The sequence below is a fragment of the Hyperoodon ampullatus genome, assembly GCF_949752795.1.
Source record: "Hyperoodon ampullatus genome assembly, chromosome: 13".
Taxonomy (NCBI): Eukaryota; Metazoa; Chordata; class Mammalia; order Artiodactyla; family Ziphiidae; genus Hyperoodon; species Hyperoodon ampullatus.
Window position 1 is genome coordinate 81101010 of NC_136926.1, and position 144179 is coordinate 81245188.

The window sequence follows — 144179 nt, forward strand, 5'->3', positions numbered from 1 at the left end:
ACAATGTGAGGTGATGGATATGTTAATTAACATGATTATAGTAATGATTTCACAGTGTAGAAATATAAAAAAATCACATGTTAAAGTGTAAGTATACACACTTTGATTTATTCATTGTAACTAAACAAAGCTGAGAAAATTATACTGAGAAAAGAGCTGTGGTATAAATTTGTATGCTATAGCTAGAGTTAAAGGAGGTGTCCCCAGAGGGAACATTTGGGACAAGAATTTAAAAACAAAAAAGAGAATTAGCAAGGTAGAAAAATAGGCATTTCAGGCAGAAAGAAGAGTTCATTCAAAGACCCAGCTAATGAGAGGGTGACGATGCTGAAAACAGTCATAATACTACAGAAATAGCAGAAGAAAGAGAGAATGACAACCCAAGTTAAAGAAGTGACAGTTGGTAAGGAGAAAAGGGGATAGAATCTAGAGCTCCTTCAGAGATAGGATTCATTAAGACTTTGTACTGGTTGGATAGTGGAAAAAAGCTGGAAGAAGAATTACTCTAAAATAACCAACCTCAAGAATTGGTTAAAGAGTGGGCTGTAAATTGGTGCAGCCACTATAGAAAACAGTATATATCCTCAAAAAATTAAAAATAGAACTACCATTTGATCCAGCAATTCCACTCCTGGGTATTTATCTGAAGAAAAGGAAAACACTAATTTGAGAAAATATATGCACCCCTATGTTCACTGAAGCACTATTTACAACAGCCAAGATTCAGAAGCAACCTAAGTGCCCATCAACAGATGAATGGATAAATAGGATTTGGCATCTATCTATCTATTTATCTATCATCTATCATCTATTATATATAAATGAAATATTACTCAGCCATGAAAAAAATGAAATCTTGCATTTATGACAACATGGATGGACCTAGAGGGCATTATGCTAAGTGAAATAGTAAGACAGAGAAAGACAAAATACTCTATGTTATCACTTACATGTGGAATCTAAAAAACAAATGAACAAACTTAACAAAACAAAAACAGTCATAGATACAGAGAACAAGCAGGTGGTTGCCAGAGGGGAGAGGGTGGGAGGAGGAGAGAAATAGGTGAGGGGGACTAAGAGGTACAAACTTTCAGTTGCAAGATCACTGAGTCACAGGTATGAAATGTACAGTGTGGAAATTTAGTCAATAATTATGTAACATCTTTGTATGGTGACAGGTGGTAACTAGACTTATCGTGGTGATCATTTTGGAATGTATAGGAATACTGAATCACTATGCTGTGTACCAGGAACTAACATAGTGTTATAGGTCACTTGTGCTTCAAAAACAAATAAACAAACAAACTCATAGAAAAAGAGATCAGATTTGTGGCTACCAGAGGCAGAGGGTGGGTGGAGGGGAAATTGGATGAAGGTGACCAAAATGTACAAACTTTCAGTTATAAGATTAATAAGTACTAGTGATGTAATGCACAGCATGATAAATATAAATAACACTGCTATATGCTATATATGAAAGTTGTTAAGAGACTAAATCCTAAGAGCTCTCATCACAAAGAAAAACAGTGGGGTTTTTTTGCATTTTTTAAAATTTCGCATTTATATGAGATGATGGATGTTCACTAAACTTACTGTGGTAATCATTTCATGATGTAGGTAAGCCAAATCATTATGCTGTACATCTTAAACTTATCCAGTGCTATATGTCAGTTATACCTCAATAAAACTGAAAGGAAAAAAAATCCTAGAAGATAACATTAAAAAAAAAGAAAAAGAGTAGTGCTATAGCAGTATAAGAATGTCCCACACCATATTGCAATAAACTTATTCTATAGGGTGACCTTGGGCAAATTATCCAACACCTATAAATCTATTTTATTGTTTGAAAAATGGGAACATTGATACCAAACTTTATGATCTTCTTAGGCTTAAAGATAAAGTGTGTATAGCATCTAACACCCTAGCCTGACATTTAGTGTTTATTTATAAATGATACATATTGCGTGTATTATTAGTAGTTAGGATATGGCTTTGGCTTCTGTAAGAGATACCCTGAAGGCAAGACCTGAAATTGAACATATCATCTCACATGCAGAATTTAGTCACATGGCCATACCAACCTGCAAAGGAGCCTTGGAAAAGCAGTCTCTATCCTGAGCAGTCATCTACCCAATCACAAATTGGATATAATAGAAAAAGTGGAGAATGGATATTTGGGGACAACTGGCAGTCTCTGCTTTAAGGTGATAGTTACCACTTCACCTGGAAAGGACAGGCAGACCAACAGACTGGCATAGAGACTGATAACTACTGAATGGCTTTTTTTTTTTAATTAAGTTTTCAAGAAGACCCAATTCATTCATTCATTTTTTAAACAAATCTTAATGAATCTTGAATGTTCTTTATGGGCTTTGGAGGTTGAAGAGGAGTGTAATGAAGTAGAATATAATGTCTTGTTCCTTAAGGAGTTTATAATCTAGGTGGAAGACACAAAAGAAACAACTAGAAAATACTTTTTAACAATAAGTGAACAAGTGTTGACACTATTTTAGAATTTTGAACCGGCCCCCCCACCACCAAAAGTAAGCAACAGCTATCTATAAATGTAGAAGTGATTACTTACAGTGGACATTGTTTTAAGGCACACGACACAATGTATCATTAGAGTTTGTCCTGTTTAAAGGACACATATCAGATGCCCCACACAGGGTGGATTTTAAATGAGTTGGTGACGACATTTGCCCCAGGCAGCTTGTCAAATCCCAGCCCAGCATACAAGTGCTTTAGTTGTATTAGAGCAGTCTCCTGAGACCTATTACCATTCCGGAGTAGAATGTGCTGTAGGATCCGCCTATTTGATTAACACAGGAGCAGAAATTTCTCTAACACAATTATTCTTTTCCATTCTTAAGGAAATATAAGAACAATGATTAAAAAAAAAAGACTGAATTTCCAAATATTTTTACCTCAAGCAAATGAAATCGAATGGTAATTGTACTGTATATTTCTCTTGTTAATTTTGCTTCTCAGACACTACATCAGAGATATGGGAAAGGAAGATAATTTATTCAAAAATGTGTTAATTAGTAAAGAGAGAAGAATAAGATCTATTTATTATTTATACTCCAGTGGCTCATATAACTTTGAATTAACCTCAAATATTTATGATCAGCTGAAATTAATGATGGCCTTTTAAAATGAAATTTATAATTACACAAAGAAAAATGTCTAAGTTTAACAAAAGTCCTACATGGTTAATAAAATTATATAAATTGAATATATATAAATATATATTTTTAATGAGTTGGGGATTGTGGTTTGATTCAGGATATACCCAAATCTAGATTAATTCGATTTTTAACAGTAGCGTTCTCCTAAAAGCATCAACCAGCAATTGAAACAGGTAGTTTTCTATATTTCAGAGCAAGATCTATTTCTGTTGCAGAAACATAAAAGCCTAATATTGCAGTTTAGAAAATCTTATTTCACTTATTAGGAAAAATAAATATCTGGTTCGGGAAGTTTGAATCGTCAAATACTTAAAAATACAACACAAACTAAGGATAATGCCCTAAACAGATCCTTTCATTGCATCTCTTTCTTTTACCTATGAAAAATCCTTGTGTACTGTGCTATTTCACAGATAGAAATGCCCTAGTTTTTAAATATGTATGTTACTTTTATGAAAAAATGCAAGAAAAAAGTATGAAGGTATTATGCACAAAAGGAATACTTAATATTCCAAATTAACATTCCAAAGGTTAAAAATAATAATCTTAATATTCTTCTCCTTTATATTGTTTTTCTATTAACATAAACTGAATGCTGTTTTTCATACATAAATCTTTACATCTTTTTTATGAAATACCCAGTTTTCATGCACCCCTTTATTTCAGACAAAAAACTTCTAAGTGCACAGTGATTTACATAAAGAAAATTCTTCAACCCTCATTGTTTCTACAGTTTTTCTGTAGTTACCCTCTGACATAGAACCATTTCATTTAATGTGTGGCATGTGGCAGTAGCTAATAACTCAGCAATGGTCTCAGAGAGGAGAGGAAGAGCTCCCAGCAGTGTTGTAAGCTGGTGCAATAACATCACGAGATGGGTACTTAGAATTGCTTTCTGATTCTGGTGATGACAAACCTACACATGAGGTTTCCCCATTATATAACCTTAGTCTACAAAACTCCTGTATATTCCAACATTGGCATAACTGTAAAATGTCAATAAAGGGGTTGTAATAATGATAATGAAAAACTTTTGCTTTAGATTAATAATGTATCCCTTATTTTTTTCTAAATAGATTTCCCTAATATTTGGGGGGATATATTGTAAAGGCAAAATTGACCATTCAAGCATTTTAATCATCTACAATGTTTCATATATCTAATAACTTTTGAAGCTTCATTTAACAATCCTTAGAAGCCTAGTTTTACAATCCCTAAATTATATTTTAGTGTCTTTATGCAACTGTGTCACTTTACACAGAAAAATTAAAACTAAAAGCATGCCTGCTTTAAAATGAGAATTACAGGTAAAAATAATACTAAAAATATGTCCAACACTGTAACGTTAATAGTGATAATACATTGTTAAGCTAAAAACAATATAATGAGAGATAGTAATGCGCACACATATATAATGGTATATTTATACAATAGAATGTTACACAGCATTAAAAAATTTTAAGAATATTAATGTCATGAAAAAATGTTGACAGTATATAGTGAAAAAATAAGCACTGCTCAAAGCAAATGTAATAATCATTTAATTAAAAATGGGAAAATGGTAGTTTCACAGTGGAGAAGCTGTGCAGAAATCACCTTAACCAAGTGCTCTACTATAATGAGACAAATCAAAATAATTGTCTCCTGATAGAATGTAACAGGAGGACTCAGTATCCCTTCTCTGACCTACCTGCAAATCATTCATAACCCAGATCTTGTCATGATGAAACATCAGGCAAACCCAAACTGAGGAACACTCAATAACCTGACTAGCCGGTAATCTTAAAGTATCAAGGTCATGAAAAATCAAGAAAAAGTTGAGGAAGTGTTACAAATTGAAGGCAACTAAAGGAAATTGACAAATACAACACAAGATTCTGGACTTGTATCATTTTGCTATACTGAACATTTTGGCAAAAAATGGCAAAACTTGAACGGCATCTGAGGACTAGATAGTAGTAATTATGTTAACTTCCTGATTTTGATGACTAAATCACAGTCATGCAGGAAAATGCCCTTGTTTATAGGAAACAACATTAGTTTGGAGGGATGATGGAGCATCATGTTGCCATCTACTCTGAAATGGCTCTGGGGGAAAGTAAGTTCTGTTTGCTGTTCTTGCAGTTTTTTTCTGTAAGCTTGAGATGGTTACAATAATACATAAATTTTAAAAAATTAATAATCATATGCAACCTGGTTACTTGGATAACTGAGAAATAAAACCTGGTTAGGTTTTCAGTCCTTCTGTTCAGAAGCTTGTTTTTCTATCAGGTACCCCTCATATATAACTATTATATGAATATTTATAGATTCATATTTTATTTATTTATTTTATATCTACATAAAATAAAGTTTAATAAATAGCTTACACTATTAGTGTAAGGAGCTACTACTTTGGGGGCCTGAAAAGAGCACATCCAGGAAGAAGCCCTACATAGGTTAAGGCAGGACAGAAGCTAGTTTCAGTTTCCAACACGAATGTACGAGCATCTGCCTGCATTAAAATCTTCATCCAACATCAAATTTGACTCCAGGAGGAAGAGTGGGGTCTTCCTTCCGTTTTCTTTGTTGTTTTTTTTTTTTTTTTGCCGTACGCGGGCCTCTCACTGCTGTGGACTCTCGCTCCGGATGTGCTGGCTCAGCGGCCATGGCTCACGGGCCCAGCCGCTCCGCGGCATATGGGCTCTTCCCGGAACGGGGCACGAACCCGTGTCCCCTGCATCGGCAGGTGGACTTCAACCACTGCGCCACCAAGGAAGCCCCCTTCCTTCAGTTTTAATTTCCATTGCCTTTCCTGACTGACCGAAAATACAGCATTCTTGTTCCTTTGAGGAAAATCCAATGCTGTATAATCTAGCCTACATTTCCCAGGAAGGGTAATCATTTATATTTTCTTCTCTAAAACTCATTACATTTCTTTAGTTTTCAACTATATGCATGCAGTACATTTAAAATCATAAAAATGTGATTTAGAATATATTAACCATCCATTAATCTGAACACACTATTCAATAAATGGTGGCTAGTAGCTTTATAACTTATCCTGCAACAGTAATTGCATTTTAAAATGTGTAACTGCTACCAGGTACTTTAATTACATATTTTGTCCAGATACCTTTGTTGAACCATTTCTGCTTTATTTACATCTTTTAAATACTAATTCAGAGTATCCTCTGAACAGAAAACTCAAAGCATTTGAGAAATTTCCATTGACTTCTAAAAATGTGCCTTACCTAGAATTTTACTCGTATGCTATGTGTGACCTACACGCATGTGGAGCCTTTGTCCACACATTTTTTTTCTTTTCTTTTTTTTTTTTTTTTTTTTTTTGGTACACAGGACTCTCACTGTTGCAGCCTCTCCCGTCACGGAGCACAGGCTCCGGACGCGCAGGCTCAGCGGCCATGGCTCACGGGCCCAGCCGCTCTGCAGCATATGGGGTCTTCCCGGAATGGGGCACGAACCCGTGTCCCCTGCATCGGCAGGTGGACTCTCAACCACTGCGCCACCAGGGAAGCCCCACACATTTTTTTTCTAATGGAGGCTATGATGTGATCCCATAGCTACAGGATGCAGATAGTGATGCTGAGATTCATCGATAGACCATAACCTATCATGGTCAGCTGTCCAGACAGAGCTAAGAGTGAGCTAAGAATGGAACTGAGAATGAGTATCCATAGAGAAGCTTTCCCAAGTCCAGTCCACACTCCAGGAAAACGAGGCGTGTGTGACATGTCCTGGCCTGGAGGAGATGGTCCATGTTCTGGACCACTCTGAAAAGGGCCATCATGTCAGAATCTACTCCTATCAATCCAGAAACCCCAGTCATCCCTGGACCCTTGATCTCACTAAGACAAACATCTGGGCCAGTGAGATATTTGGGGGGCAATTAGTTTACAGTTGTGTCTTACAGTGTTCCATCTTTAGTCAAAGTTCCATCATTAAAGTAATCTCTGTAGCAATGTAGCAACACCTTGTGCACCCATTTTTTAAAAACCATCTTAAACCTTTTTTAAGTGTACAGAGTTCAGTAGTATTAAGTGTATTTACATTATTGTGAAACAGAGCTCCAGAACTTTTTCATCTCACAAATCTGAAACTCTATACGCATTAAACGACATCTTCACTTTTTCCCTCCCCCCAGGCCCTGGTAACCACCATTCCACTTTCTGTTTCTGTGAGTTTAACTGCTTTGGATACCTCATATAAGTGGAATCTTAGAGTATTGGTCTTGTTTTGATTGGCCTATTTTAATTAGGATAATGTTCTCAGGGAGGTCCATCCATGTTGTACGGTATGACAGAATTTACTTTATTTTTTCAAGGCAAAGAATATTCCACTGTATGTATATACTGCATTTTCTTTATTAATTCAGCCATCAATAAACATTTAGGTTGTTTCCACATCTTGGCTACTGTGAACAGTGTTGCTATAAACATGGATGCATAAATATTTCTTTGAGACTTCTTTTAATTCTTTTGGCTATACAGTAAGTCCTCTACATAGGAACAAATTCTGTTCTGAGAGCACGTTCCTAAGTCCAACTTGTTCGTAAGTCCAACAAAGGTAGCCTAGGTACCCAACTAACACAATCGGCTATATAGTACTGATCTGTAATAGGTTTATAATACTTTACACACAAATAATTCATAAAAAACAAACACTTTTTAATCTTACAGTACAGTACCTTGAAAAGTACAGTAGTATAGTACAACAGCTGGCATACAGGGGCTGGCGTCGAGTGAACCAGGCAAGAAGAGTTACTGACTGAAGGAGGGAGAGGAGGTGGGAGATGGTAGAGCTGAAGGATCGTCAGCAGTAGGAGACGGAGGGCAAGCTGCCATGTCACTCACGCCTGATGTTGATGGCACAGGTTCTGGTCCCTTGCTGGGTTCAATTCTGTCTACCTTCTTGGAAAAACGATCCAGTGATGTCTGGGTAGTAGCTCTTTTTTTTTCTCATCATAATGACATGGTAGCACTGGATTACATTCTGAACGGCTGCTGCAACCTTCCTGTACTGTTCTACGTTCGGGTCCTGTGCCTCAAAAACTAACAGTGCCTCCTCAAATAAAGAAAATCCCCTTGCCATTTCCTGCATCGTGAATCTCTTTGGTTCTTCAGTTACTTCTTCCTCTTGTCTCTCTTTGTCCTTTCTGGGCCTCCAATTCCATCAGGTTTTCATTCATAAGTGCCACGGGTTGCACAGCAAGTTCCATCGTTATCCCTTGGCACTTCTTAGCAGTGCCAGCTACATCACTGCTGTTTTTACGCTTGCTTCCAGACATCCTGGGCTTGAAGTAAAGATACTGTACTACTGTACTCTATACAGTACTGTACAGTAAAGTACATAAAAGCACAACCACTTGTAGAGGATACACACGTGTGACAATATACACCAGATACATGAACTAACTTACATGATTGGACATGCAAATGCACGTTTGCATCTTTGAAAGTTCACAACTTGAAGGTTCATATGTAGGGGCTTATTGTATACCCAAAAGTGGGGTGGTTGGATCCTATGGTAGTCTTGACTTTTTGAGGAATGTCCATAACCATAGTGGTTGCACCATTTTACAATCCCAGTAGCAAGGCACCAAGGTTCCAATTTCTCCACATCCTCACCAACACTTGCTATTTTTCATTTGTATTATAGTCATCATCCTAAATAGTGTGAGGTGATAACTCATTGTGGTTTGGATTTGCACTTCTCTGATGATAACTGATATTGAACATCTTTTCATGTGCTTGTTGGTCATTTGTATATTATCTTTGGAGAAATACCCATACAGATTCTTTGTCCATTTTTTAATCAGATTATTTGTCTTTTCACTATTGAGTTGAGTTCTTTATGTGTTTTGGATACTAATGCCTTACCAGAGATATTATTTGTAAATATTTTCTCCCATTCCATAGGTTGCTTTTCACTCTATTGGTTATGTTCTTTGATGCACAAAAGTTTTTAAATTTGATATAATCACATTTGTCTATTTTTCCGGTTGTCCCCTGTGCTTTTGTGTCATATCCAATAAATTATTGCCAAGTCCATTGCTGTGAAGCGTTCCCCTATGTTTTTTTCTAGGAGTTTTACAGTTTTGTGTCTTAAATTTACATATTCAATCCATTTTGAGTTAACTTTTGTATATGATGTAAGATAAGGGTCCAAGTTCGTTCTTTGGCATGTGGCTATCCAGTTTTTCCAGCACCATTTGTTGAAGAGACTGTCTTTTCCCCCATTGAGTGGTCTTGGCACCCTTGTTGTAGATCATTTGACCATATCAACACAAAAGTTGATTACTGTGTTCTCTATTCTATTCTACTGGTGTATTTGTCTGTCTTTATGCCAGTACCATACTATTTTGCTTAGTTTTGTAATATATTCTGAAATCAGGAACTGTGAACCCTCCAGTTTTGTTCTTCTTTTCAAAATCTTTTCTGGCTATTTGAGGTCCTTTGAGATTCCATATGAATTTTAGGATAAATTTTTATTTCTGCAAAAAAATGCCATTGAAATTTTGATAGGTATTGCATTGAATCTGTTGATCACTTTGGGTAGTATGTAGTACATCTTAACAATATTAAGTTTTTCAATCCATGAACATTAGATATCTTCTCATCTTTTGTGTGTCTTTTTTAATTTATTTAAACAATGTTTTATAGTTTTCAGTGTACAAGTCTTTCACCTCCTTGGTTATGTTCATTCCTAAGTATTTTATTGTTTTTGATGCTATTGTAAATGGGATTGTTTTCTTAATTTCTCTTTTGATTTTTCATTGTCAGTGTATAGAAACAATTTATTTTTGAATGCTGATTTATATCCTAAAACTTTGCTGAATTTGTTAATTAATTTTAACAGATTTGTATGTGTGTGTGTAATCATTAGGGTTTTCTACATATAAGACCATGTCATCTGCAAACAGAGATCATTTACATTTTCCTTTCCAATTTGGATGCTTTTTATTACTTTCTATTACCTAATTGCTCTGGATAAAATTTCCCCTATTATGTTGAATAAAAGTGTCAAGATTGGGCATTCTTTCTTTGTACCAGATCTTTGAGGAAAAGCTTTCAATCTTTAACTGTAGAGTATGATGTTAGCTATGAGCTTTTCATATAGCCTTCATAATGTTGAGATGGTTTTCTTCTATTCCTTGTTTGTTGAGAGTTTTTTATCATGAAAATGTTTAATTTTGTTAAATGCTTTTTCTGCATCGATAGAGGATGATGAAGTTTTATCCTTCGTTCTGTTAATGTGAAGTATTACATTGATTGATGTTTGTATGTTGAATCGTTCTTGTATCACAGGAATGAATCCAACTTGGTTATGATGTATAATCTTTTTAATATGCTGTTGAAATTAGTTTGATAGTATTTTATTGAGGACTTTTACATCAGTATAATCAGAGCTATTGGTCTATAGGTTTTTTTTTTTTTTCTTCGCAGTGACTGTTTCTGACTTTCGTATCAGGGTAATGCTGGTCTCATAGAAAGAGCTTGGAAGTATTCCCTCTTCTCCAATATTTTTTTGAAGAGTTTCAGGAGGATTGGTATTAATTCTTCTTTAAATGTCATAGATTTCTCTAGGAAGGCCAAACTTACCCTGGACTTTTCTTTGTTGGGAAGATTTTGGATTACCAATTCAGTCTCTTTATTTGTTATTGGTACATTCCAGTTTTCTATTTCTTCATGACTCAATCTAGATAGATTGTGTGTTTTTAGGAATTTATCCATTTCCTCTAGATTGTCCAATTCATTGGCATACAATTGTTCATAAAATATATACTTTTCTAATGTTAGTTACTTGAGTCTTCTCCTTTTTTTACTAGGTATTCTAGCTAAGAGTTTTTCAACTTTGTTGATCTTTCCAACAAATCAACTCTTACTTTCATTGTTTTGTTTTTTCTATTCTCTATTTCTGCCATAATCTTTATTATTTCCTTCCTTCTGTTAGCTTTGGCTTCAGTCTGTTCTTCTTTTTTTTTTTTTTTTTTTTGGTTTCTTGTGTTGAAAGTTAGTTTGTTGATTTAAGATCTTTCTTCTTTTTTAATATACACATTTATAGCTATCAAATTCCCTCTTAGCACTGCTTTGTATACACAATCTTTTGTCCCCAAACTTAATCAATATTTGGTACTTTATAAAGTGTGTTTATTTGATGTTTTCCACACTGGGTCCTCATTCTTTTGTGTGATGGTAGTAATTGAGAGTCTTCTCTGTGCTAACCACTATGTTGTTGATGGTGGGCATCAAAGGCAAACAAAAGAGCAGTTATCACAGTACAATAAAGACTATAAGGAAAGTAGTGTATGGTGATAATAGAACATGTATTTTCTATTCTACCTCATTTCTAGAATATTCTGGTCACCACAAACTAAATTTATTTTATGACTGACCAATGGAACACTCCCTGAGGGTTGAACTACAATAGCTTAGATCTATCAGGGTCCAACCCTAGAGTTAGGTACAGTTTCCCAAACTGCATGACATTGGAGGATGATAGCAAGAGTTCAGGAAGGAGAACATCATGATGGCGACCACAGGCTCCTCACACAAACCTGAAGGGTTATGGTGGGAGGTGGAGATATTTGAAGTAGAGTAACATGCAGTGAAATTGAAAGAAGTTGAGTATGGCCAGAATGTAGAAAGTGAGATCATAAGTGTGAGGATCGGCAAAGAAAGGAATTTTAAAAAGTTGAGACTTACCCTGAAGCAAAGGGAAGCTACTAAAGATTTTAAAGCTGGATGATAATAGGAAAAAGGAAGATAATTGTAGCTGTAGTGTAAAAAATGTCTTGGAAAGATGTTCCACCTAGCTGAGCTCATGATAATATATGGAGGGGATGCGTATGTGAATAAAGGGATTGAACAGGTTAAAGAAGATTCTCAGGATCTGTGTAGTACAGCTAGGAAAATTTTAACCATGAGTTAGGAAATAGGAATATCAGCTGGATTAAAGAAAAAAAGTGAGCTAAAATTGGAAATACTGTGTGCCTTTGTCTGTCATACTTTAGGAGATAAATCAGAAGTCAAAGTATGGATTTGGAAATTAGTAGCATGCAGAAGGGAATGGGGTTACGTATGAGGAGTGAGAGAATCATAAAGGAAACCCTAAGAAATACCAACATTTAAGGGGTGGACAGAAAAGAAGCACCTACAAAGACTGGAAAAGAATAGCCAGGCATGTGGGACACCTAGATAATGTGGCAACAAAGAAGCTGAGGAAAAGGAATAAAAAATAAAATTCAGGAACTACTATAAGTGATTAACTAAGAGAGGTATTGAAATTATCTTTGGGATTCAGAGAAGAGAGAAAAAGAGATTGCTACCCATCTTGGGAAACTATTTTAACTGCAGTGCCACATGACTGCTGACTACCATATGTTGAAAGGGTGCGTTACTGAGTGAAGAAAGACTCCATTTCCATGAACTCGACTGTGAAGGCAGGTGTGAGTGAGGTCTAGAAGGGCAAAGACATACAGTTGGGGGAGGAACTTTATTTTCATTAAGATAGAAGACGCAAGCAAATAACAAGACAATATAACAGCACATTATGTAATCACTAAGTAGCTCAGAATATTCTAGCCACAAGGAACTAAACATGCTCTAAGAAACATACAATCCAACAGATCAAAATGAATTAGTGTTCAGGATTTTACACCCCCTTGTATTCCGCACAATCAACGTAACCTACTGCGTTTCACAAAGATAACACTTCTTCTCCATCCTGATTTCCTGCTCAGAACAGGTGCTAGCCAAGGAGCATTGCTATGCTTCTGCAGAAGCAGTGCCACAGCACTTCTGAAAGCAGAGCCCTAACCTCTGTGGATGTGAAAAAAGCCCTGAGGCCCAACACAGCCCCTGTTGGCAATGCCTTGCCCAACAAAATGTGAGCAGTTTGATCTCCTGGTCCTACCTTCCTAAGAAAAACTGCATCATAAATAACTACAAGGAATCCTTCCCCTTGGGCAGAAAGATACCCTCTGCAAGGGGTAAGGAAACCACTGCCTTTCCTGGTTTCTTTGAAGACATTTGCATCACTTCATGTCTCTGTATTTCTAGATGGTACTAGGCATCTGTATTAATAGAACAAATAGCCAGCATTCCTGGATAATATTGACACAATACCAGAGTACAGTAGGTCAAAGAATGAAGCTTGCTCTCAAGGCTCTGAATGACCATTAAATTCCTGTACTCCATTTTTAGCTCCACCCTCCATCTCTACAGGGTAATGTCCACCCACTTTGTTTCATGTTTAAGAAATTTGGCTGTAGATTACCATCTGATGTTGTTTTCTCTAGCCACATGCAGGAATCATTCCAGCCATCTGGTCTACCTTGCACATGCATTCATGGAAAGTCCTCTCCATTCTCCTTGTTCCATCCTCCCCAACCAACAGGTCCCACAACCTATTTCACACTCTCTTAACACTCCACCTGGTGTTATTCTCCTCCCTATCTTCTCTTAATTCCTTATAGTACAAGTATTTTATCAACTTCATAAAATGTTGGGGATCATATATAGCTTCCTATTTTATTCCAGGTATTTATTAAACAAATATTTGAGGAGTTACTAGGGGCCATATAGTGTTCATAAAACATTCTTCCTTCTTGGGACTACGGCTCTAGTGGGAAATAGACGAACAATGACATAATTGCTATTCAAATCTGTATCTTTTGATGTGACCCTCCCAACTAAATGGAAACAATATGGAAAACAGTATGCTGTACTAAATAGAGCATTAATCTTGGTGTTAGACACACCTAATTCAAGTCTCAACTCTCTGTGAAATAGTCTGAGCCAATTAACTTCTCTGGCTACTTTCTTCACTTGTGAAATGAAGTCATTACAATCTACTTCTTAGGTTTCTTGAGAGGATTAAATAATGTAACATATGAAAAGTTTACTTACACTAAGTGATTGCTCATTAAACGTGTACTGAAGGAATGAATGAATCTTTAGGACTGTTTGAAATGTTAAAGTGGCATATATATATGAAAATGAGACTTAATGAAAGCAGATAAGTTAACTGTTGCTTCCAAAAACTAAAGAAAACAAAAAAATATGAGTGGATAAAAAATGTTGCATTAAAAAATCTAGAAAGAGTAATGAATAGCTCTCATACTGTTTTTTATTGAGGGCTTACTATGTGCCTGGCACTGGGATAAGGAATTTAGTTATATCACCTCATCTACCTCTCAAAACCAATCTGTGAATAACCTTACTTTAACAGGCATCAAATTAAGGCTTAGAAAGACAAGTAACAGGGCTGAGAAATGTCAGATCTGTTTGTGTGTGCTTTACTGCCCAGCCTACTGACCATAATATAGCAAGAGGTTTTTCAACATACATGTAAGAATTTTAATAAATGTACCAGAATAAACTGCACCAAGTTTGCAACTCTGAATTATTATTTTTGCATTCTCTATGCTTGACTGAAAGCTCAGTAAGTGTTTAATAAAGACAAGAGTAAAGTTTTGTATCTAAATAAATGTTCAGTTCAAGGGAGTTTTAGAAAGTCCTTTGTGTATTTCAAGTATTCCAGTGCTATTTGTTTTTCAAACTCTCAGTGGACAGTTTCTTCACAATTTGTGTATTTTTTTTTTTTGCATTTGTGAAATTGGGGCATTCTCATCTTCTAAAAGTGGATATAATTTCTGAAGATGACCAAAACTTATTCAAGGCCAAAGCTAGAAATGAACCGTGTGAGAGTACATTGAGTACAACTATCGTGGCATTACTGTGAAGTCACACAACAGATTCTCCTTCTAACTGGAATTCCGATTTAAGAGTTACAGCAAATACTCATTTGCTGTGGTGCATATGGCCTCTCACTGCACTCAGTTGTTTCATAGATTTGACTGAAGAAAAAAAACATGACGTAGAAGGAGTACAACTTACCTCCGTCTCTATTTTCTGTCCCTTTAGAGGAAATGCCTGATCAGCACCATTTGGAAACACTAGCAGATATATCTCAAGATACCACCTTCATCTGACATTGTGAGTTATAACACTGATAAAATGACTTATTGCTTTAACATATTCTGCAGTTACTTAACTTTACAGAGCCTCAGAGGTACTGTTGTTGGTATTTTCACTTCATTTTTTTCTCCTAAGCACTGCAAAGACGTTTCACTCCCAAACTGTTTTTACCACATCATTCTAGTCTTAGAAATATGTAACTCTTTGTGGGCTTTTTGCACTTTTTTGTGCAAACTCTACTTAGTTTTATTCCCTATTTATGTTGTTTTCAACTTGATTTCAAGCTTTAAATATTATAACATCATGTTCAGAAAAGCCTGTTTCTCCACACGGAAGTCAACACACATCACAGTACCACCATACCAGAAACAGAGAAAAGATAGACTAATATGGTTACATAATTCAAAAATAAAAAACCTTCACATAGCAATAAACATCAGAGACAAAGTTAAAAGATAGATGACAAACTGGTAAAAATCCTTTGGCAACTTTATATGACATTGTGGGTTACAATACTTTGCACTCATACAGTGATTCTTGGTTTTAACACAACATAATTACATAATTGCTATTTAAATCCATATCTTTGACCCCCAACTAAACAGGACTCTGGAAGACAGTATGTGTTACTAAGTAGAACACGGGCTTTGGAGTTAGACACACCTAATTCAAGTCTCAACTCTGTGTGCAATAGGCTGAGCCAATTAACTTCTCTGTGACCCAGTCTCTTCTTTTCTGAAATGAAGCCATTATTATCTACTTCTTAGGTTTTAATATCATATACATGGTATCACTTATATGTGAAACCTAAAAAAAAACTTAACTCACAGAAACAGAGAGTAGAAAACTGGTTGTGAGGGGCCAGGGGGTGAAGGAAGAAGTTGGTAAATGGGTACAGACTTTTGGTTATAAGATGAGTAAGGTCTGAGGATCTGATGTATAACATGGTGACTATAGTTGATAACATGGTATTGTTTAATTGAAATTTGCTAAGCGAGTAGGGCTTAAATGTTCTCACCAAAAATAAAAACAAAAGAGATAAATCTGTGAGGTATGATGTATTAGTTAATTCACTGGGGGGACCTCTGTCACAGTGTTTCTGTATATCAAATCACCATGTTGTAGACTTTAAATATCTTACCATTTTATTTGTCAGTTATACCTCAATAAAGCTGGATAGATAGATAGATAGATAGATCAGCATCAGAAAGAATGATGATGGCAGGGATTAAAATATCAAAGATGTTAAAGTACGTGAATTATTATTATTATTATTATTATTATTATTATTACTAATAATAATAGTAAATAAACTAGTTGACCACTACTGGAGGTTGCCAGGATCCTGTATCATAACTCTGATGATTAATAAAGGCATCCCACTGCAATTTCCTTTAGCATTATTTGTGCTACAAGTGACAAAGTGTATTCATATTCTATTTCATTCCCTGAAGAAAAGAAAAACAAAAACCTGGGAATCCATGATGAAATCCCATTAGGATTTTATTTTGTGTTATTTGGAATATAAAGCAAAACATGTCTGTCATTAAAGACGTACAAACCAAAAACAGATCCAAGTTGATTCCTAAAAAAAGGGAGGGGGGATTTAAACAAGCAATTTGCAGATTTTATTCATTCTTAGTGCCTATATGCAATTGTGATTTAAGAAAGACATTTAGAGACCATACCAAACATGCTTATGAGCAAGAGTTTTAACCTACTAGTGCTCTGCTCCACCAAGAAAGAAAAATACTTCCATGGTGGCATCAAACATTTCAGGCCCTATTCAGAGATCACCCCACCAACCATCCATAACAATAGCTTACCAGGAAATTCATATGTTGAAATCCTAACCTAAGTTACCTTGGAATATGACAGTATTTGGAGATAGGGTCTTTGTAGAGATAATTAAGATGTGGTCACTAGTATTTGCTTTAATCCAATGTGACTGGTGTCCTTATAAGAACCGGAAAATTTGGATACAGACAGAGGGAAGATGACGTGAAAACACAGAGAAAACACAACCATCTATAAGCCAAGGAGGAGGCCTGGAACAGATTTTTCCTTCATGTCCCTCAGAAGGAATAAACCCTGCCGATATCTTGATCTTAGACTTCTAGCCTCCAGACTGTGAGAAAATAAATTTATGTTGTTTAAGCCACCCAGTCTGTGATACTTTCAAATGTCAGCCCTAGATGATTAATGGAAGGACTGAGTCACGTCTTAGTCCAAATGGCAATTTGTTAACAGCCATGATCAATGCCTGGAACCTTGTCATTAATGCCTGGAATACTGTGACAGCATCTACATAAAAAATAAAACTATATATCCATGTAGGGGCAATAAAGTATGGAAAATTATGTAATTATATAAAGTAAATATAGATGTGGAAACACAGAGAGAAACCATTTAGTGATAAAACCACATGTTATTAATATTTTCTGTTCATGCAGATGTATTTTTCCTGCAAACTTCGGGAGGCTTATGCTATCTTTATCTTAAAAAACAAAGAGGAACTGAAGAAACACACCAAGAAACGGCAACAGAAGGCCGACTCTTTCCATTGCATCACAGATGTGAAACAATCAAGATTCTTTTCCATTACAGGCTATTACAAGATACTGAATACAGTTCCCTGTGCTCTATACCAAGAGGCTGACAAGGTCTTGGTACTCCGGCCGGTGTCAGGCATGAGCTTCTGAGGTGGGCGAGCCGAGTTCAGGACATTAGTCCACCAGAGATCTCCGGCCCTACGTAATGTCAAACGGCAAAAGCTCTACCAGAGATCTCTATCTCAATGTTAAGACCCAGCTCCACTCAATGACCAGCAAGCTACGGTGCTGGACACCCTATGCCAAACAAGGAGCAAGACAGGAACACAACCCCACCCATTAGCAGAGAGGCTGACTAAAATCATAATAAGCTCACAGACACCCCAAAACACACTACCAGACGTGGTCCTGCCCACCAGAAAGACAAGATCCAGCCTCATCCACCAGAATACAGGCAGCAGTCCCCTCCACCAGGAAGCCTACACAACCCACTGAACCAACCTTAACCACTGCGGGCGGACACCAAAAACAATGGGAACTACGAACCTGCAGCCTGCAAAAAAGAGACCCCAAACACAGTAAGTTAACCAAAATGAGAAGACAGAGAAATACACAGCAGATAAAGGAGCAAGGTAAAAACACACCAGACCAAAAAAATGAAGAGGAAATACGCAGTCTACCTGAAAAAGAATTCAGAGTAATGATAGTAAAAATGATACAAAATCTTGGAAATAGAATGGAGAAAATACAAGAAACATTTAACAAGGACCTAGAAGAACTAAAGAGTAAACAAACAATGATGAACAACACAATAAATGAAATTAAAAATTCTCTAGAAGGAATCAATAGCAGAAGAATGGATAAGTGACCTGAAAGATAAAATAGTGGAAATAACTACTGCAGAACAGAATAAAGAAACAAAAATGAAGAGAATTGAGGACAGTCTCAGAGACCTCTGGGACAACATTAAACACACCAACATTCAAATTATAGGGGTCCCAGAAGAAGAAGAGAAAAGGAAAGGGACTGAGAAAATATTTGCAGAGATTATAGTTGAAAAATTCCCTAATGTGGGAAAAGAAATAGTGAATAAGGTCCAGGAAGCGCAGAGAGTCCCATACAGGATAAATCCAAGGAGAAACATGCCAAGACACATATTAATCAAACTATCAAAAAATATATACAAAGAAAAAATATTAAAAGCAGCAAGGGAAGAGCAACAAATAACATACAAGGGAATCCCCATAAGGTTAACAGCTGATCTTTCAGCAGAAACTCTGCAAGCCAGAAGGGAGTGGCAGGACGTATTTAAAGTAATGAAAGGGAAAAACCTACAACCAAGATTGCTCTACACAGCAAGAATCTCATTCAGTTTCAGCAGAGATATTAAAACCTTTACAGACAAGCAAAAGTTAAGAGAATTAGGCACCACCAAACGAGCTTTACAACAAATTCTAAAGTAACCTCTCTAGACAGGAAACACAAGAGAAGGTAAAGACTTACAATAACAAAGCCAAAAAAATTAAGAAAATTGTAATAGGAACATACATATTGAAAACTGCCTTACATGTAAATGGAATAAATGCTCCAACCAAAAGACATAGACTGGATGAATGGATACAAAAACAAGACCCATATATATGTTGTCTACAAGAGATCCACTTCAGACCTAGGGACACATAGAGACTGAAAACGAGGGAATGGAAAAAGATATTCCATGCAAATGGAAATCAAAAGAGAGCTGAAGTAGAAATTCTCATATCAGACAAAGTAGACTTTAAAATAAAGACTATTACAAGAGACGACAAAAGACACACATAATGATCAAGGCATCAATCCATGAAGAAGATTATCAATTGTAAATATTTATGCACCCAACATAAGAACACTTCAATACATAATGCAAATGCTAACAGCCATAAAAGGGGAAATCGACAGTAACACAATCATAGTAGGGGACTTTAACACACCATTTTCACCAATGGACAGTTCAACCAAAATGAAAATAACTAAGGAAACACAAGCTTTAAATGATACATTAAACAAGATGGACTTAATTGATATTTATAGGACATTCCATCCAAAAAGAACAGAATACACTTTCTTCTCAAGTGCTCATGGAACATTCTCCAGGATAGATCATATCTTGGATCACAAATCAAGCCTTGGTAAATTTAAGAAAATTGAAATCTTATCAAGTATCTTTTCCGACCACAACGCTATGAGACTATATATCAATTACAAGAAAAAATCTATTAAAAATACAAACACATGGAGGCTGAACAATACACTACTAAATAACCAAGAGATCACTGAAGAAATCAAAGAGGAAATAAAAAAATACCTAGAAACAAATGACAATGAAAACACGATGACCCAAAACCTATGGGATGCAGCAAAAGCAGTTCTAAGAGGGACGTTTATAGCAATACAATCCTAGCTCAAGAAACAAGAAACATGTCAAATAAACAACCTAACCTTATATGTAAAGCAATTAGAGAAAGAAGAACAAAAAAACCCTCAAAGTTAGCAGAAGGAAAGAAATCATAAAGATCAGATCAGAAATAAATGATAAAGAAATGAAGGAAACGATAGCAAAGATCAATAAAAATAAAAGTTTGTTCTTTGAGAAGATAAACAAAACTGATAAACCATTAGCCAGACTCATCAAGAAAAAAAGGGAAAAGACTCAAGTCAATAGAATTAGAAATGAAAAAGGAGAAGTTACAACTGACATTACAGAAATAGAAAGGATCATGAGAGATTGCTACAAGCAACTATATGCCAATATAATGGACAACCAGGAAGAAATGGACAAATTCTTAGAAAAGCACAACCTTCTGAGACTGAATTAGGAAGAAATAGAAAATGTATACAGACCAGTCACAAGCACTGAAATTGAAACTGTGATTAAAAATCTTCCAACAAACAAAAGTCCAGGACCAGATGGCTTCACAGGCGAATTCTATCAAACATTTAGAGAAGAGCTAACACCTATCCTTCTCAAACTCTTCCAAAATATAGCAGAGAGAGGAACACTCCCAGACTCATTCTATGCGGCCACCATCACCCTGATACCAAAACCAGACAAAGATGTCACAAAAAAAGGAAACTACAGGCCAATATCACTGGTGAACATAGATGCAAAAATCCTCAACAAAATAGTAGCAAACAGAATCCAAAAGCACATTAAAAGGATCATACGCCATGATCAAGTGGGGTTTATCCCAAAACTGCAAGGATTCTTCAATATACGCAAATCAGTCAATGCAATATACCATAATAACAAACTGAAGGGTAAAAACTATATGATAAGATCAATAGATGCAGAAAAAGCTTTTGACAAAATTCAGCACCCATTTATGATAAAAACCCTCCAAAAAGTAGGCATAGAGGGAGACTACCTCAACATAATAAAGGCCATATACGACAAACCCCCAGCAAACATCGTTCTCAGTGGTGAAAAACTGAAACCATTTCCACTAAGATCAGGAACAAGACACGGTTGCCCACTCTCACTGCTATTATTCAACATAGTTTTGGAAGTTTTAGCCACAGCAATCAGAGAAGAAAAAGAAATAAAAGGAATACAAATCATAAAAGAACTAAAGCTGCCACTCATTGCAGATGACATGATACTATACATAGAGAATCCAATAGATGCTACCAGAAAACTACTAGAGCTAATCAATGAATTTGGTAAAGTAGCAGGATATAAAATTAATGCACAGAAATCTCTTGCATTCCTATACACTAATGATGAAAATCTGAAAGAGAAATTAAGGAAACACTCCCATTTACCATTGCAACAAAAATAATAAAATATCTAGGAATAAACCTACCCAAGGGGACAGAAGACCTGTATACAGAAAACTATTAGACACTGATGAAAGAAATTAAAGAAGGTACAAACAGATGGAGAGATACACCATGTTCTTGGATTGGAAGAATCAACATTGTGAAAGTGACTATACTACCCAAAGCAATCTACAGATTCAGTGCAATCCCTATGAAGCTACCAATGGCATTTTTCACAGAACTAGAACAAAAAATTTTACAATTTGTATGGAAACACAAAAGACCCTGAATAGCCAAAGCAATCTTGAGAAAGCAAAACAGAGCTGGAGGAATCAAACTTCCTGACTTCAGACTAAACTATAAAGCTACAGCAATGAAGACAATATGGTAGTGGCACAGAAAGAGAAATATAGGTCAGTGGAACAGGATAGAAAGCCCAGAGATAAACCCACGCACATATGATCACCTTATTTTTGATAAAGGAGACAAGAATATGCAATGGAGAAAAAACAGACTCTTCAATAAGTGGTTCTGGGAAATCTGGACCACTACATGCAAAAGAATGAAATTAGAACACTCCCTAACACCATACACAAAAATAAACTCAAAATGGATTAGAGACCTAAATGTAAGGCCAGACACTATAAAACGCTTAGAGGAAAACTTAGGCACAACACTCTATAACATACGTCACAGCAAACACTTTTTGACCCACCTCCTAGAAAAATGGAAATAAAAACAAAAATAAACAAATGGGACCTAATGAAACTTAAAATCTTTTGCACAGCAAAGGAAGCCATAAACATGATGAAAAGGCAACCCTCAGAATGGGAGAAAATATTTGCAAATGAAGCAACTGACAAAGGATTAATCTCCAAAATATATAACCAGCTCATGCAGCTCAATATCAAAAAAACAAACAACCCAATCCAAAAATGGACAGAAGACCTAAATAGACATTTCTCCAAAGAAGACATACAGATTGCCAATAAACACTTGAAAAGATGCTCAACATCACTAATCATTAGAGAAATGCAAATCAAAACTCAATGAGGTATCACCTCACACCAGTCACAATGGCCATCATCAAAAAATCTACAAACAATAAATGCTGGAGAGGGTGTGGAGAAAAGGGAACCCTCTTGCACTGTTGGTGGGAATGTAAATTGATACAGCCACTATGGAGAACAGTATGGAGGTTCCTTAAAAAAACTAAAAATAGAACTACCATATGACCCAGCAGTACCACTACTGGGCATATACCCTGAGAAAACATAATTCAAAAAGAGTCATGTACCACAATGTTCATTGAAGCTCTATTTACAATAGCCAGGAGATGGAAGCAACCTAAGTGTCCATCGACAGATGAATGGATAAAGAAGATGTGGCACATATATACTATGGAATATTACTCAACCGTAAAAAGAAATGAAATTGAGTTATTTGTAGTGAGGTGAATGGAGACCTAGAGTCTGTCATACAGAGTGAAGTAAGTCAGAAAGAGAAAAACAAATACCCCATGCTAACACATATATATGGAATCTAAAAAAAATGAAAAATGGTTCTGAAGAACCTATGGGCAGGACAGGAATAAAGACGCAGATGTAGAGAATGGACTTGAGGACATGGGGTGGGGTAAGGGTAAGCTGGGACGAAGTGAGAGAGTGGGGTGGACATATATACACTACCAAATGTAAAATAGATAGCTAGTGGGAAGTAGCCGCATAGCACAGGGAGATCAGCTGGGTGCTCTGTGTCCACCTATAGGGCTGGGATATGCATGGTGGGAGGGAGACACAAGAGGGAGGAGGTATGGGGATATATGTATATGTATAGTTGATTCACTTTGTTATACAGCAGAAACTACCACACTACTGTAAAGCAATTATACTCCAATAAAGATGTTTAAAAAAAAATTTGTTAAACAAATAGTTACTGCATGCATCAAAAGAAGGACTATCCTGCCATTTCTAAACAGAAAGCTCAACACATTGTAACTAAAATTAAATGTACAAATATATATTTACTTTTGTAATTGCCCTTAAATGTGTTATTCATTTCAGACACTTTAAGATGAGATCGGAGTGAGTCATCTGAAATATATAACAGAACAGACTCGGCTTATGTGCCTTTCCCCAGTAGGAGAATATGTATTAGGAGAAGCAATTGCTTGGTGATGTGTAGGACACAAGCAGATCTATTTGTATTCTGCCTTTTGAAATAGTTCTTGTATATACATATTTTCATGCCATACAATTCAAGGGCTGGTGATTATCTCTTAAAGGAACTGCTAACCATTTCAGGAAATTGTTGAATGTAATATCTGAAAATGATTTCAGAGTGTGAAAACATTTTATACATTTTGCAAATCAAATGTATTCGTCTGGAAGGGACTAGCTTACGTTGCTGGCTCTATCTTGCATGTTCTTAATACTTAAGAGTTAGATGGTTTAATCTTTGGTTTCTTAGATAGCATGCACGTGCAATTACACTAATACACCTCAGTAAGTGTCCTCCCTTAACTTAATGTGAATTTTCAAGTTTGCCACATGACATGACATTTTCTGCTGATGGCAGAATAGTAAGAAAGCTAATAGGTATTTTCCCTTAAGGTATTTTCTGCTTCCAGTCACACCTAGAGTTAATTAACATAAAAAGTTCACCTGCAATTTATCCAAAAAGAAAAGGGAAACAGTAAAATTGCAAGCAAAAATCTCTTAGAAATTTGGGCTTGAAGCCATTTTTTCGGTAATACCGTAATTAGTTCATTTTACTGACAAAGGAAAAACCCAAACAAGGGAAAAATAGACAGGCATGCATAGCTATTAGTGTGGAGTCACTGATTCTATAGACAAGCACCCAAGTGACTTGGTGGACCTCATCACATCCCTATGAGATATGACCTTGGGTCTGGACCCTCTTTGCCTATAAATTATACTGTTTAATAATACACAGTTTCGGGAGAAACTCCACACCCTCCTTTCATTTTACTATGAACCTAAAACTGCCTTAAAATGTTGTCTTAAAATTGTGTTTTAAATGCACAGTTCTGCTATATAAAAGACATTGTTAGGAGAATGAAAAGACAAGCCATAGACTGGGAGAAAATATTTGCAGAACACATATATAATAAAGAACCAGTATCTAAACTATACAAAGAAATCTTAAAACTCAACAATAACAAAATGAACAACTCAATTTAAAAATGGACAACAGATTTGAACAGACACTCCACCAAAGAAGATATACAGATAGCAAATAAGCATATGAAAATATCCTCAATATTATATGTCATTAGCAAATTGCATATTAGAACAGCAATACAATACTACTACATGTCTATCAGAATGGGTAACATCCAAAACATTAACACCAAATTCTGGCAAGGGTGTGAAACAATAGAAACTCTTACTCATTGCTGCTAGGAAAGTTTGGAAGACAGTTTGATAGTTTCTTGCAGAACTGAATATACTCTTACCATATGATCGAGCAGTTGTGCTTGCATTACCCAAATTGGTTGAAAATTTATATCCACACAAAAACCTTTACTGAAATTTTACAGCAACTTTATATATAATTGCCAAGATTTGAAAGCAACCAAGATGTCCTTCAACAGGACATGAATGGGTAAGGAAGCTATGGTATATCCAAACAGTGGGATATTCAACAGTAAAAAGAAAAGAGCCACCAAGCCATGTAAAAACAAACAAACATGGAGGAATCTTAAATGCACATTGCTAAGTGAAAGAAGCCAATCTGAAAAGACAACATACTGTATGCTTTCCATTATTTTTTTTACATCTTTTTTTTTTCATTTGATAAACACAGATGAAAACTGAAGGTAGGCAAATAGAGCGGGAAAAAAGATAAAAGTGATAACTAATTGGATGAGTAGAGTGGTGTTTTTTTTAATTTTATTTTATTTATCTTTTTATACCACAGGTTCCTATTAGTTATCTATTTTATACATATTAGTCTATGTATGTCAATCCCAATCTCCCAATTTATCACACCACCACCACTCCCTGCCACTTCCCCCCTTGGTGTCCATACATTTGTTCTCCGCATCTGTGTCTCAATTTCATTTTACATCTTTATTGGATTATAATTGCTTTACACTGTTGTGTTAGTTTCTGCTGTACAACCAAGTGAATCAGCTATATGTATACAGATATCCCTTCCCTCTTGAGTCTCCCTCCCACCCTCCCTATCCCACCCCTCTAGGTGGACACAGAGCACCCAGCTGATCTCCCTGTGCTATGCAGCTGCTTCCCACTAGCTATCTATGTTACACATGGTAGTGTATATATGTTAATTCTACTCTCTCAATTCATCCCAACCTCCCCTTATGACATTCTAGAAAAGGCAAAACTATGAAGACAGAAAAAAAAAAAATCAGTGGTTGCGAGGGATTTGAAGAAATTAGGGAGGGTGGGGCGGAATGAATAGCTAGAGCACAGAAGACTGTTAAGGCTGTGTAACTACTCTCTGTGATGCTGTAACGAAATACATTTTAAGATTGGGATTGAAAACAAGTGTCATTTTCTTCGTGGGAAATTAAATAAAGTCACCTGGGTTTTGTGCCTAGATTCCTATCCATTTTTATTTAGGACGCCTCAGCAATAATGGCACTCGGGAATGAAGGGGATGTATCTTGTTTTCTAGCCATTTTCACATGTTCCAGCTTCTTCATTTCATACTGTTAGAAAACAATGGCAAAATCTTCTAATAAAATATTTACATAAGGATACAATGCTTTTAGTTGTGGTTAATCTTCATGAGCAGTGAGGGGAGAAGAAAATAATTTTACTTTAACTCCTGTATAATATTCACTTATTCATTTGGACACTTATGAAGTTTCAAGCACTTATGTGCCTCGATCTTAGGAAACATTGTTATGAACTTTTATCCTCTCCTTCTTTTCTATGACCTTTTTTTATTACAGATTTTCCTTTTCTAATTTTCAGCCTAATTAAACTCAGCAAGCACTACTTAAATACCCACTATAGGGCCTCCCTGGTGGCGCAGTGGTTGAGAGTCCGCCTGCCGATGCAGGGGACACGGGTTCATGCCCCGGTCCGGGAGGATACCATATGCCGCGGAGTGGCTGGGCCCGTGAGCCATGGCCGCTGAGCCTGCGCATCCGGAGCCTGTGCTCCGCAACGGGAGAGGCCACAACAGTGAGAGGCCCGCGTACCGAAAAAAAAAAAAAAAAAAAAAAATATACCCACTATATATAAGATCAAAAGCACATAGAAATGTATCTTTATCCTCAAGTGGAATACAATATTGCAGGAAGAAAAATACACACATATATCACCTAAAATATAATAAATAATGGTAAGTTCCCCCACTTACCATTTAGAGGTAAAACAAAGTGATATGAAAGCAAGCACGTATATGGATTGCATGATAAAGAGTGAGAAGGAATCACAGCAGGTGGCATAGAAATTGGACAACGTATTTTAAAAAATAGTTACAAAGGGTAGGAAATTTCAGGAAGTAAGAAGGAAACGATTAATGGGTTAAACTTTATTTTGCCACTCTATAATTCTTTAAAGGCATTAGTGAATTTACATCTTTGTTTAGAATTGTGTGGATCATATTTTTTTATTATTAATTTTGTCCTTGGTTCAATTTGGGGATTAGGGATATGCCAGCATCACATACCAGACTGAGAAAATTTCTACCTTTTTCTATCATCTGGAAGACTAAATAACACTGGAATTAACTTTACTTGAAAGTTTGATAGAACTTTCCCTTTAAGTTAACTAAACCAATTTCCGTAATTTTATTTATTTATTTATTTATTTATTAAATTTATTTATTTTATTTATTTATTGTTTTTGGCTGCATTGGGTCTTTGTTGCTGCGCATGGGCTTTTCTCTGATTGGCGGAGAGCGGGGGCTACTCTTCGTTGTGGTGCACGGGCTTCTCTTGTTGCGGAGCATGGGCTCTAGGCACGTGGGCTTCAGTAGTTGTGGCATGTGGGTTCAGTAGTTGTGGCTCGCGGGCTCTAGAGTGCAGTCTCAGTAGTTGTGGCACACAGGCTTAGTTGCTCCGCAGCATGTGGGATCTTCCCGGACCAGGGCTCGAACCCGTGTCCCCTGCATTGGTGGGCGGATTCTTAACCACTGCACCACGAGGGAAGCCCCCAATTTCCATAATTTTAAGTCAAACTAGAATACTTTAAAATATCTTCTGATTTTTGGCTCCTTAAGCTTGACATATTTTATTCTATTTTTGATACGTTGCATTTTCTTAGAAATTATCCATTTGATCTAAAAATATAAAATTCCAAATATGTTGGTATAATAGTCAAGATAAGATTCTCCAATCCTTTTTTTTTTTTAAAAATAACCATCTATTTAACATCTTTCTCTTTCCAAGTATTGCATTTCCTCTCCTAACCCAATTATTTTTAAGGTTTTTTTTTTTTTTTCTTTTTGGCTCTTGCTTTAATTAGTTCAGTTTGCTATTTTAATTTTATTATTGTCTATTTTCTATCTCATTCCTTTCTGCTTTTCTCCCTATTAATTTAGACATTCTACTTTCTTAGGATTTATTCTCGTGCTTTTATTGCTTTGTGAAATTGAATTCGTAGTTTACATGCTTTCATTCTTTTTCTTTCCAAAAAATGTATTTAAAGCTGGACGATTTCTTCTCAGTATCAGTTTGATCACACTCCACAATTCCTAACTTCTAGTCCTATCCCTGTTGTCTGTAATTAAATAGCTTGGAGTTTTGAATTTGATAAACTCTATAAAAGAATATTTTTAGAAATGTATTTTAAATATAATGCATAGACTTTGTTGTTGATTGTATCTTGATTTCATAATAGCTAATAGTGATTGCATACTTTGGGGGGTTTAATGAGGTAGTCTTTATGGCTCAATGCAGGGTCAGTTTCTGTGATTATTCATCAGTTTTTGAAAATAATATGCAATCTCTTTTGGACGTTTGTTTTTATGGATGCTTAAACTTCTCAATTGCATTATTTAAATCCACAGTATCCTTACTTAATTCTTCTCTACTCAGTCTATCCGTTGCCCAGAAACCTTTTTAAGTTTCCAGACTGATCACTTTGTTTTTATATTCTTATATTTTCATCATTTTCTATTTCAGGTATTTCAAACTTGTAATATACATAAACATTGATGACTTTTATAATTTCTTGTTAGATTTTATATTCTATCAAGATGAAATATCTCTCTGGACTTTTAAATGCTCTTGATATCAAACCCTATGGTTATAAAATAATATTGCCAAATCTGCTATTTTCAAGTATTTTCCAGGGACTAATTTTCCTTCTCTCTTTTTGTCTTTCTCATCCTTTCTCCCTCACTCTCTCACTCTGTCTTCTTTTTTCTTTTTCATAAAATAATAAAACCTATGGCAAAAATTATGCTAAAGGGAAAATGAAAGATTAATTTCATTAAAAAATTAACCAAAATGTCTTTTCTATCTTAAATTTATTTAAAATATTCTAGAAATCAACATCATGAATCTATATTTTATCCAAGCATTATGATTTCAGAAGAGTTGTAGCTATGATTCAAAGCCTCCTTCTAAAATAAAGGTAGTTTTACAGAAAATTACCTGATTACCTTATACTTGAATTTTTTCTATCCTGATCAAATTCCAAGATCCAAATTTGTCAATTCTCTCACCTCTACTCTGAAGAAAACAGGCACACGATTTTTAATATTACAGAGTTAAAGCATGTATGCAAAAGAAAAAAAAAGCTGATCATTTTTTAAAGATTCAAGCCTTATTTTTAAAAATAAGGGGAAAGGGACTGAAATGCCAAGGCAATTTAAAAAATACTGGTAACAGCACTGTTTGGGGCTGGTTTTCTCTCTCAAGAGGGTTTGCTGCCCCCTGGCGATTTTTACAGAAATAGGATGAAAAAACAAAAATCATGAAAGCACACATACAAAGCGTTTAAAAGCAAAACTAGAAGGGCTTGATTGTAAAATATTTCAAAAGGCAATTTATGTGATATATAACATAACCGTTGTAGAGGGATTTGTGAGGTTCTAAAGCCGCCCCACTCTCTGGTCCCCATGGAGAAAGCAGGTGTGAGGGATCCCACCATGTGAATTGCCTCGCTTTCTTACCTGATTGCATCCACGGACCGGGCTCCCTAACACTGACAACCATCTATACAATGTACACAAATTAGACTGTGTGATAGAAATTCCATACAAAAGTGCTCAATAAAAGCACCTCATGTTGAAAGATGATTAAATAACTTTAGAGGACATACAAAGAGCCATATAAGAAACAAGAGAGGCAGCAGGTAAAAGAAGTTAAATAAAGCCAAAGCGAGGATTGACACACAAAGAGACAAGAAAACCAGAGAGAAAATACAATTAAAAAAAAAAAAAAGAGTTCCCTACTCTGTTCAGAGTTCATGTGTTGAACAAGTAACAGACATCCAGCTAAGAGGGGGCATATGATGGTGCCACTAAGGCTATTGTTACATCCTGAAAGGAATTCCATATCAACATGAGGCCTGTTTACAGGATTGAATCACTGAGACAATTCTCTATACATTGAAACTCCCAATTTATCCTTACAATAAAACCGTATTAGCTAAGCTGCCTGAAATTTAAAAGTACTATTTTATATAATCTAATTTAAATCTACAAAGATATCATTGATTTGTATGTGTGTCAATGCCCTAAATATGATCATGAAAAAAGATCTGGCCCATTTTCAATACGCAATCTATTTTTTTTTTCAAATTTTATTTCTAAAATTTTTTCCTGCTTTATTGAAATTTAATTGCTAAAAATTGTATATATTTAAGGTGTACAAATGTGATGATTTAATATATGTATACATTGTGGAATGATTACCATAATCAATTTAATTAACACATCCATCATTTCACATAGTTATCTTTTTTCTTTGTGATCTAAGAATACTTAAGAGCTAGTCTGAGCAAGTTTCAAGTGTACAATATAATATTATCAACTATAGTCACCATGCTACGAATTAGATCCCCAGAACTTATTCATCTTATAAATGAAAGTTTGCACCCCTTGACCAATAAGTTCCCATCTCCCCCTACTCCTAGCCCCTGGCATCCACCTTTCTACTCTCTGGTACTATGAGTTTGACCTCTTGAGATTCCACATGCAGTATTTTTCTTTCTGTGTCTTTGCATACTGTTCTCCAGATTCATCCATGTTGTCACAAATGTCAGAATTTCCTTCTTTTGATGACAGAATAATATTCCCATATATATACCACATTTATAATATATTATATATTATATATATATATGTATATATGGCATCTGCTTTTTCCATTCATATGTCAGTGGACACTTAGGTAGTTTTCATATCTTGGCTATTGTGCATAGCAGTGCAATGAACATGGGAGTATAGTTATCTCTTCAAGATACTGATGTTCTTTCCTTTAGATACGTGCCCAGGAGTGGGATGGCTGGATCATATGGTAATTCTATTTTTAACTTTTTGAATACCGTTTTCCATAATGGCAGTACCAATTTACATTCTCACCAACAATGTACAAGGGTCCTCTTTCATTCACACCCTTATTGATACTTACTATCTCTTGTCTTTTTGATAAGAGCCATCCTATCAGCTGTGAGGTGATATCTCATTGTGGTTTTGATGTGTATTTCCCTGATGATTAGTGATGTTGAGCACCTCTTCATATACCTCTTGACCATTTGTATATCTTTGGAAAAAGGTCCAAATCAACTAATAAACTTTAAATGTAGGTCATGTAAGTATCAAGATTTGGACATTTTAAGGGGCATTCTTATCTCACTTCTGTGCTCCTGAGATGAAAGAAAGAAGAAAGAGAGAAAGAGAGAAAGAAAGGAAAGAAAGGAAAGAAAGAAAGGGAAAGTTATACTTATGGGGGAAAATGGTCCATATGTACACATAATTGTGGTCACAGAGAATAAATTTGAAAATGGAAAAGAAAAATTCTCTTCAGATATATAATAAAAAGTAAACTTTCTGATTTTGTGCCAGTACCATCCTGTTTTATGACTGTAGCTTTGTAGTATAGTCTGAAGGCCAGAAGCATGATACCTCCAGCTTTGTTCTTTGAAAATTGCTTCATTATTTGGGGTGGACAGTCTCTTCAATAAGTGGTGCTGGGAAAGCTGGACAGCAACATGTAAAAGAATGAAATTAGAACATTTTCTCACAATATATACAAAAGTAAACTCAAAATGGATTAAAGATCTAAATTTAAGACTAGAAGCCATAAATGAAGAAAACAGGCAGAAAACTCTTTGACATAAATTGTAGCAATAATTTTTTGGATCTGTCTCCTAGGGCAAAAGAAATAAAAGCAAAATTAAACAAATGGGACCTAATTAAACTTAAAAGCTTTTGCACAACAAAGGAAACCATCAACATATGAAAAGACAACCTACTGAAAGGGAGAAAATATTTGCAAATGATATGACTTATAAGAGGTTAATAGCCAAAATATGCAAACAGTTCATACAATTCAATATCAAAAAAACAGCCCAATCCAAAAATGGGCAGAAGACCTGAATAGACATTTTTCCAAAGAAAACATACAGATGGCAACAGCACATGAAAAGATGTTCAACATTGCTAATCATCAGGGAAATGCAAATCAAAACCACAATGAGATATCACCTCACATCTCTCAAGATGACTCTCATCAAAAAGCCTACAAACAACAAATGTTGGAGAGGATGTAGAGAAAAGGGACCCTTTTACATTGTTGCTGGGAATGTAAATTGGTGTGGCCACTATGGAAAATAGCATGGAGGTTCCTCAAAAAACTAAAAATAGAACTACGATATGATCCAGCAATCTCACTCCTGAGCATATATCCAAAGAAAATGAAAGCACTGATTTGAAAATATACATGCACACAATGTTTATAGCAACATTATTTACAGTTGCCAAGATATGAAAGTAAACTGAGTGTCCATCAACAGATTAATGGAAAAGAATATGTGGTATACATATACAATAGAATATTACTCAGCCATAGAAAAGAATCAAATTTTGCCATTTGCAACAACATGGATGGACTTGGAGGGCATTATGCTAAGTGAAATATGTCAGACAGAGAAAGACAAATACTGTGTGTTATCACTTATATGTGAAACATAAAAAAATACAACACATGAATGAACACAGCAAAATAGAAACAGACTCAGAAAACAAACTAGTGATTGCCAGAAGGGAGAGGGAAGGGGGAAGGGGCACGATAGGGGTATGGGATTAAGAGATACAAACTACTATGCATAAAATATATAAACTATGAGGATGTATTGTACAGCACAAGGAGTATAGCCAATATTTTACAAAAAACTAAATGGAGTATAATCTATAAAAATATTGAATCATGGGGCTTCCCTGGTGGCACAGTGGTTGAGAGTCCGCCTGCTGATGCAGGGGACGCGGGTTCGTGCCCCAGTCTGGGAGGATCCCACATGCCACAGAGCGGCTGGGCCTGTGAGCCATGGCCACTGGGCCTGCGCGTCCGGAGCCTGTGCTCCACAACGGGAGAGGCCACAGCAGTGAGAGCCCCGCGTACCGCAAAAAAAAAAAAAAAAAAAAAAAAAAAATTGAATCACTCTGTTGTACACCTGAAGCTAATAATATTGTAAATCAACTATACTTAAATTTTAAAAGTAAATACATAAACTTTCTGAAATAAAGTTTTGAATTTTCATATTAAAAGAGGAAAAAATGGTAAAGAATAACTAATTCCAGAATGTATACTTACTGATATTGGGTTAGAGGAAGAAAAATATTTTTATGAGAAGGAAAAATCAGGTCTCAGAATGTCCCACTGAACTTCCAATTCAGCAAAGTTTTGAGCAAAAGAAAAGTGTGAAGAGAGAATTTTATACCTATTCATTTTTTTTCTAAATGCATTAAGGAAATAGATATTCATTTTCAAGCATATATAATTCAGGGAACATAGGACCCATAAGCTCTTCTTGAAAAGAAGAATCTATTTTAAGGTGAAATCCAGTCAGCCTGGAGCAGGTATAAAACAAAGAACTCAGGAAAGGAATATATGGTACATGGATTTGTGGTGAGCATTACATTGATTTACATATAAAACCATAACTAAACAACTCTGGGAACTATGGTTACAGAACAGAATGTAAAAATTATAAATCTTATTAAAAATAAAAATGTAACAAGATCAATAGTTTAGGAGAGTGAATGTGGAAGGAAGTGTAAGTAGATTGATTTCCTCATTTTTCATAATGAGACAGTAGAAATGTCTCTAGTCCTTAACTGACTCTCACCTCCTCCAATTTCGTTCATAGTCTTTGTTGTTAACTTGAGCAGAATCTCTCAGTAAATAATATCTCTTATCATGAAAGCATTTTTCCCCTGAATTTCATCTATTCCTACAGATCTATATGAAGATTCAGGAGAAATAATTTTGTATTTAAGTTCTTACCACAACTAAAAAAAATTTTAAAAGAAGATAATACTCATCCTTAAATTTATGATTCATCCCAAAGAAAAGCACATAATGGTAAAGGAAGAATCTCAGGGCTTCTAAAAACCAATTCAGTTTTTTACAGTGTCCATTTTCATCAAAAGACAATCATTGCTGAATCAAAAGATTACCTTTTAGGAAAGAAAAGCAATCTGTGGCATTAACCCCTATACAATGGTATGTTCCCCTGTTACTGACATCGGAGTCTGATATGATAAACATAAATCATTGTCCCTTGGCAATCCTTTTTATCATTTTCTCTTTGACATTTTGCTGCACAAGTAGTCCTAAGTGACACTAATATCAACAGCTTACTACTAAACAATGAAATTATCTGGTAGAACATGAAGCTAATTGACACTTTTTTTTTCTAATCTATTACTGCTGGAGAGTAGAACTTTAATAAATATTTCTACGATGATATCAGTATAGTCTTATTTAACATAAGCATCTAGGAATTTTCTTAACCAAGGGAAGAACTCTATGCGTGACTATTCCTATGCCATCACTTTGGCTCTGGAGGACCACATTCCTGCCTGTAGACTTGAAAGAAAAATTTAATTCCTAGTTCCTTGACTCAGCAGTTTGGCATGCAGACAGCTCCCTGAGAAGTGCAAACTATCCTTGGACATATCAGCACCCATATTTCTCAGCCCTCTTTCCTGCTTCCTTTTTTACCTTTAGCTTTCACTAAAATTCTGTATTTTATTTATTTGTCTTATTTACTGTCTGTTTCTCCCACCAGTATATACATTCAGTGATGGGAGGGCTTTATTTTTGTTTACTACTATGCTCCCAGATCCTAGAAATGTGACCATGACATATTTGGAGCTCACTAGTTATTGAATCAATAAATTGAATGCATGAATCTATAAGTTATAACCATATGTTATCTGCAATAAAAATATATTTTAGAAGGAAGGTATTATTTCCTGGAGTCATCACGTTAGTTTAACCACATTACATTCAAAATGTGGCTTAAAAATTTAAGAATGTGCCTTAAATTTTTTTGCATGCAAGTACTTACAAAAAACTACATCTGTGGCCTTAAATCAATTCTGATATTGAAATGACTACTAAGAACTAGGATTTGTGCCAAGATATGTGCTCTAGCCACCAAAAAATATACTTTTCATTGGAAGTACACATTGGACAGATATAGTGATTTGACAGTGTTATTCTAGATGAAGATCTTTGTAATTCTCATTATTCCATCTCAAAATATATAAAAGTATTAGTAGGTTTATATTAAATTCTTCAGTAAAAATCACATTTTAAAAACTTCTCCTACCATAGGTGTTCCTAAACCATATTAAGTAGTCACATGTTAAGTGCAGAAAGACTCGTGTTGAAGTCCCAAGTAGCTCAATTTACTAAAATTGTTAACTTACTGGAAATGAAGCTTACACACTGGATATGCAGACTTTGAAAAATTACCTAGTCACTAAAACTCATTTCTAAACTGTAAAATAGTGTAGAGATGTCTAGTGTTTACCCACACCAATTCTTTTCTCATTTTGGTATGTAGTCAGATTATTTTTTTCTACCCGTAAAATGGATCAGGACTGTATAACTGGTCCTTACTAACTGGCTATGAACATAAGTTGCTTTGGCAACCAAGGAGTCCTCCTGTTTAAAATGGTGTAGCACAAGACAGCAAAGTCTCCCACAGTCTGGGCCCCTGAGTAATTATGTGTATCAGAGCTTTCCATCTGCTAACCCACCCACTTATGAACTATAAACAAGAGATAAAACTCAGTGTATTAAGCCACTGGGAGTTGTATTTAATCTGTTATTGAGACATAATCAAAATCTTAAATAATATAGGTTTATAACACTGATATTTACCTCATAAAATTATTGAGTGAATATCCAGTACATTTAAAGCAATAGGCTCAGCGCCTGAATAGCCCTTTTAAATCTTTGTGATTTATCTTTATTATTATTATCATTATTGTTATTATTAGCTCTTTATTCACTTAATCCTCTTAAAGTGGACTCAGGAAGATAAGGGAAGAGAGGAGAAATGAGATTAAATAAGGAAGTCAATTTATAAAGGAAAAAAAAGGACATTAAACTGAGCTTAACATTTATAGTGATGACGATGACATACAGAACTTAGCTTCTATATCCAGAGTATTAGCTTACATTTCATTACATTAAACAAGACTTCCAAAAAGAATGAACTGTGAGAAACAAGAGGCAGAATCAATGTATGAAACTATGTTCCAAACAATCATTCAACTTATCAGCTTTAGTTAAAACAGCTACAAGGAAGTGAAATCACCTACACCCTCCCCTCACCCACACATAGAATATAGGTTAGAAATAAAAATCAGTTACTCAATGTAGAAATAGACAAGCTTATTCTAAAATCTATATGGAAAAGCACAAACTCTAGAATAATTAAAACAATCTTGAAATGGAAGAATGAAACGGGAGGAATCACTGTTCCCAATGTCATGGTTTACAATTTAGCTACAGTAATCAAGACAATATAGTATTGGCAGATTCAAAGATCAGTGAAACAGAAACAGGATAGAGAATCGAGAAACAGATCCACACAAATGCGCCCAAATGATTTTTGACAAAGATGCAAAAGCAATTCAACAGAGAAAGAATAATCTTTTTAATAAATGGTGCTGCTACAATCGGACATCCATAGACCAAAAAAAAAAAAAAAAAAATTGCCTAGACCTATACCTCACATTTTATTTTAAACCTAATTTAAAATAAATCCTGGACAAATGTAAAATGTAAAATTATGAGACTTTCAGAAAAAACATAGGAGAAAACTTCATGATTTAGGACTAGGCAAAAAAGATCTTAGACTTGTCACCCAAAGCACAATAACAAGGAAAAACTGTAAAGTTGAATCTAATCAAAATCTGAAATATTTGCTCTGTGAAAGCTCCTCTTAAGAGGATGAAAAGACAGTTACAGACTGGAGGACGTATTTGCAAACCACATATCTGACAAAAGACTAGTATCTAGAATATATAAAGTACTCTCAAAGCTCAACAGTGAAAATAGCTACAAATGCAATTAGAAAATGGGCAAAAGACATGAACAGACATTTCACCAAAAAATATAGAGAAGGCAAACATGAAAAGGTTCGATTTCATTAGCCATTAGAGAAATGCAAATTAAAGTTACAAGATATCCTAGAAATCTCTAAAAATAGTGTCAACACCAAATGCTAATGAGGATGCAGAGAAACTGGATCCTCCATGTGTTACTGGTATGAATGCAAAAAGGCACAACTCTGGAAAACAGGATGACAGTTTCTTATAAAACTAGTGTGCAACTACCATAAGACTCACAGATTGTACTCTTTCACATGTATCCCAGAGAAATAAAACCACAAAAAAAGCCTTACACCAACATCCATAGCAGCTTTATTCATGACAGCCAAAAGTTAGAAACAACTCAGATGACCTTCAATTGGTAAATAGTTAAATAAACTGTGATACATCCATATTGTAGAATATAACTCAATGCTAAGTTGATACAGGTGACAACCTGGATGAATCTCTTGAGAACTATGCTGAGTAAAAAAAGCCAATCCCCAAAGGTTATACAGTGTATTATTCTTGGTATAACATTCTTTTAATGACAAAATTAAGAAAGAACAGATTAGTGGTTGTTCGTGGTGAAGAATGAGGTAGAGGGTGTGGTAAGGATGTGTGTTATAAAAGAACAATATGAGAGTTCCTTTTGGTGTTGGAATTATAATACTAGTTCATACCTTGACTGTGGTGGTTTATACAGAAAACTACACATGTAATAATATGGCATAGAACTATATATACACATGCATACACGACAAATGAGAACAAGTAAAATGGGGTCTCTGAAGATTAGTGGATTGTATATACATCAATATCTTGGTTGTGATAGTTTATTACAGTTTTGCAAGATGTAATCTTTAGCCGAAACAGTTAAAGTTCACGACCTCTCTATTATTTCTGACAATTGCATGCAACTCTATAGTGATCTTAAAATTAAAAGTTTAATTAAAAGATGTTACCCCAAAGCACAAGAATGATATTCCTATCGCTAATATAGAAAGTTAAGAAAAAAGATTCTAAAGGAAAATAATCTTGAATCTAGAATTTTATATTTGAATTCTCATTGAAATCTGATGACTTTCTCAGATATAAAAGACTAAGAAAGATTATCATATTTTGACCTATTCTGGAAAACAAAAGACAACAATAATTTGAAGATCTAGTTTAGCAAAATCATAAAGGACTCCAAGAGAGGAAAGCATGAGATTAGACAAATAACTTAAGATATATATCACAATAGCAATTATAACTGGAATCATTATTGCAAATGTTAGGAAAGTATTCCTTAAAAATAAAGGCATTAGATTAAAATCGCAGATGGTTCTTTATTTGATAGATAAGTATGTTTAAATCAGCCTTTTAAAAATTTTAGATCATCTTCTAAAATAATTAAAATAAGATGAAGTGTATAAAGATCACTAGGGGAATCAAAAAGAACAGAGGAAATTCTAACAATTGATCAAAAAGCTGAAATAAAAAGAAAAATATTAAATAATAAAGTGTAACAAAGAATATCAAGTGTCACAAATAGAGAATAACAAATAGAGAATTATCACTAATCTAATAAATGTAAAACTATCAAATCACCATATTAAATAATATAGATTATCAAACAGGGTTAAAATATTCAGTTACATTCCCTTTACAAGTGATGCATCAAATCAGAAAGATATAATTAGGCTGAAAATAATGGAACTGAAACAGAAACAAGCCAATAGAAAAATGAACAATTTACCAAAGAAGGAAAAAGAATGAATGGCTAATAACAATAATATAAGTAATATTTACCCTCACCTGCAAAATCAAACAAGGTTTACTTTTCTCATATTAGATTACACTGTTTTAAAAATAGTGTCTGTTTTTTATAAAAGTGTGGGAACTTAGCTCTTTAATAAACTGTTATGAAATAAAATCAAGAGTATGTGTATATATTTTATGGATTTATAATTCACATTAGCATGTAATAGTCTCTATGAAATTTGCAGTTTAAAAAAAAAAACTATTGTGATATATTTAACTTCTTTACCAAACATTTTTGACCACAGGCCCCTTTGCTAAGCAAGATATATTAACATCCTGTAAAACAGTTAAATCCAGGCTGCCTTAATCAGTGGATTAGTGGAAAAAAAAAATGTAGGTACATAGGTCTCCCTACCCCAGAACAAGTGCCCACCAAAAAAGGAATAATAAACACAACCAAGTCATTTGAAAGAAAGAGAAAGCTTTTTATATGAAGACTCACAGCTCCTAATACAGAATGAGCATATCTTTCAGCTATCTCCCCTCCCCCACTGTTCCCCCCAACTCCCATCCCAGTGTATCAAAACTCAAAACTTATCGTTTTCAACAACATTTGAATTAAGAAATGCTATCACAGAGACTGAATAGATTAGAATTAATTCACATTCAATTTTCAGTTTCTCTTAAAACCATTGTTGCTTATTTTCCAAATATGAAAATGATTTACCTGGTTACCTTTTAAGATAGGCCTTGATATTTGCTATTTTTACAGAAAATTACTAGAAGTATTTTTCTGAGCATTTTAGTTAAGGCTAAGTTGTCTCTACCAACTGTCATGGAAAAATAGCCTATTCATGTGCTATCAACCATATTACATTGGAATATAAAAATGTTGTGATTTTTAACTAAGAATTTGTGTTTAATAGCAGAGACTGATTTTTAGGTGAAACGAGCAGAATTATTTACTAATTTGGTCACAGAATAAGTATGCTGTTACAAGGTATGTCAGCAGGAAGTGAATTGGGAAAGGCCACTCCATGCCTAACAAAAATGTCATTTTGATCACATCTGCAGAAATATGGTAATCTGTAAATTTTACTATTCCAGAGAGCTGATCTCATCCAAATGCAGAAACCCAAGTACAGAGAAGGGACTACACCTAGTCCCTTTCCCTAAACCTTATCAATGTGTCACCATTCCACAGACAGAGATGACTGACCCAGTGGGCTGGAGTTGTCCTTTACCTTCCTTTGGATGCTTGGTCTATGGTCTGAATGTTTGTGCCCCACTTCCACCCCCAGTTCAAATGTTGCAATCCTAAGGCTAGAGTCGATGGGTATTAGGAGGTGGGGCCCTTGGGAGGTGCCATGGTCTTGAGAGTAGAGTCCTCATGAATGGGCTCCAGAGAGATCCGTTGCCCCTTTTAAGGAGTTGTCTTTCTTAATTGTTTATGTTTCCTTTTGGTTCTCAGTAGAACGCCCTTGAGCTGGCTGGACAGCTGGGGAGGAATAGAAAGGTAGTTGAACCCACCTCGGGTTTGTTTGCTCACTCATCATCAAATTCATAATCTTAAGTAGAGCTGGTCACCATAGGTCAGCACACTGGCTTGATATCATTCCACTGATTCTGCCTACTCTTTCAAGAGGATCTGTGAAGAGCTACCTTTTATTTAAGAATGATTGCTCAGCATGGCTTAGAGATAATAAACTTTACTGGGGAGCCAAGGCGGGTGATCTGTCCCTGGAAACCTGCTCTTTCAAAGTTTGGCTGTGTTTTATTGAAAAGTCTCAGAGTTGGTACTTGCTCCTCCAGATATAATCTTTCTCTAAATAACTACCCAATAATGTGTGGTTAGAGATGAGTGACAGGATGTAATGAGAACATTTGTTTGCTCAACCCCTGGACTTTTTCCTAAGGAGGAAATATAAACCTAAATAACTCATGTCACGCTACCGCCTCCCACACTGTTGATGATAATCGCCAATTTGCTGCCCCGCCAGCCATCCCAACAGGTTATTACGTACAGATTGTGGTATTATTTGCTGCCAGGATATCATTTTTAAAAATAAGTATAAACAACAGGAGGAAATTTTTAGCACACCAGAGAGTTCCTTTCCCCTTCAAAAGAACATAAGCTGCATCTCTCATTTTTAATTAATCGTATGCCAAGAGTTGATCCTAAAATTTCAAGTAGGATCAAAATGAGTGGCAAATGGTAAGACTGAAATAATTGCATAGAGTAAGGAATGGAAGTTCTTAGGATGAATTTTTTTGTGATTTAAGGCTAATGACAGAGTAATCAAATTTTGATCATTTTTACTGACAAAAGACTAAAATTAAATGATATAGTTATTAATTAGACTATAAAATAACAGTCTGTTTTGTTATAAGGTCAGGCTCCTGGATGTGGAGAGAAAAATATGAAATATGGCAAGCTATAAAAATTACTTATCATTTATTAGCAGCTAGGAGATTTTTAGTTAAATATTAAAGAATTACCTTGAAGTGTTTCCTTTTCAGAAGGCTGAAAGAATTCTATTTATCTTATTTCAATAGCCAGATTAATAATAACATGTCAGTGTACCAATCTGCAGAAGGTGTAACTAGGAAAAAAAACACATTACATCATAGAGCAAAAAGTAGCCTCTGTGCTGAATACAAAAGGAGGACTAGGGGGTCCTTTCTGCTTCTTGAAAAATGCTTGGTTTTGATAAGCTGTCTCCTCTAAGTCACAGAAGCAACAGAATAGTAACAATTTATAGTTCTAGATTTTCTCGGTGCTGGATCTATTTGTAAATGTAAGCTTCTCATAGTTTGTTCTAATATTTGTGGCAAGTGTTTTCTTACCCCCAGAATTACCACTAAGGTACCGTTTCAACTGAAGATGGTTGAAAGAGCTCATGGCAATGGTACCGCAGCAACCGCAGCAAACCGCAAAGCACTTTTCAGCCCTCATTCATGCTCCTGAGGGGGGCACACGGGTGTAGGTCAGGGTTACCGTACTGATTTCTTAATCACACTTGATTACAATTTTCCCATGTATGTCTCTCCCCTCAAGACTGAGGGAGGCCCCTAATGTCATCTTTTTTTTTTTTAATTCTAGTTACCAAACATAGCATTTGATGTATAGTGGGTGATGAATAAAGTTTCCCTAAATTCAAGTAAATTCAAACCACTACCCACTTTACTAACGATACAGGCTTTTAAAATAAAATAACTGAAATGATTTGTTTTCTGTGCATTTTCATCGGCACGACCCAAAACATACACAATCACACACCCCACCTCTGCTCTTTACAGCCCTCTGATATACTTTGAATTCAACTACTTATGCCCATTTGGTTCTCTCTTCAAGAATGAAATACATTCTGAATTGCTTAACAAATTACAGTCACGCCCCCTGCCGGCAAGCTTTGCCCAATCATTTGGCATTCCTATAGCGCTTTGGATTTGCTGAAGGCTTTATAATAATTTTTATTCTCTTGGCTATCATACTTCTGAGGAGTAATCATATTTCAGATGGACTTATTACCTTCTAATTGATTCTATACATTGCTAAGGAGGAGAAATAAGGAATCACGTGGGATGTCCATGAACAATATCAGTTTGAGAGTTTTTATTCAGAATATTAATATTTCAACCAAGTGGAAAACTTTGGAATAAATAGTATAATGTGAATTAAGTCATCATTACTTTCCTATAATTTAGATTTATTGTTATTCATGTGAAACTGCTGGCTACCCAACTTTCTAAAGCCGATTTTCTGCCAAATCAGACTTGTCAGTAAATCACTGATCCGCTGATGATTTTTCAGGTTCTATGACATTTTTTGTTCTTTGTTTATATCACATCACTCTGGGTCCCTTGAGATAGTCATATTTTACCTTCAACTGAAGAGAGAATAAAAATCTGTATTTATAGAATGTACATTTAGATTTTGGGGGGCTCTCAATAATTACAGCGTTTCAGAAATACGTCAGCTATGAATCATGCTGCGTTTAGCAATTTTCAGCATCATTTGCTTATATATACTCAGATTATATATCAATATATCTCACGAATTCAAAAGCAGTGAATGAGGGCCTCCCTGGTGGCGCAGTGGTTGAGAGTCCGCCTGCCGATGCAGGGGATACGGGTTCGTGCCCCGGTCTGGGAGGATCCCATATGCCGCGGAGCGGCTGGGCCCGTGAGCCATGGCTGCTGAGCCTGCGCATCCGGAGCCTGTGCTCCGCAACGGGAGAGGCCACAACAGTGAGAGGCCCGCGTACCACAAAAAAAAAAAAAAAAAAAAAAAAAAAAAAAAAAAAGCAGTGAATGATACAATATTACAAACTGAAACTGCAAATCAGCAACCAGTGTTGATAGCCAAGGAAGGAAGTAGAAGAATTTGAAAATGGTCTGCCCAAGACAGCTCCAAGTTCCTGCTACACGGAGAGCAATTGAGAAGCTGTGAGAAAACTGAGTTTTGGTGACCATCACATTCTAGCTTTGAGACCTTGCACAAATAGGTTAAATTCTGATTATTCAAGTTTTCTCATCTATAAGATGAGGCATAATAACACCTGGTTCATAACAGTAGGGAATATTGTTTAGCAACTGTTAATTTTATCAAAAAGCAAGTTCTCTGATTTGTTCCCTAACTTTGGAAATTTCCTCTAAAACATTAGTCTTAGGAGGAGTGAACTAGAATGATCAAATCTGAGTAGGTAATTAACTAACATGATTAAGCAGATACCACGACTTTTCTTCATGATTAACTGAAAACTAAACCTTTATCTCTTACGTATGTAGCATGTTTTCTAAAAAACTGTTTCCTAATACCAAATGAACTATGCAGTGATCCATAATGATTCCATGTAATAAAATACAAAAATATGTATTAAAAATTCATTAGGTTACAGCATTCACAACAATTAACTCAAAATATATCACAGACATAAATGCAAAACTATAAAATTCCTAAAAGATATCATAAGAGAAAATCTAGATGACCTTGCGAATGACAATGACTTTTTGGATACAAAACCAAGGCATAATTAATAAAAAAAATTGATAAGTTAGACTTCATTAAAATTAAAGACTTCTGCTTCATTAAAGATACTGTCAGTAGAATAAAAAGACAAGCTACAGATTGGGAGAAAATATTTGCAAAAGACATATCTGATAAAGGAGTGGATTCCAAAATATACAAAAAACTTTTAAAACTCAGCAGTAGGAAAACAAACAACCCATTTTGAAAATGGGCAAAAGATCTGAATAGACGCCTTACCAAAGAAGATACACAGGTAGCAAATAAGCATTTAAAAGTTACTCAACATGATATATCATCAGGGAAATGCAAATTAAAACAATTAAAACTTAAAACTACACACCTATTAGAATGTGGAATCCAAAACACTGACAGCACCAAATGCTGGTGAGGATGTGGAGCAACAGGAATGCTGATTCATTGCTGGTGGGAATGTAATGGTGCAGACACTTTGGAAGACAGTTTGACAGTTTCTTACAAAACATACTCCTACCATATGATCCAGCAATTGTGTTCCTTGGTGTTTACCTAAAGGAGTTGAAAGCTTATGTCCATACAAAAACACGCACATGGATGTTTACAGCAGCTTTATTCATAATTGCCAAAACTTGGAGGCAACCAAGATGTCCTTCAGAAGGTGAATGGATAAATCAACTGTGGCACATGCAGACAATGGAATATTATTCAGGGCTAAAAAGAAATGAGCCATCAAGACATGAAAAGACCTGGAGGAACCTTAAATGCATATTATCAAGTGAAAGGACCCAGTTTGAAAATGCTACATACTATATGATTCCAACTATAAGACATTCTGGAAAAAGCAAAACTGTGGAGACAGTAAAAAGGTCAGTGGCTGCTAGGAGTAACGGGGAGAGAGAAATGAATAGGCACAGCACAGAGGATTTGGGCAGTGAAAGTACTCTGCATGATACCATCATGATGGAAACATGCCATTATAGTATATATTTGCCCAAACCCATAGAATGTACAGATGAAGAATTAACCCTAAGGTAAACTATGGACTTTGGGTGATTATGATTTATCAATGTAGGTTCATCCTTAGTAACAAATGTACCACTCTGGTTTGGAAAGTGGATAATAGTGGAGACTATGCATGTGTGTGGGCAGGGGGTATATGGGAAATCTCTGTACTTACCACTCAATTTTGCTATGAACCTAAAGCTGGTCTAAAAAGTAGTTTATTTAAAAAAAAAAAAACTCTATTAAGGCATCTGGAGAGGAAAAATAAGTATAAATCATTGATGACTTCAAGATAATTGCCAAGCTAGTTATGTTAAAAGTTAACATCTGAGCTTGAGTTGGATGAAGGAGATAATACCAGGTGCAGGAGGTCATGAAATTTCCACATGGCCCATCCAGTTTCAAAATGTGAACATGAAACATTTACTTCCTTAACCTTCCTGTGTCCAACCTTCTTTATACCTGACCTTGTTCCTATTTGAAGGATTATTAAAAATTGGTTTTCAAATGCCTTATTTCCATATCCATCCTAACCTGATTTCAATTCATGTAACTCTTTCTTATTGCTCTGGTTTTGATTCCTGGCTGTATCTTGTCTCTATTTAACTCAATAGAACACAGCAATAAAAATCCTGGCCCCTTTCCTTGGCATTAACCAGCATATGGCAAACATGTATTTAGATAGTGCTCACGTATTTTCTCAAAAACGGTAAATTTAAGCCACTTCTATATACTTCCAGGTTAAGTTTTGTTCTCAAAAATAACGCTTTTGTGATGTATTAAAATAAAAAGACTTTTTAACCTGATAAAATAGGCTTCAGAACTGTTTGGAAATAGTTACTATATAATTTACATTACATATCTATATGTATCCAAAATAACTATGACCAACCAATAGAAACTACACCAGCAGCAATGAAAAACACACATACTTCACACACACAGGCAATAAGGTTTTAGTTTCTGACTTCAACTGAGATCAGGGCAAGAGCTGATTTGTTTAAAAGCTAACTTTGAAAAGATCTGCTGGAAAAAAATGTTAGACGTTTAGTAAGTCTATTTGGCATTGGTTTTTTTTTTGTTCCTGAAAAGTGACTTGTTTTATTCATATGCATATTTAGAGGATTGCTCAGCTTTGAGTCAGTTGTCAGTAATTCTAAGCTTGCTAGTTCATCTTGGAGGATCATAAAGCAGAAACATATCCGTGAATACGTAGTTGGTATCTCCGTTGATCAGTATGACAGTGATCACTTATACCTTCATCCTGGGAAGCAATTCCTGTACTACTCACCCTTATCACACTAAATTAGGAATAAGAGTATAAAAATGTTATTTTATTAAACATGAAATGTTTCAAGGCTTTTTTTTTTTTTCTCCTCTTTATTTAAACGCTAGAAAATTGAGGTTAAATGAGACCAGATTTGGAAAATTTCAAAAACAAGTGTTTGGGTTTTATTTGCTCCTACATATTCTTCATAAACCTTTTGAAGATAAGGGAAGATTTAAGATGCATACAGCTGACAGTAACAGAAAATCACATCCCAAGCCAGTTTAAACACTGAGAAAAATGCATTATCTCACATAGCAAGAGGTCCTGAGGAGAGCAGTTCCAGGGCTCGGTGAAGGAATAGCTTAAGTCCAGGGTTCTCTTCATCCTTTCACACTACCTGCATGGCTCTCAGCGTAATGTCTCACAGTCACAAGATGGATGCCAGAGTTCCAGTAGTCTCATGCTGACTCCACAACAGTTAGCAAAAATAGAATGAATATCTTCCTGTGTGTCTTTTGTTCTGAGGGTAAGTGTTCTGAGGGGAGAGTTGACAGAAAATATGCTCCAAGCCCATTTTAAAATCCATCACTGGCAAGGAAAATTGGATTACCATGACGTAGGAATGAATCAACATCTTTTCCTAACAATAAATCCTGCAGCACCATCACTGGCTGTTCTGCAACGGAGAAGCAAAAATTTTCCTCAGCTTTATTGAGGTATAATTGACAAATAAACATTGTATGTATGTAAGGTATACAAGGTGATATTTTGATATATGTATACATTGTGAAATCACAATCAACTAGTTGACACATCCATCACTTTATATAGTTTCCTTTTGTGTGTGGTGAGAACACTTAAGGTCTACTTTTTTGGCAAATTTCAAGTATATAATTTGTATTATTAATTATAGTCACCATGTAGTACATTAGCTCCCCATAACTTATTTGTCATTCATAGCTGAAACTTTGTACCCTTCGACCACCATCTCCCCATTTCCTCCACTCCCAAGCACCTGGAAACCACCATTCTACTCTCTGCTTTTGTCAGTTCCAGTTTTTTAGATTCCACATATAAATGAGATAACACAGTATTTGTCCTGGGTTCACTCCCTGGCATCTCCAAACAGCCAGAATCCTTTGGACAGTTCATAGCGTAATAGTGAACATTATGGACTCTGAGAAGCAAATTATAATAAACAATTGAGACATTGCTTAATTATTCTTTACCATGTGCCATTCATTTTCTGTACTCTTTTTTTTAAAACATCTTTATTGGAGTATAATTGCTTTACAATGGTGTGTTAGTTTCTGCTTTATAAAAAAGTGAATCAGTTATACATATACATATGTTCCCATATCTCTGTACTCTTTTTTTATGTTTGCTTTCACATACTAAATTTCAAAATCCTTTATTTTGAAGACAATCAACTTACACGTTTATGTATTTTCAGTATACACAAAATAGATATGCAGTGAACATTTTTTTTTTGTAATTCATTATATTGTAACTCAACAAGTCATAAATAAAATACTGTCTCTAGGGTTTGGCATAAGAAACTTGCCTCCAGTCATGAATTTCAAAATAATAAATAGTGTTTTATTTAGGTTAATGCAAGCTACTATAATTGTAATTAGTCCCCAAATGTGTAAAGCTAAAGAAACAAATAACAGTTTGTTTCTTGCCTGCCCAAAGGTACTTGTCAGGTAACAGCAGTAGTGTGGCTCACTTTCATGCAGTCATTTCTGGACCCAGGTTAAGAAGGGTTCTGCTATCTTTAATTTCCAAGTTTTCCCAAGGGATATCTCTTTTCCAGCCTGCTGGAATGGGCACAGAGCATGGGGCAAACCATGTTCTTCTTATGAACCAGGCTTAGAAATGTTACAAGTCATTTTTCACTCACGTCCCATTGGCTAGACCTCAGTCACAGTGTCACAGCCATGGGGTGTAGCTGGGAAGGGAGCCCAGTTCTGTTCCAGCAAGAGGACAACATAGATAGAGATGAACTCTTTGACACATGAATAGCGTGTTATACACTGATGACCATGTTTAATTTTCATAATTACTCCGTGATAAAACTGATTAATACTCCCATATTGCATATGAGAAAACAAACACATTCAAATAGATTAATCCATTTTTCTTTCCAGTAAGTAGTGATGCCTGGAGTTGTAATTTCCAAGTGTTACCCTTTTATGGTACATTTGGATCTCTGAGGGGAAATAAACTTCAGTTATTTGTACTCTTAAGGTTCTCTCAGTCATTCAGAGAGGGGAATGATGTACTTTGCTTTGGCCAGCTTTCAGCTGCCACTGTCTGCCTTCTGCAGGAAGTGTCTGTTCTCTTACATATTGAAGCCTCAGCCACCCACTGTGCTTGATGCTTTTACATGCAGCCTTATTGCCTCCTCTGCCCTCCGTATCAGTCCCACCTTTATCCACTTGCGTTCCCAGAAATTTCCACAAAAGCTGCTTTCACTCAAACCCTGTTTCACGGTCTGCTTCTGAGAGAATAAAAAACTAGGATATTTAATCTCAAAAACAATTTTGAGTGAAAAAAATAGTTGCAGAAGAATTCACTGAGTATCATATTACATAAAGTTTAGAGACGTGCAGAACTAAATAACATATTGTCTAGGCATATATATGTATGTGATAAATCATTTTTTAAAAAAGTGTGAAGGAATGAAACACACATAATTCAGGACAGTGCTGCTTTGTGGAAAAGCAGGTGAAGGCATCGTCTGGGAGGACTGGGGGCTTCAGTGTTACTGGGAGTGTCCTGGCTCTTTTGCAGGTAGAGAGTATATTGTGTTTGTTTATTATTATGATTTATAAGTTACAAGTGGATTAGCACACATTTATTCAGATGAATGTAATAATACATAATATTAAAATGAATGCATTGAGTAAAGAACATTAAAAAAAATCTCTATGGTCTAAAAGAGATAAAGTAGGTATCACCTTAAATCCTTGAATTTCAGTGGAGGATTTAGGGATGGCTGGGCTGCAACTTAGTGTTTCTAAATGGATGCTGTCCAAGGAGAGAGAGATCAAGAGCACATAGAATGGCTCACCTGACAAGATTTGCCAGGAAAAAACACAGAATGCCCAGTTACATTTCAATTTCAGGTAAGCAACACATAATATTTTAGTATAATTATGTTCCTAGTATAACTATTTCCCTCTCACTTTAGCCTGGTGATGTCCGTTTTATTTATGTCTTTTAGCCCAGTGGGTATATAGCTTTTTTTTTTTTAATGTTCTTTACTTAATGTATTCAAATACTGCATGGGATATACTTATACTAAAACATTTGTGGACTATCTGAAATTCAAATTTAAGTGAACATTCTATTTTGTTTTTTTCCCCAAATCTGATAGTCCTACCAATGAGCCTGCAACATCAGCATTCATGGGATCCTAAGACAGTTGTTATGAGTGAGCAGTCAGTTAGACATTTACTTCCTTTTATGTCTCCCATGTTTGAACAAGTGAGAGTCAATTAAGATATAGGCATTAATTGAATGATATTATAATTTAAGTTACTTTGATTTTAGAGTAACTTGATCCTTGCCTCTGAGTGTCCTTTTCTCATATGTCTTTCAATTTACAGGGCATTTTTTAGCCTCTTCAAATATAATAACTCTACTAAGCATCAGAGAAATGAACTTTAATTAAATTCAGTTTCTGCACACACATAAATACATAGCAGCTATCATCTACTTCCTAGGGGTGTAGTACATGTGATCGAAGAAAATTTCCTAAGATGAAACTATCAAAATACTGATTTTAGAAATGAAATCCATCGAACTAAAAAGTATATACAATATTACTTACCATATTGCAATTTCATGTCATTTAGGAAAAGTAGAGTATTAAATTTTTAATTACTAGCTCCTCCTTGACAATGTGTAATGAAAATAAATACTAGAAGTGACATGCAAAAAAAGTAGTTTTGATTCCAGTGTGTTGATTCTGTTTTCAGGCACAACTTATTATAAAACAAGTCAAATAAAATGAGATAAGCTGGCTAAAGTATAGGAAGGAAGCTAAGCCTAACAAAAAGAAAAAAGAGTGAATTATACTTAAAACTCTTTAATCACATTAATTTTCACATTAACTATTGAAGACAGGCAATGCAAAAATATAGCAAGTTAAATTACCATTTTTATATCTTCCCCTTAATTCTCTAGGAGAACAGAAAGAATATATTATTTGTTTAAGTTGCAACTGACTAGGTAGAGGGGATGGTAGTTGTGGTAAATTTGATGATGATAATGATACTAGCAGCTAAGATGTATTAAGTGTTTTAATTTGTGCAAAGTAAATGCTAAATGATACATTATATTATCATTTATTACTCAAGTCCATATATTAATTGCTTCCATTTTACAGATAGTAACCCTCTCAAGGTAACAAAACTAGGGAGTAATTGAATAAGGCTTCAGTCCCATGAAATATGACTTTCCAGTAGGAATCCATAGATATAATTCTTGTGTTGGAGCTTTAAGTGCTAGAGCCTTTCTAAAATGTACTGTTTCAATCCCTGTAATAACTGGATCTTTCCCGATTTTTAACAGAGAAGCAATTTAATAATTATGTTAGAAAATTATAGACTTCTTCATTTGGTAGATATGTAATACATGTAAGAATTGAATTGCTATACTGAATAGGACGATTATACTCCAAAACACACAAAGACAGTATTAACCCCATAGAGATATCATGAAAAATACATTTATAACACATGCACACACAGATTGGGGGTTTAATCCCAAAAAGCGTACCTAGAGGATTGAAGCTGTACTTACTGTACAAAAATCAAAACATGATCATCAGCAAAGAAACATATAAAAAGATGCTCCCCATCATATGTTATCAGAGAAATGCAAATTAAAACAATGAGACAGCATGATGCATCTATGAGAATGGCCAAAATCTACAACACTGACAACGTCTAATACTGACGAGGAGGTAGGGCAACAAGAGCTCTCATTCATTGCCGGTGGAAATGTAAACGGTGCAGCCACCTTGGAGGACAGTTTAATAGTTTCTTATAAAACTAAACATACTCCTACCATACGAACAGCAATCATGATCCTTGGTGTTTACCCAAAGGAGCTAAAAGCTCATGTCCATACAAAAAACCTGCACGTGGATGTTTACAGCAGCTTCATTCACAATTCCTGAAACTTGGAGCCAACCAAGATGTTCTTCGGCAGGTGAATGGATAAATCAACTGTGGTACATCCAGCCAATGAGCTATTTATTATTCAAGGGCCAAAAAGAAATGAGCCATCAAGCCATGAAAAGACCTGGAGGAACCTTAAGTGCACATTACTGAGTGAAAGAAGCCAACCTGAGAAAGCTACACACTATATGATTCCAACTATATGACATTCTGGAAAAGTCAAAACTAAGGAGACAGTAAAAGACCAGAGGTTGGGTTACGGGTTGGTGGGGGTGGAGGGGAAATGACTAGATGGAGCACAGAGGATTTTTAGGGCAGTTAAAATCTGTGGGATACTATGAGGTGGGCTACACGTCATTATATGTTTGTTCAAACCCACATTCTATATGTCATATAGTAGTAGACATATGTAATTTAGCAGTAGCTAAAACTATACATATTTACTGTCTAGTAATACTATATATTTACTACTCCCAGAATGCTACTAAAGGTGCTACTTTAAAAATGTGATACAGTAGTACAAAATTAATGCACAATAAAGGCACAAGACATGGGATGCTTGTGAGCAAAGAGGTTAGTAAACATAAAGGTAAATCTAATCATAGAGTTAATAATAATGGATGATTTTGTAGCATCTAAAACACTACATTATTAGACAACTAAAAAATAATCTCTGTAATAATAGTTCTATTTAAGGCTGTCTTTTTCACATCTGATGATGTAATAATATGGAAGGTAATAATGAAATGTTCAGAGTTATAGGTGTTCTGAGTGCTCTCTATACGTTGGAAGATTGGAGTTTTTATATAAGGTGAACTTTACAAGTTGACAAGTCAAAAATTTTCTTGTTTGATTTTACTACCCACATCATTAAATCTTCTAGAGCTTTACTACTCTCGTTTTAAAAATGCGAAAATAATTCTGCACCTTTCACTTTGCTAATATCAAATGAATTATGAATGATACAATGGTTTGAAAGTCTTAATGTACAATAGAACTGAAAAAAGTATAGGGAGTTGTTCAATGGGTATAAAGTTTCAATTAAGCAAGATGAATGACTTCTAGAAACCTGCTGTGTAACATCATGCCTATAATTAACGATACTGTATTGGGTACTTAAAAAGTTTGTTAAGAGAGTAGATAGATCTCATCTTAAATGTTCTTAGTATAAAAATCAAAATAAAACAAAAGGGCATGAGGAAACTTTCAGAGATGACAGCTGTGTCTATTATCTTGATTGTGGTGATGGTTTCATGGGTACATGCATATGTCCAGATTTATCAAATTATAACATTAAATATGTGCAGTTTTTGTATCAATATAACTGTCACAAAGAACAAGATTTATATAACCACATGAGATGGGTTTTTTATGCAACTACTTTGCTAGGCTGTAAAGCATTTTCCAGAATTCCCTTTCCTGTATGCCTCTCATTAGGATGGGCCGCAAGAGAATTTTTTAATTGAAGGGTAGTTGATTTAAAATATTATATTAGTTTCAGGTGTACAGCATAGTGATTCAGTATTTTTATAGATTATACTTCATTAAAACTTTTTATGAGGGCTTCCCTGGTGGCGCAGTGGTTGAGAGTCTGCCTGCCGATGTAGGGGACACAGGTTCGTGCCCCGGTCCGGGAAGATCCCACATGCCGCGGAGCGGCTGGGCCCGTGAGCCATGGCCGCTGAGCCTGCGCGTCCGGAGCCTGTGCTCTGCAACGGGAGAGGCCACAACAGTGAGAGGCCCGCGTACCACAAAAAAAAAAAAAAAAAAAAAAAAAAAAAAAATTTATGAGATAATGGCTATAACTCCCTGTGCTATACAATATATCATTGTTGCTTATCTATTTTATACATAGTAGTTTGTATTTCTTAATCCCCTACCCCTCACATGCTCCTCCCCCCATCCCTCTCCCAACTGGTAACCACTAGTTTGTTTCTATATCTGTGGGTCTATTTCTGTTTTGCATATATATTCACTGATTTTTTTTTAAGATTCTACATATAAGTGATATAATGCAGTATTTGTCTTTGTGTGACTTACTTCAGTAAGCATAATAATCTCTAGGTCCATCCATCCATGTTGCTGAAAATGGCAGAATATCATTCTTTTTAATGACTGAGTAATATTCCATTATATATATATAAAATATTTTCTTTCTCCATTCATCTGTTGATGGACACTTAAGTTGCTTTCACATCACAGCTATTGTAAATAGTGCTGTTATGAATAATGAGGTGCATGTATCTTTTTGAATTAGTGTTTTTGTTTTTTCTGGATATATACCTAGGAGTGGAATTGCTGGATCATATGGTGGTTCTATTTTTAGTTTTTTGAGGAACCTCCATACTGTTTTCTGTAGTGGATGCATCAAGTTACATCCCCACCAACTGTGTACAACTGTTTTCGCCACATCCTCACCAATATTTGTTATCTGTAGACTGTTGATGACAGCCATTCTGACAGGTGTGAGGTGATATCTCATTGTGTTTTTGATTTGCATTTCTCTAATAATTAACAATGTTGAGCATCTTTTCATGTGCCTGTTTGCCATCTATATGTCTTCTTTGGAAAAATGTCTGTTCAGGTCTTCTGCCCATTTTTTGATTGGGTTGTTTGTTTTTTTGATATTGAGTTGTATGAGCTGCTTATATATTTTGGCTATGAACCCCCTGTCAGTCACATAATTTGCAAATATTTTCTCCCCACAAGAGAATTTTTTGAGTGAGATGTGGTGAGCAGGAATAAGTAGTAGACATTTGTAACCCATGCTGTGTTACTGTTCTGCTGACTCTCATGTTGGCTTGGGGTGCTGCTGGGCCTGCCGATGCTGCCCTATTCCCTGGTACTCCTGCTTCTATGAGTCTCAGGCCACGTCCTCAATGAAGGGTCCTGGCTTCTGCATGACATCCATACCGCAAGGTCAATGCAACAGAAGCTAACACAGGTTTCAACCCATCCTTATGTGCTCCAGCTTGCTCTTGATCTCTACCACCTTACTTACATTCATCTTTCCTTCCGAACTGACTACCCTGTGAACTTCAAGCTCCAGCATCAGATGTGAAGATGACAGACAGCCTTAGCAAGACTGCTTAACTGCTTAACCAGCTCTAAGAAATCCTTGTAACCAATTCATATGTGTGTGTATGTGTCTTTGTATATATATATATATATGCATATATACCTTCTAGTGTGTTTGCTTCTCTGATTAAATACTATTGATATAGAATGGTACAGAGTTTGGTACTGAGAATGGTTCCAGAGGAGCAGCATCTTAAGGTCTATGAATTGGTCTGGGACTTCTGGAATTTGTTCTCTGATCTAATTAGATGTAAAGGCATAAATGACATGATTTCCAGTGGTAATGGGGCATTAGTAATCCATGGCATGCAGTGGCAAAACCATTTAGATTTTTGTATTCAAGTGCCTATAAAAAGCAAGGCTCCGGCTTCCCTGGTGGTGCAGTGGTTGAGAGTCCGCCTGCCAATGCAGGGGACACGGGTTCGAGCCCCGGTCTGGGAAGATCCCACATGCCACGGAGCGGCTGGGCCCATGAGCCATGGCCGCTGAGCCTGTGCATCCAGAGCCTGTGCTCCACAACGGGAGAGGCCACAACAGTGAGAGGCCTGCGTACCGCAAAAAAAAAAAAAGAAAGAATGTATAGCAGCTCACAGGATCTCCACATGTTATCTGACCATGGAGCGAGGGCTATGACAGGGAGAGTTAAATGGAAGCCATTCAAACTGGCTCTGCCTTTGTCTTCTGGTTTTGTTTTTACTTTTTTTTTTTTTTTTACATTTTACTGAAGTATAGTTGATCTACAATGTGTGGTAATTTCTGCTGTACAACAAAATGAACTGTTATATATTCTTTTCCATTATGGTTTATCACAGGATAGTGAATATAGCTCTCTGGGCTATACAATAGGACCTTGTTGTTTATCCATTCTATATATAATAGTTTGCATCTGCTAATCCCAAACTCCCACTCATTCCCTCTCCCCCTCCCCCTTCCAAAGGCTCTGCCTTTGAAAATAGTAAACCAAAGGCAATACCACATTCCTGGAGGAACTGCAGAACTTACTGCTATCATCAAGGACTTAAAAAAATGCAGAGGTGGTGCCTCCATTCCAGTCGCCTGTTGTGCCTGTATAGAAAACAGGTGGGTATTGAAGAATGAAAGTAGATTATTGAAAATTTAATCAGGTGGTGACTCCAACTGCAGCTGCTGTTCCAGACGTGATTTCTTTGCTGGAGCACAGAACACATCCCCTTGTATCTGGTAGGTAGCTATTGATCGGGTAAATACTCCGTACCAGGCAAGCTATGGTGTGCTGCCCAAATCCAGCCTGTAGCCTGTTTTTGAAGAGGCCTTGAGCTAAAAAATATTTTTACATTTTTTAAGAGTTTAAAAAAAGTAAAGAATATGTGACAGAGTCCATATGTGGTCCTCAAAGCCTAAATTATTATCTGGCCGTCTACAGAAAAAAAAAGGTTTGCTGACCCGCTGTGGGGCTTTAAAGAAAATATTTTTATGTTTCTGCGTTTTGAGGACTTTCAGAGCAAATTTTACTCAAACTTGGGATCTGAGCTGAAAGCAAGTGTTGGAAAGTAATTTATGAGTGTTCGAAAAAAAAAAAATCTCGATGTATTGCCAAGATTATCACAAGGAAACAAGAATTTACTATAATGCCTACTCTATTTTTTTTCCCCAACATTCATTTTGAAAAATTTTAAACCTACATAAAAGTTGCCAGAATAGTACAACTGGTGATTCTAGGTGAAGGGTACATAATACCCATATGTCCTTTACTTAGAATTATCAATTGTAAACAATGAGCCACATTTGCTTTACTTATTTTTCTTTCTAATATACACAATAAGAAGTCTTTATAATGTGTTTTTCAAAAAACACTAGAACACCAAAAACTAATGAAAAGCAGAGTTATTGGGGCAAAGCCATGGTACCATCTCTTCTCTAATGGGCATCACTGCATGGGCACTGGAAATTTTAGTTCCTCGTGTTTTCTTATTATTCTACAGTCTGAAGTCAAATAATCCAATTTCCTAGTGAAGAAACTATTCTTGAGCACAGGAGTCCCATTATCTAGAACTGCACTGCACTATAGGATGGTCCAGCAGAAATGCCCTCCTGCAGAGCTGTGCTTTGGCTGTTTCTGGCTTTGGTCTTAACATTACTAAGTGGACATCTCGGCATACAATTTATATTTGGGAACAGTTACTGGTCACATAAAATCTTGTTTTACATTAAATTGTGTAGAAGCAGGAAGCACAACTGTGCGTACACTTTTGCATTTTAACTTTCATTTTCCACACAAATGACTCATGAGGATGAAGTGAAAGTTTGAAAGCTTGAGGGTCATATCTCCTTAGACCTCCCCTGTCTCACACGCCCCCTTACAGAAGGGGTTGATTTCAGTCCCCTGAGCCATCGCTCATCTTGAGGGGAAATGAGAAGTAAATCATCCCAGCTGCACATAACCTGCTTTCTTGTGTCCAAGAATAAAAATCACTTTCCTGAAGCTGCTACTGTTATGCCAGTGAGTTGACTCGCAGTCGGCGAAGGCCGAGGGGTCACAATGGGGCTATTGAAGCATGTCATGCTCTTGCACCATCTTTGACTTCTGAAAGCTCACAAGGAAATCACAAAAAATACAACTTCTCTCAAAGGCACTGACACTCTGACCCCTCCTACTAATCAGTTAAGCCATTGGTTCACCACGTGGAGTACACGTCGAAATCAACCGGGGAAGGTTTTTTTCTCTTTGTTCTGGCTTCAAGCAGAATTTCATCCAAGACCAACCAAATCGATTTTCTAGGATTTATGTATATTTCATCTGAGGCAATTGATGCTCTTGTAACTCTGATAAGCTCTGCTGGTTAAGAATCCCTGATAAGCCCTACTGGTTAAGAATCCTTGACTTAAAATATAGTAATTATTACAAAGTCTAACAATTTTAGATGGACATTTGCAAAAGAGATATTTATTTTTCCATTATATTTGAGGGGCGGAGAATGTCTGATTACCTAAAAGTTTTCATGTTCTTGCCTCTAATCTATTCTTATTTTCAGTGACCGTATAGATTTTAAGATTTTAGATCCTAAGCTAAATAATATAAAAATCTTCCATATTAATACATATTTTACATGTTTTATAAATACAAAAATATTTCCAAAGCTTATGATTCTTTTATGTTAATTATCTTTTTTTATTGCTTAAGTCATTAAGCATTTAGATAATTTTGGAACATGTATTTAATATCTTCAACTAAAAATGTGTGCTTTTGATTTTTTAAAAAATCAGAAACCTTCAACTCTAACACCCTAGTGATAAATACAGCATTATATAAATAATACACTATATAAATACACTATATAAATAGTGTATATAAATACACTATATTCAGTTACTCGTTCATTCATTCTACAAGTACTTACTGAATGCATACTTCATGCCAAGCATGTTTTAGCAACTGGGAGTATAGCCTTGAAAAAAAAATAAAGTCTGACCATTCAGAGCTTACATTTATTGTGTATTTGAGAGGGGAAGCAGGCAACAAACCATGGATAATATTATAAAGAAGAGCTTATACAAAACAAAGCTGCAGAATAAAGGGGTTAGGGAAAGTAGGAGGCCAGGAGGTGTAATCCATACAGACTGGTTAATAAAGGTGTTAATGGGTAGGTGACCTAAAATAAGGAGAGAGTGAGCTGTGAGGACATCCAGGAGAACGTTATTCCAGGCAAAGGGAACAGCAAGGACAAAGAAGCATGCTTGGTGGGTTTGGGGAACAGCAAGGCAGAAGGCTGTAATGGAATGAACAAGAGGAGGGGCGAGGTAGGGAGGAGAGAAAAGTGGTAATGAGTGGGGATTGAGAAAAAGCATTATAGGCTGTATCCGTTTGCTAGGGCTGCCATAACAGAGAACCACAAACTGGGTGACTTAAATAACAGAATTTTATTGCCTCACTGTTCTGGAGGCCAGAAGTCAAAGATCAACATGTTGTCAGGGTTAGTTCTTGAGGCTGCGAGAGAGAGTCCATGTCTCTTTCCCAGCTTCTGGTGGTTTGTTGGCAATCTTTGGCGTTCCTTGGCTTGTAAAAGCATCACTCCAATCTGTGCCTTCATCTTTGTATGGCATTCTCCCTGCATGTGTGTCTGTCTCCAAGTTTCCCTTTTTGTGAGGACACTGGTCATACTGAATTAGGATTCACCCTACTTCAGTATGACTTTATGGTAAATAATTATATCTGTAACAAACCTATTTCCAAATAAGGTCACATTCTGAGACACTAGGGGTTAGAACTTCAATGTATGAATTTTGGGGGACATATTTCAACCAATAACATAACCAAAAACATGGGTAGTATGCTGAGTAAGATAAGAAGCCACTGGAATGTTCTGAGCAGACAAATGCCACAATCCTCCTTGTATTTTAGGAGGATCCCTTTAGCTGCTCTTTTGATGGTGGACTGCAGTCAGGCAAGGGTGGAACAGCAAAGCCTGGTAACGGCTACAGCAGCCTGAATAGAGATGGGAACCTGGAAAATGGTGTGAAGCCTGACTTCTTTAAAGATACAGCTAAGGCTTCCCTGGTGGCACAGTGGTTAAGAATCCGCCTGCCAATGCAGGGGATATGTGTTCGAGCCCTGGTCCAGGAAAATCCCACATGCTGCGGAACAGCTAAGCCCGTGTGCCACAACTACTGAGCCTGCACTCTAGAGCCTGTGAGCCAACTACTGAGTCCACGTGCCTAGAGCCCGTGCTTCCCAAGAGAAGCCACTGCAATGAGAAGCCCGCGCACGGCAACAAAGAGTAGCCCTCGCTCGCTGCAGCTAGAGAAAGCCCGCGCGCAGCAATGAAGACCCAACGCAGCCAAAAATAAATAAAATAAATAAACTTAAAAAAATAAAGATACAGCTAACAATTTCTCACAGATTAGATATCAGGTGTTGAAGGAAAGAAGCTATGGATAGATCCAGGGTTTCTGACCTGAGTAATTAGAAAAACGAAGTTACCATTTACTGAGATGAGAAAGACTGAGTAAAAGCAGGCATTTGGTGGAAAATCAAAGTGTTTAGGACATGGTGTTTAGCTGCCTATTAAACACCCAAGTGGAGATGTCAAGTCAGATATACAAGCTGGAGATACAGATTGGTGAGATTTTTAAAATCAAGAGACTGAATGAGGAATGATGTTGAGTACCTGCTAGTAGTCTCATTGACCACTTGGAAATTCTCTTTTGTGAAGTTCCTATTCCCATCCTTTGTGCATTGTTTACATTGGGTTGTCTTTTCCTTATTGATTTGCAAATGTTCTTTGTATATTCTGGATACAAGTCCTTTGGTAGATGTAAAAATTGTGAACATCTTTCTTTTCACTGTCTAATGGTGTCTTTTGATAAACAGAAATTCTTAATTCTAATGAGATTCAATTGATACTTTTTTTCATGTTAGTCGTCTTGTGTCCTCTTTAAGCAACTGTTCTACACCAAAGGTCAGGAAGATTTTCTCTAAGAAAATTTTTCATATTTAGGTCTATGATCCATTTTGAATTAATTTGTGTGTCTGGTGTTAGGTGGGATCAATCAATGGTCACTCTTTTCCCCCATGGGATTTAGCATCATTGACTGAAATCCTTTTCCCCACAGAAATTTAGATAAGAAAACAACGTACAGCACTTACTACTTCCTAGAAATACCGTGTTTTTCCAGATAGTTAGGAGTTCATCATTTGGCAGTAGAGTGAGCTATGTGGTCAGGAGACTCTTAAACTGTCGTTCCCTGTGGCCATATGTGAGGGATTCTTAAATTAATCCTGGAGCAAGGAGTTTGGGTTTTGCAAGTAAAAAAGGAAAATGGTTATCTCAGTCACATACTGTTGGCTTCAGGGAGAAGGCTCTCTGCAGAGCTGTATGCTCCCTTCCTGTTTTCCCATGCGATCTCTTTCCTATAAGGACCTTCCCGAGGATCACAGGCCGTGGCCAGCACACCCTAATGTCTTGACATTTTTCTACCGAGTCCCATACAACTTCAGCCTCTTTATGTACATACATGATAACACCACCGAGTTTAAGGTTCCCAACTTCACTCCTGAGAAGGGAATGGGGGGGGGGGGGAACAAGCCACTGCCCCCCCCATCAGAGATAATGAGCAAGGGAGGTTAAGTGACTTGTTCAGATTTAAACAATTATTGGGCGATTCTACTCAGGTATCAACCGCAGTTTATCTCCAAAGGCTCTTTAAACTATACTTCATACTATAAATTTAAAAAGATTAATCATCAACTTTCCTCCATAATATCTGAGTACCTCATAATTTAATAAATAACTGGATCTTTCTGGAAAAAAAATGTTCCCGGTGTATCTTCCTAGAGGTCCTTAGGCACCTGTGGAAATTACCGTTATGCTTCACAGTTAATATTTAAATCACTCTATGTATTTACAAGGACCATAGAGAAAAACTCATTATTTTGAAGGCCAGAAATTCACAATTTGAGATCATGCTGTCAACTGAGAGGGATGGATTGTAGTAAGGGTAATAATTTGGGCATAAGAGGTTTATATGATAATCCTGAAAACTAAACTACCTAGTTTTTATTAAAAATGTGAAATTAACTTATGTCCAAAAATAGGGTGAATTTTCTAAATTCTTTTACTCCTTTCAAAACCACCTGTTGTACAAAAAGGGAGTAATCTTTTACTTTACAAAACTCTTTAATATTAAGTCCTTCTATCAATTATTTGGTTTAGAACAATAAAGTATTGTTTGGAAAAGTCATATAGTCCAGAAGTCTCAATAATGCCAATTCAGAATCTTATAGTTTCTTTGTCAGTTTAAGAATAAAAAGGAGACAAAGGAATTTAACACAGATTTATTAGTTACACAGATTATTTTTGAGTGTACAACATCAAAATGCTAAATGTCATTGTATGAGTCATTAAAATCTGATCATTTACTGTAGTTTTGACTGGATTCTTATGGTTTGATACAGAATTTCTACTAACATCAAACACATGTTCAGAAACTGCAGAGTATCAAACTTTGAAGGGAGAAAACCACTGTTCTATAAATCTTTAAGTGACCCTAGTGATGAAGACAGGGATGCCGGATTGATATGAAAACTCTGAATGAGAGGAAAAATATCCTCAGTTCCTATTACATATTCATCAGTTTCATTTGACTGCTTCATCCACCCAACTAAAATTTACTATATAAAAGCTGGCCAACACTCCTTCTGGACTTTTTGCTGGAAAGGGAAGGGACGGTTGTAAACATCGGCGTAGAGGGTGGCTTTAGTGCTTGCATTTATGGCCTTACAGAATCTGTCTCAGAAGGAAATGTCGGCTTATGTTTACATATTTTCCATGTGGGAATTCTGACCCCCCAGGAAGCCAGCTGTGTCCCTGGAGGTCCCTTTTGTCCAGTGTCCCTCACGCTGAACTGCTCCCCCTCCCCGTCATCCACCCACAGACAGTCACAGACGCGCTGAGTAAATCCCACCCCTTTGTACTGATGCCAGCTGTATTGTCCTGGTCTCTTACCCTCTGAGTCCCAAAGATCTAATAGCAACAATGAGATGCTGAACAACAAATTATATGAGAAGGGAAACTAAGAAAAACAGAAAAGTAGAAAACTTACAAATGAGTGCTTTAAGTAAGCCTGAGTACCAGTTATTGCAGCTAAAAACTCCATGAGGACTGAGGCTGTGACTGCCTTTTTACTGCTGTATCCTCAGGGCTACATAGAAGACATGTAATAAACATTTGCTGAAAGAATAAACTGCAACAAAATAATAGCCCCCTTTTTTTTACTACTTGTTTAAAACATCTTTTCTGTTTATAGGAATGGACTTAGGAAAAAAAAAAAGTTGAGGGCTCTTATCAGAAGAGGCCTGTTCTAACCAGTCAGTCTGCACACATCCACAGGCTGTGTGGAACCAATTTTGTGGCTGTTATTCCTTTGCCAGAGTGATTCTCACTAAAAGATATGCTCATGGCATAAAATGGGAAAAACAAATTACAAAACATTAATCTGCATAAAGTTTTGTTTTTTCATAATATACTTTCCCCATTTGTTTGCTATTTTAAAAAAGAAAACCTTGAGGCTTTAGATTCCCATTTTAGTGACAGTGAAAGTGAGGGGTGGTTGTGTTGTATCCAAGATGACACTCTGGCAGTTGGATCAAGGACTCCAATCCAATTATTCTAGCTTTAAACTCTGTAATTAATATTTAAAATGATCAGGTTTTACAAATACAAAATATATCAAACCTATGAATCTCAGGTTCTTCACCTTCAATATGAAAGAATTAGATTACAATCTTATCTCTATCAAGTCTGTTTAAATTTTAGAACTATGTTTCTATAATTACAAATAACTTACAATTAATAAAAGGAAAAAAAAAAAACACTGTGGAAGATGAAGTCTCAACTGTCCTTTTTGCTTTGCATAGAGAATTATTTACATCCCAGACAACCAAAAGATAAATGGTAAAAATAACAAACGGTTACATATTTTCAATTAATTTATTTTAAAAAATGAAGATTTACAATTGGTGCCTTAAGGCAGGATATCATGAATTCAACGAGTTAGTAACACAAACTTTCAAAAACCTTTATAGATTAGTCCAAAGTAGAAAATTATTTTTTGCCCACTCTTGGACTCAAGACACATTCAGAAAAAATATATATTTATAAAAATAAAATGGCAAACCTAATCCCACCAATTAATTGATAGTCTTAACATCCTACACTTGTTTATTTGAACACTCTCTATATAAAAAGAATAGCTGAGTGATTTTTCCCTGTCCTACTTCCATATCATATGAAGCAAAGATGAAAATATTTAAATTACTGTTTGCAAAATCAAAACCCAAAAGCCCCTGAAACAAAACACAAGAAATATCAACAAGAACAAATATCCACTGAATAAAAACAATATAGCTAATTGTTTTACTATTCATATAGACCCATCCTTCAGCCTCTAGACATTTGGCTCTTCATGTTATTTCTAACTCAGATACCAGGGAGCACTATGGATAAAGAAGCAAATGAAAATTCCAGGTCTAATCCACCTAAGTTTCAGATACAGAGAAATATTAACATATACAATGAAACAAAAAGGACTGCAAGCTATAATGAGGTGTGCTGCTCCATTAAAAACATGCACTTTCTCTCTTTGAAATATCTTTAAAAACTGTCTGAGCACCAGATTCAGCAACAGCAAGCATCTAGGATCTTGAATATTAGAAGTCAGAAACAGAACTTTATTGCAACTGAAAGAGAAGGCAAAACTCCAACTTACTGAAGGGTATTCCCCCTATTGATATGTAATCACAGTGAGATTCATCACTGAATTAGGATGATATCTATGTTCTTCTACAAGATTCATTAAGAAACCTACCTTTATTTTGAAGTAATTTTTCCTAAAATGAAAATAGCATTTCTAGTAAACGCTGATATCACATTGAGGGGAAAACCATACTAGTGAGCAAAAGTTTTCAACTTGTTTTGTGAGGATATTGTGACAATATCCTAGAGATGAGTAAAAAGCAAAATTTTAATAAAAAAAAATATTCACTTACAAACCAGCTACACTTTTTGTTTCCCAAATAGACACATTTTGAAAACACAAGTAAGAATATGGGGCAACAGTATAGTGTTGTGAAAAAAGATAACAGAGAACTAAGGCATTAATTTATAGACAAGAAAATCTCGAAATACAAAGAACACTGGACTTTGTTGATACATATTAAGCATTGCTCCTTTTTTTTTCTTTTCCCTGTTTTGGTCTTTAATTTATAGGTGTGCTTGACAAAAGACAAAACCATGCAGATAACAGACATCTGTTAGTGATAAACATGAAGAAAAAAGCCATGACATTTTTACAGCTTCCTCCTGTCACTGGTAGTGGCTAAGCTGTAACTTCCCTACCAGGCTGAGACTAACGTGAGGCATGTGTATTTAGCTAAGCTTTTCACAGCTACAAAGTAAGCTTGACTGCTGCCAACATTAATATCTATTTTCCAAAAGACTCTCTCATTACTCTTTAGAGAGAAATTTCCTTGTTAAATTAACAGCATTTATCTCCAATTTCCATTTAAGAATAACATTTCATTCTAGTATTTCGTGAAATTTCCTGTGACTGCATACGTGCTTCATTTATAAAAATGATAATAATGGGGTGCCGAACATGAAGAACAAGTAATGACTATATACTAAATGGTACGGGAGAGCAATTCCTAGTAACTCCTTAGGACAAAGGCACAAGAGCGTCAGGTTAGTAGTGATCAGCATGGCACCAGAAATAGCCATGCTAAACAGCTTCCCTATCAGGACCATGAATTATATAGTTTTAAAGTGATGAAACATTTTTAAGTGTTTCATAACTCAATGAATAACCACCCAGATTATAGTCACTTAATAAAAATCCTAAACTTAGCTAAAACGAAGGTCTCAAACATAAACTAATCTACAATAAACATACCACACTATTATTTAAAAAATACCAGTTTTTGTACATAACCTGGGGATAGAATTCCTATGTTATTCCGTTATGGAGAGAAGATGAGAGGTCATTAGCTGAAATGGATAACAACGGGGAGGATGGAGAAGGTAACTGGCAGATGTCTTTCATCACCAGACATGAAGTTTCTTAACAGGCTGATTATGCCACTCATTACTCATTATGAACACAGACACGCCCATAATATTACATAACAGATGTATGTCAATAAATTTTGTATGTGTATATGTATGTGTGTATGTGTATATACAGATATACATACACACACACTAGATTATAAATTACTATAAAGCTACCATACCATAAAATAAAAACATGATATATATTACTTTTTAAAAAGCAGCAGGAGCTTTTTACCAAAGAAAAAATTTTAGACAAAATCCCGATATATAAAACAGAGAAATAAAAGTATGCTGTTCTGGCTAAAGCAGTGTAGGGGTGACAGAGACCCCCCCCCCTTCCTGCTGTGTTGGCTGAGACACCTTCTCAGTGTCCAGGGCATCATTTGAAATCACCGATCCAAGTAAATCCTGTTTCTGCTGCAAAGATTAAACGTAAGACTATTTTTTTCCCATGATATAGGCCCATATGAAAGTTTTATAATGCAACTGAGTATAAAGGTAAAAAGTAACATTTCCTCTCCTTTAAAAATAACAAAATAAAATCACTATGCTGTATAAAACCAAATTATTTTATCTCATAATCTTAATTTGATCCTTGGAAAAAGTTATTAGTTCTCCTTAAAGTGCCTAAATTTTAAAGACTTAATTTTGTCCATATAAATCTTATCCAAAACATGAGGAGAATGGATGGTAGGAGGTGGAGGTGTTATTTTTCTCTATCACACATGTATCTTCTACCTGCCTGGCCAATTTAAATATTCTGCCCAAGAATCTTAATTTTGTCACAGAATATTCAGACGGAGAAACATGCAAATAGAACTGATCTGGCGGAACAACATCTATAAGGTGTGTTTTGATTTTGTTTGTTTTAGACAAACGTTTCATATCTTTGCTCCAAACATCTCCCCATTTACGGAAGGACTATTTTATAACTCATGCAGTTGATGTTAGCAAAATACAAACACCATGTTCTCTTCTGTAAAGGTCATGATTAAATGTCTAAATTCAATAAATAGACTCTTTAATAATTTGAAATCCTATGAAATATTTTATCTTAGTAAAGTCTCAGTCCTTCTTCTTTTCTAACACATCTTTGGGTTCTTGCACTGCAGGCACCAGAGAGTCCCCACTCCTGGGCTCCTGTTTTTCTCTGCTCTCTTCTACCGGTTCTGGGCTTTCCGTCTCACTTTTGGACACTTCGTACCGTTCTTCTACGTAACCTCCATCTGTGTCAGCCGTGTAGATGCCGTAGCACATGATGCTGATGACACCCAGTGGCAGGCCAAAGAGAAAGCAGCCCATAAGTGGAGAGCTCTTGAATATAGACTGTGGAAAGAGAATTACATCCCTCATTTGTATTCTGATATAAAAAGCACAAATGAACTTAAAGCCACTACAGATTTCTTCCTCTTGCTGCCATCCAACTTGCCTTTAGCTCCAGTGAATCAATGTCAATATTTCCGTTGTGACTATCGTGTGAAAGACCCTTTAGAAATTTTATACCCATGTATGTGTGTATGTATAACGAGCTACTGGCAGCAGAAAAAGGCACCAAATTCTCCACTACCTTTTCAAAGGATGTTGATTTTTCTCACATTAATCACAAAGGTCTCTTTGAGATGGCTACTATGTGCCAAGAGCTGTACAGTTATATCCTGGCTGTAGGAATCTGCTATGGAGAAGGGTGGTTATTGACCATAAAGAAGGTAATATTCTCGTCACATAACATTTTTTACTTGTCTGGTTAGTAGTAAAGCAACATTAACTTAATAATTTCCCTCAGTTTATATACTGTCTCCTCGGCTCCCAGAAAAGTAAAAGCAATTTAACTGAATAGGTTTTTCAACTATAATATATTCTATGGATTGTGACTATAACTCTTGAGAACTAAAGAGACAAGTTCAGAGGAGAGCAGGGTCACTTCGGATTGAGATAATGGAAAAAGGCATCACAGAATAAAGCTGTTTTGAGGCAGAAATTTAAGCGTAAGAACAGGGCAGGCCAGGGTACAGTGTGAGCTCAAAGACTGAGGAGGAGAATATGTGAGACGGACAGAGAATTGTGAGGGGCATCACTGGAAAAGGGAAGGAAAGTGATCAGAACTGATTACTTTAGTAATACTAATTAGGTAGAGGACTGGAGGCGGGACAAAAGCAAGTGTGAACACCAAGTGGAGGCTAGTGCAGCAGCCACACATATGGGATAAGGGCCCAATCCGTGGCAAGGAGGTCACTGACAAACTGAAGGATGCACGGAGTAACTAATGAGTTATTAGCATGACTTGACTGCTCACCAACAGAAGGTTAGCTCTATTTTGCTTTTGGCCGTAATGAATGAAAATACCCGTGGAGGAGCTCAAGATAGACAATAGAACTAAGTTTAAGGCTCCAACAAATTTAGGGCTGCCCTGCAGTCAAGCTGACTGACAGCTGAAGCTGGGGTAGTTAGAGAGATGTCTTAGAGTTCTCAGCAAGAAGGCTTCAGATCCAAGGACTGAAAAGGGCAGGAGGAGCAAAGAAACTCTGAAAAACACTTTAAGTCATGCTATCAGGTTAAGTGACTCTGAATTCCAGTTAACTCACCAATCATACAGAAATGAATAACTGGAGAAACTTAATAACCACCTGATTAGTATCTTTTCTTAACATTAATATGTACTAGTTCTTATCTTGCAAGTTAAGAATGCGTACTTTTACCCAATCCTTTGAAATTCCAGATTTTACCTTAGTTAGACATAACCTATATACCTATATAGTCTCAATTATTAGTGACACTAAACACACTGTCACAACTTACCACAATAGTAGATTTGGCATCAAATACTATTCTTTTCAATCTCTGGAAAATGCTATCCCCTCCTTGGGCCTTAAATTTAACAAGAAAAAAACAACTGTTATTTCAGTACTATTATTTCATTTTTCTGTTAGATAACCTTACAATTGCAGGTCCAGACTTGACTACAAAAGATTACACAGAGCACCTGACAGAGCCACGGAGTAAATATTTACTGGTTTTCCTGTCCCACCCTCCTTCTGCTCTCTTGTGTGAACACAGTCCGCTTCTCCTCTGAAAATGCATCCTCCCTGGTCACAGTCCGAGCAGCTCGGCTGAGGCTGACCCACCCAAGTGCCGGCCTGCCCAGCTTTTCAGTTTAGCTGAGAGTGTTACAGTTGCTGCAGGATATCCTCACTGTCCTGCAGGGAAAGTCTCTCCGATGATGAAACCCAAAAAGAAAAAAGTGCTGGAAGGCAGAGGGAGAAAAATTCCTGATGAAAATCCATCAAACCCCTGCATTCAGCCATGCCTAAAGCCTGGCTCATTCCTTGAATTTCACTAACTTACAAATAGAAGGGTTCTCACTCATACAGGTGAGCATCATTTCAACAAGTGTTATTTTCACAAATATAAAATTCCTACTATGTGATTAACAGCGTTTCCAAAGAAGAAATACTTGTTACTCTGTGACGCAACTTTCAAATACAGTTTGTGTAAAGCTGAAACAAGTCTCACAAAGTAATAACTACACGTCACAAAAGCACTGAAGTCTCTTCTTTTCTTATTTTATTCTAGTATATTGAATTAAGATGCATGTTGGCCACAACCTGCTGAAGTGATTTCATGACCCTCTAATACGGGCTACAACCCAGTTTGAAAAACACTGCAATATGGTTTACAGAAAAAAAGCAGTTAAGATTATCCTTTCATCATTTCTGAGAAATATTTTATAGGATTATATTTGGAACACTCCACTGGGGCTGGTTTTAAATACATTTCCTGATCTTTTAAGAAACTGTGGTGCTATTCACAGGTTTTTTTAGAAAACCAATCCAAGTAACTTAATGCAATTGTATTCTTGAATCCAGAGAGGTACTAAGAGTCATGAAGTTCGCTATCAGATAGCTCTGTACCCTGCAGACCTCTTAGCATCCCCAGCCCGACTCCAAATGCCAGTAACACCTCCCCCCGTCACTACGACAACCTATGTCCTCCAAATAACATTCCACCCATTAGCAGCCTCTGCCACTTAGGTCCTGGGGAGTGTGACTCTGCCCATCATGTGAGAGAAGCAAGGATGGAGGCCTGCCCCTCACCCTGGGTGATGGCCGACTCTTTCTTTCAGAATCAAAAGAAAATAACTCATTTCTCCTCCACCTCCTCCCATCACCCCATTGCAGTTAAAGCAAAAACTCACATCTACTGTGCCATCCAAAATGTTATTAATGAACTGGACCATGTCTTCTGCATTCTTAATCTGTCTATCTAGTAAAAAGTACTGTTGGTTTGAAGTATTCAGTACAACCACAGTTGGGACTTTTAATTCACTGAAAATAGAAAAACAAAAGAAATCAAAATACATGTTAAACACAGAGACAGCAAATATTCTGATACTTATTTGAATTATATCTAAATAACTAGAAGTACAAAAGGAGGGAGCTATCATAGCTTTGCCTTCCTTTGTTTACATAAAGAAAATTTCAAATTGTGCATCAATTTAAACAACAGCTAAATTAACATTTATGAAAACTATTAGTATACAACATCAGACAAATGAATATTCACTATCAAACCTAAGGATAAAAATTATTATGTATGAAATATCAATTTCTGGGCAATATAATTCCTGGCCACAAGTTCATCTTAAATACCATCACTTTAATCATATACATACAGCCCACCTCAGTTAAAGGGCGTTCAGGCAACTAGAGAGGGAACAGCATGGTCTCCAGAATTACATTGCCTGTGTTCGGATCTGATGCTTTCCCACAACTTTGTTTAAGTCTAATATTTTTCATTTATAAATGAATAAAGGTGTGGGGGGCAGGGTACCTATCTTGCTACAGAAGTTAAATGAGAAAATTCAAGTTAAATATCCAGCACATTCCTTGTATCAATACATAATACACATTCAATAAATACTATTCCAAATTCTCTGAACTCCCACTACCCTATGGTATAATCACCCCATCCTCATGGGTGCTTCAGTGATATACTAGACGTTAATTCACTTTGCAGACAAAAACCATAATATTACTAATGTGTCATTTACTTCAAATAATTTTTTTTCCCTTCAAGAACAGGGTTTTGCATAATCATAAAAAGGTGCTTAATTCTGTATGCCACCTACATACCAGTTTACGGTTATTCACATGTCTATATGAATGTATTATGCAAAAGCACAAAACTCTACAGTAGAAACAATTTACAGCACTGTATTACATAAGTAACTGGGTCCAGGGGGTTGCTTTCTTGTTTCTAATTCTCTATCCCTCCCCACACCACGTCCTTCTCTCATTGAGGCAAAACATGATCCCTGATGTTAGGCTCAGCCGTGTGGTTTGGCCAATGGGAAGGTACAGAAATGACTGAAGCAGAGGCTTGAAATGTGCTTGCCTTCTTGTGTTTCTGCTATTGCCATGAGAAGACTATCCCCCAGGAAAATATCCCTCCAGGGTCAAGGACATGGAAGACACGTAGGGTAGACCTGGACTTAACTGGGAGCTTGGAGCCACGTCTGTGCCCAGCTAAGGTTAGCCAAGTGCAGATGAGTGAGAGAGAATAAAGGATTGCTGTTTTATGCCACTGGGTATCAGGGTGTTTTGTTATCCAGTATTATTGTTAGGCAATAATTAACTGTAATTTTTAAAAAATCTTAGCTTCATTCTTGTTTATAAAAACATGAGACAACTTTTTAACTTATAGCAGTTTAGTTATCATCATACTGCATCAGTAGCAAAATTCTATTTTTATGGAATGAAGTAGAACCTGGTCTTCCTATAAAAATATATCTTATGAAAAAGTTAAATACACAGCTGAACTAGAAACAGTTTGTTCTGAAATAATTCCATCTGAATAACGATGAAAAATAGCACCTCATCCTATTCCCTCTTAACTATACTCACAAAAATCAAACACAAAATAATTTAATAGACCAAAGGTCTGAGAGTACCCTGTTTACTTTGAGAAAAAGCAAAAAACATCGTCAATGCTACAGTGTTAACTATCTTATATGATATCACGTATTTGCCCTAAGTTAAAAACTTTTAGGCATCAATACTTATTAAATTCTACTAATTTATGTGTCAATACTGATCTTACAGTAGCTAGGAGATTTTGCAGTAAGAGATCTGCATTTGAGGACTGCATCTCTTTGACTTACTTGCTGAGCATCCTTTGGCTTATTATTTAACTTCCTTGAGTTTCTTCTAAGAAATTTCAATTTCCTTATCTATACAAAATGGAAATAACAGTACTTATACCTTACTGAGTTAGTGTAAAAGTCAGAAAACATACACTGACAACTCAGTACAGTGTTGGTCACAGGGTAAGTGCTCATTAAGGACTTTCGATTATTATATAGCCATCATTATATGCCTTCTCTCTTCTCTCAAAAAAAAGCCAAGTATGAATTAAAAAAAAAACAAACAATAAGGGGTTGGTGGTAGAGATTATTGTTCTCTGATCATAACTGTAGCAAAACTTCTATCTCACAACTCACATTAGAAATAATACTCATGAAGGAATGTCCATCCATCTCTAGAAATTCTGAATATTATCCTGAATCAAGGAGTTATTTATCAGATGCAAATTGCTTTGGCCTCTTGCCCAAAATGTTTTACTGCATCACTTTATTGGCTTGCCTCCAAGGACATTATAAATGGTTGTAATGAAGTCCCTACTATATATACTGTAAAGATCCTATTAAAAATACATTTCTATTATAATGTGCCCCCTTTTATGAGATTATATAGCATAGCAATTTCTCTTAGGTTTCTACAAGGTCAGCCATACTCCTATAAGCAATAGTTATTCTACAGGGGAAGGGAAATGTATAAACAATGTTTTTCTACTTTGTCTTGAGTATTAAAAATTCAAATTGTTTAAGTACGTTTAGTAATTGTATAGATCCTTTATTTTATTTCCCTTTGTCTTGATTTCTTCATTATATATTACATCTGGTACTTTATGTCTTCGGTAAACCCTCTCAAATTCTTATTGGAATAAGGATAATGAATTGATTATAAATAAATAAAGGTACTTTAGGGCTTCCCTGGTGGCACAGTGGTTGAGAGTCTGCCTGCCGATACAGGGGACGCGGGTTCGTGCCCCGGTCCGGGAGGATCCCACATGCCGCGGAGCAGCTGGGCCCATGAGCCATGGCCGCTGAGCCTGCACGTCCAGAGCCTGTGCTCCGTGACGGGAGAGGCCACAGCAGTGAGAGGCCCGAGTACCGCAAAAAAAAAAAAAAAAGGTACTTTACTTCGTAATTTTAGGCTCTTATCTGAAAATTATGAATGTTATTCTGGGTTCATAAATTGGTAAAGCTCTGGAGGGCTTCCGCCATCTTCACGTCCGGGCTATTTTAAGACCCATTTTCCAAACACTCTTGTGTTTGCTATTACACTCTGCCTGAAATAACCTCGCTGCATTCTTCATTCAGCTACTTCTCATTCTTTAGAATCTCCCTTAATTACCGGCTCTTGTGGCAAGCATTTCCTGAGCCCTTGAGCCTTGCTGTGCATTTTGGTGTGGGTGGGTCTGTCCGTGCTTCCAGAGCTCCGTACCACACAGGCCTTCCCACACAGTGCTGGAGTCACCGTGCTGTCTCACCCAGCGGACGGTGAGCATCTGAAGACAGGGCCTCTATAATTTACTCATTTTTTTGCATCAACAGTGCAATGCCAAACACAGTGTGTGACTTACAGCAAATATTCACTAAACGTCCGCTGAATAGAGTAGGCTTTTATTTGAAACTTATTAATTCAGTATAGGTCTGGTAAATGTTTTCTAATATCAACTTTCTGAAGTCACAAATCAGATCTTTACATCATAAGCATAATCAATATTATATTAAAGCTGCAAAGTTTTCCTATAAACTTACTTTAGTCTGTTAAATTCTTCTAGAATAGCAATTAATTCTTTTTTTTTTTTTTTTTTTTTTTTGCGGTACGCGGGCCTCTCACTGTTGTGGCCTCTCCCGTTGCGGAGCACAGGCTCCGGACGCGCAGGCTCAGCGGCCATGGCTCACGGGCCCAGCCGCTCCGCGGCATGTGGGATCTTCCCGGACCGGGGCACGAACCCATGTCCCCTGCATCGGCAGGCGGACTCTCAACCACTGCGCCACCAGGGAAGCCCAGCAATTAACTCTTGAATGCTAAAAATGTTCTAAGTTACATTTATTCATTAAAACTGAACTTAGGGTTCATATTAAACAGAACTACAAAGTTTACAAGTTTTTGAATGATGTTTTCTTTCCAAAATACTATAAATTGTCAACATTAAATTGGGAGTGATTTTTTTTTAGTATAGAGAACTTTAAAGTTTAATAAGTTTCAAATACAGATTTTAAAACTAAAGTAAATATTTGATGGTAGAGAATATCTGCATTAGCATATACAAAGGTTTGCTTTTTTCAGCTATTAGTCCTGCCTGTCTCTGAAAAACAGAAATTTAAAAATTTATAGAGTTGGGACTTCCCTGGAGGTCCAGTGGTTAGGACTCTTTGCTTCCACTGCAGGGGGCACAGGTTCAATCCCTGGTCAGGGAACTAAAATCCCACAAGCCACACAGTGTGGCAAAAAAAAAAAAAAAAAAAAAAAAATTGATAGAGTTGATAGCAAAATCATTTTGTCGTTTAGCATTTTACTTACTCCATCAGCAAGGTATTTATATAGTCATTTCCATCCATATGGCCAAACTGAAAATCCCTAATCAACAACAACCAAAAAGAACAGAGAAAGAGAGGACAATATTAAATACAAAAAAAGATAAATACAAAGCACTGAATTTAGGGTTTGGTAAGCATGCAAACACTGTAAACATTTAACATATCAATCACATACAATAAATATAAAAAAGTATGAATTCTACTGGCTTTTGAGATACAAACACGTAACAAATTAAGCTAATTTTAAGACATTTCTATTTTGTTTCATACTGTGTAACACAAGAAATACATATACCATTGATATATCGTTAGAAGACTTAGAATAAAAAGGGCATAATAATTAAGTAATGCAACAAATTTATATTGATTGTCTTTTATGACAGTAATAAACTGATTTAGCATACAGGAAAAAATATCACCTATTTTTTATGTTCCATTATTCTTTGAGTTCCTATTAAAATCGTCATCTGTCTGTATCTGACCTGTGATTGCTCATTTAATTTTATTTCAAACGTATGAGTATACAGGCAACCTCCTTTTATTGGGCTTTGCTTTACTGCAGTTCCCAGATACTATGTTTTTTACAATCTGAAGGTTTCTGGCAACTCTGCTTTGAGTGAGTCTATCTGTGCTATTTTTCCAACAGCATTTGCTCACTTCATGTCTCTGTGTCACATTTTTGGTAATTCTCACAATATTTCAAACTTTTTTCATTATTATTATATCTGCTCTGGCGATCTGTGAGCAGTGATTTTTGATGTTACTATTGTGATGTTCGGGGTGCCATGAACTGTGCCCACACAAGACTTCGAATTTAAGCAATAAATGTTTTGTGTGTTCTGACTGCTCCACCAAACAGCCGTTCCCGCATCTCTCTCCCTCCCCTTCTCCCTGGGCCTCCCTATTCCTTGAGACACAACAATATTGAAATTAGACCAGTTAATAACACTACAATGGCCTCTAAATGTTTAAGTGTAAGAGTCCCACGTCTTTCACTTTAAATCAAAAGCTATAAAAGATCAAGCTTAGTAAGGAATGGAAGTTGAAAGCTCAGATAGGCTGAAAGCTAGGCCTCTTCCAGCAAACAATTAGCCAAGTTGTGAATGCAAAGGAAAACTTCTTGAAGGAAATTAAAAGTGCTACTCCAGTGAATACACGAATGCTAAGAAAGTAAAACAATCTTATTACTGATATGCAGAAAAGTTTTTGTGGTCTGGGTAGAAGATCAAACCAGCCACAATATTTCCTTAAGGCGAAGCCTAATCCAAAGCAAAGCCCAAACTCTCTTCAATTCTATGAAGGCTAAGAGAGGAGAGGAAGCTGTAGAAGAAAAGTCTGAAGCTAGCAGAGGTGGGTTCATGAGGTTTAAGGAAAGAAGCCACCTTCGTAACATGAAGTGCAAGGTGAATCAGCAAGTGCTGATGTAGAAGCTGCAGCAAGTTATCCAGAAGGCCTAGCTAAGATAAGACATGAAGGTGGCTACACTAAACAACAGATTTTCAGCGTACATGAAACAGCCTTATACTGGAAGAAGCCACCATCTAGGACTTTCTAGCTAGAGAGAAGTCAACAATGCCTGGCTTCAAAACTTCAAAGGACAGGCTGACTATCTTGTTAGGGGCAAACATAGTTAGTGACTTTAAGTTGAAGCCAGTGCTCATTTACCATTCTGAAAATACTAGGGTCCTTAAGATTTATGCTAAATCTATCCTGCCTTTTGCCCTACAAATGAACAACAAAGCCTGGATGCAGCACATCTATTTACAACACAGTTTACTGAATATTTTAAGCCCCACTGTTGAGACCTACTGCTCAGAAAAAAAAAGATTCCTTTCAAAATATCACTACTCATCGACAATGCACTTGGGTCACCCGGGAGCTCTGATGGAGATGCACAGTAAGATTCATGTTGTTTTCACTCCTGCTAACACAACCCCCATTCTGCAGCTCATGGATCAAGGAGTCATTTTGACTTTCAAGTCTTCTTATTGAAGAAACACGTTTCCTAAGGCCACAACTGCCATAGACAGTGATTCCTCTGATGAATCTGGGCCAAGTAAACTGAAAACCTCTGGCAAGGATTCACCATTCTAGATGCCATTAAGAACATTCATGATTCACAGGAAGAGGTCAAATATCAACATTAACAGGAGTTTGGAAGAAGCTGATTCCAACCCTCACGGATGATTCTGAGGGGTTCAAGATTTCAGGAGAGGAAGTAATTGCAGATGTGGTGAATACAGTCATAAAACTAGACTTAGAAGTGGAGCCTGAAGATGTGAATGAATTGGTATAATCTTGTGATAAAACTTGAATGGATGAGGAGCTGCTTCTTATGGATGAGCAAACAAAGAGGTTCCTTAAAAGTGGTTCCAGGAATCTACTCCTGGTGAAGAGGCTGTGAAGACTATAGAAATGACAACATTTAGAGGATTTAGAATATTACATAAACTTAGTTGACAAAGGATCAAGGTTTGAGAGGACTGCTTCAGATATTGAAAGATGTTCTACTATGGGTAAAATGCTACCAATGCTACGGAGAAATCGTTCATGAAAGGAAGAGTCAATGGATGAGGCAAACTTCACCACTGTCCCATTTTAAGAAAAAGCCACAGCCACCCTGACCTGCAGTGACCACCACCCTGGTCAGTCAGCAGCCATCAACATTGGGGCAAGACCCTCCACCAGCAAAAAGATTACAACTCATTGAAGCCTCAGATGATGGTCAGCATTTTTAAAGTACGTACAGTTTTTAGACACAATGCTACTGCACACTTAATATACAAAAACATAACTTTTATATGTACTAGGAAACCAAAAATTTCATGTGACTTGCTGTACTGCACTGGGCTGGAGCCAAGCCTGCAATACCTCTGAGGTACATGCCTGTATGTGCATATTTTCTTACCACCAACTTATCCCAAATCCTATCAAGACTCAGGTATGATACAAATTACAAGTTTTTTCTAAACTTGTAAGGCATATATCAATAAATTTCAAGTCCAAACAATTCATACTGAAATGCTACATGCTGTAATTCACTTCAGCTCCTTGATTCGTCTTTGAAAGAATGAAATACTCCTATTTTTGCTTTACTGTATTACAAAACCTAATTAGACAAAGATAATGGAGCCTTCCAGAATGCAAACACTTACCTGTGGAACTGGTCTCTATAATCTCTAGCAACTTCCTGAATAACTGACTTTAATCTGTGAGAAAACAAAAAATACATGAATATTCCATTTCATCAACTTGAAAATATAATTACTCAATTATAATATATGCTGCCTTATCTAATATCTAACACTGCAGGAAAAGTAAGATACTATGTCAAGTTTATCTGAAGCCATGTAAAGTCTGAATTGGATGATATTTGAAGCTTAAAACTATTTCAAGGCACCATACCTGGTATGTTCAACTGATGTATTTTTCTCATCAATTACTGCAATAGCCACAAGCTTTCCTGAAATTAATAATGACATATCTAAATTCAATAATCCTCATTAAACTTTTCAATTATTACTGTAGCAATGAATAGGAAAATAGTATATAGTTTCCAGAGTTCAATTCCAATTATCTTAAACATGTTATGCTTAGCAGAGTGAAACAGTGAACTGTTGACTCCAAGTGATAAACTCCCACCTACCTCCCATCCCTGAAATGTAAATATCAATAACAGTAAATATTTAACAATTCATATACTCAAATTGTTATTTTTTTCACACAACCCACACACTAAAGTAAGTATTTTGTTGAAAACTAAAACTATAAGGAACCAGTTGATAAAAGAAATATACTAAGAATTACTACAGCTCTGAAAAAATGGTATAGAACAAGAATATGATTTTTACAGTATTATTCCCTTTGGTACCATGGGCCACTGTTTGCTAGTAATTAATGCACAAAATAAAACTGACTCAAATTTATTTAACCCTCAACAGAACATAAATCATATTCATCTCTGACATCCTCCAGGACAGCAGCGTGACGTAACAACCAGAGCACTGGTATGGAAGTCAGAAGACCAGACCCTGCAATCCAGCAGGGTCTATTATGTTCCAGGCCTGGGAGAACAACAGTGAAGCACAGCATCCATTAGCCATGTGCCTTAACCTCAGCGGATGCCAACTTATTTTAGAAACTATTATCTATTTCAAAGTCATCTGGAGAGTTGAATGAGATTACATGTACAAAAATACTGGGATAGTTTCTGGCTCAGAGTAGGTACATAAACGTAGGATTAAATCGACAATCTTTCAATCTCATCCTCATATCTTCTCTAATTTCATACTTAAAGTCTATACAAACCTTAAATTCTACACAATCTTGACGCTTCTTTTAACCCTCAGCTAAAAACATTAGTTCATAATGTTTATTTCCCCTCTTGAAATATTACTGCATTTACTGTTCAGTGTTTGGTTTTTACTGTTATGTCTTTAATTTGAAGTGCTTCATGAGTTTTTTCAAAATGCCTACATGTCCAGCATGTTCCCACAGGCCGACACGGGGCGTTCCTCGCGTATTAAGTTCACAGTCACTGGGCGCCGAGCAGTGGACCCGGCACAGGGCTAGTTCCCGAGGCCACAGTGAGGAGCACACAGACACAGCTCTGCACTTGGGGAAGACAGTCACACACACAGAGACGTGTGGTTAACAATCAGAAGACTTGGGGAGGACGGGGACATGGGGTTTATAAAAGAACATTTTATAAGAGTAAACTAATGAGTTCCAGGGGGTTAGTGAAAGACTTTCCTAAGAAAGCAGTATTTGGTCTGAGTTTGACAGATGAATATAAATTCACTACACTTTTCCAGGCAAAGAAAACAGAATGTTTAAAGGTGCTCTGGTGCAAGGTACACAGCCTTTTCAGGAAACTGAACAGTCAGCGTGGCCGGAGACGGGAGAGAGTGGGACAAAACGGGAAAGTAAGCAGGAGTCGGAAGATGCAGGGACCTGCAGTCGCCAGAAGTCCTGAAAATACACTAGGTGTCTGAAGCCACCGAGAGCCAGGAGTCTGTTGCGGGGCTTATATGACAAGTGGCCAGGTAGGACCACAAGCAGGGCACAGCCGAAGCCGACACCCAACCAGGGCAATTATGCTGGGAACAGAAAGAAACACTGCCATAGCCAACTTCTTTCCAAATCAATCTGGGAGAAGACACTGAAGAGCTTTGGCGAAGCTGCCTATTTTAATTGCCGCCTCCTACGATGCTGTACTGACAGCAGAACTACCGTATTCCTACATTCTCCCCCTTTTCCCTTCACACGGGCCTGCATGAATCAGCAAGTAAACCCACAATCTCTGACAGTCTCTGCATCAACTTCCAATACTGAGCTAATACACACCTCCCTCTGTAAGGAAAGCAAAGACAGAAGCATCATCAGACACAGAACATTAAAAGAAGGCTCAGGAACCAGAACAAGTACCATCCTGTGAAAGTTACAAAGTAACAGAAAAATGTGTTAGAGAGCTTCTAATTTGTATTCTTAACCAGATCCAAGAGCAGGAAATCATGAAGAGGAAACTCTATACCTATTATTTCTCAGATAAAAAAATTGAGCCTTGAGTAACATTTTCCCATTCTTTTAATCTAAAACTATACAGTTCATCCAACTGTCATAAAGTTGTGAATGGAAACAAATGTGGCAACAATAACCATGACTTATTTCTTATTTGTAATTCATTATAAATTTACAAAACACTTCCTCCTAAAATTTACATGCTTAGCTTCTTACAATTTTTGTAGTTCACATCTTAGACCAGTCCTTACAGCTGTAGTTCCTTACAGCTTTCTTTTTTGCATCTATATTTATATTTGCTTTGCTTATCATTTTCAATTACATAACTTCAAGAAACCATGCCAATCTGATGCCCATATTTTCTTCACAGGTAAAAGTGGGCTTTCAAAGGTTGTGATAATTTGTATTCCAACTCCTATTACAAAATCAGCGTCCTGCAGACAGCTTTCTGTTTGGTTATTTTTTTCTCATTTCCTTATTCTCCAGGCTCTGTTTTCCCTGTCACTATCACTTCTATTAGTAAACGCTTTCTAGCTAATCTTTATTCCACATGCAAAGGTATGTTCTTTGGTTAATGTTAATCTATATTCTCATAAAGTTGAAGTGGCATTCAGGTCTGAAAGAAGGAATGATATTATGAAATAGAACTTAAAAAATTCATTTTCTACAGATTGGAGTAATCAGTTAAGGAAAAGTTTTGTAGTGTGATGGAGAGTTGTATATATGCTTGTTACCGGTATCTCCAAGTTCATACAAGAGGAAGCCATCCATTGTAAGATAACTCTGAAACCTCTCCCTGTTGATCCAAGATGATAGATCACCATCTTCATACTCTTAAAAAAACAACACAAAGTTGATAAATTATAGTGTAAATATGACATTAAAATGTTTATAATGTTTAATCTAGCAGCATGTATAAAATGCCTGACATAGGATCATAATCTTAAATTCATAAATTTCATTTTTAGAAAGCTATTTGAAGCAATCAAATGTAAAAAAAGGATTAATGCACAAAACAATTCATCATTATAGCACCACTGAAAATAGCAAAAGATAGATAAATAAAAATAAAGGAAATAACTGAAACATCCTAAACAGGAAATAATTTAAATCATTATGGTACATGTTGAGAAAGACCATTTATAGATTTTAAAAAATTATAGTAATTAAGTGGTAAATCAGGTAACAAAACAATATTACAATATGACTGTAACTCTGTAAAAAATAAAGTATGAAAAAAACTGATAGAATGATAAAATGAAGGCATATATATACTCCTATTAAATAGGTTTCCTGAGTTGATGGTTATTCTTAGATGATGGCATTATGGGCAATTTTTATTACAATTTCTTTGTTCTTCTCTATTTTATGACATTTTGACCTCAGTTTACAACCCTCCTTCATATGTAAAACAAACTCACATATAAAGTCACATGTACTATTTCAGTCCTTTTCAACGTCAAATACTTCCTCTGATAAGCAGACAGGAAACATTTACAATATCCAAGAGAATTCTGTCCTGATTAGAAATATAATTCTGAAGTAATTCTGAAAAATTATTACAACTGCATGAAAAAGAAGTTGATGTAAAAGCCTACCAATATGGATGAAGACTGGATTTTACTGATTTCTTGAAAGATGTGCTTTTTCTGTCACTTGCATTGCTAAACAAAACATTTTCAAGTTATCAAACCTATAAAATAAGTAATATAATGCAAATCTGAAAGTATTTATGGATTTGGATTTATGAATTAGGAAAACAAACATAAAACTAGAAGTTAATTATTGGGCCATAATCTCCACTCCAGGTCAAAAGCAAATTTTCTAAAGATTATTCACAAAAGTGATAAATCTAAAACTCATTAGGAAATAAACTATCCTCCTAAGCTCCATCCCACTGTTCCTGAAATTATTAACAACAATGTAATAGTAGGATAAGCTTTCAAAGTAACCTTTTATCTGAAGACTTCAGGCAGGTTCTAAGTACTGACTACTGAGTTAGAAAATGTTGGCCTTCAAAACAGCTGTAGATACTGAACACATTACCCCTCTCTTTCTTATGCATCGGAGGCCACATCTGAAACATGGATGGGGAAGGGCACTTCTTAGCCATTATTTAGACTTCAATGTATTCCTTAATAAAGAAAATCAGGCCTTTTTCCAAAAAAAGCGAAGTGGCTCTCTGAGTTAAGAAACTCATAATGCAACTAGAACAAGAGATTTGAAGGCTGAATCTTGATTATACCACGTACTATTTTAACTTGGAAAAAACAAAAACAATCTCTTTAATCCTGTTTGTTTATAAAACAGTAAGACTGCTGATCTCAAAAGATTGTTGTAATGATCAAATAAGACAATATATTGAATATACTAAGTGCTTATCATACAAGGAGTGTAGATAAAGAATAAGTGGATGGAATATGAATTTTCCTTAACACATTTTCACATATGTAAGTTCCTCTTAATTTCCTTTTTAAGCCCAATGTCTCATGCAGCCATTCAACAAATATCCAATGAATGAGCAAAGGAATGCACCTGCAATTTAACTACATATCTCTCTCCTTTATCTAACATTCTTAGTTACTCTCTCTGTAATCTCAGGATATTTATCTATCTGCCTTACTACCAGATTAAGGTGAGAATAAAATGAAAATATCGAGTTAAGCAAATAGATAGTACCTGCTGTACAAAACATAACAGGTAAATGGTGGTTATTATACTACATTAAGAAATAAAACACAGTCCTCACATTTATCTAAAGATAGTGAAGATATAAGATTTTAGAACTGCTTTGTCTTCATGTTATTGTCAAAACAATTAAAATGCTCCTTTGACTAAAACAAGACAATCAAAATATTCCTTTTATTAGATATTCTTCTATTCATTTGAGTCATTTAAGCAACTCAAAGCTTACAGCTCTCAAACACTTCTAGTTTCTTCTCCATCATAAAATAAGATGACTGAGCAGAACCCCTAAGGGGCAGTCCTGGGCGACCCTTCCCCCATATTCTCTGCTTATGTAACCGTATCTGATGCACATTTCCTCAGTTGTTTTGATGACCAGGAGCACTTATCCCCCAGGCCTACTGGAGCCTAAGGATGGACAATGTTAACTGACATGGCCCTTGCTGTTACCTCACCATCAACCGATCAGAGGACTGTGCACCAGCTGATCACATACCCTGTGAGTCCCCTCCCTCACCTGGCCTTTGAGTACTATCTGCCCTGGACTCCCTGCTTGGCGCCCTGCACTGAAGCCGCCCTTTCCTTCACCACAACCCGGCGTCAGCAGATTGGCTTTACTGCACACAGGAAGAGTGGACCCAAGTTTGATTCAGTAAAAATAACTCTCTAGAATGTTTCTGATACGAATAAAATGGTCCCTATCTGTGCTCTCCAACAAAAGCCACACAAGGCCACTGAGTATATGAAAAGTAGCTAGTTAGAATGAGAAACTGAATTTTTTATTTCATCAATTGTATGTAATTTACAATGTTACTAACATCGCTAGTAGGTGAGATTTTGCATTCGCTTTTGATTTTCAGTGGCTGTGTACTGTCCAACAGATGCCGAGTTTCAATGCTTCCTGAAATCTGAACTATCTCCGCATGCCCTTGTGAGTCTGCTGCACTGCCCTAAGCTACCTCAAAGCCCAGTCTGCGAACTCTGGTAGTAAGTATTTGATAATACCAAGGAATTACTGTTAATTTTGTTAAGTGTTACAATAGCATGTGGTTATCTTAAAAAAAGAAACTCCAAAAAGCCCCCATTTTTAAAGAAATGCATAATAAACATGTAGTCAGGGACGTATAATGAAGCACATAGCGATGAAATGCCACTGGGATTTGTTAAAACGCTTCAACAAAGAAAAACAATTGTTGAAGCAAACGTGGTAAGATCTTAGTAACTGTCTCACCTGGGTGACAGGTATGTAGAGTCTTATTATTTTAGCATTCTCTTTACTATAATGTGTGTTTGATATAATAAAAATATTTTTAAAATAGACCAAGTATTTGCTTCAACAAAGAAATGCTAATAGCAAGTGGGTGGTTACTTCGGTCAGGGAGGGAGAGAAGAGGCTACAGAAGAACACCCCAGGGCTTCACCACTACTGAAGATGGTTTACTTCTTTCACATCTGTGTGTGTCTCAAATGTTAGACCTTTTTAAAATTAATTTTGAATATTTTAAAGTAATGTATAGAAATTGCCTAGGGCTCATTTCTAAAAAAAGGCAAATGATCTGACAAAAAGAGAAATTTACTGTAGCCAAACTCAGAATGAAAGAATGCTGAGTGGAAAAACTAAAGTTGAAGGGTAAGAAAAACCTAGCAGTCATTCAACTAACAGGAAATGTAAGCAGTAGCTGCATTTACTAAATCTTTCATCAACACCTCAGCCCTATAATAGATACAACATTGTAATTATAAAGTGTTTACATGAGTTAAAACTTTGGAACCTACCATCATAAACAAAGTAAGTTTCATCTTTGAAAACAAGCACAGCAGGCATCTCTTTCAGGGTCACATACTGCGAAAATCAGAAAAAAAATTTCAGTTGGTAGCAGAGTTCAGAAGCATTCAAAGTTGCCGGGGGGAGAAAAACCACAATGACAACCACAAAAAAGTTACCAACAGTTAAAAAGAACACAGTCAATCCCTAGCTCATCCAAGGACTGGGCTTGATACCTCTTTATACACCCCCTGGCACGGTGCCCTGTTTGCCTCGGTGAAACCATGAAATATTCTAGAGTTGTTAACAGACTCAAAGATATCACAGGAAGTGAAGGCCAGGAGGCACTCTGAAATGGCAGAAGAGCAGGGGCTAAGGTAGCAATCAGCACAGGTAGGTTCACAGCACTCCCAGGCTGTGAAACAACGAGTCCATCACTTCATCTGGGGAGTCGGCTTCCCGTGAATCCAGGACTCAGAGCACCCACCTCACTGGGGAGTTAGGAGAGTGAGATCTGCTAACACACGTTGAGAGGTGAGAGCAGGCTTAAACGATAAACTGCTTTATGAATGGGAATTTACAATGGCCATTAATAATAAGGAATCCATTCAGTGGGTACCTGCTTCTTATACCTGTGTTGTACTTATTTCAAAATAATAAAATTACAGTAGAGAAATCAGTATCAGAGCAGAAAAGATATAATTTAGGTAAGCCACACAGAATTACTACATGAGTGTGGTAATACCGAGCACAACAACAAATAAATCAGTAGATAACTAATCAAGTAAAAATAATAATAAAATTAAAATAAGGACAGCTATCCTGGAAAGATTAAAAAGGGAGGAAGGTATGTCACAGGTGATCTAGAATGATCTGGTTACATTACAGCACCATGAAAATAACTATTGTAAGGGCAGTGGTAAAGCTCTCAGGTGAGGCTCTACCATCCAGCATGCCTCTATTCACCCATGGTTGGCAACTCATCCACACAGGTACCCTGGGAGTATTTCACAGCATTCAGCATCTCTCCCTTTCAAGGGTATCCCTGAGTGAGCCAGTCTCTGAAATCACACCAGTGAGTCACTTGTCCCCATTACTCCTCTGAAATTGTTTCTCTTAAAACCACCAACAACCTCTATGGGGACAAACACCATGGTTCTTTCCTCTCCTCACCTTGGTTGCTTCACAGCATCTTGCACAATTGGCCACTCCTTTCTTAAACACTTTTAATCTTGGCTTCCCATTCACCTTGTTTTCCTACTTTACTGGCAATTTCTTCTCATTGTCCTTTGCTGTTAGGACCTGGACCCTCTTATCTCCCCCAAGATTTGCATCCCATGTCTAAGAAGTTTATTTCATTTATGCAGCCGTGACTTATCTCCAAACCCTTATCTGATGCTTGTACTTGGATGCCTAATACATCAACTTAAATTAAAATAAACCTTCAGGGGCTTCCCTGGTGGTGCAGTGGTTGAGAGTCCGCCTGCCGATGCAGGGGACACGGGTTCGTGCCCCGGTCCGGGAAGATCCCACATGCTGCGGAGCGGCTGGGCCCGTGAGCCATGGCCGCTGAGCCTGTGGATCCGGAGACTGTGCTCCGCAACGGGAGAGGCCGCAACAGTGAGAGGCCCGTGTCCCACAAAAATAAATAAATAAATAAACCTTCAAAACTCCATCACTCCTCCCATACTCCAACTTGTTCCTTCCCCAGTATCCCCCAGCTCATAAATACCACCACCATCTAACCAGCTGTTCAGGCCAAAACCTAAGAGTCATCCTTGATGCACCTCTTTTCCTCTAGAACAAGCTCAAAAAATTCGATCTCCAAATACAATTCTTTCACTTCTTCCTAATTCTCTTACCAACGTTCAAGCCTAAATCCTAGATTACTTCAAGAGTTCAACTGAGCTTCCTGATCTAGTCTCATCCTGATCCAATTGTTTCTGCACTTAGCACAGAGTAATGTCCTTAAAATGAACTTGAGACCGAGTCCTCACATGCATGGCCATGACCTAGAAGGCCTCCACTGGCCTCTGCCCACCTCCCATCTCCTTTCTCACTGCAGTTCAGCCACCCTGGCTACGGCTCTGTTACTCCACTATGCCAGGCAGGTTCTCATCTTGGCCATCTATAACATCTGTTCCTTGCTTCTGGTTTACTATGGCCACAGATCTGTGCGTGGCTCCTTCACATCCTGTAAGTCTCAGTTCAGATGTATTTTCTCCTCAGACAGACATTTCTTGATCAATCAGTCGAGAGTAGCCATCCCACCTCTAAACGTCCTTACTCTCACACTGCTCCTTTATTATTTTTTAGAGCAGTTATGATATCCTGTTTATAGCTTTGTTTACCGAGGACCACTATCTCAGTCTGAGGACCCAAGAGAAGGCTCTTATCTACAATACTAAAACTTAGTCCACTTCCCCCACCCATGAGAACGTAAACTCCATCCTATCAGGGTCCTGATGATTTTGCTTGCCATCAATAATCCAGGACTTAAAACTGTGCATGGCACACAATTAAAGGACAACAAACAGTTGCTGAATATATATAGTAATTAATACACTACTTAAAATCCAACTTTAAATATTACCTCAGGGACGACTTCTTCTGAGGCAGAAAAAAAGTATGTATATACAATTAATTCTGAAGCAGCATCAATGTATTTCTCCTGTGAAGATATAAACAGAAAAAAGGTGACTTTTAAATATTAATCAAGATCAAAATTCATTCCTCATTAAACATTCAGAGCAAGTAGTATCACTGCTAAGTAGTATCATCACAATTAGCTACCTTAAGTCTTTTCATGTGAAAAGACTAAATATAAGAAAATGAAATAAACTGTTTCTAAGGCAAAAGACCATTGTAACTAAGTGCTTTTATATGCCTTCAAATAAAGTTCATTAAATATAACAAGCTCAATTCATATTTATTAATTTAATTTGATGATTATAGGAAGAGATGTGTGTGTCTGACATGCAAACACAAACATACATACATACAATAATCTTAAGACAATGAGCTTTCACTTTTAAAAAGTTTACACTCAAACTGCATGTTGCAGTTTCAAAGACTCAAAATGCTAAAAAGCAATACAAAATCTAAATAAGCAGGTCAATAGAAGAAATATACTAACACAGGCAACACCCACCCACTTTTTACTCAATTCTGTTTCATAAAGGCAAATACTATAGAGGGTATATGACAAAGTGTTTTTATTATAAAAATACTTAGATTCAACTAAAGTATTTCTAATAAGAGTGAAATAAGTCCTGAGTTTTTGGTGAAGCCCTCGTTATACAGAAAATTAAATTACAATATATCTGTGCTTGGGGATTAAAGAATAAAATCATTTGATACCTTCAGAGGTGACTCTCCACCTACATAAACAAAAAATACACGATGCCTCTTCTGCACATGTTCAAACATTTGCTGACTTGGAAGTGGCCGAATTAGAGCCCTGTTTGAAAATAAAACAAAACAAAAAAACTTGCACTTGAACTAAAGATAGTACATAATTTACTCCTATTTATATGTCATCCTATCATATCTAAAGTTACAAAGCTTTAATATTGTATGAATTGCATTTTAAGTATATCACTCAATCTATATAAATCTAATAAACTATGGCCCATGACCACTATTATACCCATATAATAAAAATACAGTACCTACAATTTAATCTACCAGTTTAAAAAATAAGCTTTAAATACATCCCTTTAGAGAGTATCATCTTAACAAATGTTTTGATAGGCAAATATGGAACTATAATCCATTTAGAATCCTCAGCTAAAAACAAAACAATCCGCATGAGAATTATTTTTTTTCTCCCTTTCGGAAGATCATTCACACAAACACACTGTGAAATACTATCCCAGGAGTTTATAATATTATGTTTAGAATATTTATGTCTTACTCTGACCATTTAAATGTTAGTTTTAAAACACACTATAAAGGTTAAAATCTAAAATGTTTCCTAAGTATGTTATTCTTCTCAGGAAAAATAAAATGGAAAATGGTAGTCATAATAGCATATAAGAATCTCATGAAGAGAAAACAAAACTACAAAAAGTTTTATTATACAGTCATTTTCAAAGCCAAATAGACTGAGAAATGAATTATACCAAAGATTATTATAAAACATATCATTTATGAAATACTACTAAAAGCTAAGAGGCAGTCTTTTTTTAGTGTGGTCTATATTATTAGATTTTTACTCCATCACATTTGCAAAACAGCACAAAATGTATTCTGCAAAGGCAAACATTTTCAAAACACACAATTCTTTAAATGCATTGCATCACTATACTCTAGCCTCTATTTTAATACTTTAGTAATTAAGTAAGTGATGCAACTCCAGAACTGACTCTTGAAATTTCCTTTGCAGTAGAGTCACTCCCAGTTACATCAAAACGCCATCTTAAGCTTAAACTAAAACTCATTAAAAATTGCCAAAGCATAAAGACTAATTTAAACTATAGGGGAATAAAATAATCCTACTGGCAACCCCCTCATGTAATATAAAGTTATCTCAAAATTTATTTATTCACAAAACAAATAAAGAAAATGAAATATGCAATCAATGAGAAAATACAGTGAAAATTATACTTTACTAAAGCTTTGCAAACTTTAATATATAAAGACCATTCCTAATTCTGTGCCTTTTCTCAAATAATTTAAGCTAGATAGTATCATGCCACCCAACAAATCCATTCCAATATTTTAACTTATCTTAAAATTATTTAAAGTTATCAATATAATATACCCTGTCAAACTCATAAGCAACCATACTTTCAAAGTCAAAGTAGGTTAACCTATTTTGATAAATGTTCTCTTCCAGAAGTTACACATAATCACATTAAATAATTATATGCACCAACTTTCTTTATACACCAGCAAGATGTAGAGTAAAAAAAAAAAAAAAAAAAATCACCACATTCAAACCAAAAGGAAACACAGAAGAATTTCTGTTTCCTTAGCAATTAAACTTCAGAGATCTGTAACTCAAAAAGATCTCTGGGTTCTAATTATATTACCTTCTAAGCAAAATGTGCAATAATACCTCACAGTTGGCATAAAGCACCATGTAAAAGATGAGGGAAGGTATTTTAGCTGCATCTAAAAAGCACTTTCTGGTATTAAAGGCTAGGGATTAAAGCCCAAATTTATTTAGAATGTAATACTGTGGGGTTTCTCTTAAAACTGAAATTAGATAACAAGAAAAATAAATGAATGTAAACCAGGCAGTACAAAGGCAAAATTATAATAAAAACAATTAAGATTCACAAAGTTGTTAGAAGTAATCAAGTTTTGAAAATGTATTAAAAATCCATTGGGGAAAATATTCTTCTATACACAAAGTGAATTTAAATGTGAGGCTAACAAGTACATAAGATCACGGACCCTTTTATTCCTCTAGAGGAGCTCTTTGCATATGCTACGCAACCCTAGCTTTCCTTTATGAATAAATAGACAAATTTTATTTAGGCTAAACACCTAAAAATATGTATGTTCAATATTGTCTACTCAAATACATTTAACTTGCAAGTACTAATATTATATAGTAAAGGCCCTTCATAATACGAACTTACCCAGACACTCTGTGAGCAAACTCTATTATATCGTCTTTAGTTCGTGGTCCTCTATAATTATACGCCAGGTCCCCTTTTAATCTTAAAAAAAGAAAATAGGGTAAAAGTTTAGATTATTTCAACTATTTTCACATTTAATGATAATCACTCTCTATTTTAACACAAATTACAGCATATAAAATAGTAAATGCAGTGGAGTTTTAGAAGTAGCATAATCATGTAAAAAACAGCCAATAACTGGCTTCAGGGAACCAACAACCAAAATGCAAAGAAAAAGGCTGTATTTTATTAAAATTACATGAAAATATTTTACTCTGTATTTGATAATTGCATTGTGTCTATGCCTTCTGATAAATGAAAAATATATACATTCACAGTCAAGAACTCATCAAAGTTTAATTCTCACTATCTTCTCTATTAAAAAGTAAGTGAAAGGACAGGGAATTAAAAGTATTTTGGTAAAGGTAAAACCAGTTTTAAGCAATACAACATCAGAGTAACATGACAGATGCTCCAAGATTAAAGAGTAAAACAATGCATAAAAATACCTCTTCTAGAAAATTAGATATTTTTCCAAAAGCCTGCCAATGAATTGTGTCCAACTAACTGAAATTTTAAAGAAAATTGTGAAAGCACAGTAGAACATCTATAATTAAACAGAAAGAATAGAAAAGATAATTTACTCAACACAAGAAAGTCAAAGAGGCTTACAAACTTTTTTTTTTTAAAGGTTCTGCCCTGGAAGTATTTTGTGTATGTGCGTGTGTCTTTTTAATTTTATTTTATATTATTTATTTTTTTGGCCACGCCGTGTGGCCTGTGGGACCTTAGTTCCCTGACCAGGGACTGAACCTGTGCCCTCAGCAGTGAAAGCAAAGAGTCCCAACCACTGGACTGCCAGGGAATTCCCTTAGCAAACATTTTTAAACAGTGGGGGAAGGAAGGGAGGCCAACACAAAATCCAAGAAATACAAAAATTAAAATTAGTCAAATTTTAAAATCTGAGATTTTAAAATACTAAAATAACTTACTTTATAATAAAAATAAATTTCAAAATAATTCCTTAACTCTCCACATTATTGAAATAAGGATGAGATCAAGATTAAACTCATGAGAAAATTCAACAACATTATGATTATAAAACACAAGTCCTTTAGAATTATCACAGTATTTCTTCTACCGTATATGCTCTTAGATGTGATCAACATCTACAGATGAGAATTAACATCCATCAATTTGATTCTCTTTTCTTTCATCTCTAATGAAATAAGTCTATTTCAATCATAGAAAAGTAAAATTTGTTAGGAGACAGGATTCACAAGTTAAACAGAATATACCCTTGAGCTCCTCAGGGGTAGAGCTTTCCTAATTTACAACTGTATACCTTGTCCTTCTCAGCACCTGTCACAGTAAACTCAAAACACATTTGGTGAATTAGCCATAAACCACACATTAACTTAAGTGCAAAGAAAAGCACGGATGAAGTCCCTCTCCCTGGATCACACACTGCACCTAGAAAGAACTGCGGAACCCAAATCTTCAGTCCTCCAAGGAAGCTACTAGAAATTAATGTAATAAAATGTAAGTAGAGTGAACTAATAAAAATACACATATAAACATACAACACTCAACTTACAGCTTAATTGTTGGATAACCTCGAACTCCAAACTCTGAAGCAATGCCTTGATAAGAAAAAGAATAAATAATTCTAAATTTTTTTAAATGAGAAACTAGGTAATAAATGAGCCTTTTACTTAAAAAAAATATATTTATACAAACCCATATAGATATGCTGTTTTCGATTCTTATAAAAGAATATAAATACATACAAAAAAGAAAAAACATGACATTCTCATACAAAATAATTACTTAATAATCCAACTTATGACCTGCACAAAAATACTATAATAAAATTTAAAAAATGCCAAAAGAGTAAATTTTTATCTCTAAAGTACTTACTTTAAAAGATATTCTTGTTTTAAAAAAATAATATATATATACACACACACATATATAAATAAAGTCTCACTCCTCATTTGACTTCATTTCCAGTACAAATATTTCTTCAAAAAAGGCCCGTCTCTTACTTTAGTGTTTTCTGAGTCTTAAAAGAACTGCTTTGTATTTTAATGTTAAAAGCATAAATCATAATTGCAAAATTAATTTAATATATGATCTAAAAGCAACTTTATCTACTTGTTTTAAAAGTTTCTGCTTCTGTAATAACCTAGAGTAATTCCAGTTATTTCAAAGATTATTCTGAAATCGCACGTTAATTAAAATGAGACACAGTCACTACAGTGGCATCTTTTTGAGGGAAAGGAGAAATAGTAATGAAAACAAGCAAACAATAGAGAATTAGGGCTTTAAGAGGTATAGTAATCACTATGGGAAATTAATACTATACTACTTTACAGATTCAAGGCAATTAGGACAGGAAAGAAGAAATAAAATATTCTCAGTTAGTAGACAAAATACAATATACTTATACTAATCCTAGTATATGCAAAGTATACTGTATTTACTCACATGATCTCTCCTTTTGTTAATTTTCTTTTATTTCCAGAATATATTCTTATGATAGCTGGATATAAGAAAACTACCTCTATTTGTGAGTTCTGATTTACTCATCACTTTAGTAATCATTAATTTTGGTTTCTCATCACTCCCCATCAATACACAATAATAAAGACAAAGTGAATTTGTGGCAAATAATATCGAAAATCTCTCCTCCTTTCCTTGTCAACTCTAGAGCTTCTCCCTTAAACGCATGGAGAGAGGTGACCAGAAGGTTCCAGACAGTGATCAACAATGGTTTTTATTAGAGGCAACACAAACAACAGAGGTAACAAAAATAGGAACTTGGTATATATATATATGAAGATACAGGCTCTGCCTCTGAATAATCATGTGAACTTAGACCAATTACATAATTTATTTGTGCCTATCTCTAATTTAGGACTTATTCTGTCAAGTATATATATATATATATATAATATATATATATATTACATATATATATACACACACACACACACATACATTTTATTGAAGTATAGTTGATTTACAATATTAGTTTCAGGTGTACAGCATAGTGACAATATTTTTATAGATTATACTTCATCTACAGTTATTATAGCTGTATTTCCCTGTGCTGTACAATATATCCTTGGTGCTTATTTATTTTATATATACTAGTTGGTAGCTCTTAATCCCACATTCTTATCTTGCCCCTCCTTGCTTCCCTCTCCCTACTGGTATCCACTAGTTTGTTTTCTATTATCTGTGAGTCCATTTCAGTGCTGTTATACACATTCATTTTATTTTTCAGATTCCACAAATAAGTGATAACATAAAGTATTTATCTTTCTCTGTCTGACTTATTTCACTAAGCATAATACTTTTTAGGTCCATCCACATTGTTACAAATGGCAGTTTCATTCTTTTTTTTATGGCTGAGTAATATTCCATTGTATATATATACCACATATTCTTAAGCCAATCGTCTGTTGGCCCTTGGGTTGTTTCCATGTCTTGGGTATTATAAATAGTGCTGCTGTGAACACTGGAGTGCATGCATTTTTTCAAATTAGAGTTTTCATTTTTTCCAGATATATACCCAGGAGTGGGATTGCTGGATCATATGGTAGCTCTACTTTTAGTTTTTTAAGGAACCTCCATACTGTTTTCCATAGTGGCTGCATCAATTTAATTCCCACCAACAGTATACAACTGTTTTCTCCACATCCTCGCCAACATTTGTTATTTGTAGACTTTTTGATGATGGCGATTCTGAGAAGTAAGAGGTGATATCCCACTGTAGTTTTGATTTGCATTTCTCTAATAATTAGCGACGTTAAGCATATTTTCATGTGCCTGTTAGCCATCTGTATGTCCCCTTTGGAGAAATGTCTGTTTAGGTCTTCTGCCCATTTTTTAATCAGGTTTTTTTTTTATATTGAGTTGTATAAGCTGTTTATATATTTTGGTATTAAACCCTTATTGGTTACATCATTTGCAAGTATTTTCAGGTCAAGCATATTCTAATTGAATACTGCTGTTATTGAGATTGCCCTCTTCCAAGAAAAAACACAGATTATGTGTGTAATGTATGTTCTTAATGCTCCCCATCCCAAATTAAGAAGACAGGTAAATATAAGCCATTATTACTTTCAACTAAACCTCATTAAAAACTGCCAAAATATAAAGACTAATAAAATTGACTGGAGGGGGCGGTGTAGCCCAGTAGCAATTGCTTACATAATTTACTGTAAAATTTAATTGTACACAAATAAAATTTAAAAAGTGAAATATGCAATCAATGAGAAAATACAGTGGTGGTATTTTATAGCTGACGTCATGGTTCTCATGATAGGCTTCAGAGAGAAAATCCCAGCTCCACACATCACCCCATCACTTAATTTCCTTGACCTCAGTTTTCTTACCTATAAGATGGAGATGATACCACCCACCCTTTAGCCCTTTGGTTCTTTGAACATTACTTTCATCTCTGACAGAATTTCAACTGACAATGACTGCTAAAACTTCAAAGGTAGGTTTTCCTAAATGTAAATGATTGTATAATTAAAGAGGCACACAGAAAGGCATGAGTTACAGGCACATAATGACCCAGGTTAGGGTTCCAACGTCTCCATTTATTGTCCATGCAGCTCAGTGTAAGCTCCTTCACTTTGGATTCTGTTTCCACTTCTGGGGATACCACTCATCTTGTAGGGCTATGGGTGGCATTTAAAACAAGGAAGTGTGGAAAAGAATCTAACAGAGAGTTCGGCACATAAAGATGCTCAAATGCTGAGTCCATTTTCTTCTATTCTTGGTCCTGACCTCACTGTTAAGTAATTATCTGTTGACACACTAATGTGCAAAAAATATTAATAAGAATTAGCATGTGTAGATATCTTATAACTGGCATTAATATGCCTTCAACTACCCCTCAAAACAATTTTGTGAGGTGGGGTGACAGATGCTAATGTTATCTTTCAGATAAGCTAATACTTCGGAAGACTTGTTAACTTGTTAGAAAGCAAGCATTGATTAGGCAGCAGGGCCGATACTGAAACTCAAGTCTGAGTTTAAATCTCTTGTTCTTTATCTTTTCCTATCAAAGAACAATGGTTTATATAGAAACCTGAGATCGATTCCATTACAAACTGAAGAATCCATGTGCAACGTGAGTAACTTCCCCTGAAATTTTGTAATTTTAAATGTTCAGAAAATAAGGTCAAGCATAAAGCTCCCTATTTCATTTGTTTTCTCCTTGAAATGATAACAACTTGATGGTGAAGATAGGCCTGATTTTGAATCATGGTGATCTTGGATTCTGGGCCTAATTCTGTTGCTAACTTTGATGTCTGAAATTAGTAAAGTCAGTTCACTGCTAATTACCTTCTGTTATTTCATCTACACAATGAAAGGAGGGAAAAAGTGAGGAGTTGAACTCAACCTGAAATCCTTTTCAGCTCAAAAATACTATTTTTCTTAGTGTTTACTGAGTGTCACTATGTGTCTAAAATGGGAAGGGAATAAAATAATGCAGAGGTTCTCAACTGGGGGTGATTTTGCCCTCAATGTCTGGAGACATTTCTGGTTGCCACAACTTAGGGGGTGGGGAGAGAAGGGAGCTACTGACATCTAGTGGGTAGAGGCCAAGAATGTTGCTAAATATCCTACAATGCATAGGAAAACTCTTCTCCCCCCCAAAAACTAAGAATTATCTGGCCCAAAATGTCAACAGTACCAAGTTTGAGCAACCCTAAAATATAATCACTGACTAAAAGGGCTTATAATCTAGAAAGGTAAGACTGATCTGCAAATATATCTGACATCTAAGAATCAGAATAAGAATGTTATTGGCCAAATGCCCTTGAAAGTTTATACATGAAAGGGGGGTAAAATATGATCTTTCCTATAAAATGATGTCACACTTAGGTTGAGGAATAAATGGAATTTCAGTGTTTTCATAATAGAAATCAGTACATGACTACAGGTAACATCATAACATTTTAACCGGTGAATGAGAAACAATTTTTGTGCTCTTTTTTTTTTCCTTTCGGTACGCGGGCCTCTCACTGTTGTGGCCTCTCCCGTTGCAGAGCACAGGCTCCGGGCGCGCAGGCTCAGTGGCCATGGCTCACGGGCCCAGCCGCTCCACGGCATGTGGGATCTTCCCGGATCGGGGCACGAACCCGTGTCCCCTGCATCGGCAGGCAGACTCTCAACCACTGCGCCACCAGGGAAGCCCTTTGTGCTCATTTTTGAAGGAATATGTAGAAAAAGAGAGGCTAAAATAATATGAGAATTTACACTGAACATTATACAACTTTTTAATGTTATTTGATATATTATTAATTAAAACCATGCATCAAGAAATTTTTGATACACACAGGGCAGGGTAAATCATGAAAGTTCAAATCTCTCCTGTTCAAAACTTCTATACACAGAGACTTGTTGGACTGAGTGTGATGGCATTTATTTCAATCACTGCAATTACATGATTGGGAAATAAGCTACCATCAAACAGTCTAAGAGATTTTCTACACTTGATCACTGAATAATCCTATCCCACCCTAAACTGAGATCCTATAAATAACTATCCATCAAAATAATACTTCACTCTGTGATTCTCTAACTTGAGTGTGCAGCAGAATCACCTGAAGTCCATGTTAAAAATACAGATTCTTATGACTCAATCTGATTTTCATTTGGTAGGGTTGGTGTGGGCCTTTGAATTCTGAATTTATACTGAGCACCCCAGGAAATCCTAATACAGCCAGCCTGCAGAATAAATGCTGGGAAACACCGATGCTATAACCGTCTGAAAAGCAATCTATGGGGATGGAAGAAACATGTACAAAACAACCAATCATTTAGTGCTCTATAGTTAGATGCAGAATACTGCCAACAGCTAGCCTGAAAAAAGAAATTCAATTTCTTCACCTATTTGATTCCAAGTTCTACTAAAATGCCTGTATTTGAGCTGCCTTGAAATATTTAAGAAAACTTTAAGAATTATATGCCAAAAATCTATTTGTAATCTCTAGACGGTAGTTTTTGAATACTTAACTACTGTTTTTTAGGAAGATGATATTTCTTTTCTCCATAGCACATAAAACATCTTCTTGATTCTAAAACAGAATGAAAAATTCATCCATCACTGACATCAAACATTAAACACCAGACAATTTATTTATGTGTATTAGTTATCCTTTGACTGACTGAAATAAATGAATGACTGTATGGACGAATGTATGTGTATGCATGTCTAATCAACATATATGCCTAGACACAAGAATTTACTTTCACAACAGTTGAAAGGAATAATTTCTTAAACACTGTAAAGCTTATTTCAAGAAATACCAACTCAAGAATATTATCTTATCTCTCTCTAAGATAACTTCCTGCCATCGATCTCATCCCCTCTCAAAGTCGCAGCAAGTCACTTGTGTGACTCAGTAATTCCAGTTCTAACATCTCACCTGCACTCTAGTTCCCCATATTCCCAAACATCAATAAAGCAAAATACCACAAATTCAAAACAGCTGCTAACATGAAAACACACACAAAATTAAATGTATTATTCTTTTCCATTTAACCAGTGGTAATGTAGTTCAATGTGAATTGTGCTAGGAATCTTACACTATTTTCAATTGTTTTTCTTTATACCATCCGTGATTTAACCCTTGCAAATGTCTATAAGAATTACTGTTTCCTCTTTACTGCCCTGCCAACCACCCAAGTCTGCCCTCCCAGCACCCTATACCAAGATGCATACAAAGTCCACTTAGATGATCTGTTTGTCTCTAACTGTTCTTCTTTTCATCTGTTCTTCTTTTCAAAAACATTTTTATCAAATCATATGCCTTCTCAAAAATGTCTATTACCTCTCAATTGACAACTGATAAAATCCAAAACACTTTGTCCCACCTGAGAGGCTCTTAAAATCTGGTATTATCCCTTAGCACCTTGTAAGTACTAGCCATTGTGCTAGAGGTTTTGAATAAGAAATATTAATACAGTCCTCACAACCTTGAGAATTATCACTCTCTCATTTACAGACAAGGAAACTAAAATTAAGGGAGGTTAAGCACTTCCCCAAAGCCACAAAAGTAAGAGATGATAGACTTGGGCTTAAAACATACGTCTGTCTTCTTCCAAACTTATATCCAGAGTACAATGCTGATTTCCTAAAATGAAATATGCATTTTGCATTTCATACTTCCACTTTCTTCATTAATTAAAGGAAAAGGGAACCTACATTTATTGCATACTACGAAGGACTGTACATGTGCTACCTCACTCTAATCTCAAAACAACCAATAAAAAATTCATTATAATTAAATATTTACCCGTGTGGAAATCAAAGTTTAGAGACGTTAAGAAACTTACCCTGTGCTACAGGGCAAAAGTAGTAGGCAGAGCCGTATTTGACCTACTTTCTGAAGCCTTGCTCTTTCCAAATCTGTGTGATGCCTCATACTTCTCTAAACTTAATTTTGCCTTTTCCCAAATCCTTTAAGACAGGTGTTGGTAAACTTTATCTGTACAGGGTCTGAAAATAAATATTTTAGGCTTCGTGGGGCCTATAGTCTCTGCTGTAACTACTTGAATCTGCCTCTGGGACATGAAAACAGCCATCAATAAGGGTAAACAAAGGAGAGTGACTTGTTCCAGTCAAGCTGTATGTACAAAGCAGGCGGGGGCCAGACTGTCCAGCGCTGTGGTTTGCCAGTTTCTGCTCGAAGACATTCTAGTCTCTGGTACAGACTCACTAAACTCTTTCTCAGCTCTGTGATTTGGGTTTAATATTCTCTCTAATGTGAACACTTTCCCGATCCTCACTTGTATTTATCCTAACTCAGCTTGTCCTTTGAGTTCCCGTTACTCCTCTACCATGCCATTCAGGCTACTCAGACAGCAAACTCTCACTCTTAAGCCATGTAGCAATATAAAGAGTTCAACACTCAAATTTCTGTGGCTGTCTCAGGCAACTATTATCTCAAGTGGACTCAAAATAGGAACAATGGATCATACATCTATATTGGGTATAAGATTAACAACGACTGCATATTACACATTCAATGGTTAATTCATCTAACTCATAAAATATACAGTCTGAAATCTCTAAGATAATTTTAATTTTACATGAGCCAAAAAAAATATATATATATATTTCTTCCTCTTACCTTGAATACTGCTTCATGTAATTAAAACACTTTCATTATGAGAACAGTAGAATGATAAACTGAGTAGATGCTTACTGGAATAGGAAGTAGCGTCCATCTTTCCAACTTTAACTGGAGAACCAATGTTTTTCATCTCGAGACCAACTTCATTCCAAATTGGTTCCAGTTTTTTACAATGGCCACACCATGGTGCATAAAACTTGTTTGAAAAAAAGAGAGAGAAAGCCACTAAGATACTGTGCTACTTTGGGTATCAATCTTAATTTTAAAAGAATCTTTTTGACTAAATGATTGGATAATAATCTATTTTAGACAAGAAGTCTAAATATAATTTTAAAAGTGGTTTCAAAATAAAAGAACACACATATACACAAACTAGACAGGTCATCTCCTAGGATATACCTCAACACTGATACTACTTTAAGTTTAAATGACTACTGATATCTATTCAAAGTAGATGATTTACAGTAAAGCATCTTTGCTCCCAAGTATGTCCATGTTATATATAAAATTAAACCACCAAATACACTTCATATATTATATGCACATCCCTTAAGTGTTAATGATAAAAGTTCTATTACAAAAATTCCAACACAGTAGGTGCCTCTGCTGTTCTAAGCGTAACCACTGGTGAGACGTGGGGGATCATGAGGATGACTGGTTCGGTACAGTGACAAGTCAGGCTGATGAAACGAAAACCCTAGTTCGTTCTTCAGAATCACCAGACGGCTGGGGTGGTACTGAGGTTCCTCCAGTGAAATAGTGTAACAAACTGCTTGTTGTACTTTTATGAAACAAGACTTATCTCTCTTTTAATATTACACTATGGAAATGTTCAAACACATACAAAAGGAAAACAGACAGAATTAAACCAGGGACCTTTACGCCTCATTGCCTGGCTTCAATAACTGTCAGCTCTGCCATTCTCATTCCATCTCTTTTGCTGCCACTCTACTTTTTTACTGAGCCATGTCAAAATGAATCCGAAACATCGTAAGGTTTAAATACATTCAAAGCATCAAAGTGAGGAAAGGAAGATGAAAATCTGATTTTGTTCACTACTAAGATGAAAATATGATTTTGACTGCCAAGTGATATTAATATACTCAATCTCTTGGATAATATGAAAAAAATAAGAGTGAATTCTGTAATAAAATCATACCATGATCTCCCTCAGACATAATCCACAAGTGGACCTCACTGAATTTCATCATTCCCCTGCCAGGAATCCTAAGGCTTTGAGGTTCACTTTAATATAAAAACCCAAATGGTACTACCTGAGCAAACAAACTGGGTAATATACGTTAGTACTGTCTATTACATATTGGGGTGAAGAGAATGCAAAATAACACTTAAAATGGTAGGGGCGGTTACTTAGTACAAAAAGTTTACATACTCACATCTACAAGCCAAATGTCATCTTTTCGATTTTCTTTAAATCTAAAAAACAAAAACAAGAAAACAAATCTTTGATTGTAGGTTTCCACTTTACAACTGAATAGTACAGGTAAAGACAATAAATTGATAAATATAGGAGCATAGAACAAATTCTTTCAATAAATTTTTATTTTTACTGTGAGACCTCTAGATCTTATCCATTAAATATCTTAATAAAAGTAGAGAAATGATAATTAGGAGTAAAGAGTCAAAAAAAATTTAAAGTGGGACTTTGTAGAAACACAGACAGACAAATGCTTTAGCTTGTAGCCCCGCTACTCCACTTACACCTGTGCATTACAGAGCAGGCCTGAGTGGTTAGCCTTAGAAAGGTCTGCTTGCAGGACTGGTCCCTGGGTGGCATCTGGGAACCTGAATTTCAGGAGGGTTCCCACCATTTCCTGTTAAGGGTGGTTCACTGGTCTCCCACTGTACAAACAATGTGGTTTTGTGATGAACAGCTACGGTAATGGCTAGGCAGAGGGGTGCTTGCATGGCCAACCCCCACTAAAAGTTCCTGGGCAGAGTCTCTAATAAGGTTCCTTGGTAGGTAGCATTTCACACTTGTGGTTGCAACTCCTGATGAAGAAATTAAGCACGTCCTGTGTGACTCTACTGAGAGGACTCTTGGAAACTTGTTCCTGGTTTCCCCTGGAATTCGCCCCACGTGCCCTTTCCCTTTGTTGATTTTGCTTTGTGTTCTCTCACTGTGACAAATCATGGCTCTGACTTCCAGACAGGCTCAGTCCTCTGAGTGTTCCCAGTCAATCGGTGAAGCTGGGGGTGCTTGGGGAACTCTGACACAATACTCTACAAAGAATTTTCCTAAAACACAGTTCTGATCATGTTACTCTTATCTGACATTTTCTAGGTCCCTTCCCACCACCTACAAAAAAAGGTACAAATTGCTACACTACTCTGGCTCCAACTTATCTTCCCACTCAAATATAAGCACCCAAATATATGATTATATATTTGAGTATATAATCATACTCAAATATGAGTATGATTTCCAATTAGACTATGGTACTTACCACAGCTAAACTCACCATGTTTCACTTTCTACGTTCTTTCGTATTCAAATCCTATCCAGCCAAAAGCACTGCTAACTCTGTAATGCCTTCCTAAATTCCTCAAAGCTAGAAACCATCTCTCCATATCATCTTCACCCTCTTTATGATTCTCATCAATTTCCACACGTTGTAGTTATTTACATATTATCCAACCATCGATACACTAAAGCGAGAAGGAGTGTATTTGTTTCATCTCCTAGTGCCTTGCACAGTGATCTATATTCAATTTGCACTAGATGAATGACAAAAATTCTCTGTGTGGATATTTTAATAAGATTCTTAACCCTATAGGTAAGACAAAGAGAACATATCCCCATATCATAGCTGTTAGGCCCAAAGGTGTTCACATCTACACAACTGCAACACAGTCTGCTGTGTACCATGGACAAGGACAGCGCCCTTAATCAATCCCCCAAATATTTTGGCTTGGCTCCCCTTGTGGTTTATAGTAAAAAATTATATTTTATATTCATCTCGTGGGGCTACCCAGGAAAGCATCACGGCCACCTTAAGCAAGCTGTTGAACCAGAGCCCTCTGATGGTCATTATTCTTGAGGTCTTTGTAGACAGAACCCCACGCTCTGCACCCAGCGGCCAATGTTGGAGGCTGCCGTCCCCCCGCCCTTGATGTTTAATAGCCATCCTCCTCTCCCACCAGTTTGAGTCTTTGGGAAGGAGTCGAAGGGTACAGAAGTCCCTTACAGGGCCCCACATGGAGTGGAAAGTGTCGTCATTGTAGAAGGGCACACAGTTAAAGGGAGGGGCAGACAACGTGTTCACACGTGCAGGGTTCATGAGAAGTACCGGACTGGGGAACTGCTGCCTTCAGCCCCCAGGCCGCTTGCCTGAGATGTGTAATCCAGGCCGTGGTAGTCTTGTCCCCTCCCATCTGCTGATTAAACCTGTCCTTTAACTGTTCATTAAAATGCTCAACACCCCTGTGGATTAGGGGTGATACGGAGAGTCCACTGTATGCCCCATGACTGAGCTCACTGATGTGTAGCTTGGACTGCAAATCCAGGGCTGTTACCAGATACAGTGCTCTCAGGGAACCTGGATAGGAAACAAATGTCGTCCTATAGGGCCTGACAGTGTGGCCCGAGTCAGTGGAATGTGTGGGGATGGCTAGACAAAGTGTCAACTGCGGTCAGGATCCGGGGGATACTGTGGGTGGGACGAGGTGCCTAATGTGTTCTATCTACTGAGAACGCCCTGGCCCAACGTGAAGTAACGTGTTCCTGGGTAGTTATGTTTAGCCCTGACCAGGGTCTGACAAGCGGGACAGCTTTTTCACGCTGGTTCAGTCTTCCCACAGCAGTGGCAATCTGTGCCTGCCAGCTCAACCTACAACGGTGTCTGAATTTCCAAGGGCCATCCTCTTGTGGATCCAGGAGGAGGCAGTTAGCTGCACATCTGCTTGCTCTGGGGTGGAGAACAATTCAGTTCCCATGTTCAGCGGACAAGCACGGGATGCTCATTGGTCGTTTCCCTTTGTCAGCACAGGGGGCCTTACTGGTGAGCAACCATGGAGGGAACAAAACGCTTAGTAGGGGCAGAACCGATCTTCATCCCAATGTCCCATCCTCACAGGGGGTTTGCTTTATATGCCACACAACCAATGGCCAAGCCATCTGCCAGAGCCCAGCGAGTCGGTGAACATACAGCAGGGCCTATGCGAGGGCTGGAGCAAGGAGCAGGTGGGGGAACGGCGGAACAGATCTCAGTCTTCCACACTGCATGAAGCTGCCCGTTGTGCAAAGGTCCTTCACCACGCTTGGGAAGGACAGGTCTCTCTCAGGTTGGAAGTGGGCTGCCTCGAGTTGCATCCCAGGAGGAGCCACCAGTGAACCAGGCCCATAGGTGGTGTGGTATGGGAGGTCTCTATGTCTGGGTCCCCCTTGGGCCAGAGGAGGCAGTGGCTCCTTGGGTGTCACTCCTGGGAGGTGGAGGGACACTCGGGAGACCTTTTCACTGAATTGTGAGACTCCAGCTGAGCTCCTGGAGGTGCCATTCCTAGTTCATGAGATTCCAAAGCTATGGTTCTTCAGCAACATGATTAGAACATCTGCTCGTGAGTCTACTACCACACTCGTCCACCAAGGGCCAACAGGCCAGTAACTGCCTCTCAAAAGCTACGTATCTTTCAGCCAACTTCGGGGGCTTTCCAGGTCTGTGCTGGTTTGTGATGTCATCCTTCTGCCACAGGCTCCCATCAGTGAACTGAGAGGTTGCTGAGACGTGTAACTCAAATGGCAGATGTGGACCAGTGAGACCCAGGAGAAGGGAAGCCTGGCGGCCGGCCTAAGGGCCTCTAGAGTATCCTGTTGGTTGGTGCCCAGCTCAAAGGCAGTGGCCTTTCTAGTACCTGACAGATGGGTGCCAGGTCCCTGCACGAGTTATGTGAAAACATCAGTAGCCCAATAAGCCCATCAATCCCTGAGCCTTTTTTATTTTGGGGGTCAGAAAGGGCCAAGAGTTTGGTAATGATCTCCTCTAGAATGAGATGTTGTACAGCTTCCCAGATCACCCCCCAGGAATCTCAGTTGTTACACTTTGTCGGTATTAACAGCCCAGCCATGTTGCCACCTGTGAGTCATCATGGTGTTGGGTCCTTGTTGGACAGTGACCATGTCTGGGCAATCTAGGAGCTGGTATCAATATAGTGGAAGGTCTGTGCTCCCTCTAGGAGTTTTTCCAGGTCATGGCCTACCTACTGAGAGCAGACAGGCAGGGAATTTAGATAAGCATAGGATATTAAAGGTGTGTTGAATCCATTCCAAATGAAGGAAATTGATCCTTATCAGCCCAGTGAACACACATGCTGGCACGGGACATCATTAATGCCACAGACCAAGCTCCCTCTAGTAGCATCTTCCTGATGTCAGATGCCACCATGGTACTGAGCCACCTGTCATCAATGTTGAGTCTCCAGGTACCCAAGGCCTTGTGCACAGGCCAGAAGGGGGTGGGGGGTGGGGCTCCTGAATAGAAAAAGGCTCACAGAGCACTGTGGCTTCCTTCAGCTCAGTTATTTCTTTTACTCACCAGGCAGCCAACACCGTTTTGGGGAGACAATGGCACTGAAAGCTGAATGTTGGGTAGGTTCAGTCTTCCAGTGCTGCAGGAAGATGGCCTGAAGTGCAGCAATCCCCACTGGGGCTTGGGGACCAAGGCGAGCAGGACTGCACACAGCTAACACAACTGTGCCAGTTAGCACGTTGATGAGTAGGGGCCCAAAAGCACTCAGCCAGGACCGGGCCTGGGCAAGCGTGCTGGTACTGGTCATTACAGACTCAAACCCTGAGGGCATTATGTGTACCCTCCTCCTCCTGGTAGCAGGGGTTTTAGGCATCACACTCACCTGTATACTCACCTCCAAAAGGCCCAAGACGTGCAATTCCCCTCCACCTCCCCAATCAACTCTGACCTTGGCAGCCCCCTGGGGGAGAGAGAGGCCTCAACTGAACACCCTGTCAAGGTCTGGGTAAAGGTTTTGGGACTCTCTGACTTGTCTCCAGACTCACAGGCAGGATGGTGGGTGTAATTCTGGGCTGTCATCATGCTGACCTTTGAAAAATCCCATCAGACCCCTCACAGGTTGGTACCTGGCCATGAGGTCCTTGGTAAGGAGCCTATCAATCCCCTCCTTTGAGACCCCATCACTGAGCAACCTCACTCAGAGCTTCTGGAAAGGCTCTTGCATGGGTCACCCGGCGAGGGCACCCAGTTCCCACTTACTGTCACTCTGTGCTGGTCAACCTTTGTGCTCTTCACGGTGGCTGCTTTTTCCATGTCCAGAAATTTGTCAGTTAAGGCTTCGATTGTGTCACAGCCTGACTGACCTGACTTCATGAGGAGGCTTAACTGGGTCCAGTAACAAACAGGAACAGAAAGGACAAACCTACAACTCTGAGTCTGGCTAACAGTCTCATTACCCACTGTTCCTAGCCCTCCCCACAGGCCCAGGAGACCACCAGGAGGCTTGCAGGGCCACTTCAGCCTCTGTGAAGGTGGGCCACGTGTGTTCTTCAGGTCCCGGAAACTCACTACAGATGGGCCCAAACCATTAGTTCACGTGGCACCCGGCCGAGGAAGGTTAGGGCCTTGGGCATCCGCACCTGCCTATCCCTGCTGCTTCCTCCTCCTTGAGCAAAGTCACGCTGCTGGGGCGTTCTCAAGGATCAGGTCTAGAGCGACACCCTTCCAGGCACCATGAAGTTTAACAGAATCACCTCTGTGTTAACAATGGTTTCCCTGAGAATCAAAGTGCCCATCAACAACCCACTAGGGCGTCCCAGTACCCATTAGCAAGGCTGCCGAGTGCCCCGTGGGATCTTTGGGCTTTCCTCCCTTCCAGAGCAGGACTGTGCTCAACTGAGCACCCTGCTGCTGTACCAATTCTGTCGTGTACAGGTGGTTAATTAGGACAACAAGCCAAACTGAAAGTCACAATCAAGACTTTATTCACTTACTACGACAGTGCAAGCCAAGAGGCGGAACAAACAGGTGCCAGCTCCTCAGTGTCCCATTTTTCTGGAACTGGAAGAGGCGAGGGGCAGGCGAACACAGCACAGTCGGAGAAATTCCCCTCACTGCTCAGGAGCCCTGAACCAAAGGCTCCTGCCTCTCTCAGGACCCGTGGGCAGAGGGAGGGAGGAGGGAAAGGACAGGAGTGGAAGGGTACTGAGTCCAAGTGGAGGAAAGTGCCTCAGCCACACCCCTCGATAAGGAGTTTCCCAGAGGTTTTCCTAAGAAGTGCCTTAGGTGAGACCCCCAACAAGGAGGCCTTCAAAAGAGGCAACTGGGCTAAGAATGAAGACACGCACATGAGCACGGCTGCCCTGGGGGCCTGAGTCTATGACTACAACTCCCTCCAGAGACTGCAGTGCATTGGCTGTGCCCCAAGTCTGGTGTGGGGAGGGCAGCTTCCCGCTGGAGGCCTGCCAGGAAAAGCCTTGTAATTGCCTATGGTCAGGCCTGAAAGATCAATCACACACAGGATTTTGGTCTGAAGCAGCACTCCTCACCTACTATAAGCAAGGCCCTGTGATTAATGCTGTATTACTGTGTGGTTACCAAATTCCAGCCCCCACTCAGTAGTGACTAAGGCCAAAAGACTTAACAAATGTACAGGTAAAATGGTAAGATAGAAGAGTTTGCCAATTTTTTATTCTTATAACTGTTCATAAAACTCTGGAGCACAATCCCATTTCATACATATATAGCACTTAAGGCAACTCCTGGAACAAAACTGGTGCTACATCAGCATTGGTCATTACTGTCTCTGTTATTAAAAGATTCCATTCACACTTCGTAGTACATTCGAAACTAATATAATATTGTAAATCAACTATACTTAAAAAAAAAATCTACCTCCATACAGAATTAGCAAATTATGTAGTGTAGATTAAGTGCTCAATAAAACAAGTGTTATTTTAAAAAACATTAGATTCATACAAATATTCAGATAACATCACAGTTGGAAGAAGTGAAGATACTATTTTAAAAAATATATACTCACGATTCATCTAAATCTTCTACATATCCTTTACAGAAAGCCATATCAAGTAAAAAAACTGAAAAAAATGAAAAGACAAAATGTATGCAGTATAATAAATGCTGATTTATCTTTTGGCTTATATGCTTATTCACCTATAAAATGTTTTTGGTTTTTTACAGCCTACCAAAAAACTCATCATTCATCCATCCCAGGGCACAAATGATGCAAAAGCATAAGTACTGCAGTTCACCTGTTTAATAAATATTTACGACCGTATGGTGACAGCAAGTTCTATGTAGTCTAGTAAATCTGAGACACCGAATTTCTCTTTAAATATATGTTTATTTTCATCCTATTTTTCCTTTTTATTTTTTTTTTTTGCGGTACGCGGGCCTCTCACTGCTGTGGCCTCTCCCGCTGCGGTGCTCCAGATGCGCAGGCTCAGCGGCCATGGCTCACGGGCCTAGCCGCTCCGCGGCACATGGGATCTTCCCGGACCGGGGCACGAACCCGTGTCCCCCGCATCGGCAGGCGGACTCTCAACCACTGCGCCACCAGGGAAGCCCTATTTTTCCTTTTTACTACTCCATCTTTTTGGAGTAGAGATGAAAATTGTTCTTCTATATTTCTTTTTCTCTAGTAACAATTATCTTCTCAGTATAAAGTTCAAACGCCATTCAAAATACCGTCCCCCCCGCCCCCAAACTGATAGAAACAAAATTGAGCTACGCTCCTAATACTGATTACAGAACAGTGCCTGGCACGTAGCGGGAACTAAACGGCTGCTGTGTAAGTGGACACACTGAGGTGAGAACCAGGGTACCCGATGCCGGCCGGAGGATGAGAAAGGCCAACACGCCCGCAGGTCACTTCTCACATCGCACAGCCCCCGGAGGCCCGACCAGGACCCGTCCTTGAACCTCCCTCTCTTGGCCCCCGCGTGGGTAAAGACTCTTCAGATGTGACAAGACTCAGAACCTAAAAGCAAAGCAGGTTTGGCCACCAGCTGGGAAGGCAGCATCCTTGACACCCATGGACGGAGTCAGCGCTCCTGAAACTTCCTGCCGCACCGAGAACGGAAGCAAACGGAAGGCGCGGATACCCAGCGAAGCTGCGCCGGGGAAGGACCCTAAGGCGTCCGCTCAGTCTCGGGACCCAGGACCCGGAGGGTATCTCGGCGGCCCCACAGGCGTCTCCCCACCCCGGGCCAAGACCCTGCCAGGCCCCCGCACCCGATCCCATCGGGGAAGGGTCCCCGCGCCCGTCCGCATTGCCCCGCGCGGCCTTTACCTGTGGCGCAGAGCCGCAGGGCGGCCCCGCGTCTCCGAGCTGCCATGCTCGCCGCAGAGGAGCTGCAAGAGCCGACTCTGCAGAGCGGAGAGAAAAAGACACCAGCGGCTGCCGCCTGCGCTCCCGGAAAGGGAAGCCGGTCGGCCTGGGCGTGGAAGGGAAGCGCGGCGGAGGCGGGGCAGGCCGACCTCCGCTACCGTCCCAGGACCCCTCCGACCTCCGCCTCTGAGCATGCGCGGAACTACGGCGCCTGCGTGGAACTACGGCCTGCGTGGAACTGGGACGCCTGCGCGGTCGCGTCCTCAAAGCTTCTGCTCCGGGGACCGCCTCGGGGAGCGTGGGAACCTAGTGTAGGGGCGCTTATCCCGTGGGGGCGGAGTGTTGCGTGTGTGTGCGTGGGGGTCGGGGGCGTTTCCGGGAAGTTAAACGCCTGCTAGACTTTGAGCGGAAGCTGAGGGAGACTGGCAACGCTTGAGGCTGAATCCTGCCGTCTCTTTCACCTGCTGCTCTTGAGCAGTTAGCAATCAAATTCGTGAAAAGAGGTGGGTGTTAGCAGTGGGTAGAAAGATGGAAGGCTCTGGGTGCTGCGTGACCTTACATATGTCTCCAGAATGAATTTGGAATTTTCTTTGGCCCTGTTTGCAAAATGCGAGGTCTGTCTCATTTTGCTCCATGAATGCGCTTTTGCCAAGAGTCCCCTTTAAAAAAGTGCTTCTCTTGAAGCCTGAAAACATGAAGCTGATCATGGGATTTTTTTTTTTGATGATTTGTTCCAGTTTCCTGATTTTTGAAATAAGACACTTACCATAAAATATTTATATTGGGGCTTCCCTGGTGGCGCAGTGGTTGAGAGTCCGCCTGCCCATGCAGGGGACACGGGTTCGAGCCCTGGTCTGGGAAGATCCCACATGCCGCGGAGCGGTTAGGCCCGTGAGCCATGGCCGCTGAGTCTGCGCGTCCGGAGCCTGTGCTCCGCAACGGGAGAGGCCACAACAGTGAGAGGTCCACGTACCGCAAAAAAAAAAAAAAAAAAAAAAAAAAAAAAAAATTATATTGCTATCTGTTTTTCTGCGTAACAAAAGTAATTTATAAAAGGGATCTAGTTTTATACGGTAGTGACTGCTGCGGGAACTACATCTGACTTAACATGAAACTTTTATAGGTGGAGAAATAGCAGAGGATTTAGATTAAGTCAATTATTGAACGTGTGTTGTGAGAACAGAAATGGATTATGATGTCAGCCCATTCACCGTAGGGTGCTATTCCTAATGACTAGAAGATTAAGTTATAATCTGATTGAGAGCAAACCCTAGGTTTCATCCCTTTTATGCATACAGCATAGTAGCCAGTGGAGGCATTCAGCAGATTCAAATACGTATATTTTTAAATTGAGCGTCTAGTTTATTGTAAAAGTTTAACATATGTAAATATTTAATCCTCACGAAAGTTCTCAAAGAAATAGTGTAAATGAGGACCAAGGGGCTCAGAAGCTAATTTGGTTAATAATTTAAAATGATGGAGTTGCCATTTGAAACAAAGTCCCAGACTCCAGAGCTGGACTTACCTCTCAGGATTTCTTTCTGCCCTGGAATTTTCTCCCTCTCCCTTGCTTGTCTCCTTTTTCAGTCATCCTATTTTGGCTCATGGTACAAATGTTTGACCAATTTCCCTGGAAGTTATGCTAGGTATTTCCCTACTTAGTATTTTCCATATTCAACTGCTCACCACATCTTGTTGCTTTTATTGCCTAAATATCTCTTCAATCTGTCCCCATTTTCTTCATGTCCGTTATCCCCAGGTCAGGGTCTCATCTTCTCTTGCTTGGATAATTGAAATAGCCTCCTAATTGGGCTCCTAGCCTCTAGTTTCCCCTCTTAAGGCACTCTGTGTGTCACTTCCTAAATGGATGTTTCAGAAATACAATTCAGAACTTTAATATAAAATCAGATTACTTTAAACTTTAACACTGCTCGCTGGGATACAGAATAAAATCCTAGCTCTATACTATGTGCTAGTACTTTCATTATCTGTTGTTTCCTCTAATTTCTCCCCCATTAGTCCCGTCCTCCACTAACTATGCAGCGCTCACAACAGTTCCCTACTGAACCAGCCTTGCTGTTCTCATCCCTTGTACCTTGTGTAAAATAATCTTCATTAGTTAGATTGAATCCTATTACCATCAGCGTGTTTGCTATTTTAGCAAAAATCTCCTATATTGCACTCTCTTTAAAAAAGGCTTTACTTTTTTAAAAGCAGTTTTAGATTCACAGCATAATGGAGAGGAAAGCACAAAGGTATCCCCCAAAAAGAAGTAGACTAAACAATTCTCATTCTCATCTGTTTCAAAATTCTGTCTTCCACAGTGTGTAAAAGGAAATATATTTTTTTAGAATTTTCATCACAGCTTAAATTAGCAGGTGGAGCACAACAAAACCACTCTTGACCCAGGCCTGTGCTTCCCAATAGCATAACCACTAGCCACATGTGGCTATTGACTTCTTGAAATATGGCTAGTGTGATGCAGTTACTGAATACTAGTTTTATTTAATTTCGATAAACTTACATTTTAAATTGATACTTGATTCAGTTACTGGAAAATGTTTAAGTATGACTGGAAAAACCTAAAAATACATTGGACTTTGAAGACAGTAAAAAAAGAATGTAATGTTTCTCATTATCTTGATTATGTAGAAATTATAATATTTTAGATATGAGATCCTAAAATGTATTAAACTTAATTTAACCTGTTTATTTTTCAATGAGACTACTAGAAAATTTAAAACTACATATGTGGCTTGCATTATATTTCCATTGCACACTGCTGACCTAGACAACCTGAAAATAATCAGAATAGAGCATTGATCTGAAAATGGTCAAAACAAAACAAACTTTTTAAAGGTTTTTGTATAGAAAACAGGCTAAATTTACAAATGCTAAAACTTGTGTTTAGTAAGTTCATAGTACAATATGGAATACATTTTTAATTAAAAATGTGTGTTTTTCCTGATTATCTGTCTCCAGTGGTGATGAATTTCCTTGACATTTAGAAGGTTCTGTATTAAATATGACATGTTTTTAGGAACCCTTTCAAATGAACTACATATTATACATATATATGCCTTGTGTGTTATACATGCACATCCTAACCAAAAGGCATGTACAAGGATGTCTATAGCAGGTCTATTTGTAATTGTAAAAAAACTGAACAACTCAAATGTCTAATAGCAGAATGGATACTATAGCAATGTGCTATGTAGCAATAGAGAATGAATTAACTTTTGTGGAGGGAACTGCATTGATGCATCTCATGAACAAAATGTTGAGCAAAAGTGAGAAACCAAAGAAAGGTACTCACTACATGATATGATTTGAGCTTAAAGCTCAAAAATCAGCAAATTAATTGAGTGTTAAAAGTCAGGGGTACAGCTAATGTTTTGTTTCTTGATCTGAGTGCTGTTACACAGATGTGTTTACTTTGTGAAAATGCATTGAGCTCTGCCCTTATGGTTCATGTACTTTTCTGTATATAGACTCTAACAATAAAAGTTTAAAAATAAGAATAAAACTATATTTTTTTAAATGGAAAGATCATTGTACAGCATTAAAGCGATGCTTCTCATATGTACTAAGCATCAGTTACCTGGAGAGCCTGATCAAACACAGTTTCCAACCACTCCTTACAGAATCTGAGTCAGTAGTTCTGAATTTGTATTTCGCACAAGTTCCTGGGTGATGCTGTTGCTTCTGGTCTGCAGATCTCACTTAGTGGTGTTGAGGGAAAATAAATTCAGAAAATACTATTAATTTTTAGATTGATTTGTGTAACATATATGAGGAAAAAAACTAGAAAAAAATACATTTTATAGTTGTTTCTTGATGTTGTTTAATGATTTTATTGTTAATTTTAAATGACAATTTTAAAAAGTTTTATTTTTAAATGTCTCAGTTTTAACTTCCAATATGGGAAATACTGTTAGATACAACCCACATTTTTTAAAAAAAGGTCTTTGGTGTCCTCGGTATATTTTTAAGAATATACAGAGTTTCTGAGACCAAAAGTTTGAAAACAAAGTAGACATTTATAGAACTCTACATTCAACAAGCAGGGAATGTATATACATGGAAAAAGTTAAGAGAAAATCATATACCCAGTGTATCATAAAGTAAGTTTCAACAGATTGAAAAAAATTTGTTATTACTAATATATTCTTTGACCACAACACAATTAGTTTATAAATTTATAACAAAAGAAAATATTACCCAAATCTAGAAAATTTTTTTTTTTTGCGGTATGCGGGCCCCTCACTGTTGTGGCCTCTCCCGTTGCGGAGCACAGGCTCTGGACGCGCAGGCTCAGCGGCCATGGCTCACGGGCCCAGCCGCTCCGCGGCATATGGGATCCTCCCGGACTGGGGCACGAACCCATATCCCCTGCATCGGCAGGCGGACTCTCAACCACTGCGCCACCAGGGAGGCCCCAAATCTAGAAATTTAAAAACACAAATAACATGTTTGAAAATGATAGGAACTAAAATATACTTAGAACTAAACAAGAAAGGAAAATATGCTTATTAAAATTGTAGGATGCAGGAAAATCTGTACATTTAGAGAAATTTATAGACGTAAATGTTCTTTTATTTTAGAATGAAAAAGAATGAAAATTAGTGAAATAAATATTCTCTTTAAGAAGTGGGAGAAACAACAGAAAAAGAAGGCTCAAAACATAAAAAACATTCATTTTATTTTATTGTGCTAGGAACTGTTCTATGGGCTGAGAACATAGCATTGAACAAAGTGGACTCTAGTGAAGTTTATTTCCTAGTGGGTTATAAGAGTTATCACTTATGGTACATATACAGTCAGGCTGTGTTCTAAATGCTTTAAACCTTAACTCATTTAGAGAGATAGGGAAAAAAGATACAGAAGAGAGACTCAAAGAAGTCCTAAAGTGTGTTTTTTGAAGCAATCGATAAAATGAGTACATTTCTTGTTATAGTGAATCCAGAAATAGAGAAGACATGAAAGAGGATGAAGAAATGAAAATACATCTAAAGCATTCAGAAATCACCAGGATACAGGCTGAATCATACTTCAGGCCCAGGGAAGTGGAAGTCATTTTAATCTTGGACCAGTTAAAGTAAGACAGCTCCTTCATTCATCCCATTCTTATTCCCTACATACCAAGTCTTGAAGAGTCCAGGCCCAGTTAACTAGCTTGGAAAGGCAAAAAGAGAGAAGGTAAATCAAGACCCTCTATCCCACTGCATGTTTCCAGCCTACAACAGTCTCTTGGAGGGGAAGGAGAAAATGTTGCCATTATTGATTATTCAATAAACTAATTACTAATTAATAATATTAGGACCAAAAGAGGGACATAAATATAGATAGCCAAGATTAAAAAGATCAACTTTATCACAAAATCTATGAAAAAATAAAATCGGAAAGTTATAAAAATTCAACATACTAAGATAGATTCTAAAACTAAAAAGACGGTAATTGGATAGCCATTAAAAAGTCAAATCAGAAGTTTGAAATTAAAAAGAAAATATGCTATACAACTTTTATGGGAAAAAAAATCTGTTACAAACTCTTCCAGAGAATAGAAAAATAGGTAACACTCCCCAGTGGGTTCAGTAAAGCTTGTATAAACTTGGTAACAAAACCAGAGGAGGCATGGAATGAGAAAGGGATTATACAGGTCAATTCATTCATGAACAAAAATGGAAAATAATTCCAAATAAAATATTATCAAACCAGATCTAGCAAAGCACCGAAAAAACAAACGTGGGTTAACATTAGGGGGAAAATTAGTGTAAATTTTGCATAGTAACAGATAAAAGATGAAAAATATGTAGTCATTGAAATGATTAAATGCAGTGAAAGAATTTGATATCTATCAACTCCCCAATCATAATAGAAAATTAAGAATAGGACCATTCTTCAACATGATGTGCTGTGCAGGTTAATTTCTGGCAGACCTGGAATCTGTCTGAACTGTATTGCTAAAGTTCCTGCATGACACTAACCTCTGGTTCCAACATGTGAAACATGCTGATTAGTAATGTCGCTTTTGTAACCATAGTTTGGAGGAGTTTTAGGGTGGTTTTTACGAGCCTGTCAGCATTGTTTATTGGCAAGAATGAGATTGATGATTTGCATCTCCCCCCTTGCAAACTTCTACTGTTAAGGCTGATTTTGTAGCAAGAATATGTGTATATGACCAGCAAAATATTTTATAACCCAGTGATATTCCACTTTGGGCTCCCTAGTTCCAAGGCATTCCATGCACGTGTAGATCTTTCTGATCCAAGAAAGAAAGTGCTTACAACCATGACCCTTATAGAAGACAGAAACTTGTACCAAGCCTTCCCAGACCCCTCGCTATGAGATAGTCTTTGGCAGTGATCTGAACCTTTATTTCAACACTATATTATATTGTATCATTTTCCTATAGTAGATATAAATTTATAAGCATTGTTGTTTCGGAGTCCTAAGCAGTCTTCTTTAGCAATCAAACACTCTTCTGGTACAGTTGGCATTAGACGTGGGATTGCTTAGTAGACTTCTGACTTCCTTTTTGCTGAAAGTGTGGCTTAGGCATTAATTAGAAAGAAAAAGGATGATTCTGAGAAAGGGGATGAAAATGAACTATTGGTGCAGAGGTGGTTTCCACACTTGGTTTGAAGTTGCACAGGGTTTGAAATCAGTTACTGATTATAAGACTTTCCATTGCAATCTAGAAATGATAGAACCTAAATGCCAAGAGCAAGCAAAATTAGAAGACAAGAGCAAACTGATGACAGGTTGGCTAAATCCATTCCAGTTGAAGCTTTTAACGTTAGCAAAAGTAAAGGTTCAGAATATCCTTGGGTTGAGTTTCATCCTCTTTGGCTAGCAAGTGGAGCTCCAACCACAGGAACCTGGGCAATATAACTTCTGATGGGTCAGTTTAGCCTGGGAGACCCACTACAGCCAAGAAGGTAATCCAGGCAGGGCCAGTAGATCATGGAGGGCAGGAAGCCAGTGGAGAAAGGGATTAATTAGTAACAAAGTGGAGGCATTTTGTAAATTGTTACAAGCACTGTCCTGATGACCCTTGTTAAAATGGCTCCTGAGAATTTTAGATCAAGTTGCAGTGTCTCTGGCTTGGAACACTGTTGAGTAGAGGGGGATGTTTGCATTCATCCCTGATCCTCTTGGCTGCTATCTTTGTGGGGATAGTTCTAGGAAAAATCATTGCTGACAAGAGTGGATTAGGACAGGAGCTATTCATTCCTAGAATGAATAGAAGAGAAGAGTAATTGCTGTGTCCTTCCCTTGTCATTGAAATGTCAGTATCTACTGAAGCTGCAGAAATGCTGCTGATGCAGGCAGTGCTGGACTGGCTCTGTGACAGTGAAGCAAACTCACTATTTGATGTCCCACCACCATCAACACCATATGTGATTTTGCTCTTGAGACCTCAGAGGATATAAAAGAGGCAGTTTGGGATCTTTAATCCTAGCTTCCTCCCATAAGACTTCAAGATAATACAAATGTTAGGGTTTTACCAAAAAAAGTAATCAAAACAAGTAAAGGGCAAGAATTCATGACCTAATGGTGTAGAAGTCTTTAGATGGTTAATTTAAAATGGTATTAAAAAGGAGGAAATTGGATAGAATTTTATATGTAGCCAAGGAAACACAACTATCTCTCCTTGAACTTCCCAAGATATAAAAATATCAGGGGCTTCCCTGGTGGCGCAGTGGTTGGGGGTCCGCCTGCCGATGCAGGGGACACGGGTTCGTGCCCCGGGCCGGGAGGATCCCACGTGCCGTGGAGCGGCTGGGCCTGTGGGCCATGGCCGCTGAGCCTGCACATCCGGAGCCTGTGCTCCGCAGCGGGAGAGGCCACAACAGTGAGAGGCCCGCTTACCGCAAAAAATATATATATATATCAAAGCAGAAATGCTTGTCTTGTCCAAAATTAGGGGAAATTCAGATAGAGAAAGGTTCTCATGAGCCTACAACATCGAGTTTCCAAAATGCACACATTTACTAATAAGGCAAGGTATGGGTTTTCTATTACTACTTCTTGAAACAATAGACTTTACTATCTCATGGTTCTATAGATTAGAAGCCTAGTAAGCTCAGCTAGTTTCCTTGCTCCAGGTCCCACAAAGCCAAAGTCAAGGTGTCAGAAGGCTCTGGAAAAGAACTTACATGCTCATTCCAGTTGCTGGTAGAATCTACTTCCATGTGGGTGTGGAACTGCAGCCCGCTACCTTGCTGGCTGGTGGCTGGGAGTTCTCGGCTTCTAAAGACCACCTACATTCCCTGATTGTGGTCCCCTTCAAAGCCAGCAGCAGTCGATCCAGTCCTCATGCTTCAGATCTCTCTAACTTTCCCTTCTGCTCCAACTCTCTGGATTCTGCCTTCCTCTTCAGTTTTCAAGGGCTCATGTGGCTACACTGGGTCCACCTGGATAATCCAGGATGCTCTCGCCATTGTAAATTCACCTGATTAGTAACCTTAATTCCATCTTTAAAGTCCCTTCAGGGAAGTGCCTAGATTAGTTTTCAACTGAATCAACAGGGTATGTGAATCTTGATAGGACATCTTTAGAATACTGCCAAACACCGGCAGGAATAGAGGAAGAAAATGATACAAAGGATGGGCTCTCCTGACCAATTCCTGTGCCAGAACCAAGGCCTTTTACAAATGTGTGGGTGAGGTGGCCTGCCGATGGAGAAGAAACTCTTTTAGGTCAGCTGGATACAGGAGCACTGCCTTGGCCTGCTCGTGAGCCCCTTGGGGAGGTGATAGAATTAATTTAGGGGAATAGAATGATGCTACTATAAGAAGAATAAAAATTAAAGTCATTAAAAGTTGGAATAAGTGATTTTCAAAATTCTGCTATGGGGGTAACTTCCTCACCTGAATGTATCATTGCTATCTATGTAGTCATTGACTAAAAATCCTTCCCTGTACTGAGTAGAACAAGGAAGATAAACAACTTGTAGATCTGCCCTAAATCCAGTAGTAACTGGGTTTGAATAATGGGAGCCTTTAGAGTTTTGAAGTGGTTAATTTGAACCATGGTCATGTACCTACAGCCACAAAAAATTACCGTCCTAATTAAGGACAGATGTGTTGATCCCACACCTTCACTCCACAGTAACCTGATGTTGCCTGTGAGGAAGATGATGGATCGTGGAGGCTGACCCAGGGCTACAGGAGACTCCAGTAAAGAGCAGCCCTAATAGCTTCTGCAGTCCCCAGTAGTCCAGACTATTCAACTGCTACACATTACTCAACAAACTAAAGATGACCAGTTTTCCATAGTTGACTTGGCTAATGCCTTTTTTCAATATCGGTTGCTAGGGAGTGTCATCAACAGTGTGCATTCATGTGGAATTTTTTCCAATGTACATTTGCCTCAAGGATATTTGAACTCCCTTAAGTACTGTCACAAGTATAGTGAGGCAGATCTAGTGTAATACAACTAGATTACAGTGTTCTAGTGCTCAATAGAGGTGACATTATGATTATTTCTGAAACAGAATCAACCTGAAAGCAAATTTACTATGATCATATGACTGATGGAAGATGGTTTATGAACCCAGAAAAAAATCCAGAACCTTACCTAGACTGTAAACTTTGGGAGGATTATATGGGCTGGAGTGCCCTGTGATACACTGCAGACCACTAGGAATACAATGTTCTTGTTTCCCAACCTCCTTTATTAGACTAGACAAGAGGCCTAATGCCTAATAGGCCTACTTGCTTTTGGAGAAATCATATCCCCCACTTAAAGACATGATTGGGCCTAATTAATTTACATCACCTGGGAAAAGGTCATTTTTGGTTAGAAGCTTGAACAACACAAGCCTTCTTGAAACTGCAGAGTCTGTAGCTCAAACTATCCTGTGTGGACCGTAATGGACTGAATTGTGTTGGAGCTTTAAATTCATATGTTGGAGCACTAATGCCCAATCTGATGGTATTTTGAGGTGGGTGTTTGTGAGGCAGTTAGGTTTAAATGAGATCACAGCGGGCACATGATGGGGTTAGTGTCCTTATAAGATCAGTAAGAGACCAGAACTCATGCTCTCTCTCTCCAAAACGGGAGGATTCAGAGAGAAGACAGCCACCTGCAAGCCAGGAGGAGGGCCATACCAAAGCTCAGCCATGCTGCTCTCCAATGTTGGGTTTCCAGCCTCCAGAATTGTAAACCTTTGTTGTTTAAGCCACCCAGTTGGTGGTATTTTGTTACAGTAGCCTGAACTGACTGAAGCAGCTGGTTTCACAGGTTCTCATCTGGAGAGGAATTTACCTCAAGATGAATCATACCTCACATCTCACCACGTCTAATTTAGATGAGACTTTGGACTTATTTTGAGTTGATGCTGGAAGGAGTTAGGATTTGGGGGGCTGTTGGGATGGGTGAATGTATTTTGCATGCAAGAAGGACATGAATTTGGGGGATCAAGAGGCATAATGTTATAGACTGAATGTTTGTGCCCCCCTGCAAATTCATATGTTGAAGCCCTAACTCCTAATGTGGTGGTATTTGGACATGGGGTCTTTGGGAGATAATTAGGTTTAGATGAGGTCATGGGGTGGGTGGGACCCCCATGTTGGGATTAGTGTTCTTATAGGAAGAGGAAGAGACAGGAGAGCTCTCTTTCCCCCATATGAGGAAGCTGCTTGCCTTCCAGGAAGAGAGCTTTCATCAGAAACTGACCATGCTGGCACCCTCATCTCAGACTTCCCAGCCTCGAGACCTGTGAAATAAATGTCTGTTGTTTAACCCACCCACTCTATGATATTTTGTTAAAAGCAGCCTGTGCTGACTAATACAGACACCAATGCAGAAATGATATTCAAAGTGTCAACCACCTGCCTTCATGCAGACTCAAGTCTTCTTGGCAAAAGCCCATAATCGTGGTCAACTAGAAAATTATCTTATACTGCTCAGATATACTGTGGTGTATTTATTTTAAAGATAGTTACTAGCTAGTTATTGGGTGTTTACTATGACAGCCCCATTAACTGAAGAACATAAAATTATATCAACTGCTGAATTACCCCCGTGTCATGAGTAGTATCAAAAAAGCATCCCAACAAGAAGGGAAATGTTGAATTCCTTCATAAAATGGAAGCGATATTACAGCCATGATACACAGTGGGACTCAACCTATTCATAACTTATTCATGAGCAAGTAGCCTGTTTTCCACTAGGACCTCCGAAAAGGCCATCTGAAGACGTGTCTGCTGCTCTTACTGATGGGGCTCATCATTCCAACAATTTCCCAAGGATATGAGGGACTTGGCCTGATTCACAGGTGGCAGCTCCAGAATGGAGAGCCACGGCTCCATGAGGAAAATAGCTGTCCTGTGTCCAGCAAATCACAAACCCTTCACAGAAGAAGGCAAAAGCAAGTCAGCAGCCCGGTGGGCTGAGCTACAGTCCCTATTCCTGGCAGTAAGAGAACTGGACACAAGTAAAATCCCCTCAATTACGTGCTTATTGAATCTTGAATGGTTGCTTATGGACTTGCAGTTTGGTCTGGTAAATGGACATAGATAACTGAATGATAAAGGGACCCCTGTGTCACTTACCATTCTTCAGAAATCACTATGGCAATCCTGAGTGCAAATCAAAGTAGAACTCTTGCTCACCAAAGAATTCTTTCTAGTTTCTGAAGGTGACTGAAATCAAGTTGCTGCTCTAGTTCTATCACTTGAAGTGGCAAAGAGGGCCCAGGAAAGGAGTAGACATAGTGGAACTCAAGCCATGCAGTGATGGGCTGAATGGCAACATATACCACTGGGCTCTGCTGAAGTTCAAAGAGTTCATAAAATTATGCTGCTTTCCAATAGGAAAAGCAACATTTGCAGCTATTTCTGAGAAATATTCCTGGGGAGAAGGTTCGGCACATAGCAGATTACACTGACTCTTTTCCTATTGTTCCAAGAGGACTCGAATGGAATATGCAGGTGTGATATTTATTCTTGATTTGCCTTTGTATACCCAGCAACTGAAACCACTGCTGCTAATAGTACCCAAGGACTGAAAAAAAGAAATAAAAATACTGGGCCAGTTTGGTCCTCCTAGTTATTGGGTTAGCCAAAAAGTGCCTTGAGTTTTTAAGTAAAAATAAAAGACACATTTTTCTTTTTCACCAAGAACTATTGAACAACGTATTCACCCTTTTCTTCCACTACCTTCTGCCATTTTTCAGGCAACTTCATGATTCCATCTTCCCAAAACTTTTAATCTTTTTGAGCAAAGAACTGTTCAAGGTGCCTTTTACAGTTTTCCAGGGAATAAAATTTTTTCCATTAAGAGAATTTTGTTAAGACCTAAGTAAGTGTAAATCCAAAGGTGCAATGTCTGGTGAATATGGCAGATGAATCAGAACTTCCCAGCCAAGATTTGACAGTTTTTACCTGGTCATTAAAGAAACATGTGGTCTTGCGTTATCCTGATGGAAGATTATGCGTTTTCTGTTGACTAATTCTGGATGCTTTTTGTCAAGTGCTGCTTTCAGTTGGTCTAATTGGGAGTAGTACTTGTTGGAATTAATCGTTTGGTTTTCCGGAAGGGGCTCGTAATAGAGGACTCCCTTCCAATCCTACCAAATACACAACATCACCTTCTTTGGATGAAGACTGGCCTTTGGAGTGGTTGGTGGTGTTTCATTTAGCTTGCCCCATGATCTCTTCCATTTCATATTATTGAACAGTATCCACCTTTCATTGCCCGCCACAATTTGTTTTAAAAACGGAACGTTTTCATTTCGTTTCAGTAGAGAATCGCATGAGGAAATACGGACAAGAATGTTGTCTTCACTTATGTAGAACCCAAATATCAAAGTGATTCACGTAACCAAGCTGATGCAGTGATTTCCAACATTTGATTTGACTATTTTGAGTATGTTGACTATCTCCCACGTGGGATAACGTTGATTGTTCTCAATTAATGTCTAGATTTGATCGCTACCAACTTCAACTGGTCTACCCGACCATGGAACATAATCCAGGGAGAAATCTCCAGCATAGAACTTCACAAGCCACTTATGATGTGTTCAATCAGTCACAGCACCTTCTCCATACACTGCACAAATCTTTTTTTGCATTTCAGTTGTGTTTTTACCTTTCTTGAAATAATAAAGCACAATAGGCGTGAAAATGTTGCTTTTTTTCTTCCATCTTCAGTATTAAAATGGCTACACAAAAACTCACCAATTTTGATGTCTTTTTTAAAATGCACACTGATATGACAGCTGTCACATACAATCTAACAAAATTGTTTCGAATGAAGTTAAAGACAACTAAGTGCTACTAGAGCCATCTTACAGAAAAAAAGGAACGAACCTTTTGGCCAACCCAATACAATCCTCAGATCAAGATAAAGCTTTAACCTGCAAAACAAGAATATGTTGCAGCTGTGCTACCATGTTATCTCCTCAGCCTTAGGTGCAGCTGGTGTGGCCTGAGTCGGCAGAACAACCTGGTCTGTTGTCTCCTGCCTTGAGAAGCCTCATGATTTCCATCATTGCATGCTAAAAACTGTATTTTCTGTGGGTGTTAATCATGCTCAAAAGGTTGGGAAGTACCAGATACATAACAAGGGTCAATAATGTACACTCAACATTATAAGGGTAAAAAAAAAAATAGAAGAATTTCCTTTAATATCAGGAACCAGATTAAAAGTTTATTATTATCACACCTATTGGATATTGCACTGAAAGTCCTAGCTAAATAAAGTCCTAGTAAAATAAAGAAGAAAAGGAGATAGCAAAAGGATGGGAAGAAAAGGAAACAGTTATTCATCCTAGATAAAACTATGTATATTGAAAATTTTAAAAAGATCTCATGCAAATTGTTAGCACTAGTCAAGGTTCAGCAAAATGTCTAGGTTAAGATCATTAGGCAAAAATTAATTGTATTTTTAAAAAATAGCAATAAAGAGAAAACATACATTTTAAAAACATATCACTTATAATAATAACAAAAAATGTTGCCTTTTTTGTTAAATAAGGCTAAGAGGTATGATAGCCATATGGATAAAATTATAAACATTATTTAAATAATCTAAACAAGACACCAATAAGTGGAAAGATAAAACACTTTGGTGGATAGAAAATGCAACATCACACAGGTGTCTGTTATCCCCAGATTACCTATCATTCAATGACATTTCACTGAAAATCTTAAGTGTTTTATAAGGATCTTGACATGCTGATTTAAAAATTTGTATAGAAGAGCAAACCTTCAAGTATATCCAAGATGTTCATACAGGAAAAGAATAAGGTGAGATAATTTATTCTGCTGGATATCAAGACTTAAAGCCATATGAGGATGATACGGTATCAACACAGGGACAATTGATCAATGGAATAGAATAGACAGCCCAGAAACAGACTGCATAAATGCAAAGGGCATGTGACAGAGAGAACAATGAAGAAAACTATGATAGAACATATTGTGCTGAGACGATTTCATATGCATAAAGACAAAGCAATTCATTTGGATCCACATCTTATACCACTAACAAAAATTCATTCCAGCCTGAAAGAAGGCAAATGGACAAGCAATATATTAAAACCTTTAGAAGAATATATAAGATCATATTTGACTCAAAGGATTTCTTAAAATTGCTAGTCAAAAGGAAAGTGTTGATACAGTTGTTGAAAGACACTATAGAAAAAGTGAAAAGACAAGCAACAGAGTTGGAAATGTTACGTGCAACATAGATAACTAAAAAAGGATTAGTTAAAAAAATCAATAAGGGGCTTCCCTGGTGGCGCAGTGGTTGAGAGTCCGCCTGCCGATGCAGGGGATGAGTGTTCGTTCCCCGGTGCGGAAGGATCCGACATGCCGCGGAGTGGCTGGGCCCGTGAGCCATGGCCGCTGGGCCTGCGCGTCCGGGGCCTGCGCGTCCGGAGCCTGTGCTCCGCAGGGGGAGAGGCCGCAGCCGTGAGAGGCCCGCGTACCGCAAAAAAAAAAAAAAGAAAAAGAAAAAATACAAAGCATATAATAATGAGCAAAACACACGACCAGGCATCTTACAAAAAGGAAACACAAATATCAAACAATTTGCAAAATGCTCTACTTCATAAAAAGGCATTAACTTCACTGGCATACCATTTGGCTTTCATTTTGTATGTGGTTGTGGAACATTGGGAATTCTCACACCCTGTGAGTAAAATTTATTTATGAAGACAGTTGACCTAAGGTTCTCTTAGATGTTTTAATCCTGAATATAAAATGTAAGGTTTCATCTAAATAAACTCCTTGATTACATATCTTAGATTAGATTCTAAGCTATGATAATAGGTCAGATTCTCTTAGAAATGCAAAAATATCAATGCTCTATTTGAACTTTAACAAAAATGCCTGTATTTACTAAATCTGCCTAAGGTTGAAAGGGGCTAACCCAATTATGGAAGTCAGTTAATAGTCTAGTTAATTAGGTTATTCACTTGTAGAGAATTTGCCCAGAGGAATAAACTTAGATTCTTGTCGATCTGTAGAAACACTTTAAACCTTTTTAGTTTTTATAATTCCTTCATAATTTCAACAGAGTATTGACTCATGTAATTCTGTCTACTCATAGAAGTCTGCAGCTCCACCCAGGATAAGTAGCTGATTAGAACACTTAGATCTGTAAGTATCTTTTCCTCTGAATTTTAAGGACTTTTAAACGTTAATGCAATGTTCAACTCATTCATATTCTTAAAAGCATACAAATCTGACTGATTTTTTAAATGATAGATTGATCATAGTTGTCATATGTCTTCAATCTGACTGCATGTCTCACTTATAAGGCCATTTCCTTGAGTCAAAAAATGTCTTTTAGGTGGTATATTTAATGCTTACTAGATTGTGTATCATTCATCAGTATGATCAATGTGTCAACAATAACTAATAAGATCCAGTAGGAATATATTCTGATCTCTTGACCTTCTTCAAGAAGGTGTATTTAATTAATATTTATCTTTTTGTGTATCATGGACTCAGGACTTTAATAGATTTAATGTATTTCAGTTAACGGCAGTCATTATTCTGTTTTTGATGCTCACCTTTTCACAAGCAAACCTCTATAATTTGGTTCCTGTTCTCTTTTGATCTGATTTCACTAACCCTTGAATGAAACCTTGGCTTCTGATGAAGAAGTTCTACATTCTTTTATACCTTCCTTCCCCAGACGTGGAATCAATTATCTTTCCAAAAATCCTGCTTCCTTTTCATGGAAAATTAATTTTAGAAACTATAATCTGGGCTTTAATTTATGTATTAGGCTGGTCCCTTCTGAGATGCCATTGCCCTTAGGCCATTTCACCGGACAGAGGGAGAAACCATTAATTTTATTAATAATTATATATATGTAAATATATATCTGTTATATAATATGCTACATAATAATGTTAACTCAGGTATATATCAATTGTCAAATTCATTTAGAGGAAAGCTCTTCAAACAGACAATTGTTCCACTTTGAACGTCTGAACACCATTTCCACTTCAATTAAAATTCAGAAAATTATTTGAATTGGTGTAGTCCAAGCTCTTTTTGGAGGAAATATATATTTCCTGATGTTTTTCTTTCAAATAAAAATAATTTCTCAATCCTCTGACTTTAGTATTCTAAAATCACTCGGAGGAACTGTCTCCATTTTGATACATGTTCAGTTACTCAAGTGTTAAAATTCAGAGAGTGGAAGAGTTAATTTCAATAAAATATACTGCTTTGGGGAAGTGGTCCTGAATCTCCTTTATGTGGGCCAGGCAGAGTTTTCTGGAGTTCAGGGCTTTTATGTGAGTACCCTGTGTATTTTAAGTGTTTCTGGTATTTCTAAGATGGACCCCACAAAGGGCTCAGAAAACAGTAATCATACCTTGAGGTCTTATTCCTCTAAATGGGTGTTTGGCATTTCTTGAGGGCTTTTGTAGGAAGGTCTCCTGGTTATCTTTCTTTTGTAACTCTCACCTGCCCACAGATAGTATGATTTCATCTATTCAGGGTTGAAGTTTTCCAATTCTCTCTTATATGTTTCAGAATATTGTGGCTCTCAGAATCATGGATAGAAAACCATAATTTTGAGTCATCCCTGCTAAGCCAGTTGCACAGTTACAGACCTGCCTCTATAAAAGTTTAACATCGATGGAACCCAGTCAGGGCCTGATCTGACCTGATCTTTGGACTGGGAATGTCCCCTAGAGTGATCTAGGCTAGGGACAAGAGGAAGATGTCCATTTTATAAGGAGAACTATATAGAGATGTAAGAGCTGGGGAAAAGGTTATGCAGAGGCTAAACAAGCTCAGTTTTTGATCCTTATGTGAATTCACAAGTCTTTCTGCACTAAAGCAGCTCAGAAATGAAGCCAAAGGCCAACCAGGTCAGCCTCAGGCGGTGAAGGGGAGATATGAGATGGGCCTGAAAGTAAGATACCAATTACTCATACCTCTGGCATACTTAATCTTTATTGTGGAAAATAAGACCACATATTCAGACTTAATAATAAGTATTGTTCACTAAGAAACACATGAATAAATGAAGGAAAGGAGAGGAATACACATCACATATTACTTTCTTAATGTATCAAAATTACAAATCTGGTTGTTTAAGTCCCTTTGAGAATTATCTTGTGGTTACCAGGAACAGACAGGGAAGAGAAGATATTGTGATAGTAATCAAGGGAGAGGAAGGCTGAACTTCGAGTCATAAGTTTGGAAATTTCAGAAAGTTCTTTGAGAGAGGCACTGAAAATGTAGATTTCAATGGGATCATAAAAGTTTTTCTAATAAAATATTAAGGAACTATCATTTTGTTGAGACTGTATTGCTCACACTGCTGACTACTTAGGGATTAAGTTCTTGATAATTTGGCTTTACCAGGCAAATCCTAATTTTGAAGCACAGCAAAATTACTTGTCAAAGGCGTACCGCATGCCATGCATGCCGGGCTCATGGCATGTGTTACTACCTAACACTCGTAGCAACTTCAAGTGTAATGGATTGGTAACTCTTCTTTATAGACAAGTAAACTAAGACTTTGGAAATAAACTACCAATAACTTTCCTAAAATGAGAACTTACCTAAAAGGTCTTTCAACCAACCGTCTCTATAATTTCAATTATTAAAAAAGAAAATTTATACTTGATAGCCTGTGTTTACTTCTCTTTTGTGATATATCCTTCATAAGAGCTAAGGTGGTTTCTATCCACCTGGAAGGACCCTTAGGTTCAAATTTTGTTTAGTAATGAGAATGGCGACATCTGCTGGAACCATAGGTTTCAACATCAAAGAGCAACTGACTACTGTTATTTGCCGGAGTTGTGCCTGCATTTCCCAGGAGAGGTTACAGATACACATACAAATAAATGGAGAACCACAAAGTCCATGCTTTATTTATAATAAATATTTATTATGGACAAAGCCTGGCTTTTTTTTTAAAGAGCCGAAACCTTCTACAGTATCTTTGCAAAGAGACACACAACAATAAGAAGCTTAAAAAGCCAGAGAAAAAGCGTTTAGCAGTGGTTGCTATAGTTGCAAAAATAAACCTGTCCTCTGGGAAAAACTGAAAAGAATAGTTTGCTGCCCCTGAGGAAGTTTGTTTCAGGGCTCATTAAGAGGCCCAGGGTGATAAGAGATACCTAGCTTGGAAAACACAAACAGCTAGAGAAGTGCTCTCTGTAAGTGTGTTTATTACACAAGCCTGCAGCATCAGAAGTCGAGATTAGGCAAAACAGCAGGGGACCAATATATGTATTATTTTAAATCCAACCTGCATTTTAGAGTCAGTCTGGTGCAGTATGTTTTGAATGCCACAAGATGACAATAGCAAGCGATTACTGTCATCGCCTTGCTTAGGGAGAAATTTTATGTATCATGTATATTTAAACCACAAATAGGAATCCACAAATGCCAAGGGTTTTTTATGTGTAGTTTTCAGTCTATTTCAGATTTAAAGCAATGCTTCCTAAACCCTTCTCAAAATGAGTTTCTCCCATTTATTTCCATGCACACTTTCATAAATGTTAACCTTTTCAGATATTTCTTCAGGCCAAAGATCACAACCATATAAGTGCATTTCTTGAAAGAAACACTTGATCATTTAATGTGCCATTCTGTAGTCATGTTCCATCTTATTTCCTACAACCTGGCAGGACAAAGAGGGAGTGAAAGGTATGAGTAGTTACATTGTCTTCTTCCTCCTCTACCTGCTGATATTGTCTAGAATTTAAGAAAGAGCTTTTATGGATATTCTTTCTTTTGAATTTCTTTGGCATTTGGTTTTTTTACACTACACAATACTTTATGATGTCATGTGATCATCATTCCCATAGCTCTTGAAGCAACTCATTTTAGTATTTCCTTCATGAGTGTTTATAAAGGACTTCTTAATTTAGACAATTATCTGAAGCCTTTTATTGCTGATATATATATTTTTATTATAACAACATATTTAAAAGGACATTTGCTTGGGTATATAATTTCTTTTTTAAAATATTTTCCATGTCTCTATTTGACTTTCTTTTTTAAATTTTATTTAATCCTGGCTGCATTTGGTCTTCGTTGTTGCACGCGGGCTTTCTCTGGTTGCAGCGAGCGGGGGCTACTCTTTGTTGCAGTGCGCAGACTTCTCATTGTGGTGGCTTCTCTTGTTGCGGAGCACGGACTCTAGGCGCACGGGCTTCAGCAGTTGTGGCACGTGGGCTCAGTAGTTGTGGCTCGCGGGCTCTAGAGCGCAGGCTCAGTAGTTGTGGTGCACAGGATTAGTTGCTCCATGGCATGTGGGATCTTCCCAGACCAGGGCTGAAACCCGTGTCCCCTGCATTCGCAGACGGATTCTTAACCACTGCGCCACCAGGGAAGTCCTGGGTATATCATTTTATATCCAAAATTCTTTTCCTTAAATATGAAAAAAATCATTCTACTTCTTGTTTTCTTGTGTCCGTTTTTTCTGTGTGTGATTCCTAATGTCTTTCTTTTTTTTTTTTTTTTTTTTGAGATATGTGGGCCTCTCCCTGTTGTGGCCTCTCCCATCGCGGAGCACAGGCTCCAGACGCGCAGGCTCAGCGGCCATGGCTCACGGGCCCAGCTGCTCCGCAGCATGTGGGATCTTCCCGGACCGGGGCACGAACCCGTGTCCCCTGCATCGGCAGGCGGACTCTCAACCACTGCGCCACCAGGGAAGCCCCCTAATGTCTTTCTGATCCTTGTTCCTTTGCAGGTGATCTGCTCTAACACACTGTAAGCTTTATAAATTCATCTATGTCTTTGATGTACTTAAATTCTACTGTAGCATTTCCTGGTGTAGTGTTTTTGTTGTTTGTTTGTTTTTGTTTTTTATATAACCTGATTGTCATGAAGGCAGATCTGGTAAGGAAACTCAAGTGCACACACACCCATGACTTTCCTGGACACTTCTTACCGGGGGATCTCACCAAGCTGCAGGTTTCCATATGTTCAGGACTCTCTAACAGGAAGTCCTTTTTTTGATAAGTGACATGTGAGATACAGTATAAACTCACCCATTAGGAACGCCTAATGTTGTAACATATGTGTTGCTCACAGTAGTTCTAACTGAACATTTTTATTTGCAAAGTATGTCTTTTGCATTTTCTTCTAGAGATTTTGTTCCATCCTTTGAACCTTACATTAGGGCGACATCATGTGGCAGGATGAGGTTATGCAGGCAGCGTTGTTGGTAACATCACCTGTTTAATCTAGTGACCGGATGCACTTTTTCTAACAGCTCTTTTTTGCCAAATACCATACCTTTTTGTACATAAACAATATTTTATCACTGCATAATAGAGTTAAACTGGACAAGAATTTTCATAATGTTTAGAAATACTTTTTTTGAAATAAGTATTTGGAGTAACAAAAGGCTGTCCTACGACAAACACCAGTCAAAAGTGCAGGATTTCCCTGGTGGCGCAGTGGTTGAGAGTCCGCATGCCGATGCAGGGCATAAGTGTTCGTGCCCCGGTCCGGGAGGATCCCACATGCCGCAGAGTGGCTGGGCCCGTGAACCCGGAGCCTGTGCTCCGCAACGGGAGAGGCCACAACAGTGAGAGGCCCGCGGACCGCAAAAAAAAAAAAAAATGGAGTCAGGCTGTGTATTAGTTTTCTAGGTATGCTTAACAATTGACCACAAAGTGAAGGCTTAAAATGATACCACAGTATTGTCTCTAAGTTACGACGGCTGGAAATCCAATATCAAGATGTCTGCGAGGTTGGTTTCCTCTGGATGCTCTGGGGGAAAAATTTGTTTCATGCCTCTTTCATAGTTTCTGGTGATGGCAGGCAATCCTCGGCATCCTTGGCTTATAGATGCATCACTCAGATCTCTGCCTTTCTCTTCACATGGCGTTCTCCCTGTCTGTCTCTTCTCCTCTTCTTATAAGGATGCCAGTCATGTTGGATTAAAGACCCACCCTCCTCCAGGATAACTTCATCTTAACTAGCACCTTAAGGCCTTCTGCAAAGACTCTATTTCTGAAGTTCACATTCACAGATACCAGGGGTTAAGACTTCAGTGTACCTTTTTGGAGACACAATTCAAGTCACAAAAGACCATTAAATTCCATTATTCATATCCATAAATATCCATAAATTCCATTCCACTCTGATAGAAGTGATTTATGCCTGGATATAAGATAAACACCATGACAGAATTCACTTCTTGATGGCTAATTTATCCATTCTGTAGGTTTAAATTAATTGCTCGTGGACCATACTGCAGATTGGTGGGTGAGAGTGTTCTGATAGAGATGAAACCAGTCATTTTTTTCATCTACCCTCCTTCCCTCAATGCCAGTGGGTTTCTACTATATTCTTTGTTCTTCTACTATGTTCTACTAAGTACTGGGTAGTATGAATCAAATTTTGCTTACTTAACTGCTTTTTGAGGCTGCAGATTGCTTTGTTTTCTAAATTTGCAGGGTATAGGGACAGTGTAGTGATAATCTTTAAAAGAGAGACTATAGGATAAGGAAATGTACAGTTGGTCTGTAATGGATCTATCTTTATTTCTGGGGATGCCTAGATGTCTGGCTTTGACTCTAGGCCAAGATAAGGGTAATAGAATTTATAATGTGCCATTTAATTCTGACCCAGAGGGCTGCTTTGTTTACTTATGATTTTCAACTGGCATAATGGGTTAGACCATCTGACCTGACTATGTCATCAGAGGTACATTAAAAATCCCTCTTGGAACTTCTGCCTTGAGCTCTCTGGAAGCCTAGATTCATTGCACACATCTTGGTGGTTCAATCCAGAGGGCACGTCAGTTTGCGAGTAAGAACCCTGGGGAGGCAGCACCTAGATGTCTCTCAAAGCCTCAGCGCTGCCTGCCCTCCATTCTCTGTCTCTCAGTGGATCATATACTTTGACTTTATATAAGAACCAAGTAAGTTCTGTGGACTCGTGTCCTTCCAGGTATCTGAACTTCTCAAATCTTTGTTGAGGCTGATGGAAAACTTGGGATTGAATTAACACAACTTTTGAAGCCTGAAGGAACTTTAGTCATTTCAGGGAGTGATTCCCTAGCTGGCTGCTACAGAAAGAACCTCCAGTTTATCCAGTCATTAAGAATCTTTTTTAGCTGAGACTGAGCAGAAAAAGAAATTGAGGAGGAATTAATTTCTTCGAACTTTAACTTAAAAGTGCAAGAAATTTTTTATTGGATTTTAATTCCTTCAGATTTTGAAGTCTTTGAAATTGAAAACTTTTAGTATTTACATTAATTTCTTCCTGGGAATTTCATTAATGAGAAACTATATTCAACATATGGAACATTTCTATACTATTGGAATTTTATTATTGGAATATCTTTTTGCAACTTATTATTGGATTACCTTATTGGTGTTATTTAATCTCATTCAAGGTCTTCTGATATGCTTTGTTTAATTACTTAACTGGACACAGGTTAGATAGGAAATAGAACAGAGAGGTAATTTTCAGTCTTGGTGGCAAACTTGTCTTGGAGATAATATATTCTTCTGAATAATTTCAGATCTTATGAGACAAAATCAACACTAACAGCTATTGGACTGTGGAGGTTTTACAACATGCCTGGAAATCTTTTGCTATTCCTCTCATGAGAGGTGAGGGTTGATGATGTTCTCTCCTCTGGAATCTGGACCTTTTAATGACTAGCTTGTAAAGAATCAAGTGCAGCAGAAGTAAAGTGCCTAAACTCTGGGACCAGGTCAGGGAAAGCCATGCAGCTTCCATCTAGTTATCCTGGGACACTTGTCTGGAAGCCTTGAGTTACTATGTAAGAAGTCCACCTCATTGAGGTGTCCAGGTTGAGAAGAAGCTCAGACACATGGAGTGGCCATGTGCAGTGCTCCTGCCGACAGCTCCAGCTGAGGTCCATCCAACAGCTTCAACCCAGACATGCATGTGAGGATGCCTCCAGATGATTCCCCCCTATCCAGTTACCCCCAGCTCTTGAGTCACCCTGGTCAAGGCCCCAGAGCAGGTGAAGCAGAGACAAGACATCCACACTGTGTCATTATGTGAGCATTAAAATATTGTTACTGTATACCACTATGTTTTCAGCAATATACTCATGCAGCAAGTGTAACCAGGGCAGGGGCTCAGAAGTCTATCCAAGGGAGCAGCAGTTGGTATTGTGGATTCAGTCCCATTAAGGCTGATTGACATTTGGTTTCCTTCCCCTAGAAGAATAGCCACGACCTGATCAAACGTGGGGTTGGCTCAGTGAGCTAAGAGAAAGAAGAACTGAGCCATGTTGGGGCTGACCTGTCCTTCCCTACTTTTGGGGTCAGGGGAGGAGCCTTTCCTTCAGCAGTCCTGGTCTCTCTACCTTCTCAGTCATTCCCTCAGGTGGGAGGGAGTGAGATACCTGGTGGAAATTTGAGAAGAAGGAATGTGCTAGGCTTGGTTAAGCTCAGATCTGCTATCCTCTTTGGAAGCCAGCCTGACCACAGGCAACCCACATTCTCTGCTGCTTTGACCATGTCCTGTGCTCAGGGGCCCAGCTCTTGTGAGGAAAGCATGTGACCTTCCAGCTTCTTCTGTGACTAGGACTAAGCCTGCAGGTCAGATAGCTTATTTCACCCCCTGCTACATGCTACCTCCTTCAACTTACTCTCATGAAGAATAAAGATGATGTTTCCAAAGGCCTATTTCCTAGCCTAATTTTTATTAAGTTCAGAACTCAGGTGGGGATGAAAGGTGCTATTTATTGGGCTTTCTTAAGATGCCGAGACAATTTCTCTGTATTTATCTCTTACACTCAGTCATATTATTTGCACTGTCACGTGAATTATCTAACACAGGACAGAGTAGACCTTTAATGTTTGTACTAACTTATAGCAAGTTTAAAAAATATATACAGTGTACAACGTCTTGTCTTTATCCTTAGAAATGGACTCCAGATGTGTGCTTGAACACCAGTCTCTCAATATATTACTACCAGATTAAGAGTTTCCTTCAAAAGAAACAATCTTTGCATAATTTCTGGGCCCTTAGACTTACCCTTACTTTCACTATTTTTGAATACAATTCATCACCTGAAGAGGTGATAAAACATTTGGAGATTACTAAAAAGACACTTTAAGTGTTTTTGGCTGGGAATCCTCTTCTATCAAAAAGAAATTTCAAAGGGCTGTTGGAAGATTTATTAACTTTTTCTCAGAAAGGAATCTTAAACAGTTTCTTACTCAATGTGCTATGCTTCTTTTCTAATCCAAACCATACTGAGATTGCGCAAAAGAATACCAAGGTCCCTGATCACAGCGTTTCTGAGGGGCAGTGATGGTCTGGCTTCAGAACTAGCAATAGCACAGCATCTTCTTTGGTCTTAAGATAAATGCAGTCATGAAACTTTTACATCTATAGGTAAAAATTTACTTCTGAAATTCTCCTTCAGAGTCTTTGGTTTTATACTCTAGCCCTTAAATTACCTGCTAATTTTTTTCTCTTTAGCCCCACAGAATCTATACCATTACAAGGTTTTCATCTTTTATTTAAGAAAAACAATTGCTATTATATTTGGTTCTGCCTTAAAGGTAAACCTTAAATAATTTATATAATTTTAACAGCTTTCCTAAGGAATAATTAATATACAAGGAACTGAGCATACTTAATGTGTACAATTTGATTAACTTGGACATATGAAAACACCCATACCATTACCACCATCAACGTAACAGGCATTTCCCACATCTTTCTGAGTTTCTTATGTCTCCACCTCCCTTTTGTTTTTTGGTGGTAAGAACACTTAACATGAGATCTACCCTCTTAACAAATTTTGAAGTGCACAATACTGTATTGTCAACGATAGGTACTATGTTGTCCAGCCAATCTCTAGAACTTACTCACTGAGCATAACTGAAGATTTATATCCATTGAACAACAACCCCCATTTCTCCTACACCCCGTTCCATCACCTAGAACCACTATTCGATTCTTGCTTCTGTGAGTTTGACTATTTTAGATACCTCATATAGGTAGAAATATGGAGTATCTGTCTTTGTATAACTGGCTTATTTTACTTAGCACAATGTCCTTCAGGTTCATCCATGTCATTTTGAACATTTTACTTAAATTTTGTGTACTACATTCTAAAAAATTCTTCTTGAATTGTATTATCTTTCATAAGGAAGGCTAGATTTCCCCCAATCACAGTCAGTTCTGCATTGTGACATTATTGTTACCTGTCAACAGCCAGCCGTCTTCAAATTGGGTAATTTGACAAGAGTTAAAGGGAATATTTGCAAAGGTTTTGGTAAGGCATAATGAACCTAACAAGAGCTAACACATGATCCTGGAACTAGACACAGTGGAGTGGCTTTACCATTCATACTTCAGATGTGGAGGGCAGGCTGGGGGGGAAAGGAGGGGTACACAGAACCCAAAATAATAGCTGAATGGAGAGGAGTTCATGAAAGGAGCTGTGGTCTTTGGTGGAAGGTCACATAGCTGACATGTGCTGACTCCACCAGGAGAAAACTGGGCAAGTCAACACTCTCCTGCTTCACATCCTTGACTCATGCTTCTCGCTGACCAAACCCAACAGGAGGCCAGAGAGAAGTGAGCTTCATGTCAGCCCCCTGGGCACAGAGCAGGTAGAACAGAGAGTGTGGGAGTGGAGAAGGGAGAGGGGAAATACCCAGTACAGTTACTAAATGCCCTGATAGATAAATTCATTTTTCAACATTCCAGATTTTTACTTTATTCAGCTTTTTATTCAACAAACATATATCGAGCGCCTAATACTCCATAAGTTCGGGGGTGGGGCTGTAAGTCAGGAGAACAACGATATCATATGCTTTCAGGGATTCTGTAGTTTAGTGAGAGAGCTAGAAAAATTAAAATAGAAAGTTATAATACAAGGAAATAAACATTTCTGAAGAAGTGGCTATGAGGTGCCCAAGAGTACTTTGTAAGAGTAGAGGGAGTGTCAAGAAAGGCCTTATGAAGGATGTACCTGTGATGGGTCTGGGAGGTAAAAGAGGGAATTATCCATGTGAAGAATGTGGAGAATGATATTCCAGGTGATTGAGAAACATATACAGATATTCAGAAACCTTAAGTAGCATGGAGCTTCCCAGGAACACTGCAGCGGAGACAATTTTCTTCTACTTACTCACTAATGGAATTCCTTTTTGTTTTGAGTTAACGGGGGGGGACTAAAACTGGGGTCTTTGATATAAGTCAAGAGAATTAAAAAGAGCTTGCCCCTGAAAAATTGAGATAAGCCATGTATTCAGCAGTAACAAGAAAAAACAGATTTAACCATGCAGGAACTCTAGGTGTTGGAACTGTCAAATACAGAACGTGAGAAAAATGAGTGTAAAATATTTAAAGTAATAAAGGATACAGTTAAAATGTAGTTATACAGTAAGGACTTTGAACACATAAGTTTGAAAAAGAACACAAATGGAACTTTTAGAAATGAAAATTAAATCACTATTGAGATAAAAACTCAACGAACAGGTTGAAAAAAGAATTAGTGAACTCAGAACTCAGAACCATGTATACATAATCCAAAGTGCAGCAAAGAGAATAAAAAGAGACACCTGAAGAGAGGGGAGGTGATATGGAGCATAGAATGTGAGTAACTGGAGTTCTAGAAGAGGAGAAGCAATAAGAAGGAATTATTGAAAGAAACGATAATAACAATATTTACAGAAGAATTAACAAACATTAATCTACCATCCAAGGATCACAATATAATTTTTTATTGTGAGAAAATACACATATCATTAAATTCACCATCTTACCCATTTTAAAGAATATAATTCAGTAGCATTGAGTACACTCACGATGTTGTATTAAAGTATTAAAAGTTCATGGTAATGTTCTTAAAAGCTCATTCTTATCATTAGATATGATTTCCAAAGAATAATGTAATAATAATAGTTGTTTATAGTCCTTTAAAATTTTTAACAAAAACAAACAAAATTAATGTTAAATATATTAAAGTTGATTCTTCCACAGAACACATTTTAGTAAGAGAAATTAAAATCATTTATGATAAAATATGTGCAAGCAACTTAAAAATGTTTTTATCTCTAGTATATTGAATGAAGAATTAAATTTGAGGTTTCAAGTTATCATTATTGTACTTGTCTATACTTAAAGAATAAGCCAAAATAAAAATGGTGGTACTTGGGCTTCCCTGGTGGCGCAGTGGTTGAGAGTCCGCCTGCCGATGCAGGGGACACGGGTTCGTGCCCCGGTCCGGGAGGATCCCACATGCCGCGGAGCCTGCGCGTCTGGAGCCTGTGCTCCGCAACGGGAGAGGCCACACAGTGAGAGGCCCGCGTACTGCCAAAAAAAACAAAAACAAAAAAACAAAAAAAAATGGTGGTACTTAAATAAGCACTTATTTTTGGAGACTGACCTTTTTTCTGAATCTTTTTTGTGGTTTACAGTCATCAATATGCAATTTAAACTCTCAGGCTAATTTATTACAACTGGTAATCACATTGATAGCATTACAAATCTAAATATATCTTAATGGGAGTCTACAAGGATTTATAATCCAAGTAGAAAGACTTTAAAGAGTGAAGTTGTTGATCTCGCATTAAATGATAGGGCAATGGATCCAATTTCCTGCTTCTAAAGACTATTCTTAAACCAGCAATGATGGGTTTTATTATCACAGGGACAGTAGTTTCTCCTCGATGACAGCTTTTTCCAGGGTTTAATCACATATTCACTTAGACAATTCCCTTTTGATCTCATCAAATTCATGCTCTCCTTTTCAGATAGGAAAAGCAGCTAGTGAATATTACCCAAGATAACCTTTCTATGCCTAAACATATAGAGTCACATTATTCTTTGTTTCTTACCCAGAGTCAAGAAGCTGAGTGCCTCCTTGGCCTTATATCCTCTTATTTTGTGTTACTGATGACTTTCCTTTGGAATATTGCACATTTTTATAAATTATTTAGCATGTGATTACTAAATGGGAAGTGAAAGAACTTAGGTAACAAAAATCAAAAGCATGAAATTTCAAAGAGGGGTCATTCAGTGTTTTTGTTAAATGCAAGGTAAATATATACAAACAATCTATTTTTCTTGCCTCAAAATTTCATGTAGTCTGTACTTCTAGATTCAATAAATAGAATTAGATATATTAACATTTTTTGATTAATTTAATTAATGCTTATTGTATTAATATCTAATGAACATGTGAGATAAAACTACTCAAGTAGTTTTCAAGCTAAAGAGAAAACATGCATAAAGAATTCAGTATGACACCATAGCATGCAGTAGAAGATATTGCAGAGGCATAATTTTAACTGAGATAAAGAGAAATAAGGTAACATGTAAAGATGGACTTTATAGATAAGTATGTTTTTTATAAGCACAGAAGAGGATGAAAACCATCACAGAGTAAGGAGAGAGAGAGTAACCAAAGGCAAAGGGTGTACAAGGTTTGATGTGTATTAATCCTGAAGTGGAGGATAACATATGTGAGTCAAACTCTAAGTTAGAAATGAAGATGAGTCAAGGGTATGTTCACTGAGAAAAGAATGTATTTGGGAAATTAGGTAATTAAGTGTCCACAGAGTGTAAGAAATAGGAAGCGTACGGTGGGAGCTGTTATTTTAATCAACTTTATGTTAAATACCAAGGAACTTAGACTTGATTAGATAAGTAATAGGGAATCATTGCAGGTTTTTAAGTATGAGAACAACCTGGTAAGTCTTACCACTAGATAACTAGTATGGAGCAGTATGTAAATGAATTTGTCAGGAGTAATACCAGAGGGAATCGAATACTCGTATGGGGAACAAAATGAAATTGGACTCCTACTTCACCTCTTTAAGAAATTCTGGGTAGATTACACACATGCATATAAAAAGCCAAACTAAAACACTTTTAGATCTAGATAGATAACATATCAGTATGGCAGGGTAGGATTTCTTAAACAAGACATGAAAATCAACAAGAAAGAGAATATTTATAAATGTATTAGTATTAAAAACATACCAAATTTTCAATAATTAAAAATTATCAGTCAGCTTAGGCTGCCATAACAAAATAGTACAGACTGGATGACTTAAGCAACAAGAATTTATTTTTTCACAGTTCTGGAGGCTGGGAAGTCCAAAATGAAGGTGGCTGGCTGGTTCGATTACCCAGTGAGTGCCCTCTTTCTGGCTTACAGGTGGCCCTTTTCTGGCTGTGTCCTCACTATGGTGGAGAAAGAAAGGAAGCAAGTTCCTTGGTATCTCTCCTTATAAGGTCACTAATCCCATCATAAGGGCCCCCTGTCTTCATGACCTCATCAGAATCTAATTACCTCCCAAAGACTCCATCTCCAGATACCATACTGGTGGTTAGGGCTTCAACACGTGAATTTTGAAAGGCACACAACTGGCTCATAGCACACCCTATTTTCCATTTTCCACTTCTCACTCTCTCTACTCCTACTCTTGCTGCTGGAATCATGCCCAGATGAACTAACTGCATTCAAACTTTTGTCTCAAGTTCTGTTTTCAACGGGAATCCAGGCTAAGGAGTTGACACTGGAATTGAGGAACTCACTGGCCAACTGGCAAGAAGACTGTGGCTAGTGGTAAGTGAAGGCTGTGAGTCAAAAAGAGGCAAGTTCTGTTCAAGGAACCGAAAGTAATTGTCCTGGCTGGACTGCACAGAGCATGGCTGAGCTCAAGAGCCAAGGCTGGAGAGGTAGAATGGGGCCAGATCATGCTGATCCTTGTAGGACATGTTTCAGTTTGGTCTTTCTCCTAAAGCAAACAGGAAAGCATAGAAGGACCTTAAGCTGTGGAGCAACATGCTCATATTTGCATTGAACATATTAGCATGAGGAACAGACTAGAAAGGTGTGGGTGATGACAAGAGAGGACCCTGGGAGGTGGGTTTAGAGGCTATTGCATTAGTCCAGGGGAGAAAGGGTGGTAGCTTGGACCAGGAGGTCGGCAGGAAGCAGAGGCCATAGGGACCTTGCCTGGAATTTTAAAAAGAACAAACATTTCTGCATTTAATGGAAGATTTGACCGGTTGACTTTAGTGGCCCCTCTGAATACCCTTTGAGAGTGTCTGATTATTTCAATAAAAAGCAAGAAACCGCTTAATAAAAATCCTGATTTCCTCAGTCTTCTTTTGCTTTTAAATTGCTACTAGTTGATACAGCACAAGGAAAACAACATCCATATTTCTCCATTCCAAACAGTATCGTTCAGCTGGCTTAACCAACACCCCAGCATCTCCATAGCATACAACAGGAAGTGTTTATTGCTTGAGCATCTGTGTGTCAGCTGTGTGTCAGCTGATCTAGGAGAGGCACCGCTGTGGTTTCTCCTTCAAGGTGTGTGTCTGGCTGGGCTTGGAACCCGCTGGGGGTTGGGCTCAGGTGTGAGCCGTGAATAATCAGCATCCTGAAGCCCGGGCTGCAGTCGCAGAAGCCACAGAAGCACAAGGAGTAACTCATGCTTCTGAGGCTTACAAGTGGCAGAGTGCTGCTTCTTCCGTTTTCTACTGGACAAAGCAAGTCACGAGGTGAAGACCACTATCAGTGAGTTGGGGACATGTACTCTGCCTCTAAGAGGCCGAGGCAAGACTGTGGATGCAGGTTACCATTAACAGGAGGGGAGGATTGTGGCTGATACTCAGCCTATCACAGAAAATAACACCAGGGTCTCCTCTGCCCCACAAAACCTGAAAGAATTTTGACAGTTGCTTTTACCTCAATTCTTCCCTAACTAGCCAAAAGTGGTTCTTTTCTGTGTACCTTTTTCTTAAAGGGATGGTTGATAAATTCTTTCACAGAGAAGTCTATGTAATTTTGTAAGGTGTTTCTCAAATTCGAAGTTGCAACGACATTTGTAAAGACAAATATATTTATTCATAAGAGCCAGGCTTAGTAGAAGTCAGAAAGGATTTTCTGTGATTTTCAAAAGCTAAGTTTTTTTTTTTTTTTTTTTTTGTGGTACTCGGGCCTCTCACTGTTGTGGCCTCTCCCGTTGCGGAGCACAGGCTCCGGACGCGCAGGCTCAGCGGCCATGGCTCACAGGCCCAGCCGCTCTGCGGCATGTGGGATCCTCCTGGACCGGGGCACGAGCCCGTGTTCCCTGCATCGGCAGGCGGACTCTCAACCACTGCGCCACCAGGGAAGCCCCAAAAGCTAAGTTTTAAAAACTGAGAACTAAGTCCAGAGTACCGAGCACAGGCTTTTACACAAAATACGAGTTGCTCTACCTTGAAAGAAAGAACGGTTGTCAGTAGGTTAGAAGAGACGGTTCCGAGGGTACCTAGACCGGTCTCAATGCTTGTAGGTTAAGGAGGCCTCTGAGTGAGATGGTGTCTGATTTGGGGGACTCATAGATGAGGGGTTTTGTGCCTGGCCTTCCAGACTGCAAGGAGAAAAATATAAAATCTGTTTAAATTATCAGCAGCTGAGGGACGGTGTTGAGGCAAATGGACCTGGAGATGGCCTTGTAGAATGTGGCATAGCCCGGGGTGGTGTGGCTGAAGTAACCAGGGAGTTCCCGAGCCCCATAAAGGGGAGAAGAAATCCTTAGAAGAGACCTTGCCTCCAAATGAGAAAATGTAGAATTTATGACAAGTCAAGACGAGTAGGAGTGACACCCACGGTACCACTTCTAAATACCTAAAATCATCAGGGATGTAGTATGTCAGGGCACCAGATAGCAATGACTAAAGGTGCCCTCCATTCAGGAGAAAGGCAAATCACACATCGTTTACTGGAGTGCCTCTCCTTACCTCTTGCTCCCTGGATTTCTGTAACTCCTGGAAAAAAGCATAGGAGAAGGATATTTGGAGAAACCTTGAATACATTGTTTTTAATGCTTGTGTTACATGGGGCCAGCTTGTAAAACAGAGGGCGATGGGACCACTGGCTCTGCAGAATGAGGAGGGGTGGTGTCAGGGGAGCGTGAACCTTGGAGTTATACAGACATGTGGCTGTGAATACACTTGGATATCTAGCAGCAGAATCTGAAGTTTCAACCTGGAAGTTACTGAGTTACCTTGAATTGGGAAAAATAAGAGCTTTCTGCCATCAGTGGAATTAGAGGTCAAAATTGAGGTCACCTGGAAATTGAGTTTATTCATAAGAGGGAAAGTTAGATTTCTGCACGTATGAGTTGTTACTATGAAATATAAACACACACATATCATTTGAAAATAAGAATTCCCAAGATGCTTAGTTCTTAAATGTCTGGTCAGAGTCTCTTAAGGTAAATAAATCTCTCCTGTTTTGTAATACTTTAGGATTATTGTTTCACCACGCAGTTGTTTTGATTTTTATTGTTTCAGTTATACACATTTCCAAGGTTAGAGATTAATGTAACAAAGTACATAGTCCAGTGTAACGAGGAGCAGAATCAAATTCTTCTCCCATGATATCAGCCAAAGATCCAAGAGATCACAACCCCAAATCTGAACACACTGGCTCGGCTGTCAAAATAACAGCCATGTACACAATCTAGTACCATTCAACAGAATGAAGATTTGTTCACTCAAGTGGATTTATTTTACTAAAATCATTTTTTTGTTGTTGCCAGCACAATGTGAACTAGAAAGTTGGAAATAAGCCTGAAAAGCTGGTCAGCATAAGTAGCCAAACCAGATAATTAGCACAAAGCCACACTCAGCACCATATTCTTAGAACCTGTAGAGCACAAATTATCTGCAGCTGTGAATAACTTCTAATAGTTAAGCATTGGGTAAACATTTTGCTTTTGACCCAAACTGTATAGCTTGGCTCTCTCCACAAGCATTATGGCCAACTTTCCATTTTGTTTTGTACTTTCTGGACTTGGGCAAAATCTGGACTGCTAAGAAACTGGATAATTTTGTTCTTAATTTTGTAAAATAAAGCTGAACTATTTAACAAGTCATTTATTATTCATTGAGATATACTGTCTCTTGATAAATGATTGAAATAATCCAAACATTAATTTTATGTTTATTTAGAAATTGAGATTTGGAAATAATTTGTCTAGTCCAAGGAAAGAAGGAATGTTAACACTGGAGCCAGATTTGTCTTGATCACTCTAAACAGACCAATTAAAAGAATAGGCTTAATATTTTCTTTGGGAGAGCTAGCTAGTACGTGTTGCCAGAACACTCAATAGTTTAACAGAAAAAAATCCTGGAAGAATATAAAAGAGATGAAAAATATATTTAAAAGAGAGAGAGAGAAAAAAAAAAGACTGGCATGAGTCTGGAAAAGGGAATTAAAACTCTCTGGTAAGCGGAAAAAGGGCGAATGAATGTTACAGAATTTTGATTCCTGGGATGTAGACCGTGAAAGGTGGACCTTAAAAGAGAATTACCAAGTGAAGAAAAGGAATGAATCAATATCAACATGCACTCAAAAATGTATCATTAGCTATAAGAGCTTCTTCCAGAGTAATATAGTATGTTTTCATTCTTGGAAATAATCTCTTCATAACTAGAAAAAAAATGCCAAGACAATGGAATTGGATTGAGTATCTCCCTTAAATGTTAAACCTGGTCATTGTTTTCAGTGTAAGAGGATATCTACGGGATGTAAATAATTTGTAGGAAAGTGCTAAGAACAAGGCAGCGTGGAGGGGAGCCAGAGAGAAAGGGAAGGTTAACTTGATAGGTCCTGCAGCATCCAGGAAATTAGTTTACTTCATATGCGGTAAAAGCAGATCCAAATCTACCCAAAATAAATATCTTTAAAGTTAATCTTCTATATCTTAATTTTTTTCCATAAAGTTTTAATTTAAATGGACCTACTGGAATTTGTAAAACTTAAATGACTAAAACCCTTTGTTGCATAGCACCCTAATAATAAATTAATACTAAATTGTGATTGTTTTTAAGCAGCTTTCCTTAGAATAATTTTATTTCTTAAAATTGAATACAATTTCTCTAATAAATATGTACTTTTCAAGTATACAAAAATATATAGCATATTCTTTATTGGCTATCATTAAGGGTGAAGATTTTGAGAGGTGTAAAAACACTCTTTCATTTTAAAGATAGTTGTCTGAAATATAAGCAGGTTTGATGTGACTGGTATTAAAATATTTGAGTGAAAAAACACTAAGATGTCATAACTGATTTTCACATTAGCATATACTTAGTGTTGACTAAATATTCTCTTCTTCAAACATCCATTCCTTTCTTTGAACAATAAAAACAATAATAATACCAAAGTCAATGTAGCCAAATATTAAATTAATTCAGTATGAATTTTGCCCATGATTGAAATTTTGTTTGTGCCTAAGAGAGAAAACATGTTTGCAAAAATGTACACCTTTTCTTTAAATGGTACTTATTATTTGTTAAGGGGTAAAGTGACCATAATACTATCAGTTTTAAAATCTGATAAAAAAAGGAAACACTAGAACACAACAAAATTTAAAATCAGGCAGGTGGGGCTTCCCTGGTGGCGCAGTGGTTGAGAGTCCACCTGCCGATGCAGGGGACATGGGTTCGTGCCCCGGTCTGGGAAGATCCCACATGCCGCGGAGCAGCTGGGCCCGTGAGCCATGGCCGCTGAGCCTGCACATCCGGAGTCTGTGCTCCGCAATGGGAGAGGCCACAACAGTGAGAGGTCCGGGTACCGCAAAAAAAAAAAACAAAAAAAAAAAAAAAAAAAAAAAAACAGAATGAATTCTAACAGATATATCCATTAACAATCAGGACTAGGATTTATACTAACCTCTTTCATCTTCCGTCTGTATCTCTCTTCTCCCATGTTACAAATCCTGGCATGATAACAAGCATATCACAGAAAACATAATTTTTCATTGACTTTCTGCACAATATACACATAACAGTTTCCGAATAACAATACCAACACTACCACCAAGAATTTGACCACTGAAAACAGTGTAAAATGTTTGCAGTTTTTTGGGGGTCAAATTATCATGATTTAAATAACTTGGAATCATTAATCACTGTGTGGCTATGACACTAACTGGATATACATATTAATTCATTTGTTTCATTTTAGTTTGGAGCTTTAGAGATTGATTACTCTTTCATTTATTTTTACATGGTCCCAAAGTTGAATCTACCAACTAAGGAATATTCAAACAAGTTTAACGTCTGTTCTCGTTATCCAAGAACTCCAATAATTGTCATTTAAAAAATATTATATAGTTTACCATTTATTTTACAATAATCATATATAAAATATATATTAAAATTATATGTATATATTCATATCTTGTCTTTCCTAGGTAATTTATAGCATACAATATTTTCTTTTCTAGTTTTTGTTTTGTTTTTTAAGCACTATATTCTAGATATCACTTTATAGTGATGTGTGGAAATATCCCTCATTCCTTTTTATAACTGGATAATTTGTTGTGTTAATATGCTACTACTTATTCATCCATTCTAATATTGACACATATTTGTGCTATTTCCTATCTATGCTTTTTAAATTATTCTTACAATTAATGGTATTGTGTATATGTCTTTTTGTATTTTAACCAGTTTATCTTTGGTATATATTTGTAAAAGGGGCATTGCTACAGCATGAAAAGATAAAAGGTATATTTAATTTATAGTACCAAGTTCCTTTCATTATATGTGATCTCATTTTTTATGTTGTTTCTCTAGAATTAGATCTAGATAAGATCGACATATTACATTGAGTTGATATATATTTTTTCTCTTTTAATCTGTATATCTCTTTCTTTTTCCCTTGAAATTTATTTATTGATGTAACCATGTGTAGAACTGCATTTTCTTCTCTTTCCTGTGTTTCTTATAAACTCAGTGGTTGATTTAAAGGTTTGATTTGGTTTAGGTTATTTTTTTTGGCATGAAGTGCCAAAAACTTCTATACAAGAGCTGTTGGGTATTTCCACAAGGAGACATGTAACAACTGGACGGCTCTCCTTGTGTGATGTTGTGATGTTGATAGTCACTGATAACAATCTCCTGGATTCATTGTTAATTAGTGATTCACAGAATGATACTCTAATTCTATTGTAATGTATCTTTGATTAT

General features: G+C 37.4%; 1 protein-coding gene across 1 annotated transcript; it reads right to left on the minus strand.

Moving 5' to 3' along the window:
- Positions 1-66033: 66033 nt before the first annotated feature.
- TMX3 (thioredoxin related transmembrane protein 3) lies at positions 66034-107743 on the minus strand (the record flags this gene model as incomplete). Its single annotated transcript, XM_079717938.1, has 16 exons — positions 66034-66294; positions 67765-67833; positions 69161-69290; positions 73617-73673; positions 76789-76842; positions 77039-77096; positions 79888-79986; positions 83615-83681; positions 86197-86274; positions 86964-87063; positions 89195-89275; positions 90831-90876; positions 98473-98596; positions 99798-99837; positions 106429-106483; positions 107698-107743. The coding sequence occupies 16 exons, from the start codon at positions 107741-107743 to the stop codon at positions 66034-66036; spliced, it is 1365 nt and encodes a 454-aa protein (XP_079574064.1).
- Positions 107744-144179: the final 36436 nt, after the last annotated feature.